Genomic DNA, 143209 nt, shown 5'->3' with positions numbered 1-143209 from the left:
GTGCCCTTACAGTCTGTTGATACAACTTAATAACCAAACTTGGCAGAATTTGTGCCTTGTGCCTTAAGAATGTGATTTGTTATTTATGGCATAAATTCAACAAGTTGCTGGAAACATTCCTCAGAGATTTTGGTCCATATTGACATGATAGCATCACACAGTTGTGCAGATTTGTCAGCTGTGCATCTATAACGTGAATCTATTGTTCTATCACAAGACATGGCGTATTATGCTGGAAGAAGTCATTAGTGTGTCACAGAGGGATGGACATGGTCAGCAAAAATACTCAGGTTTATCAAAGAATATAGCCACACCATTACACCATCAGCAGCAGCCTGAACAATGGATACAAGACAGGATGGGTTTATGCTGTCATGTTGTTTGTGCTAAATTCTGCTTGTCAGACGAGGCACTTATAAAAAAATCTTCTAGTAGATAATTTCAATTGTGGCCTCAGTTTCTTGTTCTTAGCTGGTGGTCTTCTGCTCTTGTAGCCCATCTGCTTCAAGGTTTCAGTCAGAGACGCTTTTCCTTGGTTGTAAAGAATGGTTACATGAGTTACTGTTCCTATCAGATTGACCCAGTCTGTCCATTTTCATTTGACCTCTGGCATCAACAAGGCATTTTCACCCAGAAAACTGCTGGTCATTTCATATTTTCTCCTTTTTGGACCAATCTATGTAAACCCTGGAGATGGTTGTGCAGGTAAATCCCACTAGATCAGCAGTTTCTGAAATACTCAGACCAGCCCATCTGACACCAACAGCTATGCCACATTCACACACATGGCACACCTCTCTTTCCCATTCTGATTTTAGGTTTGAGCTCCAGCAGGTCATCTTGACCTCGTCCACGTCTCTAAATGCATTGAGTTGCTTCCATGTGACTGGGAGATTATCGGGACATTTGCACTGATAAGCAATTGAAGAGGTGTACTTAATAAAGTGGCTATAAGCATGTCAACTATGATCAAATTATTCTCTTATTTACGGAAAAATCTTACTTGACGCACACCACAAAATCTTCATTTTTGCCAGTTAGCACTTAGCGCTAATTTGCATGTTAACCTAGTAAATAAGCTGTAAGCACGGTGTTGTTAGACTACAGCCTCTAAGCTTATTTTTCTTTCCTTCTTTTGCTGCAGTGCTATTAACAGTCAACAGAACTGCACACTCTATGTCTATTATACTCTTGCTTGAGCTCGTTTGTACCGTTTCATCATTCATTAAAACTACTTATACTGCGCACTCATGGTAAAGCATCTCTTGGAATGACAGGGAAACAGTAAGAGAAAGACAGAAATATAGAAATGGTGGGTGTCTCAAAGCAAGAAATCAGTTTTCTTTTTGTAAGCACTGGAGCGGGACTTGTGTCACCTGCAGACCAAACCCCATTTCCTCTGATTAAGTCCGGTGAAATATTCCATTTGTCAGTGTCACAGCCCCGGCGCATTGCTGCAGTGAGCAGCCAACCATGTCTGTTGACTGTGTCATTCTCGAATTTACATCAGACATTGACAACATCATCATATAGCTAATGTCCCCTTGGCTTGCTCTTGCTCAACCCTTTGCTCATGCTCTTTAGTTTGGTGTTTTTCCCCTCCTGTATCATTTGCCTGTCTGTGTCCTTTGCACCTGGTTGTTTTCTGGATCCACCTGTGATTTCCTGTGCAGAGTGAAACCCAAAGAGTTTGGCTGAATCTGTGTTCTGGCTACTATCACACAATGACCAAATCTAAAGGAAGTTTGACTTTTGATTTTATTTTATTTATTTATTTTTATCTGCGTCCTGAGCATCAAGAGCTAACATCACTCAGCCCTCAAACTCTCATGCGTGTGATCTAACCCCATTAGCAGCCAATGTCTTTTCAGGAGCAGAGCCGGCATGGTTCAGAGCGGATGGAAATTTCAATCTCCCCTCTATCATTTTCCCTATCATTACTCCATTCACCACCATTTCTCTCCATCCTGAGTCCCAAGAGGCTGAAAAGGAGGGCATCGTGCACTCTGTTCCCAACTTTAATATGAGTACAGCAAAAAAAAAAGAGAGAGAGAGAGAGAGAGCGAGAGAGGGGGTGTTTATATATTATTAGGGGTCTATTATAAGGCAGCTATCACATTCCGCCTCTTCTCTCCCTTTCCCTTTCATTCCCACACTCTCCTGACAGGTAGCGGGCGGGCTGCCTTGATGACTAGACTCAATCACCTGTGACAGTTTTGATTTGATGTCACTCTCTGGGTCGCTCTATTTGTTTGAGCAGTTAAGAGGTAATTGTGTGACATTGGCGGTGGAAGACGTGCTTTGGCGGCGCACCCGCTGAACCGAGGGGACGAGTCGAGGGAGTGTGGCAATAATAAATGAGGGCTATTTTCCTCAGAATGCCAAGACTCTGTGCATGTGTGTGTCCGTGTGTGTGTGTGTGTGTCTGTGTGTAGCTGATGGGGGGAACAAGACAGGGCGATGAGCCCCTCTACCCTGGGGGAATTCAACTGTGAGATGCACATTGAGGTCGCCTGCACCCACTCTGATCATCACTTTCACTGGTCTGAACAGAATTGTTTCTGTGCATGTTTTCTTTTTCTTTCAAAGATGAGTTTGGGTGTCACTCTGAGGAACTTCCGAGCTCTCAAAACAAGTAATGCAGTGTTGCTTGTGGGTCTTGTTGGTTGCTAAATTGATCTGCAAAACACATTGCGTTTTTAAGGGTCAAGAGTCAAATGAAAATGTGAGTTAAGCACATTTGCATTTTCTTTCTGCATCATCACTTTGTTAGCATTACCATGACGGTGCACGAGGAACAGAATCCACAGTGAGAATAATTCAGATATCAACCAAAACCTTCCTCAGAATGTTGCATTCACCATAATATTTAATGGCCACATTGTCATTCCAAGGTGTCCCTGCAGGGGGCAGTGCCAAATGTTTGATTTCGCAGTTTTAGGGGTTTTTGTTGGATACCCTTCCTGACGTAGCCCCAAAGGGATTTGTGTCCCCATCCAGAACTGGACCAGGAACTCAACTTGTTAGGTGAATGCAATGATAATGATAATAAATTATTAATGAAAAAATTAAATCACATCTTAGTTGAGACATATAAGACATAAACATTTACTGTTACATAAATGTTTTCTTTTTCTTCCACATTGAGGACAGGTTATCAAAGGCGGCTATTCCAGATTAAACTTTAAGAGTAACTCGTAGTTGTTTTGCTGTTTAGCGCTAATGCAAGAATCTGGAGACAAAATGTGAACTCAAAAAACTGTTTTATTGTTGGAATTCACAAGAACTAAAATATAAAATTCTGGACTAGAAAGGCATGAACCAGGAACTTGGAACGAGACACTACAGAGGAAAGATACAGCACAAAGCACGAGAGGATATATGAGGAAAATTGAAGAGTGGAAACACCTGGGGTACACAGCTGAACAGAATCTACTAACGAACCAAGGGAAGCAAAGCAGAACATCACACACAAGATGAGGGACTATCAAAATACAACTTTATGCAGGGAAAGGGTAAACAAACACTGAGACATGACTGGCTTGACGTAACTAAAGAGAGCGAAAGGGAATTAACTAAATATTACAAAAGCCAGATGATTGACCAATACCTAAACAGACCGTGGACAGAATATAATAAACACAAAAGAAAACCTATTAACGTGTTAATCAAAGAGAAATGATACTGAAAATGAAGAAAAATCACTTTAATTTGTTTTTAAGTTTACTATCACCTTTAAGCTTCTGTGGTCAACATAAAATGAGAGAAACAGATACAAACCATATTCACAGAGACCCACAGATCACTCTTATAACGACAAATGCAGCCACATTGGCAGCAAATGGCCTTCTGTATTCAAAAAGTCTTTGACTCTTCCTGGCTTTGACTGCCAGAGATAATCTAGAATCCGTCTTTTCTTATGTAGAAGAAGGAGACACAAATTGTGGCTGAAGATTGCAAATCTGGGAGCTTGAGATTTACTTCCCCATTCCCCCTCTTCCAAAGGCTATTCCCAAACAGCAAGAAGGCAGCACAGAAGATAACTTTATGGAGAACTTGATGTTGGCTCGGTTCAAAAATCAAAGAATCTAACAAAGTTGTGGTTTTTTTTCTTTTCTTTTTTTCTTTCTGACCACTGTGCAGCACCGGGATAGTCTCTGATGCTGAAAGGTGCCAGCAAAAAGGCTTTCTTACTCTGCACATTGAGCTCATCCATTTGTTTGTTATCTCAATCCAGGATTTAGAGAGATACAAAGCTGATTAAACAACAAAAGCATAGGGGAAGATAAAGAACACTTAGGTAATGGGTTTAGCCTGCCTGTTTAGCACGCCAAATTCATCTCCCTTTCTCTCGGCTCAAAATGCGTTTGTTATTCTTCCCTCAATCTTTATCCAGATGCGAGAAAGGGAACAAGAAGAAGGACAGAAACAAAAATAAAAATGTGAGGAGAAGAAGAGTCGTGGAAACCACTAGTAAAGTGCACTAACATGCTGTTGTTGTGCAAAATATCAGTTATAAATTAGTCGAAACTTGATACAAAACAGCATTTAGCTTTGGAAAATAGCAGTAACACTCAGCATTTTTGCATGAGGCATGTGCAGAAGAAGAAACAAAGGTAGAATTTAGGGGAGTTAGGATATAAATTTATTTTTTTATTTGGGTAAATTGTTTTATAAGTGGTGGAAATAATTGCCTGATACAATAAGTAGAACGCTTTCTGTGTTTTTTGGGTGGCATGTAAACCAATGCAGAGCCATTAAAGCCAGCCTTACTTTCCCCTGGTGAACCTGACTAAAAGCAATCTCAGGGCTTAGCAGTCACTCTGATAATAACACCTCTAGAGAGGTCAGTGAGCAATGAGGAGTGATAGGGAAAAGACATATTTATGCTCCTCCTGCTGCTTCCCCCTCGTGGAAGGAAGCCGTGAGAAAGGTGCTTACTTAGACGAGATAAAGAGGAAGATGAGAGGCAGCGGACTTGGATTAGCGAAGGGAGACGATCACGGCCAGAAAAGGCAGGGAAAAGTGGAGGGGGGACAGGGAGGCCGGGAGCCGGTGTCTGGGCTGGTTGGATATGGGGGGAATATTAATCTGGGTTTAGTGTGAGCAGGACCCCACAAACGGCTCAAGCAAACACAGCTTAGAAGAGGCCAAGCCTCGGAGAAAGTCCTAAATCTTCACATTAGCTCCCCGCGTTTCTTCTGCTGAACCCGTAAGCTCTTTTTCTAAAGGACAGCACAAACAAACCACTACTCCCCAATAGTACCTCTTGCCAGTCCTAAACTTCCTCTCTCACAAGGAGACGCACACACACACACTCTCAAAATCAAGACGGCTTTGAGTATCGAGATTGCAGTAAATTTATAAATCCAGGGCCTGAGTGGATAGGGAGAGATTAGATGGGTCCCCCTCTTAAAGCGACAGGATGCCTTCCAATTGTGTTGCTTATTCTCCGGTGTGCCCTACTTCTCTGTCAGTGAAGAAAGAGAGAGCAAGGAGAAACACTTTGAGGTTTTGGAGAATAGTTGTCATGATAACCTCTGCAACCCCAAGAAAACCTTAAATGAATTTGTGTGAGTGTTTGAAAAATATTTTATTGGTATAGTTTCTGAAGCAGGAAGTTTTCAGGATTCCAGTAATCCACATGTACATCTCTAGAATCAAGTTTTCTCTCTAGTTAATGTGGAGAAAAGTGTAAAAAAAAAAAGTAGAAAAAAGAAGTCTTGTTTGTTAAATGTCCTGAACTTTATATTTGATATTTTCCCATTAGCAAACAGAACCAAACAGATGATCTCATCAGTGGAGTATAAATTGAACGGGTTATTGAAAATCAGCAGGACATGATGAAGAAGGTAAGATGTACAGCTGAAGAGTCATACATCTCAACAGCTCTGGTGCCTAAAGAGGGTATTGGACCGCCCCGTTGGTGGAGAGGGGGGCTGCTGAGGGAGAGACGGGGTGAGCTACTGAACCTCATCCCGTCACCCACAGCTTCCTGGCAGGGAGGGAACCAGGAGAAAGTGCCTTCTCACTGAGTTTCATTAACCTGACCACATGTGCCAAAAGCCCTGGTATTAGAGTTAATCAAACTGACACTGACACACTTGCTGCAGTCTTCTGGGTCACCTGGGAAGCTCATCCCGTGCCCCGCTGCTTCTAATGCCGAAGTTATACACACAAAGTATGCACAGTTTAAAAAATAAATAAATAAAATTGACGTGTTCTTGCACACACTTACTAACAAACTGGCATGCTTGTTGCAATCCTGCTCTCCAACCCTGACTCCATGAGATATCATTTTTGGAGTTCAATTAACTGTAGAGGACTACTTTAACTGAAGGAAGTGTGTCTGGTACTGTGAGCCTCGTGACTAAATGTTAGCACCGCAGGAACGGATTTTTAACATCAAATGGGAACTATAGGCGTTATTTAAAGCTGTACATCAAATCATTAGGGTCAAGTGAAAATTGGACTGTGTTATAATAAAGAAAAGCAAAATATATTCTGAACAAAACCTCAATTTAAAATATTTTTTTATATGTGTCAAACATGTTTCCCTTATCATTAGGCCCAAAAGATGAAAATGTACCAACAGAAATAAACAATAACATCTATGAATCATTTGACCTGACTAGGACCTCCACTATAAAGATTAAAACCAAGAAAAACTGATCGTGTCAAAACTGGCTGCCCAGCTAAATATACATTTTTTGACAGGCATAGAGGAATGAGAATTACTGCATGATTAGCCTAATACGCTACATACAGGAAAAGTAGCAGTTTAAACTTGACAGTGAGTAAAATCCTTTTCTATGGACAAGAATTATTAATGGAAAGGAGTAAAATGGGGTTTTAGATATGTACAGTAGGAGGACTGGTTGTATTTAAGCTTCCTGCAAAGTCTCCCACTGGCAGCATTATCCGGCCTATGCACCTGTCAGACAACAGAACATGACGAAAAATGTACCTTCATGAAAAGGAGCTGAGCAAATATTAGATGATTTTCAAAACATTAGAGACAGGACAGATGAGTCCCTTCATCTGCTAGCATTTATCGAGAAAAATACTCTCTCATTTTGACTACATTACAGAATTTCAACTATATTTATGATTTCTTTGAATGTACAATTATGCACATAAGCATGCATAGCATGACAGGTTCCTCTGCAGGTTTCAGATGAGGCCCTTGGGGCGTTGCAGAGAGTAACCAGGTGTCCACTGAGACACCCACTCACCAGAACAACCTTCATCAAGACAACGCCCTCACCAGATCAATCTTCCCGTGACACTTCATTTAGACTGCATTAAAGTGGAATTAGGGCCCATTACGTCTGTTGGCAGGACCTGACAGTCCCACAGCACAGTGATTCTCCCTTCCCAGGAGAGACCACTGCTGAATGGAGCAGATAAGGCTTTTCAGCCCTGCTATGCTGCAAAGATGAAGAAACCATTAGATCTTTCCTTTTTTTCCACCCTGTCTGTGTTGTTGCTAATCAACTAAAGGAATGTTTAATGCAATTTTACATTCAAAGGAAGGAATCGCAGCCTTTTGAAGGGTAGATTTCATTTGAATGATTATATCTGAAGTACAGATGCTCGAGTGATTCTGGCACAATCCATGCATCCATCCATCAAAAGGAAAGGTTCTACTTTATCGTTTTGACATTTAGCTTATTCTTTGTGCACAACAAACATATTGTGTGTTTTAGCGTTCAGTCTCAGTTACAAATTGTATCTACTACACTTACAGACCAGTTTTAAAGGTCTAACAATGACAGAGGCCTTTACATAAAGAGATACTGTATCTCCTCGATAATGCTGGCACAAATCTGTATGTAATAAAAAGTATCACATTGTAACATCGATGATATGCGAATGCCATAACACAAGCCCAATCATGTCTGAGAGTGAGAGTGAGAGGTCACACCTCCCACAAAGGACGGTACTTTGCAAAATATTCAAGAAACCACAAAAAGTGGAAACAACAAACTTGCTTCAGTACTCGAAGCAAAAGGACACTGTCACATACACCGTGGGAGCACTCGCTAACCGCACTCCATATGACTCCATCGCTGATGTGTTTACATATTGTCTGGTGAAGTAGAAAATATTGAATTTAATTTATTTAATAACTGTTATGCAGATCATGAGTTACAAAATTAAGTTACTTTAGTCGCTGTTATTATTAAAGTGTTAAACAGTTATATTACACTTAAAAATTTTAGGTAAAACCCTAAATGCGCTACCTTTGTATTTAATTTGATTTATACTGTCTCACTGCTATTACACTATGCTGCTGCTTTGGATTATGGCAATACATTCACACTTTGAATTAGTTGGAAAAAGATGGAAAATGTCCTTTGTTTGCACTAGTAAAATCTGCTACCTCTTTCCCCAATAAAACATTTTTCAGTATTTTTCAGGATTAGTATCGGTATCATTACAGCAAATTTCCTTTAAAAATTTTGTGAAATAATTTTGGGGCTATATTGCCCAACCCTACTGGAGATGCTCAGCAAACTTTTGAGATTTATTCTGAAATGGCATGATTACCTAGTAAAAGCCAGACAAACAAAATCAAATCCTTTGAGGTGATACCATCATTTATCAGGGGGATTCTTTCAGCTATCAGGATTTGAGCCAGGATTTAGGGTCAGAGTGGTGGGAGTTATGGGGTGCGAGTCAGGCCAGCCTCTCTCGGTTTCTTTACCCCACCTCTTGCGTGTCATCCCGCCCTGCCACCCTCCACTGTCTCAGTGGAGTTCATGGCGAGGCCCCCCTCACGCATCCTTCACTGACCAGGCGGCTGAGAGGCACACAGATACCCCCTTAAGGAGCTTTGCTCTCTGGAGGAAACTTAATCTCCTTTTTTAACGCCATCCCTAGGCTTCTCGCAGGCCCTGAATAGAGCGGGGGAGGAGCCGGTTGCAGAGTATCTCAGAGCCCACATGGCAGCCCAGCCCAAATCTGAATATCTGAGCCATGGCGGAGCTGAGGAGCTCCAACGCCAGCACAGGAATTAGCCCTCCGACAGGCCATGCTAAATCCCCCTGCCTCCTCCCCTACGTCCCACTTGCTCCTTCTTCCTGTACTCTCTTGCAGCTCCTCCCCCAATTCATCCACCGCCACACGTGTTTGTCAGGCTCTGACAGTCAGACAGAAAAAAATATAGAGGAACTTATACAAGGGAGTTTTAAAAATGTCTATCCACAAAAAATAATACCAGTACATTGCCAGTGTCCAGTGTATTCACCTTCTAGCTCCCTAAAGATCGCTCTTTGGTATGCAAGTATAAAATCAAAGCGTGAGAATGACACTTTGTGGTTTTATGGTGTGTTATCGGCAGACACAAATTGTAGTTTTCATGCTTTACTTTTGCAGTAATTAACAAAATGAGATGTAACATGCTGTTGGGCGGGTGTTATTGTTGTTTGGGAGAGCCAGGTTAGCGTTTAGTCATGATGTTTAGCTAAAAAATTATCATTTGAATCCAGGTTTAAATTTTAAGTATAGAAATGTGAAATCTGTGAAGGCATATTAGATGCCAGTATTTCCTTTTATATAACATTTAGTCCATTTTAACAGCATAAACCGTAATTCTATCTGGTCATTAGAATAAAAAAATGCCTGATAAACTGTGTTGTTGTGAGGACTTCCTGTAAAAAGCTCCTACTCTCTCTCTCACTCTCTCCATCCCTCTGTCTCTCTCTCCCTCTTGACCAAAGGGCACGGGGTAAATATTAACCCTGACAGGCTTCTGTGAAAATCTCTGAGCCATTTTATTTGGAAGGAGGTGTGACAGATTACCGAAGAAGGGCGGATTCCTCAGTGGCAAGAGGTAGCGGCTCTCTTTACCCAAACACTTTGGGACCCGTGCTCTGACATGCTCCTTTAGCACCCTGTCAGGAGACTATTCCCAAAGCAAACATAGCCAGATCTTTCTCTCCACAAGGCAGGCCCTCATAAACTCCCTGAAAGGACTTAGAGTGCTGAGGAGCCATAAGAAAACAAGATGTGGGGAAACCAAACAGACCTTACAAAGCCCCTGGACATGGTGTCTTTAGTCAACTTAACAGAAGTATGGTGTTCACTTAGGGGAGAAATGAAAAGGCGAATTTGAACTCCGTTTTATCTTAGCAGGTCCAAACACAGACCAGTGCTCTGCATTTCATGCCGAAAAGTGCCCGAGTGATAGCAACAGAGAATGGAGGAAAATTCTGAGGAGCTTTAAAATCAATTTTCTGAGTGGTGTACAATATTTATTTCAACGTGTCTATTCTCTCTGCACTTTATGATACTTGAGGGGAGCACTTTTTTTTAGCATCCTGTGGGAGTTGAGGCAATCAAATACTAAAATATATTACTTATTGCCCATTGATGACATGATGGGAATGTTCATTCTGGCTAAACACGGACTCGGGCCTTGCAGTGTCATGTATGGTCACGGTGTGAGATTCTGTCACAGTCACGATAATATAGTCCACACACTGGCTTAGCAGGCAGGAAGTGTATGAGGAATTTTAAACCTGGACAGCTGCTAGAGAATATGCAGGTTTCTTTTTTTTAACACAAGAAGCTTTATTTTCCCCAGATATTTAAAATTCTGCCCGTTGTTTGCAAATCAAATTAAGATTATTATGTTTTTAAAAATTGATTTCCTTTTGATTGATTTAATTAACATTGTTTTTTCACATTTAAGTAGTTACATTTACAACATTAGATTAGTGAATAACACAAGGACTTTTGGTGGCTGCTACTGAATCTTTGTCTGATGATAAGGCAAACTCAGTTCTGTGACTACTGGGAATAGTTCTTGAATCTGTATCAACTTTACACAGCAACGCGTCGTGAACAAAATATTGAAAGCCGCCAATTCACTTTGAAGACAATGTGAAAATTATTTGTTATTACTCGTTATTCTCATGAATCACAATGGTACGATTCAGATCCAGTATTCAGGACTTCATTAGATTTCTTTAGGTTCTCCAAATACACAAAAATACAAATACACGAAAATGGCAGTGGAGGAGCTAGGACAAGAACACTAGGAATCATGACAAAGAACAATTAAACACAAGGTAATGACACTAGGGTTAACCAGGTGGGAAATACGGCGGGGACAAATCGAGACAAGGGTTTGATAGCAAGACTAGGGAAGTCAATCTCAATACACTATCAGAATACACAGGAAGCAGTTAACAAAGGACGTTACACAGACAGAAACTTAACGGGAAACACAGGAGAGGCGGGGATAAAACTCCAGGAATCAGTAACAAAAGCTTGCAAAAGCATAAGAACTAAACCTAAGCTTGAAGGCAAACTAAGGAAAGGAACCAAGAAGCGCTAAAACAAGGACTCAAACTATCAACACTCGGATAATAAACAAAACAGAATAATAATAATAATAAGCCAGAATTTAGAGTCCAAACACAACCTCTGGTTCATAGACCCAGGACCAGGACTCACCTCTTTCCCTCTCTTTGTGTTTATACAAAACTCTGTATTTAATCATGAGTTATTATTAATCTCTGGCTCTCTTCCACAGTGTGTCTTTTATCCTATCTTCCTCCCATCACCCTCAACCGGTCTCTGCAGATCTTTGCACCTCCCTGAGCCTGGTTGTGCTGCAGGTTTCTTCCTATTAAAAGGGAATTTTTTGTCCCCACTGTCACAAAGTGCTTGCTCATAAGGGGTCATTTGATTGTTGGGCTTTCTCTCTATTATTTTAGGGTCTTTATTTTACAATATAAAACGCCTTAAAGTGACTGTTGTTGTGATTTGGTGCTATATAAATAAAACAAAATTGAATTGAATTGACCATGACAGTCATGGCTGGAAAAAGTGCTTAAAGAACCAGCTGAAACAGCCTAAAGCCTTTTATAAAACTGTCAACAAATGTAGTCAGAAGATATATATATATATATATTTTCTTTTAAGAAGAACAGTGTTTTTTTACATACACTTGTAATCTGTAGTGTATTAAGTGATGTAAAGAACACGCACTGAAATATGAAGTTGACCTAAGGACTTCATATATTGATTGCAATATGTCAGCCAAGAGTTGACTTGCATGTGTGTCTATGAGTGTGTGTGTGTGTGTGTGTGTGTGTGTGTGTGTGTGTGTGTGTGTGTGTGTGTGTGTGTGTGTGTGTGTGCAGCTCTGTGACTGCAAGTAATTTCCACACTGTTAGTTATCCTTAAGCTTTGGTCAGAATACACAGAGGGACAAACCTCTATTACCTCTGAAGCCAAAACTGGGTCAGATGGTTGAACCAAGAATTAATTTACAGGTGCTGGTATTGAGTAATATAAAGGTTCACCAGGTTGTACAGACGGGTTGATGATAAAGGGCAAGGGTGCAAATAGAGGTAAATTCTTAATTTAGAATTGGAGCCTAATGACTGGATTCCTCGGGGGGTAAGAGGGATCAGTATTTCACAGTTTCTGCAATTGAAAGAGTGAGCCAAATGGATCATCCATTTATTCATTATCTGGGTCTTAATTGGAATTCAATTTAGGGGTGTGTGTATGTGTGTGTGTGTGTAGTAGTAGCTTGTGTGTGAGCGTGTACAATCACGGGGCACGTCGGACCCTCTTTTAAATTTGCTTTGCTTGATGGGCTCCAAAATACATTTCTCTTGAGCCCCGAGCAGACTTAGATACACTTGTCACATAATCAAATGTGAAATACAAAGTACTGTATGGTGAAAGGGCCAGGACTTTATTCCAATGGAAATAATTTACTTTTTTTCCTCTCCCCTCTCCAGCCGGTTGCTTTCATGTCATTTAGATGAGTGGTTAATAAGGCAAAGCGTTAAGAGGATTATGGTCTGGTTGGGCCGTGGTGCTGCTGGAGAAGGTAGGGGAGGGGGAGTCAGAGCATCTAAGGCAGCTTGATGTGGGGGGGCACATATTGGCTGGTACAATACTGGGCAGGAGGAGAGCATCCTCCTCACTGTCAAGATTCATTTAGTCAGAACTAAGCACTCCAATAGACCTGAGCTCTCCAATAGGCCATATCTTCGTCCTGTTCTTTCGGGCTGGGGAAGATTTTCTTTAAAGACTGTCTATCTCTTTCTCTGCCTTAATGAAGACCAGTGGTACTGGTAAGCCAATGAGGAGGTGGGAGCCCTACTCAGTTTGGAAAAGGGGCAGATGGAGGAATCAGGGGACTTCATATTTCAGCCTGGGCCTGTGAAGATTTTAGGGTCGTGTGTGCTGGGGAATCCAAAGATAGAGCTTAAGCAAAAGGCTTTTGAAAAACGGACACTTTTTTGGCCTTCCCAAGTGGTTTCACTTGAGAGAAAAGGAAGATATTTAGGTAAAATCTCTTACAGGTAAAGCGGACTTCACCTGAGAATCATCCTCTTGATGTGTTCTTAGAAGAACTCTAAGGATGGACAGGATTTGATGCCGTATCTCTGAGGAAGCAAATGTAACGAGAGGCAACTCAGACAGATTGCTGCCACGGCTGGTGGGCTGCCACTGGCTAGCGTCCCCTCGTGCCTTCTTCAAGCGCGGTGCTTTGCAAGAGCCAATTTTTAAGAAATCTCCATGGATCAGCCACCGAGAAGACACAAGCCCCCCCCCAAACCCCCCTCCGCCATCCTCTTCTCCATCACAACCTCACACCCCACCCTGCGACTCACAACGCCCGGCACCAGGCTTCTTAAATGCATCTTTAATTCAGCAACTTTGAAGTGGCACTACAGCAAATGCACTCAATCAATTATAAATGAAATAATCTCCTTATAATATTAGAGATTTTTAAAGTCTAAGAAATACTGGGAGATTAGGGAGCCCAAATCAGTTTTAGCGGTATCTAAAGTGACAGCAGGAGAATCATTGGAAGGAGCGGGTAGAAACTTAAAATGATTATGTAGATCTGTGTCACTGCTGAATGTTTCTGCAAATCCCTGCTGGATCTACCGCAAAGGAGGAAACAGATTATTCCTGGCCTTATTTAAAGGGTTGGAGTTCTTAAGTGGCTTTTTAAAAGGAAACATTTATATATATTTACACATATATTTACTGCTACTCTCTACCTCTCCGCAGCCGCTTGAGGCTCCCTCACTGCCATCCCTTACCCTCTGGGTCAGCCATGTACATGAGCATAATAAAGACATTATTGAAGCTTTTGGCAACATTCACATTCAACTAATTCACAGCAGATGACTAGATATGTGTCATTTCCTTACATTTTTTCCCTAAAGGTGTTATTGTATCATTTAAAAAAAATGTAAGTAAATTTTATGTTGTGTGCTACTTTAGATTATACAGAATCAGATACAGATAAATAAATAAACACATATATTTGGTGCACGTATAATTAAAAAGATTAACTATTTTACATGTTGTACAAGTATTTTTGTACCTTTGGGTATTATTATAAAGGGAACCACCATCTTCAGTTATCACTCTCCCCTTTCATTTTCTGAACAACCTGGCGCTGTTTGACCGGCTCATTCATTTGATTACTGTAAAGAGTACATTGCCATAAAGTGCTCAAAATTCATCAGGAGTTTAAATTATTACAGCTTGGTTGGCTGCGTTGGTGACAACACTTCAGGTCGGGCTGAATAAGCCTGGCTGAGGTGAAAGCCCCAGATGAAGAAGGCTATTCCAGAGAAGTAAATTTGCTTATCCATAAATATATATACACTCACTTCTTATGTTATGGCCAGTTCATGCTTTACTTTGTATACTAGATGCTCATCTCATTTTAAAAAAGTTTTTCAGAGGTGGTGGTAGAAAAAAGTCTGCCACACATGCACGCTCAGCAGGGCTTTACAAACCTTGGGTTTATTTCTACCTATTTTCCACAGCGGCCGTTGTGTTTATCCCTTCCTACCATTACTCACAGTGGTAGAAATTATGACCCAGTGCACATTTCTATCACGCTAGGGTTCATTCATCTTTGATTACACCTTTCAGATGATATAAATTAGGCCTATCCCACCTTGTTAGCTTGATGGATTACAGGGGCCAATATGAAACACACTGATCAATACCATGGATTAGTTTCTGTGTTTCAAGGCTATACAACTCTGTGAGAGCACGTTTCTCAAGTCTGCCTTTGCAAAAATTTTCAGTGCAAATAAAGTCCTCTGTTACAATTTAAGTAAAGCCGCACTTGTACGAAAACATCAACAAAAATCACAGCAGTACAGTAAAAAAAGAAAAAAACAGATTAATATTATAAGGTGTTATTTCTTTGTCACGTGGTCACATGAACGATTTCTAGTGTATACAGTTAAATATCCATTATCTTTCCTTTTTCATTTCTTCTTCAGCTCCTGTGCTTTGTCTTTTACTGTACACTGTCAAAACAGGGACTTTCTTTACTGTTGCTAACACATAATGATGTGTTGAAGGCAGCGAAATTCAGAAATCAATCGAGGGCCAAGCGCTCCAAAGGGCAGAGATCACGAGGGTGCTTGTTTCTCCGTGATCTTTAAATTGCTCCTAACACTCTGTTCAAGTTGTGCAAGTCTTTTGGTGAGGTACTGTGGGGAATGTCCTACTGTCCTATCAGAGATTGCATACATTATTTATTTGTTAATTTTTTTTGTATAACTTGAACCCTGAAATTTATATATATTATAATATATATAGTATATATAGTATAATTTAGTTCAATTGAGTTTTATTAATATAGCACCAACTCACAATAATCGCCTCAAGTGGTTTTGTATTGTAAGGAAAAGATGCTACAATCAAAGAGAGAAACCCCCAACAAGCAGACAATCTCTCATGAGCAAGCATTTGGCGACAGTGGGAAGGAAAAACTCCTTTTTAACAGGAAGAAACCTCCTGCAGAACCAGACTCAAAGCGGAGCAGCCACCTGCCACAACCAAGCTGGGTGTGAGCAGCGAGAGACAGGACAAAAGACACACTGCTGGAAAGAGCAACAGAGACAGGCTAGAAATAGACTAAATATGAATCATTTAAACACTTCTTTAATCAGAAAAAACATAACTATATGTACAAAATCTGGTGCCTATAACAAAATGATATCACTACTGGGACGATTTCCCCATTTTCACTTATAAAAACCTGCTTATTACCAAATAAAAAATTTGTTTTTACCAGCTTTATATCCAAACACATTAGACCATGAATTTTCTTTCATAGTTTTTAAACGATGATTCTTCTTTGATTTCTGTTTGCTTCTGTTTTTTGTAAGGGACTAAGACTGAGAGTGAAAACAAATTAGCCACTATGTGGAACATGTCGAAAGATGAGCAAACACACAAGTGGAGGCAGATCTGGGAGTGTAATGCATTTGGCATCTTTAAGCAGACCTTTGACAGGGGGTGTGTTTGACTGCTCCTTTTAGCAGAAATGGGTGATTGCACAGAAAACAGCTAACCGCAGAGATTTAAATTTGTTTTGCAAAGTGGAAAAAAAAATTCTGGGAAGCAAAGAGCACGTGGAAATGCATTGAGGCATTTATCAAGCTTATAGAAAATGCTCCATATGGACAAGGGGCAGGTCAAATGAATAAGCTTTTAAAAATCAATCTCACCAATTACTGTCTGTCTCACTTGTGAGTGAGTCACGCCTGACTCGGCGCACAAAGGGGCAGATGCAGAGAAAAGCTGAAGAGGGAGAAGACTGACAACTTCATGTTTGGGTAATTATCATCACTTCTGGCATGAACTGAGGGGCCTCTTAACTGCCTCTTTGTTGTTGTTAAACAGTTTGCTCTGCTGATTGATGATGAAAAGGGAACATGCACCCACACCTCTCCAGGGACTGTGACATAATGTGTGTGCATCCCCTGTGACCCTGCCAGCTGGGCAGGCTAAACACAACGCACACAGGCGGGATTGTATGAACTATCACAGGGGGCTGGCTATCGATACATTATTCATATCCATCTGATGGGACCCGCTCAGAGGTACGGCGCACACACCCACACACACATTTATTCAAATTCAGCCACTTTATCATATCAGTGGCCCGGCTGAGAAGTCATACATCCCCGTAGATGCTCTGGTCTTTTCCTGCACTGTCATCAGATTCTCCAGCTTTCCCCTGTGTGTTACCTCCTCATTCATATTCATGTGAGTCAGATCTCTGCCAAAGGGCTCTTCTGATACGTGTGTGTGTGTGTGTGTGTGTGTGTGTGTGTGTGTGTGTGTGTGTGTGTGTGTGTGTGTGTGTGTGTGTGTGAATAATATGCAAGACCCTGAGGCAAGAAAATGCACTCAAAACACACGTCATAATAAATACATACATAAACCATCACAGTCGGTCCCACTGTGAAGTGTTTATTTCTTGAGATAAAAAAAATTATTTTAAGGTATTTTGAAAAAAGGCATCCTCTTCATGCCAATATTTTAGTTTTCTCATGCTCACGTTCCAGTTTGGGGAGCAGCTAATTAGAAACAGATAAACATGTATAGATATCCACCGGCATGGGCTCTTTATATCAGGCTCTAACGGCCTCCCCCCGTGAGCGATGTGTGCTTGAGGGATTATCTAGCAAGAAGACCGCGACTCTCACTCCTGTGGTTTCTGCTCAGTCACCATCTGACAGCCAGGATGGCCCGACTCTTTACATGGCCAGTTGGGCCCAGCAAGAAACCTTATTATTCTTAAAGCCCCTCTCTCCCCGTTTGTACCTGATATTTCCCGATGCTTGAAAATTTGTTGATGTTTTGTGCCCTTTCATTTCATTCTTACTCTTTCTGTCTCACCTCAACCACTTTAGTGTTGCAATGAGTGTTCTTCATACGTCCCTGATTGGTGCGATCTGTGTGTGCAGGTAAGTTAAGTGGTCCACTGCAGCCTCCCTGCAGAGAGATTGATGGCCTCAGGCCATGTCACACTGTAATTTCTTAAGCACTTATTTCCACACTGGCTCGCCATCTCTGCGGCAGTCTCTGCACCAGACTGTAATTAGAAGGCAAATGTCTGGGAGCAGGCCTGCTGATCTGCAGGTAACCCAATAAAATATTATGCCATCTTTACTGCCCATTGTTGAAACACAGTAATTAAGGGTAGTTTAATGTGACAAAGTCTACACTTTAAATTTTACTTAGCTCTTTTATTGTTACCTCTATTCCTGTGGATATTAAAAAATTATTCACAGGAACTGTGAATATATATATTATACCTTCAGAGCAAACAGAGAAATATTAAAATATAACTAGCCACAAAGTTTAAACCATTGTCTCTTCTCTTCTTGCCAAAGTCTGTCTCGCTCCAGTGTAAGTGGTCATGTTCAGCTGGCATCCCCGTGGACACTCAGTGGGTTAATGCGGGATGTCGCTGCGTCCTGATGGCAATCCAAAGCCTTTCTAAGAAGGCTTTTTGCCGAACAAGGCATAAATCCCGATTATGAAATAACAATAAAACAATCCCTTATGCTCATTTCATAAAACACTATATAATAAAGCTTATGGGGAAAGAGCTTGACTTAACAAGTCCAGTGTGCTGCACTCTTTGCACTCTCTGCAAGCTGATAAGCGAGGAGCTGTGAGTAAGCAAAAATAAGTGCTGTTAATAAAAACTGTATATTCTGCACACATACAGATGCGCTATTACTGCTCAGTTATTAGTCGTTAGGTAGAGACTTTCAAGAGGTGTTTGAAACAGAGCCGTTATTCTCTTGAGAGGCTCTCACTAGTAAAGAGGAGAGGAAAGCAACTCAAGAGTGATATAAGCTCAACAGATGAGCCTCAATTCACTAAATGTTTGAATCCAGATGACCCGCAGATGCTTTAAAGCAGATTTAACAACAATAGACAGATGTTGGGCGGTAGCTTGTATAAGGGAAGTGGTTATCACACCGGCTGGGCTTCTCCCCATCCCTTTAATCGAGGAAAGACTTAGAGCTGTTTCTAAGTGCTTCCAAATCAGATAAAACAGACAGAGAAAACCAAGTTCTCCATGTAAGTGTGTGCTGCTTTGTCAGGCTGATATGGACCAGAGAGGATTACTGCTGGATGGGAGGCAGGCTTTGGAAGGACTATGAAGACAGGAATATAGACTTTCCTACTTTATACTATCATTGCAGTCAAGAAGTGGATGGAAGCCATTTGTGTGTGTGCCATACAAAGAATAGAATTTTATTTATTTACATAGCACTAAATGTATATATGCATTAAAAATCAACAGACTGAAATAAAGAAAAACGTTTTAGCAGTTTGGATTGAATTTCTGTGCCGGTTTTTGCAAACCTGATGGCATCTTTGATATATGACTCAGTAATCATGGCTACATTATAACATACAAACTCAGCACTCAAGGGTTCGACCACACCCTCCGATTATTGAGTTTTGGTCACAGCTACACAACTGTAGAGTGTTGTGCGTGTTTCTTGCTTGGCTGTGATGCTCATGATGTCTGTCCATGTATTTACAGAACTGTCTGCAGAACACAAAACTATTTTTACAGATGTTCATAAGCATTTCATTTTACTCAAGAGGGGAAAACACTACCCACGACGCTATCAAGGTTATGTTCTCATTTCCTCTTGTATATTGCTAGTACTGTATATAAATACTAATCTAAGGAGACAGCATTGTAGCTCAACAACATATTTCCATCACATATTATAAACAAAACACTCTTTGACTATAGAAAATTAGTATTGTTCAGATTCTTGTGTTGGTTAACCGATTCTCTGATGGTCTGTCATAGTTCACAGTTTAAAGGTTATCAGTCAAAGTCAGAGAAACACAGAGCAGAATGTAACAATGTTACTGGTGTTGTTTTCACCTTTGACATCCACACCATGGAAAAACGTTATCTGAGAGACACCTGCTGCAGCAGGAAATACCACAAATGTCCATCCACCTGTTTACCAGTGGGAAGATTTTTCAAAGCTTCAGTTATGAAAACTTACAGTTAAATCAAAATGGCGTGTCAGAACACATCCATTTTTGAATGCATCCTTAAGTGAACGGGTTTTACTAAATTAAAAGCATGAGATAAATGACTCCCTACTCACAAAGACGTTCCCCTTTAAGGAATATTAGTGTCATGGTTTCAGCTGTGTAATGTATTGCTTTCTCTCCAATATTAAGTATCTTTATCTAGTATCTGAACAAATAATATATTGAACGATGGGTACAATATGACCACTCACTGGCATCATGGGTAGCATGATCCCATTGTAGTTTTTACTCAGTTTTCTCAGGTGGAAAATACCCAGCTGCTACAGGCTATACAGATACCTAAGCAGCACATATTTGGGGAAATAATAAGTCTTGCAGCAAGTTAAAGGAAATGAGTACAATTCTGTGAATCACTAAAAAAGTAGTGAGACACTGTATTAATATGTGAGCTGTGGAGGTGCTGGCAGGTGAGTTTTCCCCTCCGTTTGATGGCTCCATGTAAGTTACTGATATCCCAAGTCCCAGCCCTTTCCCTCGGTGATAGTTAATTACACTGGGTAAATCCATCGGCAATTTGTCAGGCTGTTTCAGTATTCCCACCCAACTCACCCACCCAAGACCAGCCACTTCCCTCCTCTCTTATTCCTCATTCTAAGCTCATGTAATGAATCACTAATCACTCAGTCCCTGATGAACATCCCCAGCCTATTATCTCTTAATTACCCCATTCGAGAGGCAACAACACAGGCCAGCAGGGGGCAGGCAGTCAAATAAAAATAAGGAATATAATGCGCGTAAAATAGTTTGTGCTCAAAAGCCTGAACATCGTTGTGTGTGTGGATGAGGGCAGTGTATTTACTGTCAGGTGGTGAATTATGTATGTCACCGTGTTTCTGTTCATGTACCTGAGAGAGCGAGCGGGACATTGAAAGCCCCCCGGCTGTCGTGGTTTATGTACATAGAGCCAGAACTGGCTTGCTCTCAATCTTTGCTCGGCTCTGTGACCGCCGGGCTCCAAATGGTCCTCTTGTGGAGCATCTTGGCTGTGGCAGAAAATGGAGCCTCTAACTCACAGAGTCATTTGCAGATGCGACACTTGGGATTCGAAGCGAGTTGCCACAGAGCAAAGATAGAAATTGGAACTGGCAGCAGACATGAAATGGGGTCAGGGGATTTGCCCCCGACACTCTCTCTCTCTCACACACATACACACACACACACATATGTATGTATTGATATATATATATATATGTATATAGATGTAAGTTTCAGGAATTCATGAGTAGCCAGTTCAATGATGTTGCTAAAAAACAGGCTTTGAATAAAAATATTAATTTGTTGCTGTATTTTAGTTTCTGCTAAAAAAAACCAAACACATCAAATGAAATACATTCTCTCTGACTTCGGTTCTTAAAAGTAAATACTTCACGGTTTGAAACACCCAGTCGGTGTGATGGAGCTGGGGGTGTTTTAAGCAGTGTGTGAGGCGGGAATGAGAAATTCCCAAACTCCCTTTTCGCAGTCTGAGAAAAGCGCAAAAGAATAGGTTCAAGATCACACAGTTGTCGCTTGTTTACATCAACCGAGCAAACCAAGAACAAATTTTTATAGCGTCCCGAACTGACAGGTGTCCCCTGCCAAGTATTCTTAATAGTTAAGGTTTTTGCATTTAATCTCGCTAATTTCAACATATCCCTCTAAGGATCTTAAAGCTTAACTTTGGAAAAGAAAAAAGACCCTGTACAGCCCTTTTTGGAATCCTGGTGTCTGTTTTTTGTCAGTCTTTTAGTGAAAGCCTGTCAAAAATGGTTAGCTTCTCCAGTGAAACTACTTCTTTGCATCTTAGCTCCCGGTCTTGCCCTGTGTCTGCACAATTTCTTTCTATCCTCTTGTTTCTCTCCTTTTGTTTAGATAAAGCGAGGGATTAGGAAAGATTTGCCCCCATAAAGCAGTGGTTTGATGGGCTTTTATCCCACCATGTTGCTAAAGCTGTGTAGCCCCTGGATTAGGTCTTGACAATAGGAACCCTTGTGCTGGGCCGCAGCCTGAGGGGCACAACCAAAGACCAGTTCTGAGAAAGAGGGAGGAAACAAACCTGCCAACCTCGATATGTCAAGTCTGAAACAGAAACCGTTCAGAGGAGCGGCCCTGGCTGCTGCATGGTGCGCCGAATCTACAGGATCATACAAGGATACACAATAGAGTGAACAACTTGTGGTCAGCCTCACATGTGGAGAATAACTGTGTCTCTATCTCAGTGCTCTCTGTTCACCTCACTTTGGTTTCTACCAAAGTGCTTAATGTAGAAAGTTTCAGATGCATGCTCCACTCTGGGAAGATTTTTATAGATATTGTGGAGTATTTTAAAAATAGCTCTTAAGTGATGGCACTTAAGTCAGCATCAGGTGGGCCTGAAGGCTATTTTTAAAGTGAAATCTGAAGGTTGTGGAGTTAGAAGAAGTGAGGTTAACACAAACACATCGCTAACTGCTCGAATCTGCAGGCTCGAGGCTACATCATGAGCTACTGGGGTAACACACCCGAGTCCCTGACTGAGCTTTTGGTGTCTGAGTTGCATTAAATAACATAGACAAACGACAGTTGCACTGAATGTATGTCTATTTTTGTCTTTCTTTTACTATCTCATATTAATATTGTGTCAGTGTATACAGAGTGCAGAGTATTCTATAAAATATTTTTACATAAACAGGTGATTGGACAACTGTGTATATTATGAAAAGAGTTGGCGATAAAAAGGGCGAGTATGTCACCAGTGTTTACAGTAGATCTACTAAACTCACATTATGTAGGCTATGTGGTAAGCAACGGGCAGCTGTCAGACAAATTAGTGATGAGCACTGACAATTTAGCATTTGTAACGTTACAAGTTAATAAATGCAAAAAGGTGTAAGTTATGTGTTGACATGAAGAAATAAAAGGCAGTTGGTGCAGTTTTCAGATTTAGATTTAAAATTTTGTGATGCTTTGCTTTCCCTCTAAATGTTATCTGTTTTAGAGTCGACTGTTTCACTACAGTAAGCGGTCTGTTCTTTTTGTCACACAGAATGCTGTTTACTTTTAAAATAAGTGTTGTAATACATGAAGTCTGAAAACAAACTCTGTGGAGCTGGAGATTTGTCCATTTAAATCAGGTATTCAACACATATGAGGACGGTCTTAAAGGTGAACGCCCTGCTAATACACAGCTGGAGAATTGCTAATGGCAAGTTGCTTTGTTACTCCAGTCACACAAGTCCCATGGAAGCAGTCAATTCTAAACGATACATCAAAATGATTAATTTTACCCAAATGAGCACAAGCTAACCTTGACTAAGAGCATGTGCCGGCCAGAGCAGCTGGTTTGAAACCTAATATATTCATGAAGTTAAAGAAAACCTAATGACAAAAGTTAATGGGCTCTGAAGGCTGAAGGCATCAACTTTCTCCTGGAGTTGATGTAAAATGCCACTTGGAAATATAGGGAGCCATGTGAGGAGAAAAAATTACAAACGCTCATGCGTTATAAACCTGATTAAAAACTGAAGATGATTTATAAATCGCTGCTGCTTCCTCGGCTGAGCGTTGATTCGGGCTGCCAAAGTCCTGATGCAGGGATAAAGTTTTGAGGCATGAGGATGATTGAGAGCAAAGGCGATAACTCAGATCTGAGGAGAGGCTTTAACATGATAAAGCCTGAATGCAGCCAGAGTGCGGAGAACAATGAGTGTGCCGATAAAATCCACAGAAATCTGAGATGAATTTGGGGTTTAGAAAGTTAGCCTGGGGTGAACAGTGCTCAGATCCTGAAGGTGAGCAGGATGAGAAGTGTGCTTTGAAAATGGTAAATGACGAGGGGTGAACTACGGGTTTTATTCAGAATAATCTTTATGATTAGGCCTCAAAAACAGCAGTTAGGTTTGCAAGGGATTACAAATTTGGAACTGCTGATTTTTTCTCTAAACGTCAATGATTCGCAAATCGATTGACTGATAAATTGTAATATTTTGATAGTTTTTATATCTCACAGTTTTAGATTGTTGAGAACTGAATAAACTTGAGTGAACATTTAAACAAGCAATGGTGACACCGCTGGAACTGGTGATGTTTTGGTCAGAAAAGCAGACACTTCATTCACTAAAGGTAAATCAATATACATAATAATGATAATAATGCATTATCAATAATCCCATTAGTCATGTGTTTTATCCACATCCAAAATTTAGATTAGATGTTGGCTTTTTCATTAAACCGTTTGAATGAAACAAAAATTTTCTCATTATAAATGTAAAACATTCTATCCCCTTATCACAAGCTCTTAATGATAAACCAGTAAGAAAGGTAAACAAATTCATATACATTTAATTTCTTCTTAAATTGCTCTATTACACCACATACAATAGACACACTGTTAGGATTTAATCCAGACATGCCTGTGCAACTCGTCTTTTAGGCACCAGAAGTCGAATACTTTTAAAAACTGAGATTATGCCTATTATTTTGACTTAAATTTTTTTTTAAAAAACATCACCTGAAAATGTGACTTCCCAGAGTCCAGAGTCATGAAGAGCCTAAGCGAGTGTGAGCCCTGAGATCAATATCATGATTCTGTCTAACATTAAAGAAATAAACAGAAGACAGAGGAGTTCTGCAACATGCTAATAAGAACCCAGACTTACCTCTTCTAAGGGAAAGCGCTGATCTCACAGAATACTACTTTGAAACAGTTTTTTACTCCTTTTTGTTAACTGATAAATAAGCTTATCATTTATAATAGCTACATAACGACTATTAATAACAATATTTTGAAAGCATCTTCACTTTTAGGACCTGCATTTTAAAAGATTACATCTATAATTTGTCTACATGTTATTTTACAAGTTAAAAACAATTCTGTAGTTTATTGTCCATTCAATCCCAGTGTGGGAGGGGCTGCTGCTCCACTGGCCTAATATCACTCTAATAGCAGGCCCTCTTGACACTTGCATTAAAACCCTCAGCCATGCTGGACATTAGGCCGCATTATACGTTCCGTAAAAAAGCTGATTTGAGGAAGAGCAGCTGAGAGGAATTCCTTCTCGCTTTAATTGCTTTAGAAACGGTTCCCACAAAGAGACACTGGACAGATTTACCTCCAGTTTAAGTTCTTATTTTCATCGGTTCACAAGTTAATCCGATTTTTCTTCTCCTCTCTGCCCAAATGCTCTCCAGCAAAAAAAGGCACAGGACAAAACATAGGTTCGGAATACATATATATATATATATATATATATATATATAGATATATAGATATATAGATATAGATAGATAGATAGATAGATAGATAGATAGATAGATAGATAGATAGATAGATAGATAGATAGATAGATAGATAGATCTAAAATCGGAACAGTTTTAAAAATATACTTTTTAAGACCCATGTGCGCAGCGAAACCCACTTGTTGCTATAAATCGTTGATTTTTATTGTTGCTTTTTCATATTCTGCATTTTCTCGATTAAGCTCTATAAGACACCGACCTTAACTCAGCAACATGAAAAATCTAAAGAGGGAACACTTGAACTTTGCTCAAACGCGCTGAGGTGAGCTATAAGGCGCACACAGCCTGTTTTCAGACGTCTAAAGTTCTATGAGTGAATGTGAGCAAAGATCAAATTTAGGATTTTAACCCCCTCCCACCCCACCTTCGTCTTTCTCCCTCACTCTCGGAGAAAATTCAAAAAAATATGCAAGCTTTACATTAAAAGGCTACTTTCGCTGCCCTTAATTCCAGCCTAAACGGTTTTTCCTCGGAAGAAGAAATCTTTTCTAAAAACCTTGAAGAAGAAGAGAGGGGCATTATTGTTTTAATCCTCTTACCAGCAGTCATTTTAAGACATTTTTTGGAGGGTGAAATGGCGTCTTGTCTACCCAATCCTAACCTAAATCCCTCGGGGCCGGGGAGCTGCTGGAGGCAGTGCAGCCCAGCCCGCATCTCTCCATCTCAGCTGCATTCCCACCAAAAAATGCAGTCATTGCCAGGCAGCAGGAAAATAAAATTAATGCACGGAATTAACCTGAAAGTCGCTGTAGTCACTGCAAGAGGGTAGCAAAGGCCAGTAGCTTCTCCTCATTTGCATATCATTTAATTAAGACCCGTGTGATTAACTTTCCCCCTGCCTTTTAGCTGATTTTCACGAGTTTCATCTAAATCAGCTCATATTTCTTACAAACACTAAAGATCATCTGTAGCAAATGTTTACTTTCTAGATTATCTCGGATTTGTTTTCATTATTTTGTTTTTTAAAAGGTTGTTTGGGGCTAAAAATCAATCCAGAAAGCATCACTGACAGACAAACAAACGGAAGCTTTAATGGACTTTTTTCTTTTTGTAATTTCTCTGTAGTGGATTTAGTAATTTTCTAAAAATTAATAAAGCAGTATGAAAAATACTAAAATTAAAGGTAGTGAAAGGTAACTGGGAATTAGAAATTAAAACAAGTACAGGTTTCCCTTTGAAGTGGGTTTAAGCGCTTACTCAGCAACAAATTCTCAGAATAACTCTGTGATGTTGAAAATATGAAATCAAACTCAGACTGTCGCGTAATTTTTTATATTTGTGCAAAACAACTTTAAGTTATCAAGGTGAAACTTCGTCAGCCTGCAATCGCCCACAAACAGCAGCATGCATTTAATCATCACGGTCACCTGCGAGCGATGTGCTTAAAACAAGGAGAGCCTATAATAATAATGATAATAATAATAGTAATAACAATAATAATAATTGTCTAATGTGACAGAACGTGTTAAAACAAGCACAGCGGCACCTCGGTGCAGCACTCACCCGCAAAGTGAGGCGTATAGAAGCGAGGGGGGCGGGTGGATGAGGAAAGCGACGTGATTGGCACAGAGAGGAAAGCGTCGGGGCGTCCCGGTGACCCCACCCGGAGCGCTTTAAAGGCCGATAGATGGCAGCTCGGCATCCTCCCTCAAGCAGAGAAGCGAGCCGGTGCACGGAGCGGACAGACCGGAATATTCTCAGGATATCTGGCTGAATGAAAAACTGTAATGAACTGAATAAGATGATCAACCACCTGGGGATTTTAGAGGAGAAGATCTGAAAGGCGAATATTCGGCTGAGAAATTTCTATAAGGCAGAGAGGTAAGAAGTTTGCTGAACGCAAGTTGGGCATTACAGCTCATTTCCCTACAGGATTTAGATTTTAAACTAAACAAACATTTAATTAAAACTGTTTTTAGCCTTGTCTCTTTTGTTTTTGTCTTCGCTTACATCGGGTTCCGAACTTCCTGATAGAAGTGATTCCCATAGTGCAGCGATCTCGAGGTGTCCAAAATAAACAGTGGCAGCGGTTAATAACAGCACGTGCTTGCTCGGTTTCCCTTTATTTCTGACTGTAAAATAACATGCAGTGTTATAGGATTTGTCAGGAGATCCCTTGGTTCCTCTCGGTGTGTTACTCCGTGTTGTTCATTTGCCGTAGGTTAATTATTCCCGTTCGCTCTCTCTGTCTTTTCAGTTTGTAAATGGTGATGGATTGACGCCACGCATAGAGAACCACGGCCCCAAGGCACTCTTTAGTAAATGCGGTATAACTCATAAATCCACGGCAATTAGCATAATTAGACTTAAATCAGAGCCCGAGGCATCGTGACATTGTCCTGAAAGAAGAGCATTATGTTGAATTTTTAAGCTGTAGATGTGGGGGAAACTAGCAGATTACATGCTTCCAGCCAGAGGCTCATTTAGCAAAATAGTGCAATGAAACAGCCAAAAAAGAAGAAGAAAAAGAAAATTAAAATCGAAAGAAAATATTGTATTAGTTACACGGTTTCCTCTCAAACAGTCATTTATACACGCACACACGCCCACCGGGGCCCACCTTTCACGTGTCAGGCCTGATGATAAATTAATAGTCCTGTATAGTTGAAACCTATTTGCACCCACATTAAACAGGAGTCCAACCGGGGATCCTGTGCATATTTCACCGCAGACCTGTCACACGTCGCCGTCAGCCTCTAGGCGCTTGGAACCGACCTGGGACCCGCCACAGATTGAAACAAACGGCTCCCACTCGAGGCGAACTCACAGGGAGCAAAGTAAATATTTTCCCGCAATTCTGCCGGTGCAGACTGCAGAGGTTTGGCAGCGATTACCGTGAACTGCGAGCGCGCAAAAATAAACCTTTAAAATATTAATAACAATAATAATGATGATTAAAATATAGTCAGTGTAAAAGCTCATTTTAAACCCAGGCCGTGAATAAAAAATACTGAAGATAATTTTTTTTACTGGAATATTTTTGGATATAAATAAAAACACTTTAATTTATTATTATTATTATTATCATTATTATACAGACTTGTAAAATAATAATAATAATGATACATGTCTGTATTATAATTCAGTAATAATTATTTTACAGAAATGTATTACAATAATAATAATAATAATGATAATAATAATAATAAGGTAAAATAACAACAAAAAGCCACAGAATAATGCAACAATCCAAAAAAGCCGATATCGAAAATTCTACTTTATGCACTACTTTAAAAAAAATACATTTGATCTGAAATAACAACACTTTGTATTAGCAAAAAAAAGGGAAATTATTAGCAATGACATCAACGGAGAATCTATTTTACGACTTCTTGTACTTCTCAACACTAAACTAAACAAAAAGTGATCTTAATCAAATGTAATATAAAAGTTACCAATTTGCTACTTTCCATGTTTTTGACGATATTTTTGACTAAATTTAGTTTCCTTCAGTTTTTCGTTTTACTTTGCTACATTTGTGCGGATCTAACGACACACATGAAGGTTCTTTGAAAATTCCAACTGTATATTAACTCATAAATCATTACCAGTTATTCGCTTTGTTATCCGTTTATAAAATGAACCATCCCCTCTTTGCCGGGAAGGAGTCTAAAGCTTGTCTTTCACCTGTTGCCATTTAATTTTCTCCCCTCGGAACAAACACGCACACAAAAATAAAAAATAAGAAATGGCCTCCTGGAGTTTAAACTTTTATTTAGAACTTTCTTTGTTCCGAGGCCTGAAACTCACAGCAGCTTGTTCTCTCTTCAGTCAGCTCGCCGGTCATGCAGCACTACGGAGTGAACGGCTACTCTCTGCACGCCATGAATTCTCTGAGCGCCATGTACAACCTTCACCAGCAGGCGGCGCAGCAAGCACAGCACGCGCCTGACTACAGGCCCTCGGTGCACGCGCTCACTCTCGCGGAGAGACTGGCTGGTAAGACTCAGTTGCTCATTTTCTATCCCAAATCGTCACTTCCTCCCATTCTCAGTTAAGTTATTATATTTATGTGATCCTGGCACGTGAAGGTGCTCGCGTGAACGTTTAGCTTGTCCCTAAATTAAACTGGTCATGTTTCTTGTTTCTCAACGGCTGTACATTTCAAGACATTATCCTTGAGGCCCGCTATGGCTCCCAGCACCGAAAGCAGCGGCGCAGTCGAACAGCGTTCACCGCCCAGCAGCTGGAAGCTCTGGAGAAAACCTTCCAGAAGACGCACTACCCTGACGTGGTGATGCGTGAACGCCTGGCCATGTGCACCAACCTGCCCGAGGCACGTGTGCAGGTAAAAAAAAAAAAAAACCCCAAATGCATTTGTCTAGCAGTCTCGTTTCGCTATTAAAAATGTGAAATAAATAAAAGTAATGGATATACAGTATACAGGTGTTGAGGCAGTCACGTGATATGAATTGTCGTTTTTCGCTGTTTAAGAGCCGATACTGTGCTCTTTCAGACTCACTATCCTATAAGGATAGTCTTACGTTTGTTTTCTTACACAGTGCACTGCTTTTCACCTCTGTTTGAAACTCTGGCATACTCAGATTTAGCCTTTTGTATATTTTAAAGCCCACCTGCCAAGAGGCCCCCTGATTAGTCATGTGGACGAGCAAAAAGGTGTTCCTCTCGTAGTTTTTTCTCTTGGTAAAAAAGCCCTGTTTTAACCATAATTAGACCTAGACCAGAAGCTTCCGCAGAAGTATATGATTTAAGAAATGCACAGCGTTCAGTCAGTAGGACTCACTTTTAAGGCAAAACTATCACAGATCAAGACAAAAGCAGTTAATTAAATATCAGAACAAATATCAAGGTATTCTAATAAGATTCTTGTAAGACTATAGTTTTTTGTTGGCGTGACGTTCTAGACCCTGAAAAATCTAAAAATAAAAATGAAACTGGTTAAATGGCCTGCTGTTTTCATTATTTACACGACTGTTTGAAAGACTGACTGGATCCTTTTCATTAAAACTGTAGAACAGGACATTTGCCTTGGTAGACGATGAATTCTCTGAGGCCCACTTTAGTTTTTCACATGTGCACCACATCAGGGATTTTTGTCCAAAGAGCCAGAGTAGCCATAGTAAATTTTTACAACACACAAGAAGAAGAATATTAGAATATTAACTTTTAATGTATTTTTAGTCCTTTACTCAGGCACTTATCTATTTTTCTACCTGCCAGGTCTGGTTCAAGAACCGTCGGGCCAAGTTTCGTAAGAAGCAGCGCAGCTTGCAAAAGGAGCAGCTCCAGAAACAGAAAGAAACTCAAGGAGCTGCCGAAGGTGCTACAGAAGACTCCAAGAATGACCTCACTACTGCCACTACCCTGGCTCCTGAGACTCGCACTCCTCCTCCTCCCTCCTCCTCTTCATCCTGTCACTCAGAGACCGAGAGGCAGGCAGCAGCACGGCCCCAGCCTGGTGAGATGAGCGTGGAAGTAAACGTCACCTCCCCAGAACCATCAGACAGCGAGTCAGCAGCAGAAGATAATGCTGACAGGGAGGAGGACGAAATAAGAGGAGAGACGAGGGTGAAACTCAGGGAGGAGATTCAGGGGGAGGGGGGACTGCCGACAGGGAGCAGCTCCCCATCCTGTAAACGGCTGAGCCCAACCTCAGGTAAAAAAAAAATACCACATTCAGTTTGTCTTCCTTTTGTAGTCTCTAATCAATTACTTTATTTTAGAAATTAAATCTGTCCATGTGCGAGATAGTTTGAGAGAATTCATATAAATGGAGGGTATATACAGAAGTTATCCACTTAAAAGGTGCGTCACAACATACTGAAGTCCTCCTTCTCGCTTTCTGTCTTCCAGATTCTCCTTTGAGCTCCCCCGCCTTGCCCTCCTCCAGCAGTGTAACCAGTGGTCTAGTGCAGAGCAACTCCTACGCTTCGTCTCCTCTCAGTCTCTTCCGCCTACAGGAGCAGTTTCGCCAACACATGGCGGCCACCAACAACCTGGTGCACTACCCATCGTTTGACATGAGCACGCCGTCCAGCCTGCCCTACCTGGGCATGAACGTTAACATGCCTTCCCCATTGGGGTCGCTGCCCTGCCAGTCCTACTACCAGACCCTATCGCAGGCTCAGCAGGTATGGAACAACCCACTGTTGCAGGCAGCACCGGGCAACCTCCCAGGAAGCCTCAACAGCAAGACCACCAGCATCGAAAACCTCCGTCTGAGGGCCAAGCAGCATGCGGCCTCGCTGGGATTGGATACACTCCCCAACTGAAGCTTGGCTGCTAGTTGTACGTGCTTGGCCTGTAGGTCAGGGACTACGCTACAAAATGGAGGCCTGCCAACAGGAGGTGACCTAACAACACCTCCTGACCTCTCATGAACCAGCAAAAGAACTTTGTGTATCCACCCAGAATTCAGAATTACCTCCAAAACAGCAGTAGAACCATCTCCAGTTTAATGTCAAGATTATTTGCTATTCAGATGTTGTGACGATAATCACAGAAGCGCTTCGTTCAAAGTCTGCCCACATTTCAAATTTGTGCTCATATAAATTAATTCCACAGCTTTTTTTGTTTGCTCTTTTGTCGATTTTAAATAAACCCAGTTTCAAAATATTTGCAAGTACACACCAAAAGAGCATAAAGCATGTTTTCTCCTTTAACTGAGTGCCAGGGTTGTCAATTCATGTATTGGCCTTATCCTCAACAGCATCATTTGAGCATGCAGCTCACTGCTGGGAGCACACGGAAACACAAAGAACGTCTCTGCTGGATAGACCTAAGAGAAAATAAGATTATGACAAGAACTCAATGGACTTAATGAAAATCCCACCTGGACTGAAGCTGTGACTGAACAGCACTGCTTAGCACTTGCTTGCATTTGACACCACCTGGTCAATAGAATCAGGAAGCTCTAATGCCAGCTGTTCACTATGATTTAAGCTTCTTCTATAGAGTCACTGCAGGAAGGCTTGAACTCCAGAGCTGTCAGTCTCATTCCAGGACAGATATGAAAGATATATATATAAAATCTTATAATCCTACAAGAACTCGAACTATGCATGCTTGTACCCCACTGAAGCATGGCTTATAGCCACATGACATAGTTGACATGGCATTGGCAGCAGGGTAAAGTTCTGATATCAGAAGTAAAATTGGTTAATATAATTTCACAACCAAATTCATTTTTCTTGATAGATGATTTTGGAGTCAGAGCTTTCAGGTCAGCTTGCAAGAATCCATTGAGCATTGTAAATATCCTTCAGTATTTGTCCACCTGCCTGGGTAAGGAATACCTCCATGTCTCTTCTTTTTAAAGGATTTAAGAGGAAATGTATTTTCCAGTTTTGGCTATAAGCAAAGGACCTAACAGAGAAAATGAAGTAAAGAGGAGAATCTGCAGATGAGGCACAGTTAAAAATAATTTCGCACCGCCAACATTTATTTTTGTCAGATTGAACTCACCACTTTTCCTGAGCCGGTGGCTTCAGCAGAAACATGCACAGGCCAGTTCTCTATGTATTATATGACTGTACATTGAAAACATGTATTTCTCATTTGTTTTAAATGTGAGTAATTTATCTGTTCAATGCAAGGGAATAAATCAAAACATAAGAATGACTTATGTTCACAGCATGAAAATGTCTGTCTGCATTTTTTCATTAACACTTTCAAACCAGAGTATAGCAGTTATTTATTAGGTAATTAAGTATTTATTAAGAAAATGTGAGATTGAGAAAAAAATAACAATTTCTTCATAAAATTCATGACAAAACAAACATTATTGCAGGAAATTTCATTATGTTGCTCTTGTGGGATGAGTTGACAGAAGTTAGCCAAAAGGTGAGTCTGAAGAAGACCAGAAAAACCATTTACTTTCTAACCGGGATATCGAACCAGTTGCCATGCTCTCTCACAGACCTTACTCTCCAATGAGAGTAAGTTGGCAACAAAACAAGGGCAGGCTTGGCTTAGATTGTGCAGACCAGAGAAAGTCACAAAACTAGCTCATAATAAATTGTTTGAAATTTAAAAAAAATACCTTCACTGCTTTATAGTAAAAATTTAATTTTGGTTCCTATGTTTTATTGAGGACACCTTGATGATCCATAAATAATTTATACACAGGGGGTCCGCCAGCCTCAATGCTGAGGTTTACACACCAGATAGGGGAGAACCTGCCACTTGTTCACTCACTGCAGAAGATTTAATCCCAAATGAAATGACTGAAGCACAGTGTCAGGCTCTAAAGAGTCTCCCAATCCACCCACCCACCCACCCACTCTTCATACGCTCTCTTTCGCCGCTTCCCCTCTTCCCCCACCCTGTCAGCAGAGGTTTGGCTGCACCGAAACAGAATGCTTCGCCATAAGAAGATTACCTTTGGTTGGAATATCGATGGATTAAGTAAGAATAGAATGAGATAAAATAGGGCTAAAAGGGTTTCTAGAGTCAGCAAAGTTCAGACACCTGTTTTCCCCCTGCTCTGTCCTGCCCCGTAAATCCATGGCCATAAAGATTATATCACTTTCTGACTAGCAAAAGGTAGGCGGCTGTTTTAAAATAGGGCATGGTTACAGCATGTAAAAATAATTTTGGGGGCGCAAAGATCACTCATTCCAATATCCTTGGTTTATTACTTTAAATATGTGGTCAATTTGCCACGGACATCTGGGTTTTGTGTGTTCCTAAAGATCATGTGGATGTAAGTTATTGGGAATGGTGTGTTTGTGTGTGCTAGTGTGTCTATGGCAGCTAAGCCGCTGAAGGTTTCCAGGAGCTCTTTGATGTGTATCTGGGCAATGCGCTATTAGAGGGATTTTCCTAGTTGACAGCTCAGAGAATGTGTGGAGGAATTGCGATGCCAGCAGGCTAAAAGAATGCTGGAAACAGGATTAGGATCATATTCTGGCAGCTCCTGTCACTTCATCAATGGGCTAAGGTTTCCTCAGTGACAGCCCTCCTTCTCTGCCCAGTTAAAACCTTTAGTGGGACCATAAAAGGGGTGAGAGAGGGGAAAAAACAATGATTGAATGGTGTGCTATGATTTCTGTGCTGGGTTTGCTCTAAGGGCTTTGTGTTGGGAGGTCTGGGAGGACTGCATTGATTTGGAGGGAGGGGTAGGTCAGGGGGATGAGAAAAAGGTTTTTTGGGGGGAGAGGCTGGATAAGGGGGGGCTGCTTTTGGTCTTTCTTGGGAGTTTTACATCCAAATCCAAACAGAAGAGCATGTGGAGGGTTTTTACACTGATGCTAGCAGACAGGGACAGCAGTTTCGTGTCCCCCAGGGGACGACAGCAGCAGCAGGTGGGAAGGAAGAAAGCTGTCTCTTCACTTTGTATAAGCCCTGCCTGCCTTTGCAACGTGAAGGCTCTTTCACCTTGTGATGGCACAGCTTCTTAGAATCATGTCTCTTTTACACTTGTAGGCTTTCTGAGGTTAAGATAATGCCTCTGTGTAGATAAGCTTATTTTTGTTTTACAGTGTATAGCCTGTAATGGGCTCTGTAAGTTACACTGAAAACTTTAAAAAATGTTATCAAAACATGCAATTGCATTTAAAGTAAACTTTGCAGTACATAATACAATGGGAAACCATATGTTAAGCCCAAACCATTACAGTTTTGCACTCTTCATATGTGAGTCTGAATATTGTCATTGGAACTGGCTTCACTTCAGTTTTTGCATCTTTTCCCTGTGCATCAAATCTTTTATTTGTCATTTCTGAACAAGTAAGTGCCAGAAATGAAACAATAGCAAACTCAGAAGATGCTTTAACATTACCTCCAAAAGTTGAATCTGTTCATCTGGACGTAGCGTTTTGTGGGAGAAACGTTTCGTCACTCATCCAAGTGACTTCTTCAGTCTCAGCTGACTGCAGGTTTCCCCAATCTTATAAACAGTACATTTGCATAATGACTGAAACCAGCCCACTGAAGGAACAATGGGCTGGGAGGTCAGTTCCTTATTCATAATTATGCAAATTCTCATGACCATTGAGCAACAATCACTGACCAAAACCCACTGATCAATGGCCATGAGTCCCATTCACAGAGAGCTGGGGAATGGCTGCAATCACAGCATTGTAAGATGGCGAAAGATGTACCCTTAGGCCCCCTCCTCGATTCAGAGATGGTCTTTCCCTTTTCACGTGTTCCTTCAGTGGGCTGGTTTCAGTCATTATGCAAATATACTGTTTATAAGGTTTGGGGAAACCTGCAGTCAGCTGAGACTGAAGAAGTCACCTGGATGAGTGATGAAACGTTTCTCCCACAAAACGCTACGTCCAGATGAACAGATTCAACTTTTGGAGATTTACTTTCCTGGATGATTGAGAATGCATCAAGCCGCTTTAACATTACCTTAGACTATAATGCTTCTTTGTTAGCAGTAAAAATGCTGTAAACATGGAAATGATGATGTCAGTCCTATAGACTGTACATAAAAGGTGGACACAGAAATTAAAAACAGGATTTTGTGTGTCATATAATACAAACAGCCTTGGTCAGGTTACTTGAAAAAAGTAAATAGTAACTAATTACTTTTCCAAAAAAGTAATCCATTACTTTACTTATTACATATTTTCAAAAGTAATTAGTTACTTAGTTACTTTTTAAAAACATGAATACAGCGGTCATGTCAGTGGGGGGATTCGGGGGTTTGTCTGTGAATGTCACATTCCCGTGGCAGCGTGCTAAGTGTTTGCTCAGATTTGAAGTTTAATTTTTCGCTGTAGAAAGAAGCTTTCTTCCCACGCAGAGTGCACAGCAGACGCTAATGGTTTTGTCACTTTTTACGGACTAAAACTTACAGTAATGTAAGTACGTGCACACTTTAAACGCTGCATGGTCGTACTCTCTCCTGCACTCCATATTATCCATTGTTGATCTACACACGTCTGTTGCTGCCACGGGTGTTGCACGCGCTTACGTTATTGTCATGAGACACTCTCACAAACAAAATCACGACAGTTTAGTAACGCAGTAACGCAGCGCGCTTATGGGAAAGTAACAGTAATCTAATTACTTTTTTGCAATAGTAATCCCTTACATTACCTGTTACTTGAACAAAGTAATCGGATTACAGTAACACGTTACTGCCCATCTCTGAATATAAATACTGAATAAGCTTAGCAAAGTGTTAAAGACATTTAACCATGTGAAGGGTTCATTTTCATAGTGTTTCACCATCCCAATAAATATAAACTGTGTAAGTTCAAAGAAAGAACGCACACCGAGCGTCACGTTTTCTTTGTCAGTAGCCTATAAAGCCAACTTTTATTGTTACAGCACCCACAGCACAGTCTGAGAGCAACAAGAACTCATGCAATGTGATTTATTTACACATGTGGACATGGCACACTCACACAGGGGGAACAGCATCCCTGATCAGGCACGTGCAGAGGGGGGGCGGAAGGGGCTTGAGCACCCGCCCCTATAAACGTCTCTGCACGGCCCTGTCCCTGATCTCTGGTGAAAAATCTTTAAATTGCCCTTTGAACATATCACACGTTCAAGTAAGTCATTTATGCACTAAGCTGTATATTTTGAGGATTTTTAAGTGCATGTTCTCTAGTTGGGCCTCAGGCTGTGTTGAAGAATAGCTACTCCAACTGGGATTACAGGGTGGTCTCCGGGATGCATCTTGGACCAACTGCCACTGTACAGCACCACGAAAAAACACCTTCCCCCAAAGTGTAACTCCACACTTTGCTCACCCATGTGAAACAATACTTTCACAATACCACAGGAGTTTGATTGTTGGCGACAAGTTATATAATGCTAGGAATTACAGACTAGCATGCAAATGCTAAATCCTCCTCTCTTTCTCCTGAGAAGTGGATGAGACGGACTGTATCTGCAGGCTTCACTCTGGCTCCCAAGCTTTGTGCTACAGAGACGCTCTCCTTTCTCCCCCTGACTTGGGTGATAATCCTGACACGCACTGTCTGCATTTTTTACTGTACGCATTTAAGCGCATTTGCAGAGCATTTATCTCTCCAATGTAAACCAATTTGGCTATAAGGGCCTTGGGCCAAGCAAGGCACTGGAGGGAAGAAAGGAAAACCCAAACCTAGCAGATGTGCAGAGAAAGGAGGATGGGAGAGTTGGCAAAGATGCGGGGGTTGATGAACACGTGAATGCAGCAAAAAAGGAAAAGCGGAACCATGGGAGAAAAAGAGCGTTCGTTGTCCGAAGGGTAAGCTTTTGAAACTTGGGATAGGGGCCTTTAAAGCCGATAGAACGTGGATCACTGAATTGTTGAGTCACAGAATCTGAGAAAATCATATGAAGCTCCCAGTTAATCCTGTCATAGTGAAATCGGTGGGCATACTTTAGGGATCCCAGCCCCATCTGAAGAATTTTGGAGCCTGCAGTATTGACAGAGCTGCTGTTTGATACCGCCTATACACCTGTATCAGCTGTCTGTTAATCTGCCTTCCCCTCCTCCCACTAGTCCTCCACAGCATGCCGCCACTGCTGGTAGTAATGGCTGATGAAATGGACCAAGGACCTAAAAGCTGCCAATCTTGCTGCTTCTTGATGTCGCCTGTAAGTGGCTCTGGTTGCAGGATGAACTTGTCACTTTGATCATCTGAAAGGCAGGACTCCTGCTGTGTCAAACATTACTTCCTGCAATTCTGTGGAGCCATAAAGACTATGGGCTCCTTGGTCCCTGAAATGGGACATTAAGACAGAATCATCCTAGTTTAGTTGTGGTGATATCAAGGTGTTTTATTTGCTGGCACACAGGCAGGGTCTGAATGTGTTTAGATGGCTTTTAAAGTACCTGATCTTATAGCCTAAGGTTCCTGTAAATGAGGTGTTTGCTGCTCTTATCAATGAGACGTTACATGAGAATAACACCTGGCACTGTCTTGACTGTGAAGACTGCTGGATGCTTTCACTAGGTGATTACAACAGGTTCCTTCTCTTTCACTTATTTTCTTTTTCAAGTTTTGGTGCTATATTCAGTAGCTTTTATGAAAACATTATGGTATTAATTCTTAGCAAATGCACAGGGTTTTGTTAATTACTTTAAAAAGTGTAAAAAACTAGTTGCTGTGTTGGCGATGCCGATGTATATACGTTCTTTGGACAGCTGCAATCAAACACCTGTTCAGATTTAGAAAGGAGCTGTGCACAATTCATACAGATTATAGAACAGTAAGAACTAAATTACAGTAAATGACAAAATTTACCAGGATTAAAATGTAATTTTACGGCATATGTGTATTACAAGCCTATGTATGCTACAACAAGATGCAACAAGATATGAGCTTTATTGGAGTTTCCCCATCTGTGCACTATCTGGTACCAAAAACACTGATGTGATAGCTACACCTGCAGCCACAAACATGTGAAGTCAAACACCATGCTCCATCACTTTGCACAACACATTTAATCTTATTTGCTATTAATTTCTTTCTCCTGTTTTATCAGTGCTGGGGGCTGGGGAAGGGGTTCTTGCTAAAACCTGGCCTGGTTGTCAGCACAGTGAACACTTCAAACCACATTACACATCCAAAATAATAAAAGCATTGTATTGTATTGTATAATAAGCAGTTATTATACAATAACTGAAAAAGACTGAAAGTCATAAGTCTTTGCATTCTCCAAAGAAAATAAATGATTTTTATTTTCCCCAAAGGCATTGATATTCAACATTTATCCAGGAGAGCATATATTAATTGGGACAAATTAAAATATTAATTTCTGCTATGATTTCCAGAAAGCTGCCAATAAGAGCAAAATTTAAGTTACTGCTAATGACTCCATACATAACACATTACTGTTTACAAAAGAAAATTTTTATCGATTTTGCAAAATATTAGTGCTAAAATAAAAAAAATCAAAGGGAAAGATTTTGATAGTATTTGTAAAAAATAAAACAAAGAAGATATGGCATAACGACTACACATTTTTGGCAGACTAACAAATATTATTTTGAACTCTTCAATTGTATGGGTTTTTTCTTTTTTTCAAAATGCTGGACAAAAATAATATTTAAATATATTGTAATGTCTGCAAAATTGTATTTAATAGACCAATTTCAAATCAGGCACTTGTGTGTGTGTGTGTGTGTGTGTGTGTGTGTGTGTGTGTGTGTGTGTGTGTGTGTGTGTGTGTGTGTGTGTGTGTACCATTACTTCTGTCTCAGATCCTGAGGGATTTATGAACAATGTCAAGTTCCCTCAGAAGACCTGAGACTCTTCACTGCCTCTTAAAGCTTAATGCTCCCTGACTGAGTAGCACAGCAAGAGCCACACACTCTCTCTCTATGTGCCTCAGATAATGCTAAGAACAACCTCTCAATTCCAGCTCTCCTTCTCGCCTAATGTGCCTTCCTTCCTCTATTGCATGCGCATGGCCATTTCCATTCTGTGAAACAGCACTGAAAACGTGGGTGCCTGTAATGGAAAACGCTAACATTGTCCCTAATGGTTTCCCATCCCAGGAGAGTTTTAAAACATATGTAAATTTATGTAAGCCTAACAGAAACACATATTTACAATAGCACAGGGTAATCACAATATGACGACATGGTGCGCTGGCCTTGGAGATGGAGGCGCCATGTGTCATTAGTCTCCTTTATCTCTTTTCTTTTTCCTGTTATCATCAGTGTAACAATCACTCACAATATGAATGAAAATGATCTGCGCTCATCTGTGGGACAGTGATGGAAAGGCAGAGGTGGAGGGGGGAGAAGGTAAAGGAAGATGTTTTGTGCCTCCACGGCAGCCGGGTGTCTCGAGGATGCGTGTTTGTGTATGTGAAGGTAGTTTATTAAATAATGGCACAGTTCAACAGAACAGTTTACTGAACAGGGGTAATTCAAAGGACACATAAATCTACCACAAGCTAAACATAATATATGTTAACAGCTGATGTTAGATGTACAGGAAAGAGAGAGAAAGAAGAGCCGTAGTTTAACAGTTTTTTACTGTGGTAAATAATAACATTTTTTCCCATGCAAATCAGTTGAAAGAAAAGCTGTTGTTTTTTGTACCCTGATGTCAGAAGAACAAGGCATTACTTTCGCTACAGTGTTTAACGTTTTTGTCCCTCATGATTGCATGATCTAATTTTTCTCTGAAGCATCTGTAGCACCTTTTCATGCTATCATTCATAAAATATGAAGGGCAACTAGAATCTCACAGGATTGACTCAACTGAACATGTCGTCTTTATAAAACCGAGAATGCTCCACTATTTATGACACATTGAGCTCTTATTTACAGGATATACTCAAGTTAACATGTTGCCTCTGCAGCCACTCCTGCGAGACTGAGGAAGAAAACAGGCTTTACTTCTTGCTTTGTTTGACCAGCTGTTCCACTTTCTTGAGTTCATCCTGCCATAGCAGCGCAACACACTGAACCACCACAGACAGACTCACCTCCAGTCACTGCCTGAACAAAATAACACAGCATCTGGACTCACTACAGTCTTCTGCCTCCATCTACTGACAAACTGTGGAACTACTGTATCTATCTGTATGACCTCAAGGAGACTAACAAGTGACAAAAACTGTAACAGAATCAGCAGGAAAAAAAAGATATAAAACTTCTAAAATTATTGGAGTCACCATAGCCTCCTCTGGTTCAGTTCTTAGTTCTGTGCACGATGGACGGGCCTTTTACGTGCCTGTGTTCGAGGGCCTGTTATTTCATTATCATACCCACGCTGGAAATCTGCCTGTGCATGAGTGCATTCATTCTGATGTGAAGTCATGTTAAAAAAAGGCAGTTGATATGATTGTTGAAGAGTTATACATCATTTTTACTTATTTATTTATCAGAAAAACTGTTCATTCAAACTTCAAGAGCCAAGACTCTTTATTGTCATTACATAAGCAATACTGCCACATGTGGTCCAGCAAACGAGATTTAGATAGCATAGATATACTGACATATTATAAATACAAGTAGAATGCTTATACACAATTTACTGACATGTTTTAAAAAGTAAAAAGTCTGAGTATACACACACACACTGACATTAAGTCAAAGTGTGTGTGTGCGATTTATTTCTATAGCACATCTAAAATAACAGCTGTTGACCAAAGTCCTGTATATTGTATATCCTGTATATTATTAAAATAATCATAGTACAAGATGACAGAATTTAAGAAAGGAAACATAATATGAGAAAAACTAGGTAAGAAATAAGACAAGTAAATGTCACTGTGTGGCAGGCAGGATGTGGACCCAAATGCAGGACTCAAACTCAAAAAGTTTACTCAAAGAGGCAGCTTCATTGCTGTAGCAATAAAGAGCGCGAACTAAAACTCTGGAAACTAGAGACATGACACTAAACTGGGGAAAACTAGAACCAGGACTAGGACTCTTCAAGGAACACAGAGGAAACACACAGTATAATGAGGGTGATCGCGAACACAGCTGGGGCAAATTACACAGAACGAGACAGAAGACGCAAGGCTGAACATAACACATGAGACGAGGTACCTTCAAAGTAAGAGAAGAAAAAAAAACATGGTGCACACAGACAGGAGACTGCCAAAGTAAAACAGGAAGCAACGGGAACACGCGTACAGAGACGCAGACAGACACACAGAGACATGACTGGGGAAACATGGATAAACATGACAGTCAGCGAGGAAAAGAATGAAAGACAAAGAGGGAAGCAAGACACAAGAACTCACAAATATAAACACAGACACACAGAAAGAGACACAGAGGGCAAACACAAGAGGGAATCGAATAATCAAAAGCTAAACAGAACAACCTTGGCACTACAGAGTAAACTCAAGACTAACAAAGTGGACTTAAACATAAATCATAAAACAAAATGCAAAAACACAAGAAAACAGGAGATGGCAGAGCCTTCTCGTGAGGCTGGTCTCCAGTAATTCACTCCAAGGAAGATTTTCCACGAGAGCAGTCTTGTGCTGACACCCCAGGCTCAGCCTGTTCAGCCTTTGGCTCATCGGGTGGTTGCAGTCTAGGTAGATCATCTCATCTACTAATTGGAAGGTTGGTGGTTTGATCCTGGATGCTCCAGTCTCCAGTCTGCATGCCTAAGTATCCTTGGGCAAGAGACTGAATCCCAAGTTGCTGTCCAATGCATTCATCAGAGTATGAATATGTGTAAATGTCAGCTAGAATGCTTAGCCTTTGACCAAATGGTCACTTGGTACGCCCTGACGCAGCACTGACCTACATGCATTTTGTAGTTGCTGCTTGTTGGGGTCTAAAAGCCACCTGAAATTATTTCCAGGCGGCTCATTACAGCCATATTGTGGGTCATATGGGTTGTGTTAAAACTGTGAAGCGAATAGTTTTAGCCCAGTTTTATTGGTGGGATGTGCACCAATGGGCCACGTCCTAACAGGAAATCCTACCTACCTATCCCTCAGTCTGATGGGCTGGTGGAAGGGCTGAATAAAACTTTAAAGTATATGATCATTAACACATCTGGAGAAGCAAGGAAACTATGTGCGTATGCTCTTTGTGGATTATAGCTCTGCATTTAACACCATTCTCCCATACAAACTGGATGCTAAGCTAAAAGACTTGGGGCTGCCCCACAGCACCTGTAGGTGGATTAATAGCTTCCTCACCGACCGCAGACAGAGAGTGAGAGTGGGATGTCACACATCTCCAGCCCTAAATTTGAGCATTGGGTCGCCACAGGGCTGCGTGCTTAGTCCACTGCTCTACTCGCTTTACACACATGACTGCATCCCCGCCCACCAGAACAATACCATCGTAAAGTTCGCAGACGACACTACTGTGGTGGGGCTTATATCGGGGGGAGACGAGTCTGCCTATAGAGATGAGGTGGAGCGGCTGTCTTCATGGTGTAAGGATAACAACCTTCTTTTAAACACGAAAAAGACTAAAGAACTCATAATCGACTACAGAAGACATAAGACAGAAATTCAACCATTAATCATCAACGACGACTGTGTGGAGAGGGTGACAGACTTCCGCTTCTTGGGAGTCAGCATAGAGGGAAACTTATCCTGGAGTGTGAACACCTCTGAGCTACTGAAAAAGACACAACAGAGACTGTACTTTTTGAGAGTACTCAGAAAGAACAACATCACACAGAGACTGCTGGTGTCCTTTTATAGAGCCTCCATCGAAAGCATACTAACGTACTGTATAGGCATCTGGTACGCTAGCTGCACAGTGGCTCAGAAGAAAGCACTACAGGGAGTAATCAACGCTGCCCAAAGGACAATCGGCTGCCCTCTCCTCAAACTGGAAGACCTACACAGTTCTCGCTGCCTCAAAAGAGCCCATAACATTATAAAAGATATTTCACATCCTGGACATTCCATGTTTGAACTGTTGCCTTCAGGTAAACGGTACAGAACCATATACATAAGGACTAACAGACTCAAACACAGTTTCTACCCAATTGCAATATCCTGTCTCAATGCTACTAAAAGTAGATAACGTTCACTGCCCCTGCTGTCAGTTGAAGACATGTTTTGTTGGATACACTAACATAATTGACTGAGTGTTTGATTGTTATATCACCTAAGGACGTATGTCAAGTGACTGTATGTGGCATTAGGCCTGGATCGCTTTGGGTGCATTTATTGTATGAGTAGGTTGTATTTTATTTATTTTTCTACAGTATTTATAACATAGTTTTTTATAACATAGTTTTTTAAGTATTTATTTCTGTGAATGTGCATCGATCAGAGACATCTCTCAATTTCATTGTACTTGTAACAATGACAATAAAGAATATTCTATCCGTAAATTAATTCATGAAGATGAATGCAATTGGGATTGCTGGTTCGACCCTCTGTTGTTTGCAGTGCGGGATCTGCCCCAGGCCTCAATGGGCTTTTCTCCCTTTGAATAACTGTTCATCAGGAAGCCATGGGGGTTGTTGGACCTAATTAAAGAAAACTGGGAGGAAGGTAAAGATACAGTGCTTGTATTACTCCTTTATTCCAGGTCAAACTTACTCGCCAAGTGGCAAGGACCCTTCGTGGTCACATGGTGAGGGGGTGACGTAGACCATGAAATGGTATGGTCACACAGGTATAACACCTCAGCCTCCTTAAAGCATGGAGAGAGGCTGAAACCACTTCTCTGGTGACAACAATTTGTCACACTTCCATTCGGTTTGTTCGGAGCCCCGGCCACTTTCCAGCGCTCATGGACCAGGACATGTCCTTCAACGCACATATTAAACAAATATGTAAGACTGCTTTCTTCCATTTGCGCAACATCTCTAAAATTAGAAATATCCTGTCTCAGAGTGACGCTGAAAAACTAGTTCATGCATTTATTACTTCCAGGCTGGACTACTGTAATTCATTATTATCATGATGTCCTAAAACTCCCTGAAAAGCCTTCAGTTAATCCAAAATGCTGCAGCAAGAGTCCTGACAGGGACTAGAAAGAGAGAGCATAAAAAAGAGTTGAGGCGGTTCTTTGAAAAACCTGATCAGCCCCTTGACTGATCTCACCTGGAAGGGTGCCCCAGGTCTGGACTGGTCGAGGTAGCAGTGCCAGGCGGCATTCATGCAGGTGAAGAAGGCTCTCTGTGGGGAACACCTGCTTCACACTCCTAATTTCTCCCTCCCTTTTATTCTGCCTACTGACGCCTTGAACAGAGGGCTGGAGGCCATTTTGTCCCAGCAGGTAAAGCGAGTCACTGCCCTGTGGTCTACATCAGCAGGAAACTGTCGGAGCGCGAATCTTGGTATAGCATTGTTGAGTGCCTGGCCATTCGGTGGGCGGTTGTCTTTCTTTGGTATTACCTCCCGAGCTCCCGTTTCACCCTCTGGAACATTTTTTTTTTAGATTATTTGACTTTAAAATGGTTCAGTCTGATCTGCAATATAACAGGGGGGTTAAACTGCTGAAGATTGACAGGTTGTTCTTGTCTGAGTAAACAAGTTGAACAATTTCTTTTAGATTATTAACTTAAATATGGGTCAGTTTGTCCTGCAATATAACAGGAGGGTTGTACAGGTTGTTCTTGTGTGAATAAACAAGCGTGTGAAGTTGAAGTGTCAATCCTGACAATGGCTCATCGGGTGGTTATAGTGTAGGAGGTAGAGCAGCTCATCTACTAATTGGAAGGTTGGTGGTTTGATCCCTGGATGCTCCAGTCTCCAGTCTGCCTAAGTATCCTTGGGCAAAAGACTGAATCCCAAGTTGCTGTCCAATACATTCATCAGAGTATGAATATGTATAAATGTCAGCTAGAATGCCCTTAGGTGTAGAAAAAAAGTGCTTGTGTGACTGGGTTTGAATGGATGAATGAAGCATGTTATATAAAGCACTTTGGGCGCTTACAGTAGAAGAGTGCTATATAAGAACCAGTCCATTTACCATTTACCAGATGGCTCCATGTGCTAATTACACATCTATTTACAAAATGTTAATTTTAAAGCTTTAACCAAGCATGTTGGTCTATGTAAAAAGATTTTTATTAAATGCATTGCTGTTTGTGATTCATATTGCTTGCCAGAAGCTCATCCTTGGACGGCCTGCTGGACGGGAGAGCACGCCTGTGTAACATGTCTTGATAAAAAGAGGAACGGAATGTTCCAGTAAGATAGCCACATACTGTTGTATAGTCATTTTTCTGAGAAGAGCGAAAATACGCCGCCCTGTTGTGTGGGCACCAGTGACTATAAATGCACGAATAAAGAAGTACACTGTGTGACTCTCACTTGAGACGTTCACCCATGTACATGTGATTCATTACGCTGTCTCATTGTGTTTCTGTTTATATTTGCAGTTTGCCATTTGGGATTTTCCCTTAACAGTCTACTACTTCCATTCATGAAATTTGCAAGGAAAATTGAACTAGTCATGACTCAACTTAAAGATTTTACCACTCATTTGTTATGATTAAAAGAAAAACTCCAAAATAGAAATCATCTGGTGAATGGCATGTTAAACAAAATGTATGTCTATTGTAAATCACTGAGCATTAACTGCACACAGTAACTTTTCATAGGGAAGGAGTTGATAATCAGTAGAGCTCACCTAAGAATAGTAGTTTTTAGTTTCAAAGTAATTCAATGAGAGCTGCCAGGAAACGGTTACATGTCAGAAGGGAGCTGTCAGCAGACAATTAGTGGACTTAAACATCTAAAGAAAACAAAAGAGCATTATTTAGCGTGGCACCTTACTGTGCTGAAGCATATATTATAGGGTAAATATCAAATCGGGCAGCAGAATCTACTTTGACCTCTCGAGTATGGCGAGGACGAATGGTCACCTTAAGTTTTCTCATAAAAATAGTATCAATATGTTTATCCTGACTGACAGCAGATGCTGATTTTTAACTTACTTCATTGCATCCTCCAGCTTTCTGTGACCCAGATATTGTATCATGAATATCTCCATCATTGTCACTGAATAATAAGACGCACACACACACACACACACACACACACACACACGCACACACACACTCCTATACATATAAATTATGTCTGTTTTAATATCTTAGTGATTTAAATTTTTTAAAATGTACTTTTCCATTTATTAATGTGTGTATGTATTTATTTGTTCATTCCCTGTGAAGAACATTTACATGGGATTTTGGCATGAAGAAATAAAACTGCCTTGACTTTAACCTGAATTTTAACTGTTAAAATTTATTTAAACTTTACCAAATAGTCAAGTCACAAAAATTTGTAAAAAAGAGAATGCTCTGATACTTATGAAACATTTAGCTCTCATTTATAGGATCTACTCAAGTTAACACATTGCCTCTGAAGTCTGCAGCCTCTCCTGTGAGACTGAGAAAGAAAGCAGCTTTACTTCTTGCTTTCTTTGACCAGTTGTTCCACTTCCTTCATGAAGCGCAGACAGAGCTCATCCTGCCACGGCAGAGCAACACACTGCACCGCCACAGGTAGACCCTCACCACCGGACACTGCCTGAACACACAAACACACTGCTGTCACTTAATGCTCAGCAGCTGGACCGCAGTCTTCTGCCTCAAGCTGACTAACAAATTGTGGAACATTTAATAAAGTTCATGTATAACTGAGAGTCAATAAATTACAGAACCACAAGAAAAAAATGTCACAACCATCTGATCTGGTTTAGCTCTTGGTTCCATGTAGGATAGATGGGCCTACCCACCACCACACCTGAAATCTTCCTGTGTGTAGTCAGTGTAGTCGAAAGTGGCATTCATTTGTTTAGAAATTTTGAAACTGCATGAAAAACTGGTCTCATAGTAAATGTGTTCAATCTGTCTCTCCTCACTGGTATGTGTTACCTCTTTGAGGAACTTGTCAAGACTGTCCTGATAACAGCCCTTATAGTGCTTTAGTTCCTCCTCATCCTCTGCAGTCACTGTGGAAACAGTGACTACACCCGCAGGAAATTTTAAGAGATTGTAGAGCATCGTGCAACTGACAGCAGCTGAAATAACAGGAAATACAAGTAGATTAGTGATGATGAAAGATTTTAAGACCGATTCACTTTTCTTTAGCCCTTCAAAATTCTGTTGCTCTTTAATTAACATGTGATTCATTTAGTGTAACAGTGCCTTTATATTACTATTTGTCCAAATGTTCTAATCTACAGGTGACTTTCCTAATTGACTAATGTCTGAAGATAGTTGTTTTTCTTCGATCTCTGCCTTTTTTAATCATGTGTGTTAGCACTAGAGAAAGGCAGCAATCCTAATTTTTAATGAGATAATTTTTATGTGATCCAAAAACCCAGGAACTATGGTGCTACCTAGGAGCATTTCATACATCCACAAATTTATCCTGAGATTACAATAATGAAAAAAAAGAGATAGATGGACAATAATACTTTTTTAATACTCAGTATACCGTACTTGCAAGTTTGTCAGCGTGCAATAACCTGCTGGCTGGCCCTATCATGGGGGACAACAGCACATCAATATTGCAGCTCCTCCAATGTGCTATTGTCTCTTGAATGTAGTCCTAAAGAAAACACAGCAAATTTTACTTTATACAACTGCAATTCCAAAACATTTGGGAGACTGTGTAAAATGTAAACAAAAACAAAATGCAGTGATTTACAAATTTTAAAATATTTAAACTGAGAAATTTTAATATCTATCCATCCATTTTCTTCCACTTATTCAGGGCCGGGTCACAGGGGTAGCAGCCTAAGAAGCAAAGCCCAGACCTCTCTCTCCCCAGCTACCTCCTCCAGTTTATCCGAGGGAACAACGAGGCCTTTCAAGGCTAGCCAAGAGAAACAGCCTCTCCTGCATGTCCCAGTTCTACTCTGAGGTCTCCTCCTATGTTGATCTGTGGAACCAGCACTCCAAAACAGGAGCTCTAGATAAATAGTCTAGTCTCTGATCCTATGAGTATTACACAGGAGGCAGTGCAGAGCTTGGATGGAACCGATGGCTGAGGGGAACTACCCTGTTCTAACTGCCTCTCTCCTCTGGATGTCTACCCTGCTTGATGAAACCTGGTGGCCCTGAGTAGCTTTGCGGTATTTTACCAGCCACACCCATTGTGGAAGTTCCCCAGTACATCCGTGCTCTTGGAATATGACTGGGTTTGGTTTAGTGATCTATGAACTTTTAAAGGCTGAGGTAACCTGTAAGAGCTATTTAAACAGATATGAAAAAGGAAATGTTCACAATTTAGACTTTTTGAATGCAGGATATTTTATTAAAGCAATTTAGCAGCAAAAGCAAAAGTCACATCAAATAATATTAATAATAATGATCAAATATTAATTAAGTCCTTTTTGAGGACAGAGGTTGGAGGCAATGGGATTGGGATAATGAGATAACCTTTTATAATTCAGACATACAAAACAAACAAACAAATATATACGCATACACATATACATAGATAGCTGAATACATATATATGCACACACACACACACACACACACACACGACATGAAATCACTTGATCATCATGTCCGGAATGGAGTAGGAAGAAGTATGTACATACTTATTAATCCCTACCTCGTGCTCAGCAAGCTATTGATTTACCATAATCATCATTTCTTCCCCCCAGCACTTGTATACACTTGCTCTGTTGAAATTTAGTAATAGCTAGCTTTTTATCAAACCATGTTTTTAACTGAATCATTTCTTCTGCGACAATTTCCAAGATCTGCTCTGAATGCTCCCTAATGCAGTAAGTAGTTGTATCACCTACAAATAAAATAAACTGCAATATATCAGATGCTTTACATGTATCTTTGATGTACAGGATAAACAATTTTGATCCCAATACAGACCTCTGTGGGACTCCACAAACAATGTCTACACACTCTAAATGAAAATTCACCAATTTTTCCAAATAACTCTCAACCCACTCGAGCACAACTCCTTTAACGTCATAGTGCTCCATTTTATCAAATAATATTTCATGATGAATTTTATCAAAAGCTTTTTTAGGTCAATGAAAACTCTGAAGTGTGCATTGTCTAGTTATATTGTGTTCTGTATCTATGTTATTAGTGATATTTTCAATTAATTCCAGTAATGCCATAGTTGATTTGTTTGATCTGAAACCATACTGAGTCCGTTAATATTTTATGTTTATCAACGAATTGCCCATGGCCTCACAAAACCCTGCTTGTTAATGAAAACCTTTTCCAGTATTTTGGAGAATTGTGAAAGTAGAGACACAGGCCTGTACATGTAATTTGTGATTTGGTATCTATCTCCATTTTTTTTTACAATTGCATCACTTTTGTGATGGTAATGTACCAGTTTGTAGAGAGAATTCGAACATGTATGCTTAAAGCTTTAGAGATACCATCAATAGTTTATTTAACAATTTTTGTATCACAGCCATTAAAGTCTGTAGAAGTTTGATTTTGTGCTTCTATACTTTTTAATTTCTCTACATATGGTATTTTTCTTTTTACATGCATTTTGTAATCCTTCTGTGATCCATGGGCAAACTGCATATTTTTCTTTGTTGCTGTATTGCTTTATTAGTCAATGCCTGTCATATAATAATTTAAATTTTCCTAAGAATGTCTCATAAGCTTTATCAATATCCCTTTCCTTGTACACTACCTCCAAATGTACCCTTAAGTAGGTCACTTTTAAATGCATTCCTCTGTTCTCACCTGTTGTATTTGAATTTATTTTCCTGTTTGTCGTTACTATGATTTTTGTCATATACTGGAAAAAATGGATACCGATATGAATCCGATATAGTGTGTTTTTTAATCAATAAAACTGTTTTTTTAATATCTTGCTGCATTTTGTATAAGTTCATACTCAAGTTTAAATAAACAACAACACTAAAGCTATTCTGTTATACCTGTATGCAAAAAATACACTGCGCCCAAAATATTTCATAGTTCAGCAACACTGATCAATCTAATAAACTTAAACCTGCTCCATCCTCCCTATTCTGGTATTTTAAAGAGTACTTAGCAGAAATATTAAGCAACCTAACTAATAGGGTCTCCCAGCAAAAAAAAAAAAAAAAAAAAAAAAAAAAGGGAACCCCCCCCTCCTCCACCACCCTCCACCTCATGATGCTTAATCAATGTAATCAACTTTAATTTGATGCAGGGTGAAAAGAAATGCACAGAAATAAATTATTTTTCAAGAATAATTAAATAGATTCAACATCTTTCTTCAGCAGAATTGCAGAATTCACAGATGGTACCTTCCCAAAGGATAAAGTACTATAGCTTACTAGGGTATATTAGACTTAATAGTTACTATATACAGTAATGGACTTCTATACATTTTACATCAGATTAAAACTTTGTAAGATTCAGATAATTATTTATTAAAAGCGAGACATTTTAAATGAGAATAAGAAAGAAAAGTATGTCTTTGTGCCCCCTTTTCCCTGTTCATGCCCTATCGGCCCCCCTGGCTAAACTTTGCTAGATCCGCCCCTGCACAGTTACCAGCCGTCAGCTACGTAGAAAAGGATCCTGGTGTAGAAAGTAATATTAAATACATTCTAACAACAGCTTATCAAGCTTAAACATGCTGCTGTTGTTCAGCCACTGGTTTCCTCTTTCTGGTGCAAAGTGGGCCAAAAACAAAGGAGAGACGTACTGGCGACAGAAAAGCCGATCAGCTGATCATTGATCAGTTTCATGATTGAAGTAGCAAGAGGGAGAGAGAGAGGCAGTCGCTCCATATATCGGTTGTTAAGCTTAACATGGGAATGCTTTACAAACATTCAGAGATGAACTTACACACTTGCTTTACTTCTCTCTGGGATCACTTCCTCAGAGATGAAATGCCGGATTGCAAATACACACAGCCACCCTATCTGCTCCGACGTGCTACGGTTATGAGCCGAGTTACGCGGTGTCGCAAGTTTTTTGAGGTGCTTTTTGATATTTAATGGATCGATTACATTTTTTATTTCTCTCCGATATCCGATCCAGTAATTTACGACAGTATCAGACCGATACGATACTAATATCGGATCGTCCATCTCTACTTTTAACTAGAGCAGAGGTTACTTCATTAACATCACTTCATTGCATTCTCTACTTTTCTATGTTGCACTTTAACATAATTTATCAAAAATTCCATCACATATGAATATTAAATCACAATATGAATATACTTCCGTACACGTTTATTCAGTTTATGCCATTTTTCTTCACTAGGATTTATTAATAGCTCAGTGACATATGAATATTAATTTCAACACGATTTTCATCAACTTAGTCACCAGTGATGGGAATAACGGTGTTACAAGTAACGGCGTTACTAACGGGTTACTTTTTTCAGTAACGAGTAATCTAACTAATTACTATTCCTATCGTTACAACGCTGTTACAGTTACTAACAAGGAAACGCGGTCCGTTACTATTTTTCAACAAACAGACGGTTGAAGCTGTGTTCAGCTTACCGCATCTTATATCAGCTGCACAGAAGTAGCTGTAAGTAATCTGGACGCTACAGCTTTAAGCAGCTGCGCGCTCCCGCGGACGGTAATCACGATCGCTGTCTAGCACAACACCTGGAGCTCAGGGGGCAAAACAATCGAGTGCTGCTGTTTGACTGAGGAAGAATAAAGTAGTCGTGGTAAGTCAATCACGTGACCACTTAAAGACAAAGCAACAAGGTGATAGGCCACGTAAAACCAGAGTCATGATAAACAAGATATACGCGGCGTTTTTTCCTCAATAGTTTCGTCACGTTAGCGCTAGCAAGCACTCTCTGCTTATGAGCAAAAAACAAAACAAAACAGGGGAAGTTTTAGGAGTGACGTCGAGAGAGAGAGAGAGAGCAGAAAAAGAGAGAGAGCGAGTTTTGAGATGTGAGAGATTTGTGACGTTTAGCGTGTTTGGAGTGTGTAGTTAATGTGTTGTCTTGTGTAGTTAGTGTGTAGTGTTGTGGATGGTTTTGTGTTGTGTGTCAGAACAATGAGGCGACTGCTGTCTCCAGGTAGAAACAGCAGTGATACACCTGCTGCTGTCAGACCTGCAGGTATCAGGCTGTGATGTTCTCCTTTGTAGTGGACACAAAATATTTTTTTGGAGTGGCACAAATAATTTGTGTGACATCTTATTGAAGAACAGCTGATTGTTCTGTAAATAGTTTGAAATGGTTATTTAAAAAAAATCAAGGTAAATGGATGCAAATTAATTTGTTGTTTGCAAGACTTGTGCATAGGATTTTAAAATTGACAATTTATATTTGCATTTAAAGTTATGAAATATGATTCATTAAACATGTTTGTGGTTGTTACAGTAAAAATATAACTTTTTCTACTCTGATTTTAGATCAATTGTGTTAATACAGTATGACAAAATGAGAACATAACTGTAAATTCAGGCACGTGAGGTTGCGCTAAAAAGAATGATACCAAACAAGGCAAAGTAAATAGTTTTTAAAGGTAAAATGTGGAGGGAAAATCAAGAGTAGTAAAAAAATGGCCAATTATACCCTGGACGCCAGAGGGTTAAACGTTCTTTGTTTTGTTTTTTAAGTAACACAATAGTTACTTTTCCAAGTAATTAATTACTTTTAGAATATTGTAACTCAGTTACTTTTTTGAAGAAGTAACTAGTAACTATAATTGAATTACTTTTTCAAAGTAACTTGCCAACACTGTTAGTCACACATGAATGCTTTTCTTTCACAATATACACAATATAAGTGTTTTTTTTTTTAAATCACACATGTTAAAATCTGACATTCTCTTATTTACTTAGTCAATTTGACCAAGACAAGCTGTGGGCTGTGTGCCATGTTTGCATACCCCCTCGGTACAAATAATACCAGCAAAGACACACACACACACACACACACACACACACACACACACACGTTCCCAAATATTTACTTTTCTGTGATCCTCAGGCTGCAGAATAATCACTCTTACCTCTGGGTGGTGGGTCTGGTATTCTTGGCCATTGGCTCCTGCTTTTCTCCCAGCTTGGATTAGTTTTTGTCTTTTTATTTTTATTGATCTCATCATTTTCACTGGGCTCCATAAACTACAGAGTTTGTGACCTTCCGGTCTTGCCTAATTTGGCATGTAGGAATGCAGACCTGCTGCTGTCTGCCAACGGCTCTCTGTCTCGACTTACTGGCTACATGGCCCAGTGTGTCATAGACCTGCCCCAATTTCCACATGAACTCTTCTGCTCTTCTGCTTTTTTGTCCATCAAATGAGGGATTTTTCTCCACTGATGTGCAGATATCTTCTCCCACCTGCAGACATTACCCAGGGTGACCCATGCCTCCGGAGTCACTATCTCTTGGGCCCTCAGATGGAGGCAACATGCGGGCCACTGTGATGACGTTATTCTGCTCCAGCACCAGTTTCTGTTGGTCTATACACCAATTTCCTGGCTGGAGCCTCCCTTGATTTGGCTTCTGTGGACTGCTTCAGCCACCTTCTCCTTCAAAAAATGCCATTCTCGCCCTGGATTGGTTCCCTGAAGGCCCTCTTCTATGCTAATTTTCCCATTTGCATCCCCCACTCTCTTGTCCTCTCTTCCTCTGCGGACATTCACTCAGTGCTGTTGACCTTAAACCTTTCTCTCTCTGACTTTTCACCCACTTTTATCTCTGAGGTATCTATGAGGTAGAGGTTACTTCATTAAAATCACTTTATTACATTTTCTTCTTTTCTATGTTGTACTTGAAAATGTTTTATCATTAATTCCATCACATATGGATATTAAATCATATATGAAAATACTTCCCTTCATGTTTAACTCTGTTTATGCTATTTTACTTGACCAGGATTTAACATTAGCTCCGTCACATATGAATATTAATTTCAACATAACTTTTGTCAACTTCATCAAACAGGGATACTTTTCTCACTGTATCTTCCACATGTTACAATTTGACATTATCTGAATGTTTGCTTCGTCATTCTGACCAAACCAAGATCTGTGCTGTGTGCCATGTTTGCATTCCCCAAACAATCTCAGCACAGAAGCACATACACACACGCCAAACGGTCGGGAGGTGGGGTATTAGAACCACTTCATTACTCAACTACATTTCTCATTCAGTATATTAATTTCCACTCGCACCTGACTGCTACAATGCCTCCTGCACTTTTTTAAAAACATTTTTCATGAAAAACATTACCTTATTTGGTTTTTGATGACAGCATCAGACATAAAAAAGGTGTAAGGGGGTCTACAAAAGGCCAAAAAAGTAAGTGAAAAAACAAAAATAAAGAGCTGGATGAAACTGATGCAGCTAATTAGGTCAGTATCATGACTCTGGATGGAAAAATAAAGTATTTCAAAGAGGCACACTTTCTCAGAAGTAAAGAAAACTGCATCTACATATTACAGAACAATTGTATGTAACAAATGTAAAACTGAGAAACAAAAAGACCTTTAACTATCTCATTATCTACGGTACATTATCATCAAATGATTCAATCTGGTGACATCTCTGTGTGCAAGGGACAAGGCCAAAAATTTGTGTTTGATGTTTGTGGACTTTGGGCCCTCAGGCAGCAGTGCATTCAAAACAGGGATGATTTTGTCATGGAAATCATTGCTTTGGCTCAGCAACATTTCCAGATATCACTGTCTGTGAACACAGTTCGCCATGCTATCCACAAATGAAGCTTATGTGTTGTCTCAATAAGATCACTCATCTGCCTGCTGTCCTGGATGTTTGGCTGCTAATCTTTGTTATATCACTTTTTCTTTCCACACTGCCAAACTCAGTGTTGACATCGTTGTTCTAGTTCACTCATCTTCTAGCCTGTCCACTCAGAGCTCCATGCAAGCCTCCAGCTTCATCTTCACCACTACTATACTCCTACTTCTAATTCCTATCACCTCTGAGATTCCGCTACGATTAGTCAATCGCCAAACCAGTAGCTGAACTCTGTATCTCAGTAAATCATGTTCAATTCTTCCAAATGAGCTGTCGTTATTGAAATACAGCTTAAAGCTCTATCATGCAAACGGGAATTCATATATGAACATAATCCATAAACACCACCACCACCTTCTTTGGGCCAAACCTCTTTAGAATGGACTGACACAAAGTAAAAGACTATTTTGTGGCCAGACAAATCAAAATTTGAAATTAGTTTTGGAAAACATGGATGCGGCATCCTTTGGACTAAAGAGAAAAGGAACCATCTGGCTTGTTATAAGTGCTCAGTTCAAAAGCCTGCATGTTTCAGCGCCATGGCATTGGCAGCTTGCATATCTGGAAAGAAACTTTTTAATGCTGAAAGTTGTGTACAGGTTGAGTTTTAGAGGAACATAAAACTTCCATTAGAATGATATTTTCTTGCTGAAGATATTTGAGCAAGACAATGCTAAACTGTATATTGCAGCCATTACAACAGCATGGCCTTGTAGTAGAAGAATCTTTTTTTTTCTGAACATGGTATACATTATTTTTTTCAGTTTGAATATTAGATTTGTTTTCTATGTACTATTGTGAATAAATATAAGTCAGTAAGATTTGCCAATCATTGCATTCTGTTTTAATTTACATTACACACAGCGTCCCAGCTCGTTTGAAATTGTACTTTGATACTCAACCATGCATCATTAGTTGAAAGTTAAAGTTACCTCAACAGCAGCATGTTGCTTCCACAGATCGGAAACAGAACTAAAAAATAAAGCAGTATGTTGTGACTTTGCCCATCACATGTATTATATATGAAAAAAGAATCAAGTACAGATGATGAATTTCAACAATATTTTCTCACCGAACTCCACAAATAGCACTCACGATGGAAGAAAGACGAGGTGACTGCAAAAAAACAATAAAAATAAGCATTATTCTGGCACATCACAACATAGGCTTTATCAGATAAAAGTTCCAAGATTATGTTCAGTCCTATGCTTGAATTTACGGGTGTTTTTTTCAGTGCTAAGTTACAGGTGCTAGCTGTCACCAAATGAGAAAACTCACCACAGGTTTTAGTAGGAAGGAAAGGATTTTCTTAAACCACTTAGGGAGCGAGTGCGTAAAAACCTGCTGCTTCAGAGAAGGGTCCAGAAGTCCCCCTTTCCTAAAATGAAATGAATTATTTACACACACAAAATTTATTTATTTATTTATTTAACCTTTATTTAACCAGGAATGTCCCATTGAGATTAAAAACCTCTTTTTCAAGGGAGTCCTGGCCAAGAGGCAGCACATTTCCAAACAAATACATACAAACAAACAAAGTTAAAAATTACACAAAACACTTACACATTATTGAGGCAGTCTGTAGGCCTTTGAGTTTAGTTTTAAAAATAACTGTGTTGACACTTAATGACATTTAATGATTTTAGTATTCTATTTTAGTTTATCATGCTAGCACCTGTAACTTAGCAGTGAAAAAAATCATCCATTTATTAGACGTTTTAAATTAATGAGAAGTGATTAGATGAATTATTAAAAGGTACAACTCACAGTTTTTGCAGAAGGGTGGCAGTGCCGTCTGCATATACACCCTTTATTAATAGCTCAGGAACAATTTGGCTGATTTTCAGTGGAGAGTAAGGAACCAACTAAAGGCATAAAAGAGAACATTAAAGATGTATGGTTCATATCAAATACTGGGCAGTGATTATTAGTATGTGTGTGTACATGTTTAGACATCTTTGTGAGGACAGAAAATTGGCATGCGACTATACTTGTGGGGACCAACAGTCACTTATGGGGACAAAATCCCCGTCCCGATGAGTTTGTGGGTGTTTTTGAGGCTCAAAATGCGTTTTTTATGTCAATTAGATGTCCTTGCTAAGATATGAAAACGAGTGTGTGTGTGTGTGTGTGTGTGGAGTTACTGACAGGTCAAACTGACCCCAACAGTATCTATGTAACATAAACATGCAGAGAGATTGCAAATATGTTACATGAACCATTTTCATTTTATGTGTTCATTACACCCTTTAAGCCAAGCAGAAGAAGCTTTATATAAAAAAGTACTTTTAACATTTTTTTAGATGGCTTAACTTTTACAAGGGTCAGTTTGTCCTGTAACATAACAGGGGGTTAATAACAAATCAGGACAATAACGATTACATGTGTGTGTGTGTGTCTCTTACTGTGTGCCCTGCTTGCTCTAACAGAGCTTTGACCTCTCTGACGCCTCGGGCCATGCTTGGAGACGGTTGCAAGTAGCCATCATTTTCCAAATAACCAATCCTTAGAGGTCTGGAGCTTCTGTATATCTGTAGATGAGGACCGAATTATTAGCCCACCAAAGAAAATTTCAGCTTTTTAAAAGTATTTCCCAAGTGCTGTTAAATAGAGCAAGGGATTTTTAACACGTTTTTTTTCCAAGCATCTTAATTTTATTTTTGATGATTACATTATTTTACTTTGGTCTTTGTTTAAACTCACAGATTTTCAATGGGATTAAAGCCATGGCTTTGTGCAGGCCAGTCAATAACGTTCGCTTTGGTCTTCTGGAGGTAGGTCTTCACCAGGAGCATTGAATGTTTTGGGTCATTGTAGTGTTGGAAGACAAAGTGAAGACCCAGACCCAGTTTTGCTGGATGACTGTTCGAGGTTTTCTTTCAAAATCTTCACACATCCTTCTTTCTTCATAATTCCTTCCACTTTGAGGAGATTTCCAGTTCCAGGCACACTGAAGCATCCCGAAAGCATGATACTCCCACCCTGGTGTTCTTTGAGTTGTTCTCTTCTTTCTCCAAACATAGATAGCCTCACTGTGTCCAAAAAGCTCTAGTCTGATCTTATCTGACCAAAGGACATGCGTCCAGTGAGCATAATCTTTTTCCCAGTTGTCTTTAGTATACTTCAGTCTGGCTTGAAGGTGTCTCTCTGCAGAAGTGGAGTTTTTTGTTGGTCTGTAACCGTGCAGTCCATGCACCAATGCAGGGTTATAGTGAATGTTTTCTTTGAGATTACAATTCCAGGCTTGGTTGAGACATTCACTAGTGTCTTGACTAAGGTCGTTAGACACATCTCTCGCTAGTTTTCTTCCCAGAGTCAATGAAATCTTTCAGTTCTCACCTCTGCCAGACTTGTTCTGTGGCTCTCTTTTAATTTCTTGATACTTCTGACTCCACATTGTGACACTTGGAAATGCTGTGATAACTTTGTATAACCATCTCATCCTTTGCAAGGATTAACAATTCTTTGTTTTTTCTCAAGTCTAAAACTTTATTTTATTTTTTTTTGCTTTTTGACATGATGCTTTCTCAACAGCTCAAACCTTTCCTGGGGTTTTTGTACTGTGTGTAAATTGGAAAATAGCCCTCAGTTTTACCTTGACTTTAAGAGCTTTGAACATTACAAATTCAATGACTTTTTAAAAGTTCAGCTTTTCAGGGGGATATTATAATATTGGCCCTGGTTAATTTTGTTGTAATTCTGCTACAGTTCAAAGATTGTGTGTAAACGGAAATGGTGTATGTGTTCAAAAGAAAACCGGTATATTTAGAAATGGTGAAAATGTTGAAAATCCTTTGCTCTCATAAAAAAAGCACTTGGAAATTTTATAGGAAGACTATTAACTTTGTCCTTAAGAACTTCGTCTGTTAGCATAGAGAGATGTGTTAAGAAAATTAAATTGATTCATTTCTAGTTTCTAACATCTATGAATGATCAGAAAATATATAGAAAAGATGATCATCAACAGAGGACATGAATCCCACAGTACAGGACACACCTCCATGTTAAAAGGTAATGGTGGAACAGTGGGGTCCAAAGAAAACATGTGGTCACAAAGAAGTGCCTGCATGCACAGAGCCAGGCTGTCCACATCTCTTGCCATGGGTCCAGCAGATGATGCCACTAGTTTAGTAACAAGCATAAGGCAAATGTTTTGAACGAAATGTTCCAGAAAATTTGTGTAATATTGTTAGACACTGGTTATGTAACTCTGCATGTACTTTATGTGCTAGTTCCTTACCTGACTTTTGTCCTCGATAAATTGAACGAAAACCCTGTAAACTGTTCATTATCCAAAGGTGTTAACAAATAAAGAATAAACCTTAACTCATCAATTTACAATAATTTTCCATAACTAAAAAGGATCTACCTCAGTCGCTGAGCAGTTGGCTTGAAACCACAGATTCCACAGAATGAAGACGGAAGACGGATACTGCCACCGAGATCAGTGCCTATACCGAGGAGGGAGCCCCCTCCCCCAACGAGAGCCGCCTCCCCACCAGATGAACCTCCAGAGGTCTTCTGGGGGTTATGAGGGTTCACAGTCTGCCCGTAGATAGGATTACTGCAGTCATAGCTAAAGGTGGACACAGACAAACACAGACAGTTTATGAGTCTTTACATAAAATATACACATGGAAGATGCAAATGGTACATGTATTGGTTCTTATATAGTGTGTTTCTACTATATCAGAGGACTTAAAGCACTCTCCTCATTCACCCATGAGGACACAGAGTTTTTAACTGTGTTATAATTTGTTTTAAAATTGAATTACTGATTAAAAAATGTACCTTATAAGGGCTTGGGCCAAGTTGGTTTTCACAAAGGGAATAGCTCCTTGTTTCTTCAGGACTTCAACAAGCACACTGTCCTTTTCAGCAGGCTGGTCCAGGTTAATGACCACACCACAAGAACAGTCATGATCCTTGTGGTGTAAATTAAAGAACATAAGAGTGCATCAAAGACTACACAAATGCCATACCTTAACATTTTGAAAACCTGTAAGTGAAATTCAGAGACCATAAATAACATTATTATTAAGACGTTAATTTACGTAGTATTCTCACTGAGATTGAGATCTCTTTCTGAAGAGAGACCTGCTTACAAAAACGCCAAGAAATTGAGAAAGATAAAACAACACAGTGTACGTGATCACAAATTAAGAAAGACATGTACCTAAAACCTTTTAAAATTATCAAATGAAATCAAAGATATAACATCATAGTTTTTGTGTAGTTCATTTAATTCATAGGCAGCAAACCATTTAAAACCAGATTTTCCGAGTTCAGTGGAAATAAGAAGTAGAGTCAGTGTTTATGTGTTGCTCATCATTTATAAAATTAACAGTTTTACTTCTAATACTTAGCCAGTGAGCAAGCAGTTTCACATTTAGACCCACTCCTCCATGTCAGATTTAGCTTTTTGCAACTAACTTGACATTGGTGGAAATGTTCATCTTGAGGTTGGATTTTCAGAAACCAATGGTTGGTGTCCTAGCTGCATTCATCCATTATTATACTGCCTATAGTGTAACTGCCATTTGTTTGCACTACAAATACATTAATTTATTACATTATTCTTAATACCTTAAATGCAATATTTTCTTTGATGCTAACTGGAACTCCGTACAAGAGACCATCCTTGTTGGAGCCAACAGTTTTCAGCTGGTCCAAACTCTCCAGCAAAATTTCAGTGCAGCAGTTCAGCTTTTTGTTTACAGCCAGAGTCTGTTGGAAAGGAAACAAGCACAGAGAGATTCAGATGAACTTATTCACTTTAAAGGGATATTGATTTTTGTAAGTGCTCTGTAAAATATTAAACACTCACTGGAAAATGAAATAGATTACTTAGTGTTTATGCTAGCTAAAATAACCTGGTGTATACTTGGCTTTCGGTCAACCTTATTTTGAAAGATCTGTGTTATGTTAGGCAGTGAACTCTTTATTCATGCTGGATATTGAACCTTTTCCATGTAAGAGTAAAGCACATCCTCTGGGCTCAGTGAGCCTTCCTTCAGCTGCTGTGTCAGCTCAGACAGGGAGAGCGTCAGGATGAAAGCAGAGTCAGTTGTCGGATGCTAGAAGACACAGACCCACAGAATCATTATGTTGTAAAAAATATATAAAGCTGTAAGAAAGAAAGAAAACCATATCAGTGTATAGATTCAGGACTCTTGCTTCCTGTACTTCTGCACAATCACTAGATTTCAATCCAACAGAGCAACTTTAGGGTGAGGTGGAACCGGAGATGTGCAGCTGACAAACCGCGTGTGTGAAGTTATGTGTCAACTTGGGCCAACAAAACAAATCTAGAAGAGCAGCATAATCTTAATGTGTTTTTAAGTTTTTGTAAGCATGTTGACAACAAAAAGTGTCAGTAATTTGGAAATTAATAACTAAACCTCCGCTAGGCTTAAACTAAAAGCACATAATTAGTTTTGATTTCTCTCTAAAGAAAAAGTTAAACCTTTCAGAGTTTAAAGCTCTGAACTCTCACCGACTCTTTGTACCGGAGCACCGCCTGCTCTGCCCGCTGCAAGCTCTCATCTCTCCTGTTTCTGGCTCTCTTGATTTTTTCCTCCGCCTGTCGGAGGCTGCTGATCTTTTTCACCCGCACTACCAGGTATCCCACAATGCAGGCAACACCAGTGAGCAGAGCCGCTGTCCAGTTGTCCATCTTCACTCTCTTAGTAAACAGTTCGTGTTCCGCGTGGTTTTCGTCTTTGTCCTGTGGCTGCAAAATGCAAAAATCCAAGTGGACAGTTGTTTTAACACGGCGACAGGCTTGTCTTGTTTGAGCTGTGGGCGTGTTGTGCATGTACCGTAGCTTCCCTTAATTTAGGGGTGGACAGGTAATTAACCAGCTGGCCCGACGCACTTCGTGGCCAATTGAAGCACCGCTGCGCACTGTACCATACACGCACCGGCAGCCCATTCTAGCCCATTCGTTCATTTTCATTGCCGACACTGTAATACCCAATCAAATCTCTTAATGACACCGGGGCCTCTCCTACCTTCGCTGTGACTTGTAGAACAGAGTATAGTGTTGAAGAAGTGTTGAAAACTTTCAGCTGAATGGCTAAGACAGAAAAAGAAAATGAAAGTAAAAATGAATTCAGCACAATGTGTGACATTAAAAGACATATTAGCTGTAGCACCAGCTAATGCCTCACAGGCATATATATACGTGTGTGTTTGTTTACATGTGTACATAACATGATACCTATCAATAGAGAACTGCCACAGGCAAATAGTACACTTTAAAGGTAAAAAAAGGGTAATTTATTGCTTTTATAACATATTTTTATTCATAATACTTTGTTAAAACATATGCTGTGGGGTAAATATCATAGTATGTTAATTTTTTTTTTTTAAAATTGATCGATTGATTGATTGATTGATCATACTTATCATACTACTGACATCTGTGATAAATTTCAATCTGGTTTTAAACCACGCCACAGCACTGATACAGCTTTGCTGAGAGTCCTTAATGATCTTCTCTTAATTACTGATTCAGGGCATTCTGCTATATTGGTCTTATTGGATTTGTCCTCGGCCTTTAACATGGTTGACCATAATATTTTATTAACGAGGTTAGAATGCACTGTGGGCATTCGGGGTTAAGCCCTTAACTGGTTCAAATCATACCTTTTGAACAGGTCCTTCTCCGTTACCTTGGGTACTTATTCTTCCTCAACTGCATCTTTATGCTGTGGTGTGCCCCAAGGCTCTGTGCTTGGCCCAATGTTATTCTCATTATATATGCTCCCCCTAGGCTTAATCTTTGAAAAATATAACATTTCTTATCACCTCTATGCCAATGATATACAAATATATTTTCAATTAGATGATGACGACATTGCTCCTTCGTTGCACTGTTTCCTCGAGTGCATGAGAGAAGTCAGAGAATGACATTCAGGCAATTCCCTTATCCTGAATGAAAAGAAAATGGAGATTGTGGTGTTTGGCAACCATATCCCCAGGGGCCTATTAGCTGATACCTTTGGTTCCTTTGCCACTTCTTTCTCTGACTCAGTTAGTGACCTAGGTGTCCTGCTGGATAGATCTTTCAAATTTAACAAACAAGTGTCTTCAGTAATCAAATCTAATTCAAACCAACTGTGCCTTATTGCTAAGGCTAAGCACTATGGTAAATGGTAAATGGCCTGTATTTATATAGCGCTTTAATAGTCCCTAAGGACCCCAAAGCGCTTTACATATCCAGTCATCCACCCATCCACACACTCACTGGTGATGGCAAGCTACATTGTAGCCACAGCTGCCCTGGGGCGCACTGACAGAGGCGAGGCTGCCGGACACTGGCGCCACCGGGCCCTCTGACCACCACCAGTAGGCAACGGGTGAAGTGTCTTGCCCAAGGACACAACGACCGAGACTGTCCAAGCCGGGGCTCGAACCGGCAACCTTCCGATTACAAGGCGAACTCCCAACTCTTGAGCTACGATTGCCACTATGTCCCTCATAAAGATCTTGTAAAGCTCATTCATGCTTTTGTGACTTCTAGATTGGATTACTGTAATTCTCTCTACTTTGGTCTTCACTCCGCTCTCCTTCACAGACTTCAGCTTGTCCAGAATGCTGCGGCTCGCTTCCTGACTGGCACTAGAAAGCATGCCTCTATCACCCCCGTTCTTATTGATTTGCATTGGTTACCCATAAAATATCGCATTGAATTTAAAATATTGTTGCTCACCTTTAAAACTATAAATAATTTAGCCCCTCGTTATCTTGTCGATCTTCTTAGTCTATATGTCCCTGGGCGAGCCCTCAGGTCTTCAGCCCAATTACTCCTGGCTCAGCCTAGATCTAGACTTAAATCTAGGGGTGACCGTGCTTTTGCCCTGGTTGCACCGAATCTGTGGAACAACCTTCCTATCGCTATCCGTGCGTCAGACTCCGTTTTATCTTTTAAATCCCGTTTAAAAACTCATTTATTCAACATAGCTTTTCCATCTAGTTAGTGTCCCTATTTTATATTTGGTTCAATTTCTTATTTATGTACTTTATCTTTTAGCAATATCTGTTCTCAGTAACTTTGTTCTTATATTCCCTTCTATTGCTGTATAATTAGTGCCCTTAACCTGATGACATATGTGGTACTTTGTTAATAGTCTTTTATTTAATGTCTTAATTTTCCTGTTTTTATTGTAAAGCACTTTGGTGTACCGCTGGTCTTTTAAACGTGCTATACAAATAAAGTTGTATTGTATTGTATTGTATTGTACTTTATTCATCCCGAGGGAAATTGGGTTAAGACTGCCAGCCGTGCCAGCGCCGTCTTACCCTTCCGACCATACATACATTACACAAACATCACATGGGGAAGACAGGTCAGAGGGGTACAACATGGAAAAAGCACCACATGAGGAAAGATAAGGAGAAAAAAATAACTCCCCCCAGACTGAGCTCCAACAGGGAGATCAGTTTGAGAACAGAAAAAAACACCTCTGCACATAGCACATGAAAAAACTCTTAATACACCAAAGAAACACATGACAAGCAACAGGGATGGTGTTAAGGTTCAGATATTGAGGAGGAATCCAAAAATAATAACCACAGATCCGGCCTGGTGCAATTAGACAAAGATTTTAATGCACACATGTGGAGTCCAACACTGTGCAGTGTTGAACTATCTTACAATAGTCAGAACAAAGACTTTATAGGGTTGGAGTGAAAATAGTACAGCCCCCTCTTCTGTTGCCAGGCAGATCCAGTACAGCATACGTCAATCCAAAACCACAAACGTTCAGTTAACTTTGAACACAGTTTAAAAAAGAACATTGTCTTCGGCTCGAACCCAGGTGCTTCCTGTCACCATCCTGCCCAGGCTTATCTTCTGGAACATCAGGCCCACGTTCTGCACAAACTGTCACTCATGCACGCACAACTTTGCAGTTGCAAGCAAAACATAATTAAACTCTTACCTATATAAATGAGTCTATCTAATATGTGTGTGTATGTGGGTGTCTGTACATGTGTGATCCTCACGCTGCACCTTAATTGACCTCAACTTAGGCACCCAGGCTAAGGCTATCCTGTGTGTACTGATCTTGACTTATATGTAAAATGTATAAAACAAATGTTTCAATCTAATACAACTACTTAAAGCTTAATCAAAAATATAAATGCATAATAAAATGACAAACCAACTCAGACTGCTTTCAGTTTCACTTCAGCAAGCCTTGCAGGAGTGTTTCCTGTCTCATTTTGGCACAGAGTATATTTCCTGTCCCTGCAGTCTGCACAGAAACATTTAAGATTATAGGAGCATTGAAAAGCATTTGGAATTATAGATTCAACTCAACAGTTTAAAGTGGTTCTTCTTGGACCTGTAATAAAAGCTTAATTGGGTGCCAATATGTTTAAACATTTAAATGCACTATCCCTACTTGAAGATTATGTGATTAATGCCATGGTAATATGAACCATAGCAGGGAAATAATTTCTCTAATCCCCACAATGGGTAAAGGGTGAGAGACAGCCAATGTAGACAGTACATCCGGGCCTGCAGCCTATGCGCTGGTCTCCTTGATCCACCATCAGCATCGGAGGGGAATAAGCGTCGAAGGCTTTTGGAGGGGGAAGGGGGATGAGTGTATGTCTGCATGTGTATATATGTCTGTGTGCATGTGTGTGTGTGTGTGTGTGTGTGTGTCTCCAGAGTTCAGCTGAGACAGTGTCCTTCGCCCTGCCAGGCTAAGTAAACAGTCTTCCAGCCAACCCAGCTGGCCTTGCATAGAAAGGGAAGAACAGTCTCAACACAGTCGTTATCAGGGTGTTGTTGTTCAGCTCCAGCCTTGAGACTGCAGCTGGCGCCGAAGGGGTATCCGCATGAGTGATGGTGGTTTTTACTTTAATGCGAACAACTCATATGAATTTCAAAGCTGTTCTAACAGTCCAACACTGGTCTCTCAATCTCCCGTTGGAGAGCCGTGAGCTTCTCCATGATGTTATCAAACTTACGTTCCGTGATGTTGTCATTCTTGTGCTCAAAGAGCCGATTCTGAGAACTCACGACCGCAGTGAGCTTCTCCAAGATGTGATCCAGTTTGCACTCAGAGGTCTTGTTCTGAGTATTCACGGCAGCCGTGCGGTTCTCCAAGATCTTATCCGTGCTGCACTCAATGAGCCCATTTTGAGAAACTCACGCCTCGTCCCATCGTTTCAATCCCAGCGGGCAGCCTTGTGGGGGTTTGAACAGCCGGTTCCGCTTTCTTAATTCTTTGATAAGCCAGGGCCAAGCCAGCTCCGATCAGCAAGAACCCTGTTATCATGGTTCCAAATAGGTAGATATCTTTAGCACTCAGGCTCACCCGAGCCCAGACTTCTCGTTGAGAAAAGGGTGTCAGTTGCATTCAGAGACCAGTTGATCAAATCCATAATTCCTCTTTTAGGTTTTAGAGAACAGACTGTGAGAGAGTGTTCCAGGGAAAAGTAATACAAAAAACACGAGACTAGACAAGGACACAAGAGGCTAAGCAGGAAAGCTAAGGGAGAGGAGGAGGAGGAGAAAAGTGCGACCACCTTCGGTGGCTTCCTTGTGTTCTGCTTTTCCTGTTTTATTGTGAAGGTCTGTGCCACTGTGTTCAGTTTGCATTTCCTGTCTTGTCTCGTCAATCAGCTGTGCCTCCCTCCTGTGTGTAGTTTCCTCGTTCCCATCTGTGTATTTGTAGTGTGTGTTTTCTCGTGTTCGTCGCTTGTCCGTCTGTGTTTCTTCCCTCTGTTTTCTCCCAGAGTCGCCAGTTTAGGTTGGTTTTGTTAGTCATTCCCAGTTTAGGTTATCTTTAGGTTCTGTTTTTGCTCGCCGTGTGTCTATTTGTGCCACCAACGTTTAAATAAAGCTCGCTCACGTCCAAGCCAGTGCCAGCGTTGGGGTCCTCTCTCACACACACCACACGTCTGCCACCGCAGCCATGACAGATTCCAGTTCTTGTTCAACCTTTAAGTGCCTTTTCATGTTTTATTACAGACAATACAAAAGACCTGCCTTCATAAAAATAAGAACAAAACAAAACATAAATGTATAATTTTACCAACATTTATTTAACCTTTAGCAAACAGCCAAAATACAAAAAGTGCCTAGATTACGCTTGTAGTGCAGAGAATATTTCACCATTTATGACTTGATTGATCTCATTATTACAGGATATATTCAAATTAACTTGTTTCCACTGAAGTCTGCAGCCTCTCCTGTGAGAAAGAAAGCAGCTTTACTTCTTGCTTTCTTTGACCAGTTGTTCCACTTCCTTCATGAAGCCCAGGCAGAGCTCATCCTGCCACGGCAGAGCAACACACTGGACCGCCACAGGTAGACCCTCGCCACCGGCCACTGCCTGAACACAAAAATAATACAACTGCAGTGAAGGTTCAGAGTAATGATCATATTTTAATAACATTCCAGAGAAAAAGAAAATGGCATTTTATTTAAAAAATTTTTTTTAATAATAATATCCATCCATCCATCTTCATCCGCTTTATCCGAGGCCGGGTCGCGGGGGCAGCAGCCTAAGCAGAGAAGCCCAGACCTCCCTCTCCCCAGCCACCTCCTCCAGCTTATCCGGGGGAACACCAAGGCGTTCCCAGGCCAGCCGAGAGATATAATCTCTCCAGCGTGTCCTGGGTCTGCCCCGGGGCCTCCTCCCGGTGGGACATTCCCGGAACACCTCACCCAGGAGGCGCCCAGGAGGCATCCTTGTCAGATGCCCGAACCACCTCAACTGGCTCCTTTCGATGTGGAGGAGCAGCGGCTCTACTCTGAGCCCCTCCCGGATGGCCGAACTTCTCACCCTATCTCTAAGGGAGAGGCCAGCCACCCTTCGGAGGAAGCTCATTTCTGCTGCTTGTATCCGCGATCTCGTTCTTTCGGTCACTACCCACAGCTCGTGGCCATAGGTGAGGGTAGGGACGTAGATCGACCGGTAAATTGAGAGCTTCGCTTTTACACTCAGCTCCCTCTTCACCACGACGGACCGGTGCAGCGTCCGCATCACTGCAGCCGCAGCACCAATCCGTCTGTCGATCTCCGGCTCCCTTCTCCCATCACTCGCGAACAAGACCCCGAGATACTTGAACTCCTCCATAAGGTGAAATTGTTTTTGATATGTCCTTATGGTTCCTTAATGCAGCTACACCAATATATATCTGATACTAAGGGAAAATTAGAAACAAGCAGTTGAAAGACACAGGGAATGTGGGGAATGACATGAAGTAAACATTCCGCTGGCTGAAGGACAAACTGGGCACGTCAGAGAAGTTGCAGCCTTTATTGGACATTCTTTATATTTTTGAAAATTATTGCAGATGAAGAGCTATACTGTATGTCTGTGAAGGTTCTCAGTCATCCAGGTCATCGTAGTCAAAGGAATTTGCAAAGAAAAGCGTCTGGACTTCTTTAAGTTGCTTGGAGACGTTTCACCTCTCATCCGAGAAGCTTCTTCAGTTCTAAGGTCAAATGGCCGAGAGTCCCAGATTTAAACCCAGTGGGAGTATCCCCCCAAAGAGGGACAAAGGACCCCCTGGTGATCCTCTAATCACATGAGCCTAGGTGTGAAAGCGGGTGTGGGACCTAATCAGCCAGGGTTTCGGGTGAGCTCATTGTGAAACCTGGCCCCACCTTGTCATGTGAATTCCTGAGGTCAGATGGCCCAGGATGTGAGTGGGCTATACTGTAGGTACAGCTATACTGTAGGTTCCCTGGTATCACATGACTATCATGGTCATCACAAATTTCTTGAGAAAATCCAGAAATGACTCTACTTTTTAAGGAAACATAAGAAGGCTAACGTCCAACAATATGCACAGAGGAGTAATAGGAAACATCCAATGATGAGCTCTACATAGCCCGGGACAGATGTGCTACCAGTGGCGGTCCTAGCCTGTTTGGCGCCCTGGGCGAACACTCCCTCTGGTGACCCTGATGCACCTGATGGCTTTGAACTTTTCTTGTCCATCTTCCATTGGTTTTAATTTTGCACTCCAGTATGAACACCCATCCCTCAACCCGAGGATCACCACAACATAACCTAACAGACCTACACCTTAGTTCACAGATTCACTTTGTCTAGGGTTTATTTCTGGGATTTCGCACAACCCAGGTATTCAAATCATGAATACATAATGGGCTTGGATTTACAACATTATGAATGAAATGTGCTCTATTTGGAAGCAGCAGGTCTCCCTCCCCTTTCGACAGATTGTGTGTGAGACTTTAAATCATCAAAGTGTAAATTATAAATTTTAAATTGTTATTGATCCCTTTACCCCGAGTCCTAACGTGTATATTTATTTTCTTACTCTTCTTATATTTATTGTTTACTTGCACTGCTGTAACTGGAGCCTCGTCGTCTCGTCTCTCTATATACTGGACTGTATGTAGCGGAGATGACAATAAAGTTTACTTTGACTTCAGCAGCGAGCAGGCGCACCGAGGGCTCTCGTGCTCACTTTTCGCAAACAGAATTTCGAAAAAACATCGGTGCAAATTATAAGTCTGTATCATAATGTCTGGTGTTTTCGTGTTTGTTGGTTTGTTTTTGTTTTGTTTTATTTTGCGAGTTGGTTATTAGATGCTGCTCCAGCCAGCCAGAGAATCCCCCGCCGCCCCGCCCTCTCCTCCCTGTGCCGCTAGCAGAAGGCGCACCTCGCAAACGGAGGGCGCCCTTACTCCCAGCAAATGGGCGATAGAAAACCGATCGGTGCCTATGCCATTCCCAATATGCGCTGGCATGACATCAGGGCAGCATGAGTATGAGCATTTTTTTTTTTTGCCGATGCCCGTGATGCCGCCCCGGGCAACCGCCCGTGTCGCCCGTATCAAAAACCGCTACTGTGTGCTACTGCAGCTGATTGAACCACATTAAAGTACACTGACGCACATTTACAAGTAAATCAAAAAATAAATGTATCTATACTTTAGACTTTACATCGGGGTCTCCTGAAATGCTGTGGCTGCATGAAAAGCTAGCCTGACAGTGAGTCCAAAATACCAGGATTACTAAACAGGGCAAAAAGGCGCAGTCCCCAAATAGTGCAGATAGGTGTTTCATGGGGAAGTCATGTATGTTTGTGCATGTGTATATCTGCGATCTCACGCATTGTTTGAGTGCATGCAAAGTGCAAAGTTTATCGGCGTAAATACATTTTTTAGACCAATGTCTGATTCTTTTGAGGATAGGGTCCAAAGTCAGTGTTTCTCTGCCTGTCTCTCAATTTTTTGGCCATTTCTCTTTGAACCCCATTGCACAGGCTGCAAAATTGAAGAGTTGGAAAAGGTTTTGTTGCTGCTGGCATTGTGTGACTCCTTTAAATCAGAGGCTGCAGGTCATCTCTGAGTTCATTGAGCAAGTTCAGCATTAAGTGTCTTTGTAATTCAGTTCCTTGGAAATGTTAAAGCTGAGTAAATGCTGACCTCAGCCCAGCTGCCAGGCTCTTAACATCAGCAGGTATCAAACTGATGAGCAGTGAGACTTCAGCCTCTGTTTCTACTGGTTCATGTTTCTAAAGTAGAATCACAGTGGCGATCAGTTAGAAGTCTATTTCTGCAGGTTTTGAACCTTTGCTATGCGCTGTCAGCTTTGTGTGTTCATAACAAAATTTACCTAAGTAGAATTTTCAGGTATTTGTACTCTACTTGAGTACCTACTTTTTTTTTCTGACAACTTTTTACTTTTACTGACTACATCTTAACACAAATATCTGTACTTTCTACTTCTTACTTTTGCACTGTCCACTTCCTGCTGTGACAAAACAAATTTCCCACATGTGGGACTAATAAAGGTTATCTTATCTTATCTTATCTTACAGTTTCAGAGCGGACTGGTCACTCTTGATTCAGCGGTATCATCCTGGCGTTTATGCTCGGGAGTTAAAGTTGGCCGGAAGGAGGTGTCCGTATGCTGTGTTTAAGATACTTTGGAAATCTTGAGAGCTACAGAAGAGGAGGAATCATGAGGGTAGTGCCGGGATAAACAGGTTAGCAAGAACTAATGTGGTAAATTCACAGTAAATAAGCAACGATAGCTGGTGAAACTGCTGAAGTCTTATTGAATTCAGCTGTGTAAATCCGCAAAGAGGAGCAGACCCACTGATCACAGCATGTACACTAAGAAAAACTTATTGGAGCTCACATTAGAAATGATTATAAGATTATTTTCTCTATGCTGAGCCACTACACAGATCTTATTGTTCCTCAAGCTGCTGAAGCTCACGTTAACCCTTGACTGTACTCTTTTTACTGTTTAGGTGTGGAGGCAAAGTCACCGTCTACAATGTAGGCACCAGAAAATAGTTATCTGTCATGGTCCTGGGTCGCTGACCCAGCGCTTTGTGTTTCTATTATTAGTTTCTAGTTTATTCTGTTTTGTATTTGTTCTTTGTGTTTCCATCATCCCTACCTGTGTCTTCCCTCTGTGCTCTGTTTGGGTCCCCGAGTTTTGTGTTGTAAAACAGTCTGTGTGTTTCCTGTTTTACTTTGTAGATTTGTGTCTCGTTATGTTCATTAGTTCCAGCTGTGTCCCCTCCTGTTTACCATTTCCTAATTACCTGGTGTGTGTATTTATACTGTGTGTCTGCCTGTGCTCCTCGTCGCATCGTCTGTGTTTCTCTGTGAACCTTCCGTGTATTCAACATCATTCCGTGTTTCTCTGTGTCTCTCTGCTCCTCGCTCCATGTCCTCCTTTTGGAATTAGTTTTCCCAGTTTAGGTTTTTGTTCGGTCCTGCCCACACCTTGGGTTTTGTGCACTGTAAATAAACCCACTTGCATCTCCGCCACTGTCTGCTTTTGGATCCTCCTTTCTCACCTCCACACGACTACAGCCGAGTCGTGACAGTACGACGCGACCACAAAATGGATCCAGCGGACTCCCCTTCTACCTCAGAGGGAAAGTACCTCGCACAGCTGTGGGATTATTGCCGGCGCATAATTCACGCCGTGGATAACTACAAGAGGCTTCCAGAGGTAGTGTTTTTTGACAACTTCTTGTCATCCCCTACCTTCACCATAACCTTTCTGGACATTAAAGGATTAAAACAAGTAGTAACAGCTCTGAGAACCAGTTTGTGTTTTGAACTGTTTGGCATGGGCGGCCCAGGGCAGGAAGATTCAGCTGCCCTTCTGGAGGCACTCGCCGCTTGGTGTTCTCGGCGTCAGCAGCATTTTTCACCGAGGTTTGTGTCTAAATCACTCGAGCCACCTTTAAAGAAGAAAAGCTACCCTCACCGTCATCACCCAGCCACACCACCTCTCACTCCTGTGGTATTGACGGGAGCGGTTGACGTTCCCACCCCGCAGCAGGAGCAGCCACAACGGAGTTCTACCTCCTTCCCTTCAGGCAACCCCGCTTCCTCTTCCACAAGGAAGCAACAATCGCGCCGTTGGCGCATCATCCCACCACCAGAGTTTGGGACTACAGTGTGTCCGGCTGTGGTGTGTGTGCAGGACACTGATTGAGTTGCTTCTGACTTTGGGACTTTGTACTCAGGGGCTGAGTGTTTTGTGATGGGGGACAGTTCTCCTAGTGATTTCCCTACTTCACCTGCTCCACTTCTGTCAGTGCAACCTGTTCAGCCACACATTCAGTCAGCTACTCAGCTATCCTCACCACTAGAGTCACTACAACCCATATTTCAGTCCATGGCTCAGTCAGTAGCTCAGTTAATGGCTCAGTCACAGTCTTCACTCGCCCCTCTTCAAGAGGCTGTGCCTACACCGCCCATTTTGGACTGTTTTCCGAGCGCTCACTCTAAGCAGAGAGACAAACTTGTTCCTCAAAAGCTGGCAGCATTAGAGACTATTGCTCACTCCAGGGCTTCCCCAGAGGCTGAGTCGCAACCCTCGGCGAACTCTGGACCCCTGGAGGCCAAGACGCCAGCTACGGACTGCATGCGGCTGTCACTGCCTGAGCGGGGTCAGTGCTCTGTGCAGCTGCAGTGCTCATCATGTGTGCCAGAGGCACCCGTGCCTACTGGTTTTGAACCTGCTTTCGCTGGGGGAACCGTGGACCCCATCCAGCCTTCATCATCATCAGCAGCTTCCGCTGAGGGGGCTCAGGAACCGCTTCAGCCTGCTGCTTTCGCTGGGGGGACCGAGGAGCCCGTCCAGTCTTCACCGTCATCAGCAGCTCCCGCTGAAGGGTCTCAGGAACTGCTTCAGCCTGCTGCTTTCGCTGGGGGGACTGAGGAGCCCATCCAGCTATCACCATCGCCTGCAGCGCCACCACCTGCGGCTCCCACGCCGCCGCCTGCAGCGCCGCCGCCTGCAGCGCCACCACCTGCGGCGCCACCACCTGCGGCTTCCATGCCGCCGCCTGCAGCATCTTCGTCTCCGGCTTCCACGCCACCGCCTGCAGCGACATTCTCATCTGGTCCAGCTTCAGAGCCTTCAGCCTCGCCTGGTCCAGCTTCAGCCGCGTCTTCGCCCTCGCCGGCAGCATCAGCTTCATCATCCTCATCCTCGCCTGCCACAGCAGCTTCATCATCCTCATTGTCGCCTGCTGCATCAGCTTCAGCTTCGCCTGGCCCGGCCTCTGCTTCAGCTTCATCATCCTTATCGTCGCCTGCTGCATCAGATTCAGATTCAGCTTCGCCTGGCCCGGCCTCTGCATCAGCTTCAGCTTCGCCTTTGCCTGGTCCAGCCTCCGTGTCTTCTTCCTCGCCTGGTCCAGCCTCATCATCATTAGCCTCATCCACGCCTGCAGCGTCAGCATCAGCTTCACTGGCTTCCGCAGCTGCCACGCTGCCGCCTGGTCCTGCCTCGCCTGGTCTGGCCTCAGCTACGCCTGGTCCAGCCTCAGCTTCAGCGTCGCCTGGTCCGGCCTCATCATCCGCTTCGGCTCCGTCTGGTCCGGCCTCTGCTTCAGCTTCGTCAGGTCCAGCCTCTGTTTCAGCTTCGTCTGGTCCAGCCTCCGCCTTGCCTGGTGCTGCGGGGGCCACGCAGCCTTCAGGTCCCCAACTTCCGCCTCAGCATCGTCGGTCATTGGCCAGGCCGCTTGTTGGGGATCGTCGCCACTGTGGACAACCTCCTGAACGTCGCCACTGCCTTCCGCGTGGCCGGCCTCCGGACTTGCTTGGCCGCCGCCGCTGCCGTGCACACGGTTGGCCCCCAGAACTGTTTCTATGCTGTTGCCATCCACACGGTCGGCCCCCAGAACTGTTTCCATGCCACCGCCTTCCGCGTGGCCGGCCTCCAGACTTCTATCACCGCCACTGCCTTCTTCACGGCCGTCCACCTGAACTTTGTTTTGGACTCTGCTCCCCTATGTTTGTTAGGGACATTTTTGCTTGGGACTCTGAGGCCTCTGTTTTGGTCCTGGTCCGGACCCTCCATCCTGGGCCTCCCACCACCCGTCCGGGCTTGGTGGTTCATTTGTGTTCTGGGGTTGTCGGGGGCCAGCCCTTGGGGGAGGGGTACTGTCATGGTCCTGGGTCGCTGACCCAGCGCTTTGTGTTTCTATTATTAGTTTCTAGTTTATTCTGTTTTGTATTTGTTCTTTGTGTTTCCATCATCCCTACCTGTGTCTTCCCTCTGTGCTCTGTTCGGGTCCCCGAGTTTTGTGTTGTAAAACAGTCTGTGTGTTTCCTGTTTTACTTTGTAGATTTGTGTCTCGTTATGTTCATTAGTTCCAGCTGTGTCCCCTCCTGTTTACCATTTCCTAATTACCTGGTGTGTGTATTTATACTGTGTGTCTGCCTGTGCTCCTCGTCGCGTCGTCTGTGTTTCTCTGTGAACCTTCCGTGTATTCAACATCATTCCGTGTTTCTCTGTGTCTCTCTGCTCCTCGCTCCATGTCCTCCTTTTTGTATTAGTTTTCCCAGTTTAGGTTTTTGTTCGGTCCTGCCCACACCTTGGGTTTTGTGCACTGTAAATAAACCCACTTGCATCTCCGCCACTGTCTGCTTTTGGATCCTCCTTTCTCACCTCCACACGACTACAGCCGAGTCGTGACATTATTTTTATTTTATTTATTTACTTTTTAAAATTGTGTTTCACTGCATGTGTCCTTGGTAGGATGGTCCGTAGCAGCTGGGTTCAAATAGGAGGCTTGAGGCAGGGATGAGGTGCAGACCAACCGCGTGTTTATCCACCAACGGTAAAATACCAAATCATAACACAAAATAAAACAATGTAGCCCAGTGGTGGGACATGGTTGCAGCAACAGCCTCTGATGTTAACTGGCAGCCCTTTATAAACTGCTGCCAACTGGCCCTGAAGCCATGCCATTATCTGGGGTTACATAATAAACGAAACTACACACACATCTTATCTAATAACCTTTATGAACATTAAATGAATACAGTAGACATAATTACCATAATTACAATTATTACATAAAATATTTCCTGCTTGGCCTATCGACTACAATCTATAATAAACTAATTTATTAATAATTTATTAACTCATTTATTAAGGCCACTCCAGATGCCTGTGGGCTCCTTTGGCTGGCACACCATCAAGAGAAAACACAGGTGAGACAATCTTGTCATCACGATATTAACTTAGCCTCTCCTACCCATTAGGTTAGACGTCAGGTAAGTGTTAAAGTGATGTTTTCCACCAGCTTAACCAAACTTTTCATACTAATCAGTGCCAGAGAAAAGGACACTAAAGAAACTGCTGGACATTATGGACAATGCTGGGCATCCTCTGCAGACGGCCATAAAAAACCAGAGGAGTCTGTTCAGTGACAGGTTGCTTCTCCCAAAGTGAAGAACCAACAGACTTAAAAACTCCTTTGTCCCACACGCCATCAAACTGTTTAACTCCTCTCTGGAGGGGAGAGGGAGGGGAAACAGGAGGACAAAGGAGGGGGAAACAACTAAGCTGTAGTGCCTTTTCACTGTGTGATACTTTTTGTTAATATCCAACGGTGCAATAGACTCACACTACTTGAAATGTGCAATTCACTTGTATTCTTATTCCTATTTATTCTATTTGTCCCTTTTGTATACTCTGTATTTATATATGTCTCTGTATTTATATATGTGTATATATGCAGGGGCGGATCTAGAAGCGTGGCATGGGGTGGCAAGTGCCACCCTAAAATGATCCCTTGCCACCCCAAGTGCCACCCCAGTTTTGCATATGACAGTGTTGTTTATTAAAATAGGATAGCATTAACACTTTGAGCGTAGTTACAGTCAACAGTGGATATAAATGCTAAAACTGAATATATTGCAGAGTGTTCCCCCCCTCCACCTTTAACAAATGATTCAGCCCATAGCAGGACCGTAGGACCGGCTTTTTTCTTGTTTTCAGTAGCAAGCGATGCTTATGATTGTGCCAGAGCACATTTTGAACAACACCATGGGAATTTCAGATTTTACACAGGTGGTTGGATGTTACACTCTGGAAATGGAAGGAAGGTGAGTGTATTAGTGAGTGTTACTCTGTGGTCCACTAACACGCTGCATCTCCAAATCACATGACTGATTTAAGCTGACACAGCAACAAGCTGCAGCCGCGCTGAGTCTCTATTTCAGCCCATATTGAAAGTTTGGACTTCAAAGTTTTTAAATTTTAATTACAGCCCAGTAAATCCAGAGTTATGATAATATAGATAAGCCACGCTTTTTTCTAAATACTGTCGTCATGTTTTTTTCTGTGTATGTTTTTTTTTTAAAGCTTTTTCTAAAGACACCGCGAAAACAGTAAAGAAAGGAAAGAAGCCACCTCTTTCCTATCGGTGGAAAAATGTACCATGTCGACCAATTAAAAAACAACAGTCAACACGTGGGATTTGGTTGTTTAGGAAGAGGGGAGAGTTTTGGGAGTGACGGTAACGGCAGCGAGACAGAGCGAGCGAGTGAGAGAGAGAGAGAGTTTTTAGATGTGGGAGATTTGTGACATTTAATGTGGAGTGTATAGTGTGTTGTGTTGTCTTGTGTAGTTGTTCTGTTGTGTAGTTGTTGTTTTGTTTTGTGTGTCAGTGAGGGCACTAATGAATGTCACAAAGGCACATTTGCAGTGTAAACACTGTCACCAAGTAGAGAACCAGCGGAGTGATACACCTGCTGTTGTCAGGCCTGCAGGTTTATCCCTGTGCTGTTCTCCTGTCTTTTGGTGGAAAAACATTTTTTACTGGCACACATCATTTGTGACACCTGATTGTTCTCTCATTTTAGTTTTATTAATATTTTTAAATGGTTGTACAAAATGAAAAAAAAAAACGGCAGGTGTATTGGCTGCATTTTTAGATAAATAGTTGTATATGTTTATAAAAGTTACAATTTATATTTGCATTTCAAGTTATAAAAATTTACTCAACATGTCTTTGGTTTTTTTTACAGTAAAAAAATACTACCAGGATTTTAAGTTCTTTGTGTGATTTCAGATCAGTAATACTAATGCAGTATGTCAGTGAAAAAACAACTAAATTCAGACAAGTGAGGTTGAGCTGAAAAGAATGATACCAAACAAGGCAAAGGGAAAAAATAAAATGAAACAATTTGAGGATGATATACAAACGTAAACTCAAAAGGAGTCAAAAATGGCCGGTTGTATTTCAGACCTCAGTGGGTTAATCCAACAAATCAAGAAAAATTAGGTTTAAATTTTTGTTAATGACAGTGCAGATTTCTGACATTTTGTGTAATTTAAGCATCTAACAACGTGATTGTTTTCTAACAAAAAAACAGTGTGAAACTTAAGTTAGACTTGTGTTTGCAAATGAACCGCCTCATGTTGGGTAGCTTTCTGGATTTTATACTTATTGGGCTACATATTTATTTATTATACAGGCTATACAGTACATAACATCAAAACTCACATTTTAATTATGTGTGTGGAAAAAAAGGCTTTGATTTTGCCACCCTATTTGATTGCTTTGCCACCCTCATGCCACCCTAAGAAAATTTCTCTAGATCCGCCCCTGTATATATTGTGGCGAGCTCAGTCACGGAGGAGACAAAGGTTTCTTTGGGAGCACCCGTTTATTTTATAACCGGCCCCGAACACTGCCGCTACCTCCCTCCTCAGCGCGGCAACCACATAAAAAAAACACAAAATGGCGCTCTCTCACCCGGAAACACACAGTCGCAGAGGGAGCATCACCCGTAACCATGGCAACATAAACAAACATAACTGTAAGACAGAACATAAATGTCAACAACAAATCCCTGAACAGCCCTGGCCCGCTACATAGCCCCCACCTAAGGGGTCAGTCGTCCCCGACAACCCCATTACCCAACACAAAGTCCTGCAAATGTCCATGTGTCTTCCTTCGGCGCGCAGGCAGATCTGGACCAGCAGGGGAAGAGTCACTTGGATGAGAACCTGGGGTGCCACCAGCATCCCCTGCCCTGGCGGCTGCAGGAGCGGGCGGGCAGTACGGTGAGAGCCTGTCCTGGTGCAACACCGCCACGCGTCCTGGACCCGGCATGCGGATCCGGTACACCACTTCTGTTAGCCGCCCCACGACCTCCGCCAGCCCTTGCCAGTGACCGCACAGCCTGGGGGACACCCCTCTCTTGCGAACCGGGCAGTACACCCAAACCTTGTCGCCAGGCACGAAAGCTCCCCCTCGGCATTTGGTGTTCCAGGCTCTTTTCTGTCGTACTCCGGCACTGACCTGGGCCTGGCGCCGCTCCCTCAGCCTCCTGTAGCAGTCCCTGGCCACCAACACGCGCCGGTTCTCTGCCTCAGGGACGGGGAAAGGCCCTAGGACGTCTCCTCCCACTCTCTCCATCGGGGCCCCCACCCGATGCTGCTGTAGGGGGGCAGTGAAGCGTTGAGTGGGGCCCTTCCGTGCTGTACAGGTGTCACAGCAGTGCACACGAAGTTCCACTTCCCGTCGACAACCAGGCCAGTAGAACTGTCCCCTGAGATGGCGGAGAGTTTTGGCATTCCCATAGTGGCCGGCCCCCACCGAGCCGTGGACGAGCTCGAGCACCTGCGACCGCAGCGTCCGAGGCACCAACAGCTGCAGGAGATCTCTGCCCTGCCCGGGGCCCGCCGTCTCCGGTACAGGTGGCCGTCGTGGGTCTCCAGGTTGTTGTACTGGGAGTAATAGGCCTTCACTTCGGGCCCCTGTCCTGACACCCCTGTCCAGCCTGGGCGTCGTGCTGCCTCCAGCCAGACCCCCACCTGAACCAACGTCGCATCAGCCTCCTGCTCCTGCTTCAGCTGCTGCATGGTCAACGAGAGCCATCCCCTCCGCCGGCTGTGGCCCGAGCAGTACCCACGCCCCGTGCCTCCTGGGCCCGCTCTCCCTGCCGTTTCGCGAGGGGCAGCTGGCGTGGGCGCAGACAGATGGGTTGAGCAGAGCCGGTGTTGATGGTGTGCTGAACCAGCCGCGTCTGCCTGCAGTCTCTGGCCCTCCAGTGCGGTCAAAAGCAGCGAACCGGAGTCTCTGTACCAAGAGTGATAGCCAGCTTCGCAGTGTCAACGCAGGCCCCCCAGCGGGTCAGCAGATCAAGGCCAATGATGCACTGTTCTTGGATGTCAGCAAGCCAGAAGTCGTGCACCAGCTCCAGATCCTTCACTCGGATCCGCAACGGTTTCTTCCCCCGCATGTCAGTTCTCTCCCCCGTCACTGTCATCAGCTGGGTGTCGGTGGGTGACCAACCCATCACAAGCGGCCCGGATGTTCCAGGAAACACACCAGGTCGTATTAGGGAAATGGTGGACCCGGTGTCCACCAGGGCCTGGCAGGGCTGGTCCTCAACACAGCAGCTCAGGTAGAGTCCCTTGAGATGCCCGACTAGGCCCGCCACCGTGCATCGTTCTTGGAGGGGGGCAGGAAGCTGGAGCGGTGGTCCCCTCGCTGTACCGCTCCCCCTCTCATCCCCCTGAGGCCACATAGTTCTGGCCTTTGGGGCGGGCGCCAGGCAGTCGCGCGCCACATGGCCAGGCTCATCGCACCGGTAGCAGCGGTCGGTCGGTCGACGGGGACGCCTCCAGGGCACCGAGGGCTGCAGCTGGCATACCTCCGGGACCTCTCCCTCCCTGTCGTAGTCTGCGGCTCTGATTTGAGGGTAGTTTGGGGGGGGGCACCTGCTGGTTAGGTGGTGAGGTGAGCACCAGCTCGGCCCTTTCAGCCTCAAGGAGCGCCTCACGGAGAATTTGAGGCATGGCCAGGCGGACGTGTTGGCGTAGTCGCTCTGGAAAAAGTCCTCGCAGGAAAGCATGCAGGCTAAGCTCCTCACGGGCTGCTGCTGGGAACTCTGGGTAGCCACGACGAGCATACAGCAACACATCCGCTGCAAAGGTGCCCAGGCTCTCCCCCGGCCTACGGCTCCGGTTGGTCAGCTGCTCCCTGCTCTGATCAGTGGAGTGCCGCTGCCCAAATCGCCTCTCGAGTGCTATGGTGAGGGCCTGGAGCTCATGCTGCTCTGACGGGGCTAGGTCATGGAGTACCTGCAGTGCATCTCCTTCCAATGCTAGCGCTAGGTGTGTAGCAGCCTCTTCATCGCTCCAGCCATTATGCCTCGCAGCTAGCCGTACTTGTGAGAGGTAGGGCTCTAGCGGGGTTAGCCCGTTGTATTTCGGTACCTTAGCTGGCGTTGCAGGCATCACTGCTCGCTGTCGGGGGCCCGGCGTGTCGGTCGACAAAAGCAGCCCATGAAGCATTGTCCTAGCGTCGGTCGCCACGGACCGCTGCCGCGGTGCGCTCGCGCCGTCGGGACCCGTCGGGGGACTTACATGGCCGCTCGCTTGCTCCAGCCTCTGAGTGTCTCTCTCCATTCCGGCGAGGGTGAGCTATCCCACTTCTGACACCAATGTGGCGAGCTCAGTCACGGAGGAGACAAAGGTTTCTTTGGGAGCACCCGTTTATTTTATAACCGGCCCCGAACACTGCCGCTACCTCCCTCCTCAGCGCGGCAACCACATAAAAAAAAAAACACAAAATGGCGCTCTCTCACCCGGAAACACACAGTCGCAGAGGGAGCGTCACCCATAACCATGGTAACATAAACAAACATAACTGTAAGACAGAACATAAATGTCAACAACAAATCCCCGAACAGCCGTGGCCCGCTACAATATGGTATATTTCTGCTCACATTCTGTAACTTCTGTCGGTGCTGTGCTATTGGAAACCGAATTTACCGGAGGAACCCGCCCGAGGGATTAAAGTTAAAGTTTCATCTAATTGAAATTTCTTTTCCTAGGCAAACATTAAACTGTATCAGCAAAACCCTTCTTTGTGCCTTTCTTTTAAATAAAAGTACAGTGGAACCCCGACTTACGAAATTAATTCGTTCCCGAGGGTCTTTCCTAAGTCGAAAATTTTCGTAAGTCGAAGCACCCATCGCGCCTTTTGGGTGAACGATGGGCTTTAGGCTAATTGCTAACTGCAACAACAATACACCGTTCAAGTGGAACAGTGAAGCGCAAGTACGAACGCCAAGGGGGTTGTCACATAATTCGGAAGGCATTATGGGCATTGTAGGCATTCTGGGCTCAGCCAATCAGAGCCAGCAGATTTCGTTACGCGGGCATTTTGCGGTAACATGGGCAGAAATATTGCCGTTAAGTGCCTTTGTAACTTGAATTTTTCGTTAAATGGGGTATTCGTACGTCGGGGTTCCACTGTATTAAAATCACTTGTCTATGTTTACATGGTTAAGGAATGAAGAAGACCTTCATCACAGTCCTACATAACAGATTCAAGCTAAGTACATTCATTGGAATTAGAATTTAAATTTGAATGATTTTTGTATTATGTGCTAATATTTTATTATTATATTAATATGGCACAAGGTTCAGTTAACTTAGTACAAAAATTGTTAGTAGAATTGTCTTTAAGGAGCTACTTCTTACATTCTTTGAGAAAATTTCAGAGACTGTACTTTTTCACTTTTACTTGAGTAATTAATTGCTTCAGTACTTCAACTTTACTCTAGTATTTTTGTTTCTAACCCAGGTGTCTGTACTTCTAGTTAAGCCAGTAAAGTCTGTACTGCTCATAACTAAATACAAAGACAAAGATTTCATGTGTCCTCATTAGTGTTGGTGTGTGGGACTGTAGCACCAGGTTCATATTGTTAAATGGTGCTCGTGAGACAATGTGTTTCAGGTCATTTCACGGAAAAATGCAAAAGTAATGTAACGAATTGTGTAATGAATTGGTTTCACCTGGGAGTAATTAAGTAATTTACTGCATTACATTTAAGAAGTGTTCTGTGTAATATGTTTAATTAATACTTTTTTTGAGTAATGACCCCAAAATGTACAAACATTTGACCAAACAGTACACAATTAATTTGCATAACTGTAATATCTTTCGTATGCTATTCCCATCCCTTCTTGGTAATATGTATGTTTTTAATCACATCTTCGTTTGGTATTACAAATAAACTGACCAGTGGACAAAAGTTTCACTTCCAGACATGCACAGTTGCAAAAGGCTCGGAGTTTCTACCTCTTAACCACAGTCTTCTTACTGCACTCTCTTTACAAAAATCTATTTTATTCTTTTTTCATGCTAAAAACCCAGTTTTGGCCTGACACAGCGTGTTACTAAATCTGCCCCTATGTATTCAATCACTCTTGCCTCACTGGTACATGTTGCCTACCTCTTTGAAGAGTTTGTCCCACATGTCCTGATAACAGCCCTTATAGTGCTTGAGTTCCTCCTCATCCTTTGCGGTCACTGTGGAAACAGTGACTACACCCGCAGGAAAGGTCAGGAGATTGTAGAGCATCGTGTAACTGCCAGCAGCTGAAAGTGTAGAAAAGAAAAATAGATTATAGATAAAGAAAAATATAAACACTGTTTTTAACCTTTAAAAATGCAGTTGATGTTTAATTTAAATATAATTTAGTTAATGCAATAATGCCTTTGCATTGCTCGTTGTCCAGATGTTCTAATCCAGGTTATGTCTTTTGCTTTTTATATTTTACAGCTCTCTATAAGAAACTATTAAAGTAAAAATATCTGTGATTTAATTTGTGACTGATGTTTCCCACTTTAAACATCTTTAAAGTCCTGAGATTACAGTGTTTTAAAAACAAAGTGATTTATACAGAAACTAAGTTGTCTGTCATACACAGTTTGCCATACTTGCAATTTTGCCACAGTATAAGAAGTTGTAGGCTGGTCCAATCACAGGGCACAGCAGCACATCAATTTTGCAGCTCCTCCAATGTGCTATTGTCTCATGAATGTAGTCCTAAAGAAAACACAGGAAATCTCAATTTCATCTTCAGACTTTCATACATGACCATGCATCATCAGCTGGCAGTACCTCAACAGCAGCATGTTGCTTCCACAGCTCTGGAACAGATCTAAAAATGAAGCAGAATGTTAGGATATAATTCCTAGCACATGGAAATGTAACAAAGAAACTGAGATTCAAGCACAAATGAACAATTGTAAGAATATCTTGTATGTTCAATCATCCAGGTAAGTAAATCTCCAAAAGTTGAATCTGTTCATCTGGACGTGGCGTTTTCAGTAGGAGAAACGTTTCGTCACTCATCCAGGTGACTTCTTCAGTCTCAGCTGACTGCAGGTTTCCCCAATCTTATAAACAGTACATTTGCATAATGACTGAAACCAGCCCACTGAAGGAACAATGGGCTGGGAGGTCAGTTCCTTAATCTTAATTATGGAAATTCTCATGACCATTGATCAACAACCATTGATCAATGTCCATGAGTCCCATTCACAGAGAGTTGGGGAATGGCTGCAATCACAGCATTGTAAGATGGTGACAGATGTACCCTTAGGCCCCCTCCTCGATTCAGAGATGGTCTTTCCCTTTTCACGTAAATGGCCTCCTTGACTCCGCCCTCAAACCAGCGTTCTTCCCTGTCCAGGATGTGTACATCCTCATCATTGAAAGAGTGTCCACTGGCCTGTAGGTGTAAATAAACTGCAGAGTCCTGGCCTGATGAGGTTGCTCTTCTGTGTTGTGCCATCCGCTTCGCCACAGGTTGTGTGGTTTCCCCGATGTATAAATCCTGGCAATCCTCCTGGCACTTAACAGCGTACACTATGTTACTCTGTTTGTGTCGGGGGACCCGATCCTTGGGGTGGACCAATTATTGGCGCAGCGTGTTTTGGGGTTTAAAAGTCACAGAGACCCAGTGTTTAGAAAAAATGCATCTCAACTGCTCCGATACTCCTGACACATATGGGATCACTACAGGTTTTCACTTGGACAGCGGTTGTCCTTCTCTCCTGGATCGACTGGAGCTTTCTTTTGGCGCCCTCCCAGCTTTGACAAATGTCCAGCTGGGATAACCACATTTACTCAGGGCCTTCTTAATGTGCTGTTCTTCTGCCTCCCTGTGTCAGTGAGGATGGTGTTCACTCTGTGTTGTAGCGTCCTGATGACACCCAGTTTATGCTCCAGTGGATGATGAGAGTCAAACCTTAAATACTGATCCGTATGCGTAGGTTTACGGTACACGTCAGTTTTTAGATGTCCCCCATTACTGATGGAAATCTCACAGTCTGAGAAGGCTAACCTGCCACTTTTCCTATCCTCCCTGGTGAATTTGATGTGTTGGTCCACCGAGTTAATGTGATCCATGAAATGTAGTACGTCCTGAGATTTGATTTTCACCCAGGTGTCATCCACATATCTGAACCAATGGCTTGGTGGTGTTCCAGGGTAGGATAGCAACGCCCTCTTTTCCACTTTTTCCTCCCAGCCCATTGTTCCTTCAGTGGGCTGGTTTCAGTCATTATGCAAATGTACTGTTTATAAGATTGGGGAAACCTGCAGTCAGCTGAGACTGAAGAAGTCACTTGGATGAGTGACAAAATGTTTCTCCCAGAAAATGTCATGTCCACATGAACAGAATCAACTTTTGGAGAATTGCAAGAATACTTTCTCACCCAACTCCACAAAGAGCACCAAAGTTGGCAGAAACACGAGGAAACTGCAAAAAAAAAAAAAAATCAGCATCATCATAAATGTTTTATCAGACTAAACTGTCAAGTTAACTGTTAAACCAAGGACTCACCACAGGTTTGAGCAAGAATGAAATGGTTTTCTTCAACCACTTGGGAAAGCCGTAAGGAAAAACCTGAGGCTCCAGACAAGGGTCCACAGGTCCCCCTTTCCTAAAATGAAAGAGATCATTGGCACACAAGAAAACAGTCTGTTCAGAGACACTGAACTGAAAATTACTGTAATGCTTTCAAAAGGAACCACAACCCCATGTTTGTCATGAAGACAATGGCAACATGGTGATGTTTAGTGGTTAGCACTAAAAAGGAACAAAATCTCTAAATGTTAGATGATTTAAGTTTAGAAGACAAATGGTACTAACTGACTTATTTAATGGAACAACTCACAGTTTCTGTAGCAGGGTGGTAGCTCCATCTGCTAATACACCCTTTATCAATAGTTCAGGGAAAACTTGATCCATCTTCAGTGGACAGTAAGGGACGAGCTAAAGGCACAAATGACAGGATTAATGACCTATGACTCATATCACATACTTGGCTTGACAGTGATCATAGTGTGTGTGTGTGTGTGTGTGTGTGTGTGTGTGTGTGTGTGTGTCTCTTACTGTGTGTCCTGCTTGCTCTAACAGAGCTTTGACCTCTCTGACGCCTCGGGCCATGCTTGGAGATGGTTGCGTGTAGCCATCGTTTTCCAAATAACCAATCCTTAGAGGTCTGGAGCTTCTGTATATCTAAGGGTCAATCATTTTTATTTCCTGAGTCAATTAAATACAATCAGTTTGCAAAGGTTAAGATTACAGCCTGTAAAGTTAATTCTGTATCTCAGGACATTAATACAGGTGAGGTAAGAGTAATATAAAGTGAAGCATTAGGACAACTATGTACTGGCTTAATTTGTAGTTTTTAACCAAAAAATAATCATTAGCAGATTTCATGAATCCCACAGTACAGGACACACCTCCATGTTAAAAGGTAATGGTGGAACAGTGGGGTCCAAAGAAAACATGTGGTCACAAAGAAGTGCCTGCATGCACAGAGCCAGGCTGTCCACATCTCTTGCCATGGGTCCAGCAGATGACGACACTAGTTTCATACAAAATATAAAGCAGTGACTCAAATATTTGAGACAGTTTGTGTTGGTGAAATATTGCTACACAGTGGTTATGTAACTACATTTACTTTATATGTAAAGTAGGTATGTTTCTTACCTGACTTTTGCCCTCGATAAACTGGACGAAGCCCCTGTAAACTAATCATTTCCCAAAGGTGTTAACAGAGATAAAAGTTTTACTCAGTAATGTGTAAAAACTTTCTAGGAAACTGACTGAATGAGACCCACCTGAGTCGACCTGCAGTTGGTTTGAAACCACAGATTCCACAGAAGGACGCAGGAATACGGATACTGCCACCTATATCAGTGCCTATACCAAGCAGGGAGCCCCCTCCCCCGATGAGAGCCCCCTCCCCACCAGATGAACCTCCAGAGGTCTTCTGGGGGTTATGAGGGTTCACAGTCTGCCCGTAGATAGGATTACTGCAGTCATAGCTGTGAACAGACAGTTAATGAGTCTTTTCATATTATGCACACTTGGAATGGACAAAGGCAACTTAATACATGAACACAGTTTTAAATGTGCTGTAGATTTTTATGTGATTAACTGGTAAAAGATGTACTTTAAAAGGGCTTGAGGCAAGTTGGTTCTCACAAAGGGAATAGCTCCTTGTTTCTTTAGGACTTGAACAAGCACACTGTCCTTCTCAGCAGGCTGGTCCAGGTTTATGATCACACCACAAGAACAGTCATGATTCTTGTGTTGGAAAAAGCAGAAGATGATAATGTTACATCAAATACCTGAGCTATAATGCTCAAGAATACCATACTTATACATAACATACTTACTAATACTGATGGGAAATCCTTTAACTGTAACTAAAATTTGCATTGCATAACCTTTGTAATACCTTAAATGCAAGATTTTCCTTGATGCTAACTGGAACTCCGTACAAGAGACCATCCTTGTTGGAGCCAACAGTTTTCAGCTGGTCCAAACTCTCCAGCAAAACTTCAGTGCAGCAGTTCAGCTTTTTGTTTACAGCCAGAGTCTGTTGGAAAGGAAACATCATCATCATCATTACATCATCTTTGTAAAATATTAAACTCTTGTTGGAAACACAAGTATTGTGTGACACATGAGTCTGTGTTGCTTATATGAATATTATGACCCAGTGTGTCTAAACTTTAACTGTAATAAGACACAATTCTGTGTAATAAGAACTAAAAAGCAGTGATTTATAAGTAGGACTAATGTCAAAAATAAATAACACTGAAATAAGGCTGAGTAATTTTAATCATTACTTGTAAAAATTAGCTTTTGGTGTATTTCATCTATTATGAACAATTTGTTTTATTATGTTACATTAGGTGAACCTTTGTGTCATGCTGGATATTGAACCTTTTCCATGTAAGAGTAAAGCACATCCTCGGGGCTCAGTAAACCTTTGTTCAGCTGCTGTGTCAGCTCAGACAGGGAGAGCGTCAGGATCAGAGCAGAGTCAGTTGTCGGATGCTAGAAGACACAGACCCACAGAATCATTATGTTATTATTATTTCTTTTAAAGGCTGCAACAAAGAGACGGAAACACATCCATGTACAGATTCAGGATTCTTTCTTTGCCCAATTTTCCACATCTTCACACACTTTCTCAAACACAACAGTGAGTTCACTGCACTTAAACGGTCTGCACACTCATACCTTTAATTTTCATGCTAAGCATGGAGACCTCAAAAAGTGCCAGTAAATTGATATATTAATGAACTAAAAGCACATAATTAGTTACGATTTCTTTCTAAAGAGAAAGTTAACCAGCTCAAAGCTCTGAACTCTCACCGACTCTTTGTACCAGAGCACCGCCTGCTCGGCCCGCTGCAAGCTCTCATCTCTCCTGTTTCTGGCTCTCTTGATCTTTTCTTCTGCCTTTCGGTGGCTGTTGATCTTTTTCACCAGCACAATCAGGTATCCCCCAAAACAGGCAACACCAGTGAGCAGAGCCGCTGTCCAGTTGATCATTTTCACTCTATTAATAAACGGTTCAGTGTTTTGTGTGGTTTTCGTCTTTGTCCTGGGGCTGCTAATTGGTTTAAATGCCACGTGGACCAAACACACAGCTGTTTAAAAGTGACAAACTTGCCTTGTTTTAGCTGTGAACTAAACAAGCGGGCGTGCCAAGCATGTAGGTTACGTTATCTTCAGGGCTGGACTGGTAAAAAGTTAACTCATGTTAACGTCTATGTTCACAGTTTGAGCTGCTCTAGCATGCCTTTGTTATTTACTTATCAACCAGCAGCCAACAGCAACTAAAATGAGCATAAAAAGGAGTGATTAACCCATTATCAAAAATCAATATGCTATGTGATGAATAGATTAACACAGGACTAACTTAGCCTATATGAACAACAACATGGTTATTCATTTCAATAATAAACCTATGTAGCTGTTGCTGTTCTGTGAGTCTATCGTGCAAGTGGTGTGATATGCCCAGGTAGGAAGGACGGCACTGCAACACTGGACTTGCCCTTACTCTGGGCTCCCTCTTTATTCTGGCAACTGGTACAGAGAAAACAGCACACAGTCGTCATTAACAGTGTGCAAAGCAACTGCAACATTCAGTTCACCAGCTTGGGAGTATTTTCCTTTTCAAACATAACACTTAACAAATGACTAAGATATATTTATACAACACAACATCAACAAAGTCTTTCTTTTAAAAGTTCTAGCTGAAACCAAACCTGTGATCGTATAGTAGCAGTATTATTTATTTATTTTTCTCCTTTTTCCTAACCAACAACAACAATAACATATAAAACAGCTTTTCTATTATAAAACAATCATCATTGTTCATCATTTTTTTCCTTATACAACAGCATCGATTAAAACTTATACTTAACAGCGCCTACCTGGTACAGAGAAAACAGCACACAGTCGTCATTAACAGTGTGCAAAGCAACTGCAACATTCAGTTCTGTTAAAAAGAATTAGAACAATTACAATCACACAGAGAAATATTAGAGCTGAGTGCAAGTCAAAAAGCACCCGACTAGCTAACGACTATTAGCTTAGCTTAGCATGCTAACTAAAAATGCTCCTCGTGAATAAAGTTACTACCCATGCATCAAAATGCCTGTAACTTTCAGGATACATGCTAGTACTACTTACAATCAAAATACACGTTGACAATTACCACTATAAGAATGTTTTCATTAATACATATACACAATTGACAACAGTGTCGCTCACAAGCACCTACCACCAGCTTGGGAGTATTTTCCTTTGCTGAGGCATGCGCTGTGCAGCAATTTGGAACCTTAACAGTTGCAGTTGCGGTATTTGTCCACCAGGTGGCTCCAACTATTCACAAAGCACATCAATTTTGAGGAAATTCATTAAGCTATTTTCTAACTCTGTTACACCTACACTGTAAATTTAATTCGTTCTCATTCGTTCCCAAATTAAAGAAATTATGCAAACTCGTTGCCTTCAAAAAAGTACAGCTCAGGATTGCTGAGTTAGAGCAACTTCATTGTGAGTACACAGAACTAAAAGTAAGTTGATTTTTCTGAGCGAGCAATAGTAAATGATTATCCACTGACATAAACGCTTCAAGTTTAGCTAAATTAAAAAAAACAGTTTGTGGTAACTTAACATTTTTAATTTTGTTACATACAAATTAAATGCCGCTAAATCCCATTTAATTGTTATAATTGTTGGACTTTAGAGATTTCTAGTACAACAAAACTTAATCAATAAACAAAATAATAATTAAAAACTTGTTGTAATGCAGTTAAATCAGTCCAAAGTTTGCTTGTTTTTCAAATGCAACAAATTGTATCAGCAAACACACTGGACATTGTTCTGCTAAACAATATAGAAATATATTGCCACTACCGTAGCTGCTGTAATTTAATAATGTGTTAAATGTTATCAAATTAAAATTAGATATTCATTTGCTACACAATTTAAAATATTAATAACTTTAAAATAAAACAAAGCCTCAGATTAAGTTTAAGCGTCACATAACTTTGTATTGTAAATTACATTACTGAGAAGATCAATATAAAATGTATTTATTTATTTGCATTACTGTGTTTGGTTATTGTTTCTATCATGGACCGACCTCTGAGTAGAAACGCAACCAAATCCAACAGTGGCATTAACATGCTCTCTGATCATGGGAAATTTGAAGTAGGACAGCATCCAAAGATATTGGCAAAGCTGATTTTTCAAAGGTAAAATTTTCACTTCACCATACCCATTGCACATTGAATAGCTCCTTGTGTCTGAACTTATCGATGTAATCTTCATTCTGTGCTGTTAAGACTGACATATGTCGTCAAATATTGTCTTTCAAGGTTATTAGACAATCAAGAGAAATGTGCAGGGTGGACAGTGGGTCCAGTTGAGAGCAATTATCGAAATATATTTTTGTGATTTTTGAATTTAAACCAGATTAGCTGATTGTGAACTGACACATCCGAGTATGTTACTATTTTACTTGGTAGGGAAAAAGAAGTGATGGAGCAGAGGAAGCAGAGGTCCATTGCTCTCACAGATGACACCTTCGCTCCTAATTTTTTAAAATAATGAGATTTGCAAGGTATATATAATAGAATGCCTTTATTGTCACTATACAGTTGTACAATGAGATACAGAGCATCACCTACTCAGTGCAACATGCTGGGGGGGGGGTACAGTTTTGCAGCACTATAGACATATGGACAGTATTAACAGAGGGAAAAAGATACATATATATATATACATATATATATATATATATATATATATATTATATATATATATATATATATATATATATATATATATAAAATGTACAAATATACAAGCCGGTTTTTTAAAAAAGTAATATGTAATAAATAGTGTTGTGTATATACAGTTGGGTTATTACACATAGGATTGTTATTGCACAGTGGTGGTCCATAGAGGAAATTATAGAAAAAATTGGGGGGGGGGGGCTGTGTTATCGGTGCATGTGTGAGTTCAGGGTGGTTATGGCTTTGGGGAAGAAACTGTGTTTGAGTCTGTGGGTCTTTGTGCTGATGCACCTGTAGCGCTTCCCTGAGGGAAGCAGGCTGAACATTGTGGAATTAAAGAAATTGTTTTACTGCTACAATATATCTCATAGCATTAGCATCGCATTAATAATATCACATATAGCTTTAAGACGGCAGGGAGACATTTAACACACTGACACCATATTAACCTTTATTACAGGTGCAGTTATAACCATTTTTATATTGTCATATCTCTATACACACATTGCAGTTCTGTGCTCATAAAAGAGTTGAAGCTCCCCCAGGTAATTAAAGGTCAAAAGCTTCGTTCGGCGTTAGGTCCGGACGATCCATTGGATAAGAGGCTGGGAGCTGAAGAAAGATCGCACACATGCTTACAAAACACATATATACCACATATAACCTAGAAACAGATCTGAGTAGAGGCCTGAATGCATTCAGCAAACATGTTGCACTAGAGTCTACTTGACAACAGGTGACAAGAAGGAGAGGACCAGCCCATGGGGACCCAGAGGCCTGAGACCATCGCCTTATTTGGAAGAAGATGCCAGAAAGAGGAACTCTTGTGTCTGCATTTATCTCTTAAAATTGATCATTGTCTGTAAAAGAGGCAAATAATGTTCTTAAGATGCAAATTATGTGCTTGTAAACGCATGAGGGGGCGTCATAATACCCTGATATTATAAAAGCAATCTGAAGTGTATTTTGGGTGGAGATCCATGCTGATGATATCCAGTAATTATCTCCCCACGCGTGTGTTCCAATAAAATCATTGTTTTGACCCAACCCTTCTGGACTATTCTGGTTTTGTACTCTCCCTCAATATTTGATACCCGTAACAACATGTTGAAACCAGGGTGGGAGCTGTCCTTGATGATGTTTGCTGCTCTGCTGAGGCAGCGGGAGGAATAAATCTTCTATCGCTGCACCATCGAGAACATCCTGACCAACTGTATAACAGTCTGGTACGGGAACTGCTCTGCCTCGGACCGGAAGGCGTTGCAGAGGGTCGTGACAACTGCATAGCGCATCGCCGGAGCACCACTTCCTGCCATAAAGGACATCTACAGGAAGCGGTGTCTGAAAAGGGCTGGGAAAATCATCAAAGACCCCAGTCACCCATCACATGGACTCTTCACCCTCCTGCCCTCTGGGAGGCGCTACAGGAGCCTCCGGACTAAGACCACCAGGTACCGGAACAGCTTCTTCCCCACAGCTGTCAGACTCCTGAACTCTGCCTCCTGACATCTGACCCACATTAAACTCATGGACTGAACATACACACACCCACAACCACCTACACACACACACACACACACACAATGGACAACTGTACCCTCATACACACAATAATAACATGGACTGAACCACCACTCACAACCACCAGCACTTTATATAGCCTCTGTAGAAATGATCCACATATCTCACTTATCTTAACTGCACTACTGTATAGTTCTGTGTAAATAATCATTCTGTACATACAATCATTTTTAATCCTACAACTGTTTATAACTTGCATAGTTCACATTTCTGTATAACTGTAAATCTCATATTTCTGTATAGTTTTTTCATATTTATATCCTGCTCATAGCCTGTACATACTTATAGTTATAGCATATTCATAACATACTTCATACCGTGTACATTATAACATACCATAATAGACCCATTTCTGTAATATACTTACATATCTATATTATTGCTAATATATATTGTAATATATCTATATCACGGCTAAAGCACTTCTGGATGGATGCAAACTGCATTTCGTTGCCCTGTACCTGTGCATGTGCAATGACAATAAAGTTGAATTCTATTCTAAATGTCCATCAGGGAGGGGAGAGGGCAGCCGATGATCTTTTGTGCTGTCTTGACCACACTCTGAAGCCTCACTCTATCCGCCTTGGTGCAGCTGCTGTACCATACCGTGATGCAGTAGGTTAGCAGGCTCTCAATGGACGAGCGGTAGAAGGTCAGCAGCAGGTTGGAGTTCAGCTTGTACTTCCTGAGGACTCTCAGGAAGTGCAGCCGCTGTTGGGCCTTCTTGATGACCGCTGAGATGTTGTCTGGTGCCGGTCCTGAACCAACTCAATAACTTGATCACTTCTGATAACAAAAGTGGTACAAACAAAAGCAAATGTACGATGTACTAACTTCTGACTTATGTGACACCTACAAGCATATGGTCACTGTGGTATTGCACTTTTCAGTTAGTTATGAAGGTGTAATTGCGTGGCATCACCACAAGGAGGAAATAGCTGTGAGTACGATAGGCAACGCTCCCATACCTCAGACAAGGAAGAGCCTGCAGCCCGAACGCAACTCATGTCTCCTGTCTCTGTCTCTTCTGTATAAAACAGAACCCAAAGAGTAACTGCTCATGAGGAAGAAATTGAACATCATCATCTGTTAAAATAAGTTGTTGGTTTTTCTCTATGATTATTAAAACATTTTTAGTTTCAAAGTAATTCAGTGAGTGCTGTTAGGGAACGTTACCTCTCAGAAGGGAGCTGCCAACAGGCAATCAGTGCACTTTAAAGTCCAGAAAGAGTCATTTGTTTTTCTTTAACGTAATTTCATATAAAATACTTTGTTGAAACATATACTGTGGGGTAAATATCATAGTGTGTTAATTATATTAAAACAAAAAACACCCCCCCCCCAAAAAAAAACTGGGTAGCACCAGCTATCTTGACCTCAAAACCTATTTTCAGAAGAATAATATCAGTATCTTGCTGCTCATTCAGGACACAGAAATTGCAACACAGACAGCTCATTGCCACTGATTAACTAAAATACACACACACATACAAACACACATAGAGTTTATCTCTGTTTTGATATGCTGGTGACCTTATTCTTTTAAAAAATTGCCCGTGAAGCCTTTTAAATGTTTATATGTGACTTTTGCTTGTAACAATAAAACTGACTTGACTTTAGAAAAATACATAAAGTTAATTTTATGTAGACAGCTTAGAGCAAAGAAATATGGGTGTATTGTGTGCAGATTACTTTTCAGACCTATCATTTAAAGATAATTTTCAACATGTTTACACATGTGCTAGCACTGTCTCTTTGCCTAATGTTGACATGATTCCAGTTCTCGTTCAAGCTTTTATTGCCTTTTTATGCTTTATTGCATGAAATGGAAGCTGATAGCAAGACAACAGAAAAGACAATAAGAACAACACACAAGTTGGTACAATGTATAATTGTACCAACTTTCAATTAACCTTTAGCAAACAGCCAAAAAAAGTGTCTAGATTAAGAATTCTCCACCATTTATGACTTGATTAGCTCATTATTACAGAATGTGCTCAAGTTAACATGTCTCCTCTGAAGTCTGCAGCCTCTCCTGTGAGACTGAGAAAGAAAGCAGCTTTACTTCTTGCTTTCTTTGACCAGTTGTTCCACTTCCTTCATGAAGCGCAGGCAGAGCTCATCCTGCCACGGCAGAGCAACACACTGGACCGCAACAGGTAGACCCTCGCCACCGGCCACTGCCTGAACACAAAAATAATACAGCTGAAGAGAAGGTTCGGCGTAATGATCATATTTGTAATAACATTCAAAATGACAAAACAAAATGGCATTTTATTTTTAAAAAAAATGCAATAATAATATCTATGAGCTGAGATTCTTTTTGATATCACATTATGGTTTCTTAGTGCAACTAAAGAAACCACAATATATATCTGATACTAAAGAAATTTGGATACAAGCAGTTGAAAGACACAGGGAATGTGGGGAATGACATGAAGTAAACATTCAGCTGGCTGAAGAACAAACTGAGCACATCAGAGAAGTTGCAGCCATTATTGGACATTCTTCATATTTTGGAAAATTATTGAAACTGCAGTGCAGCAGACAGACGAACAGCTATACTGTAGGTGCTAGTAATTAGCCACTAGTTAACTGAGTAAGGCTGTCATGGGTCTGTAGGTCCGTCTACTGTTTTAGGGAACATATTTCGTTTTAAAGTAAGTAACATGGTTTTTCCCTTCCTTTCTGGAGGGCTTATATTTCACTGAAAACTATCTAATATGCATATCCACATAATTATGGATTAAGATATGTAAAAGAAACACACTGTGTTTTAGAGAAAATACATTAAGAAACAGATTATATTAGATTTATAGTTCAAATATGACAAAAATGCTGATTTTACAGCAGTAAAATGATTGTATCTCTACAGTTTAAACATTTAATAAGCTTTCTGCCTGCACAGAGTGGATAGTCAAACCATTTGAATCATCATAAATACATTATTTCACATTTATTACTTTATTTTTTAATTCTCATTACTTTATTATTATAGCACAAGGAATTAATAATAATGGAAGGATTCTGGATCAACACCATGATGCAAACTTGTGGCCATAGTATATACAGTATTCTGGAAAGGGTATAAAATGCCACTGTATGTGTGTGTGCATGTTTTATGTGTATAGATTTTTTTTTTTTAGATCATTACTCATAATTATAACATTGTCCAGACATGCCTTGTAAGGAGAGAAGGACGAAACAGTGACAAGATGAGCTGTGTGAGGCTGCTAAAGGCAGTGGATCCCTCACCAGCTGGATTAAAAGGAGCACAGGTAACATGAACACATGTACCAGTTGTTGCATTGCAGAGGTATTCCAGTATAAAGACAATAATAAACACACCTGCAATGTTTTAGTTCTATAACATTTTCTGCCATTACTTTATTATGGATTAGGTGCAAGAGCTGTTGAGTGTGGATATTTACATAATGGATTAATGCAATAGTAAATTGTGCCTTGTTCTCAGGTGGACAGCAAGTGGAGAGTGATAGATGAGATGAGGAGATGGAAGGAGGAAGAGAGGCAAAGAGTGAGCCACAGGCAGAGCCTAGTTTATTTCCCTCAGTTTTTTTAATGTGTTGCCTTATGGTTACAAGCACTGTCACAAATCTTTGCATTTGATTATTATCTCATAACACTTGTTTAATCTCTCCTATGGACATTTTAATGTCTACAGTCTCAGATCAACACGGCCCTGCCCTCCAGCACTATCAGCAAGAGGAGCAGCAGCAACCCCTCAACAGCAACACTGTACCCCATCGGGTCAAACATAGGCTACGTTTGCTTTGCATTGTTTTATTTTGCATAACACAAAATAAAACAATGTAGCCCAGTGGTGGGACATGGTTGCAGCAACAGCCTCTGATGTTAACTGGCAGCCCTTTATAAACTGCTGCCAACTGGCCCTGAAGCCATGCCATTATCTGGGGTTACATAATAAACGAAACTACACACACATCTTATCTAATAACCTTTATGAACATTAAATGAATACAGTAGACATAATTACCATAATTACAATTATTACATAAAATATTTCCTGCTTGGCCTATTGACTACAATCTATAATAAACTAATTTATTAATAATTTATTAACTCATTTATTGAGGCCACTCCAGATGCCTGTGGGCTCCTTTGGCTGGCACACCATCAAGAGAAAACACAGGTGGGACAATCTTTTCATCACGATATTAACTTAGCCTCTCCTACCCATTAGGTTAGACGTCAGGTAAGTGTTAAAGTGATGTTTTCCACCAGCTTAACCAAACTTTTCATACTAATTGAAATTTCTTTTACTAGGCAGACATTAAACTGTATCAGCAAAACCCTTCTTTGTGCCCTTCTTTTAATATAAGTATTAAAATCACTTGTCTATGTTTACATGGTTAAGGAATGAAGAAGACCTTCATCACAGTCCTACATAACAGATTGAAGCTAAGTACATTCATTGGAATTACAATTTAAATTTGAATGATTTTTGTATTATGTGCTAATATTTTATTATTATATTAATATGGCACAAGGTTCAGTTAACTTAGTACAAAAATTGTTAGTAGAATTGTCTTTAAGGAGCTACTTACATTCTTTGAGAAAATTTCAGAGACTGTACTTTTTCACTTTTACTTGAGTAATTAATTGCTTCAGTACTTCAACTTTACTCTAGTATTTTTGTTTCTAACCCAGGTGTCTGTACTTCTAGTTAAGCCAGTAAAGTCTGTACTGCTCATAACTAAATACAAAGACAAAGATTTCATGTGTCCTCATTAGTGTTGGTGTGTGGGACTGTAGCACCAGGTTCATATTGTTAAATGGTGCTCGTGAGACAATGTGTTTCAGGTCATTTCACGGAAAAATGCAAAAGTAATGTAACGAATTGTGTAATGAATTGGTTTCACCTGGGAGTAATTAAGTAATTTACTGCATTACATTTAAGAAGTGTTCTGTGTAATATGTTTAATTAATACTTTTTTTGAGTAATGACCCCAAAATGTACAAACATTTGACCAAACAGTACACAATTAATTTGCATAACTGTAATATCTTTCGTATGCTATTCCCATCCCTTCTTGGTAATATGTATGTTTTTAATCACATCTTGGTTTGGTATTACAAATAAACTGACCAGTGGACAAAAGTTTCACTTCCAGACATGCACAGTTGCAAAAGGCTCGGCGTTTCTACCTCTTAACCACAGTCTTCTTACTGCACTCTCTTTACAAAAATCTATTTTATTCTTTTTTCATGCTAAAAACCCAGTTTGGCCTGACACAGCGTGTTACTAAATCTGCCCCTATGTATTCAATCACTCTTGCCTCACTGGTCTCCATTGAGACTGTGTCAGCTCCCAAACAGACAAAAAACAAACTAAACACCAGCAATAAACAACTTAAACATAAAAAATCACAAAGAAAGAACAATACAGTATCCACATCTGAACCAAAGAGTAAAACAGTGAAATGTGGATTATTAAATATTAGGTCTCTCTCCTCCAAGTCTCTGTTAGTACATGACTTAATAATTGATCAACAAATCGATTTACTCTGCCTTACAGAAACCTGGTTGCAGCAGGATGATTATGTTAGTCTAAATGAATCAACACCCCCGAGTCATTCTAACTACCAGAAACCTCGAAGCACAGGCCGAGGGGCGGTGTGGCAGCAATTTTTCACACCAGCCTATTAATTAACGAAAGACCAAGACAGACTTTTAATTCATTTGAAAGCCTGATGCTTAGACTTGTCCACCCCAGCTGTAAAACTCAGAAACCAGTCTTACTTGTTATCATCTATCGTCCACCTGGGCCTTACACAGAGTTTCTCTCTGATTTCTCAGACTTTTTATCTGATTTAGTGCTCAGCTCAGATAAAATAATTATTGTGGGTGATTTTAACATTCATGTAGATGCTAAAAATGACAGCCTCAACATGGCATTTAATCTGTTATTAGACTCAATTGGCTTCTCTCAAAGTGTAAAAGAACCCACCCACCACTTTAATCACACTCTAGATCTTGTTTTAACATATGGCATAGAAACTGAACATTTCACAGTGTTTCCTGAAAACCCTCTGCTGTCTGATCATTTCCTGATAACATTTACATTTACAATAATTGATTACACAGCAGTGGAGAGTAGACTTCATCACAGTAGATGTCTTTCTGAAAGTGCTGTAACTAAGTTTAAGAATATAATCCACCCACTGTTATCATCTTCAATGCCCTGTACCAACATAGAGCAGAGCAGCTATCTGAACGCTACTCCAACAGAGGTCGATTATCTTGTTAATAATTTTACCTCCTCACTACGTACGACTCTGGATACTGTAGCTCCTGTGAAAACTAAGGCCTCAAATCCGAAGTACCTGACTCCGTGGTATAATTCTCAAACACGTAGCCTAAAGCAGATAACTCGTAAGCTGGAGAGGAAATGGCGTGTCACAAATTTAGAGGATCATCATTTAGCCTGGAGAAATAGTTTGCTGCTTTATAAGAAAGCCCTCCGCAAAGCCAGAACATCTTACTATTCGTCACTGATTGAAGAAAATAAGAACAACCCCAGGTTTCTCTTCAGCACTGTAGCCAGGCTGACAAACAGTCAGAGCTCTACTGAGCCAACAATCCCTTTAACATTAACTAGTAATGACTTCATGAACTTCTTCACAAATAAAATTTTTATCATTAGAGAAAAAATTACCAATAATCATCCCACAGATGTAATATTATCTACAGCTACTTTTAGTACCATCAATGTTAAGTTAGACTCTTTTTCTCCAATTGATCTTTCTGAGTTAACTTCAATAATTAATTCCTCCAAACCATCAACGTGTCTTTTAGACCCCATTCCTACAAAACTGCTCAAAGAAGTCCTGCCATTAATTAATTCTTCGATCTTAAATATGATCAACCTATCTCTAATAATCGGCTATGTACCACAGGCCTTCAAGGTGGCTGTAGTTAAACCTTTACTTAAAAAGCATCTCTAGACCCAGCAGTCTTAGCTAATTATAGGCCAATCTCCAACCTTCCTTTCATATCAAACATCCTTGAAAGAGTAGTTGTCAAACAGCTAACAGATCATCTGCAGAGGAATGGCTTATTTGAAGAGTTTCAGTCAGGTTTCAGAGCTCATCACAGCACAGAAACAGCTTTAGTGAAGGTTACAAATGATCTTCTTATGGCCTCTGACAGTGGACTCATCTCTGTGCTTGTCCTGCTAGACCTCAGTGCTGCATTCGATACTGTTGATCATAATATCCTATTAGAGCGATTAGAACATGCTGTAGGTATTACAGGTACTGCACTGCAGTGGTTTGTATCATATCTATCTAATAGACTCCAATTTGTTCAAGTAAATGGAGAGTCCTCTTCACACACTAAGGTCAATTATGGTGTTCCACAGGGTTCAGTGCTAGGACCAATTCTGTTTACATTATACATGCTTCCCATAGGCAGCATCATTAGAAGACATAGAAGACAACTTTCTGCTTCTTAATTCAGATCAAACTGAGGTTATTGTACTCGGCCCTGAAAATCTTAGAAATATGGTATCTAACCAGATTCTTACTCTGGATGGCATTACCTTGGCCTCCAGTAATGCTGTGAGGAACCTTGGAGTCATTTTTGACCAGGACATGTCCTTCAATGCACATATTAAACAAATATGTAAGACTGCTTTCTTCCATTTGCGCAACATCTCTAAAATTAGAAATATCCTGTCTCAGAGTGACGCTGAAAAACTAGTTCATGCATTTATTACTTCCAGGCTGGACTACTGTAATTCACTATTATCAGGAAGTCCTAAAAACTCGCTGAAAAGCCTTCAGCTAATCCAAAATGCTGCAGCAAGAGTCCTGACAGGGACTAGAAAGAGAGAGCATATTTCTCCTGTTTTGGCTTCCCTTCATTGGCTTCCTGTTAAATCCAGAATTGAATTCAAAATCCTGCTCCTCACATACAAAGTCTTAAATAATCAGGCCCCATCATATCTTAATGACCTTGTAGTACCATATCACCCTATTAGAGCACTTCGCTCTCACCCTGCAGGCCTACTTGTTGTTCCTAAAGTATTTAAAAGTAGAATGGGAGGCAGAGCCTTCAGTTTTCAGGCCCCTCTTCTGTAGAATCAGCTTCCAGTTTGGATTCAGGAGACAGACACTATCTCTACTTTCAAGATTAGGCTTAAAACTTTCCTTTTTGCTAAAGCATATAGTTAGGGCTGGACCAGGTGACCCTGAATCCTCCCTTAGTTATGCTGCAATAGACGTAGGCTGCCGGGGATTCCCATGATGCATTGAGTTTTTCCTTTCCAGTCACCTTTCTCACTCACTATGTGTTAACAGACCTCTCTGCATCGAATCATTTTTCTCTGTATTTATTATTGTGCGATCTACTGTACAATATAAAGCGCCTTGAGGCGAGTTTTGTTGTGATTTGGCGCTATATAAATAAAATTGAATTGAATTGAATTGAATTGAATTGAATTGAATTGAACTGGTACATGTTGCCTACCTCTTTGAAGAGTTTGTCCCACATGTCCTGATAACAGCCCTTATAGTGCTTGAGTTCCTCCTCATCCTTTGCGGTCACTGTGGAAACAGTGACTACACCCGCAGGAAAGGTAAGGAGATTGTAGAGTATCGTGTAACTGACAGCAGCTGAAAGTGTAGAAAACAAAAATGAATTATAGATAAAGAAACATAAACACCATTCTTAGCCTTTAAAAATGTGTTCACACTTTAAACATATTTAAAGTTCTGAGATTAAATATTTAGAAAAAAAATGATAAATACAGAAACTAAGTTGTCTGTCATACACAGTTTGCCATACTTGTAGTTTTGCCACAGTATAAGAAGTTGTAGGCTGGTCCAATCACAGGGCACAGCAGCACATCAATTTTGCAGCTCCTCCAATGTGCTATTGTCTCATGAATGTAGTCCTAAAGAAAACACAGCAAATCTCAATTTCATCTTCAGGCTTTCATACGTGACCATGCATCATCAGCTGGCAGTACCTCAACAGCAGCATGTTGCTTCCACAGCTCTGGAACAGATCTAAAAATGAAGCAGAATGTTTGGATATAATTCCTAGCACATGGAAATGTAACAAAGAAACTGAGATTCAAGCACAAATGAACAATTGCAAGAATACTTTCTCACCCAACTCCACAAAGAGCACCAAAGTTAGCAGAAACACGAGGAAACTGCCAAAAGAATAAGACAAACTAAGGTGTAAAATTAATTTTCAAACCAATGTCTAAATTTATATGTTTCTGTCACAGAATTAGAGGACTCACCACGGGTTTGAGCAAGAATGAAATGGTTTTCTTCAACCACTTGGGAAAGCCGTAAGGAAAAACCTGAGGCTCCAGACAAGGGTCCACAGGTCCCCCTTTCCTAAAATGAAAGAGATCATTGGCACACAAGAAAACAGTCTGTTCAGAGACACTGAACTGAAAATTACTGTAATGGTTTCAAAAGGAACCACAACCCCATGTTTGTCATGAAGACAATGGCAGCATGGTGATGTTTAGTGGTTAGCACTAAAAAGGAACAAAATCTCTAAATGTTAGATGATTTAAGTTTAGAAGACAAATGGTACTAACTGAGTTATTTAATGGAACAACTCACAGTTTTTGTAGCAGGGTGGTAGCTCCATCTGCAAATAAACCCTTTATCAATAGTTCAGGGATAATTTGATCCATCTTCAGTGGACAGTAAGGGACGAGCTAAAGGCACAAATGACAGGATTAATGACCTATGACTCATATCACATACTTGGCTTGACAGTGATCATAGTGTGTGTATGTGTGTGTGTGTGTGTGTGTGTGTGTGTGTCTTACTGTGTGTCCTGCTTGCTCTAACAGAGCTTTGACCTCTCTGACGCCTCGGGCCATGCTTGGAGATGGTTGCGTGTAGCCATCGTTTTCCAAATAACCAATCCTTAGAGGTCTGGAGCTTCTGTATATCTAAGGGTCAATCATTTTTATTTCCTGAGTCAATTAAATACAATCAGTTTGCAAAGGTTAAGATTACAGCCTGTAAAGTTAATTCTGTATCTCAGGACATTAATACAGGTGAGGTAAGAGTAATATAAAGTGAAGCATTAGGACAACTATGTACTGGCTTAATTTGTAGTTTTTAACCAAAAAATAATCATTAGCAGATTTCATGAATCCCACAGTACAGGACACACCTCCATGTTAAAAGGTAATGGTGGAACAGTGGGGTCCAAAGAAAACATGTGGTCACAAAGAAGTGCCTGCATGCACAGAGCCAGGCTGTCCACATCTCTTGCCATGGGTCCAGGAGATGACGGCACTAGTTTCATACAAAATATAAAGCAGTGACTCAAATATTTGAGACAGTTTGTGTTGGTGAAATATTGCTACACAGTGGTTATGTAACTGCATTTACTTTATATGTAAAGTAGGTATGTTTCTTACCTGACTTTTGCCCTCGATAAACTGGACGAAGCCCCTGTAAACTAATCATTTCCCAAAGGTGTTAACAGAGATAACAGTTTAAATCAGATAAAAGTTTTACTCAATGTGCAATAATTTTCCAGGAAACTGACTCTAAACTAACATAAAACCCACCTGAGTCGACCTGCAGTTGGTTTGAAACCACAGATTCCACAGAAGGATGCAGGAATACGGATACTGCCACCTATATCAGTGCCTATACCAAGCAGGGAGCCCCCTCCCCCGATGAGAGCCCCCTCCCCACCAGATGAACCTCCAGAGGTCTTCTGGGGGTTATGAGGGTTCACAGTCTGCCCGTAGATAGGATTACTGCAGTCATAGCTGTGAACAGACAGTTAATGAGTCTTTTCATATTATTCACACTTGGAATGGACAAAGGCAACTTAATACATGAACACAGTTTTAAATGTGCTGTAGATTTTTATGTGATTAACTGGTAAAAGATGTACTTTAAAAGGGCTTGAGGCAAGTTGGTTCTCACAAAGGGAATAGCTCCTTGTTTCTTCAGGACTTGAACAAGCACACTGTCCTTCTCAGCAGGCTGGTCCAGGTTTATGATCACACCACAAGAACAGTCATGATTCTTGTGTTGGAAAAAGCAGAAGATGATAATGTTACATCAAATACCTGAGCTATAATGCTCTGATGGGAAATCCTTTAACTGTAACTAAAATTTGCATTGCATAACCTTTGTAATACCTTAAATGCAAGATTTTCCTTGATGCTAACTGGAACTCCGTACAAGAGACCATCCTTGTTGGAGCCAACAGTTTTCAGCTGGTCCAAACTCTCCAGCAAAACTTCAGTGCAGCAGTTCAGCTTTTTGTTTACAGCCAGAGTCTGTTGGAAAGGAAACATCATCATCATCATTACATCATCTTTGTAAAATATTAAACTCTTGTTGGAAACACAAGTATTGTGTGACACATGAGTCTGTGTTGCTTATATGAATATTATGACCCAGTGTGTCTAAACTTTAACTGTAATAAGACACAATTCTGTGTAATAAGAACTAAAAAGCAGTGATTTATAAGTAGGACTAATGTCAAAAATAAATAACATTGAAATAAGGCTGAGTAATTTTAATCATTACTTGTAAAAATTAGCTTTTGGTGTATTTCATCTATTATGAACAATTTGGTGAACCTTTGTGTCATGCTGGATATTGAACCTTTTCCATGTAAGAGTAAAGCACATCCTCGGGGCTCAGTAAACCTTTGTTCAGCTGCTGTGTCAGCTCAGACAGGGAGAGCGTCAGGATCAGAGCAGAGTCAGTTGTCGGATGCTAGAAGACACAGACCCACAGAATCATTATGTTATTATTATTTCTTTTAAAGGCTGCAACAAAGAGACGGAAACACATCCATGTACAGATTCAGGATTCTTTCTTTGCCCAATTTTCCACATTTTCACACACTTTCTCAAACACAACAGTGAGTTCACTGCACTTAAACGGTCTGCACACTCATACCTTTAATTTTCATGCTAAGCATGGAGACCTCAAAAAGTGCCAGTATGTTAGTATTTAGTGACTAATCCTCTGCCAGGTTAAACTAAAAGCACATCATTAGCTGAGATTTCTTTCTAAATAGAAAGTAGAAAAAAACCTAAAGCTCTGAACTCTCACCGACTCTTTGTACCGGAGCACCGCCTGCTCTGCCCGCTGCAGGCTCTCATCTCTCCTGTTTCTGGCTCTCTTGATCTTTTCTTCTGCCTTTCGGTGGCTGTTGATCTTTTTCACCAGCACAATCAGGTATCCCCCAAAACAGGCAACACCAGTGAGCAGAGCCGCTGTCCAGTTGATCATTTTCACTCTATTAATAAACGGTTCAGTGTTCTGTGTGGTTTTCGTCTTTGTCCTGGGGCTGCAAATTGGTTTAAATGCCACGTGGACAAAACACACAGCTGTTTAAAAGTGACAAACTTGCCTTGTTTTAGCTGTGAACTAAACAAGTGGGCGTGCCAAGCTTGTAGGTTACGTTATCTTCAGGGCTGGACTGGTAAAAAGTTAACTTAAGTATTGTACGTGAACAAGGGCATGTGATTCTGGTAACCATGTTGTTCTGGCCTTGCTTGACCTAACTGCTGCCTTTGACACAGTAGACCACAATATTCTAATATCTCGATTAAATGAAATAGTGGGTATTGGTGGCACTGCACTTAATTGGTTTAGGTCTTATTTGGCAAATAGAACTTTTTCTGTCAGCCTTCTCAGTTCTGAATCATTTTCTGCTCTGAATGCAATATTTTGATCATTTATTTATGATAAAATTAAAAAATATTTTTGCAAAAATTTACATAATGAATGACATACTAAACAAAAGCAAATGTACTATGTACTAATTCATATTATCATCAATGAAAATAAGTTGGGGGGTTTCTTATTATTATTTTAAAATAATTTTAGTTCAAAGTAATTCAATGAGTGCTGTTAGGGAACATGTTAACTATCAGAAGGGAGCTGTCAACAGGCAATTAGCCCACTTTAAAGTCCAGAAAGAGTAATTTATCATTTTTATAATATAATTCCATCCAAAATACTTTGAAACATATGCTGTTGGGTAAATATTATAGTATGCTAATTATATATTTTTTTTAAATAAATTGGGTTGCACCAGCTACCTTGACCTCAAAACCTTTTTTTAAACACAAATTGCTGCACATTCAGACGCAGATATTGCAACACAGATTGCTCATTGCCATTGATTAACTAAAATACACACACACACGTACAAACACAGACATATAGTTTCTGTTTTATATGTTAGTGACCTTATTTTTTAAACATTACCTGTGAAGCCATTTAAACACTTACACATGGCTTTAGCCTGTACAAATACAACTGACTTGACTTTAGCAAAATACATAAAATTAATGTTACAGACAGCTTAGAGCAAAGAAATATAGGTGTGTTCTGTGCAGATTATTTTCTATACCTATTGTTTAATGTTAATTTTCAACAGTTTTAAACATGTTCTAGCACTGTCTCTTTGCCTTTTATTGACATGATTCCAGTTTTCAAGCTTTTAGTGGCTTTTCATGCTTTATTACATGAAATGGATGGTGTTAGGGAAAATTTTTCATGTATGGTTAAGATGTCCTTTTATACCTCTATATTTTTGTATTGCAGGGATAAAGGAAAGTGGAATCAGCCACTGACACATTAGACTTTTTGCATTCCACAACTTGTTGCTGCCAAAAGATATATAAAGTTCAGGGCCTGATATGTATGTGTATATGAACAACACAGTTTAATACAGGAGAAACCTTCTTGGCTCTGGGTGTGATAAGATAGTGTTCTCTGCAATAAGAAAGAGACTTTATTGTGTCGGTTAAAGCTGATATCAGCATGACAATAAAACATCCTGGTAACAACTGAGGTAAGGTGTTTTCTCACACAGGGCACTCTGTCAAGTGAGATCTCTCACTGTAAGCCAATGACTGTTGCCACGTGGAAAAACTATCACGAGAACAAATCAGGGAGTGTCAAGTCTAAACCACGGCTCTTCCACTGTGTCATTTTTTCAACCAATCAGACAGCTGCACATTCTCATGTAAATCTTTCTGTAACTGCTAAGATAGGTTACTATCTTTTGGGAAGTTGGCTGCAGCTGACTGCTTGCAGACTGCTGATTTTTGATCATCCAATGTTTTAATAAATACACCAAAAGATGAAACGTTTTGACTGGTGGTTCCTAAAAGTGGATAAATGATCATGCTAACAATGGTGATAGAAAGACAATATAAAAGACCTGCCTTCAAAATATAAGAACAAAGAACAAAAAAAACAAAACATAAATGCATAATTTTGCCAGTTAACTTTTATTTAACCTTTAGCAAACAGCCAAAAAACAAAAAGTGTCTAGATTAAGCCTGTAGTGCAGAGAATATTCCACCATTTATGACACAATGAGCTCATTATTACAGGATATCCTCAAGTTAACATGTCTCCTCTGAAGTCTGCAGCCTCTCCTGTGAGACTGAGAAAGAAAGCAGCTTTACTTCTTGCTTTCTTTGACCAGTTGTTCCACTTCCTTCATGAAGCGCAGGCAGAGCTCATCCTGCCACAGCAGAGCAACACACTGCACCGCCACAGGTAGACCCTCGCCACCGGCCACTGCCTGAACACACAAACACACTCCTGTCACTTAATGCTCAGCAGCTGAACGCACCGCAGTCTCCTTCATCCATCTACTGTAACAAAAAAAACCTCTACAAATATTGGAGCAGCAATAGACTGATCTGGTTCAGTTCTTGTTTCTGTGTAAAGTCATGTTAAGTAAATAAAATTGAAGTGAATGTTCAGAGTAATACATCACAATTTTAAATAACATTCCAGAGAAAAACAAAATGGCATTAATTTAAAAAAAAGTTAAAAGTAATATCCATGAGCTGAGATTCTTTTTGATTTGCCCTAGTGGTTTCTTAATTTAGCTATTACAAGATATAACTGATACTAGGGAAAAATTAGATTCAAGCAAGTAATGTTTATTATTACTTCAATATGCACAGAGGAGTAATAGGACACATCCAACAATGAGCTCTACATAGCCTGGGACAGATGTGCTACAGCAGCTGATTGAAACCACGTTAAAGTACACTGACGCACATTTACAAGTATTCAAAAAAAGAAATGTATCTATACTTTAGACTTTACATCGGGGTCTCCTGACTTGTTGTGGCTGCATGAAAAGCTGGTCTGACAGTGAGTCTGAAACACCAGATTTGAAAGTTATGCATGTGTATACATCTGTGATCTCAGGTATTGTCAAAGTCTATGCAGCTGAATTTGTGTAAATCCATCAATAATAAGTAATGGTGTTGGAGCACAGCTGATGTGCTGAAAACCTTGTGTGCTGTTTATGATCCTGGAATTATAACTGTTTAAGTGGAGTGTAATAAAACTTTATTAAGGAAAAGTGTATTTTTAAAGTTTATCAACATAAATACATTGTTTTGATGTCCATCAAAGGTCTGATTCTTTTGAGGATAGGGCCTAAAATCAGTGTTGTCCTCCTGCCTGTCTCTCCATTTTTGGGGCGTTTCTCTTTGAACCCCATCGCACAGGCTGTGAAACTGAAGAACTGGAAGCAGTTCTGTTGCTGCTGGCGCTGTGTGACTCCTTTAGTTTGGAGGTTACAAGTCACCTCTGACTTCACTGAGTAAATTTAGCATTAAGTGGTTTGGTAGTCAGTTCCTTGGAATGGTTAGTCTGATTGCCTATTGATCTTGCTTATCGGTTGCACTTGCACATGAGATACAATCAGCTGATTTCAATTCATTTCTGCCGTAGGGTGAAAATAGTGACACAGTCTACAATGTGTATATAAACATTACTTTTATTTTAATTTGCAGAAAAGAACGAGTGTGAAGGTACAGTGGAAAACATCCAGAACAGAAACAGCTGCAACAGTTTTTAATCTACTGCACAATATTTTTAAGGCTAATTCACATTTTTCTGTATTTTATCCTCAGTTACTTTGACACAAAGGCATCTGCTGTGATGCTTACACCTCTAATAAAGTCTCACAAGTGTCAGCTTTGTTTTTATACATATGGCCTGTATTTGTATAGCGCTTTCCCAGTCCCAAAGGACCCCAAAGCGCTTTACACCTCCAGTCATCCACCCATTCACACACACATTCACACACTGGTGACACATAGATATCAAAATAGGGATATGTACTGATAAATGATTAGAATTATAATATTTCTGGATGTCTGCGTTAAAACTGAATCGACTCGAGTCAAAATCGATACCCAGCACTAATTTTATGGAGAAATACGAATGTAATGTAATGAGTTGTGTAATGAATTGGCTTTGGGAATAATTAAGTATCGTACTGGATTACTTTTAAGAAAAGTGTTCTGTATAATATGTTTAATTATTACTTGTTGGAATAATGATGCCAACACTGTTTTTCCACCTTTTAACCGAAGTCTTCTTACTCACTCTCTTTGTAAAGAAATTTTTTAACGCCAACACCCAGTTTGACCTGACACAATGTGTTAGTAAATCGGGCTCTATGTTTTCAATCACTCTTGCCTCACTGGTACATGTTGCCTACCTCTTTGAAGAGTTTGTCCCACATGTCCTGATAACAGCCCTTATAGTGCTTGAGTTCCTCCTCATCCTTTGCGGTCACTGTGGAAACAGTGACTACACCCGCAGGAAAGTTTAGGAGATTGTAGAGCATCGTGTAACTGACAGCATCTTAAAGCACAGAAAAGAAAAATAGATTATTGATAAAGAAACATAAACAATATTCTTAACCTTTACAAATGCAGTTGATGTTTAATTTAAATATAAGTTAGTTAATGCAATAATGCCTTTGCATGACTCCTTATCCAGATGTTGTAATCCAGGTTCCCTTTTAATGAAGTAATGTCTGGAGACAGTTTCATAACTCGTACTGTGCTGCACTGTCCTGTAATGCCCAGTTTTCTCAGCAGTAGACAAAAGCAGTCATCCTCATCTTTGATGAAATGTCTCTTTTTCTTCACTTTTTTTAAGTCCTGTGACTCTCTTGTATTGTAACATGTAACAGTTTTGTACACTGCCATTCTGTTTTGTTTCTCATGTGTATCCAGTTCCCCAGTGAGGAATCTCTCTGAATCCACTACAACATGAATTACACGTTTAGCTAAACTTCATTTACAAATAGAAGCACTAAACACAATTACAAATTAAACTGGAAAAATAAAGCGGTTATTTTCTTAGTCCCTGCAATCTTTTGCCTTTTATAATTTACAGCTATCATAATCAGTTTGCCATACTTAAAATTTTGCCACAGTATAAGAAGTTGTAGGCTGGTCCAGTCACAGGGCACAGCAGCACATCAATTTTGCAGCTCCTCCAATGTGCTATTGTCTCATGGATGTAGTCCTAAAGAAAACACAGGAAATCTAAATTTCATCTTCAGGCTTTCATACGTGACCATGCATCATCAGCTGGCAGTACCTCAACAGCAGCATGTTGCTTCCACAGCTCTGGAACAGATCTAAAAATGAAGTAGAATGTTTGGATATAATTCCTAGCACATGGAAATGTAACAAAGAAACTGAGATTCAAGCACAAATGAACAATTGCAAGAATACTTTCTCACCCAACTCCACAAAGAGCACCAAAGTTAGCAGAAACACGAGGAAACTGCCAAAAGAATAAGACAAACTAAGGTGTAAAATTAATTTTCAAACCAATGTCTAAATTTATATGTTTCTGTCACAGAATTAGAGGACTCACCACGGGTTTGAGCAAGAATGAAATGGTTTTCTTCAACCACTTGGGAAAGCCGTAAGGAAAAACCTGAGGCTCCAGACAAGGGTCCACAGGTCCCCCTTTCCTAAAATGAAAGAGATCATTGGCACACAAGAAAACAGTCTGTTCAGAGACACTGAACTGAAAATTACTGTAATAGTTTCAAAAGGAACCACAACCCCATGTTTGTCATGAAGACAATGGCAGCATGGTGATGTTTAGTGGTTAGCACTAAAAAGGAACAAAATCTCTAAATGTTAGATGATTTAAGTTTAGAAGACAAATGGTACTAACTGACTTATTTAATGGAACAACTCACAGTTTTTGTAGCAGGGTGGTAGCTCCATCTGCAAATAAACCCTTTAAAAATAGTTCAGGGATAATTTGATCCATCTTCAGTGGACAGTAAGGGACGAGCTAAAGGCACAAATGACAGGATTAATGACCTATGACTCATAGGGCTGTGCGATATGTCGAAATATATCAGATGACGATATGAAAACATCTATTGTTTCAAATTATATGCTATTGTTTGTTTCATGGTGTCGCAAGATAAACTGTTTACAGCAATATTTTTTCATCGGGGCACAGAGAATACCAGCTTAGCCAGTGAAAATGAGGCAGCACCAGGTAGCTCCAAATAGAAGGACCAGTCAAAACAAGTCAAGGACCTTATTCCTAAACGAGGGGCTACCTTTGTAGCATGGACATGGTTTGGTTATGAAAAGTCTGACATGGACCAGAAAACTGTGCTATGCAAATTACGCTGCAAACCGGTCCCCACCACAGACTCAAACAGGAAAAACCTCCTCTACCACCTACACAAGAATCACGTGAAAGAGTATGGAGCAAGTTTATGGATGAGAAGCAAAAAAGAGCCGTCAGGTGCTCAAAATAAGCTTTAGACTTAACCATTAGAACAGGCTTTTCACCACAACACGCCATGTAATAAATACTAAAAGAAATTGGACGCCCCGTTACAACTTATGTCTAAAAATATATAACTTAATGCATCGGTCAAAGTACTCGACTCCAGGTACACGACGCCCAGCTGAAAACACTTGACGCAAGTCGAGTTGCCCGAGATTCACAGAATTTACTGAAAATGAATTTTTTTTAAAATTTATATCGTTATTGGGATGAAAAACGTCTTATATTGGGATATGAGATTTTGGTCATATCGCACAGCCCTAAATCACATACTTGGCTTGACAGTGATCGTAGTGTGTGTGTGTGTGTGTGTGTGTGTGTGTGTGTGTGTGTGTCTCTTACTGTGTGTCCTGCTTGCTCTAACAGAGCTTTGACCTCTCTGACGCCTCGGGCCATGCTTGGAGATGGTTGCGTGTAGCCATCGTTTTCCAAATAACCAATCCTTAGAGGTCTGGAGCTTCTGTATATCTAAGGGTCAATCATTTTTATTTCCTGAGTAAATTAAATATAATCAGTTTACAAAGGTTAAGATTACAGCCTGTAAAGAGTAATATAAGAGTAATATAAAGTGCAGCGTTAGGAAAAAAAATAATCATTAACAGATTTCATGAATCCCACAGTACAGGACACACCTCCATGTTAAAAGGTAATGGTGGAACAGTGGGGTCCAAAGAAAACATGTGGTCACAAAGAAGTGCCTGCATGCACAGAGCCAGGCTGTCCACATCTCTTGCCATGGGTCCAGCAGATGACGGCACTGGTTTCATACAAAATATAAAGCAGTGACTCAAATATTTGAGACAGTTTGTGTTGGTGAAATATTGCTACACAGTGGTTATGTAACTACATTTACTTTATATGTAAAGTAGGTATGTTTCTTACCTGACTTTTGCCCTCGATAAACTGGACGAAGCCCCTGTAAACTAATCATTTCCCAAAGGTGTTAACAGAGATAAAAGTTTTACTCAGTAATGTGTAAAAACTTTCTAGGAAACTGACTGAATGAGACCCAAAGGTGTTAACAGAGATAACAGTTTAAATCAGATAAAAGTTTTACTCAATGTGCAATAATTTTCCAGGAAACTGACTCTAAACTAACATAAAACCCACCTGAGCCGACCTGCAGTTGGTTTGAAACCACAGATTCCACAGAAGGACGCAGGAATACGGATACTGCCACCTATATCAGTGCCTATACCAAGCAGGGAGCCCCTCCCCCGATGAGAGCCCCCTCCCCACCAGATGAACCTCCAGAGGTCTTCTGGGGGTTATGAGGGTTCACAGTCTGCCCGTAGATAGGATTACTGCAGTCATAGCTGTGAACAGACAGTTAATGAGTCTTTTCATATTATTCACACTTGGAATGGACAAAGGCAACTTAATACATGAACACAGTTTTAAATGTGCTGTAGATTTTTATGTGATTAACTGGTAAAAGATGTACTTTAAAAGGGCTTGAGGCAAGTTGGTTCTCACAAAGGGAATAGCTCCTTGTTTCTTTAGGACTTGAACAAGCACACTGTCCTTCTCAGCAGGCTGGTCCAGGTTTATGATCACACCACAAGAACAGTCATGATTCTTGTGTTGGAAAAAGCAGAAGATGATAATGTTACATCAAATACCTGAGCTATAATGCTCTGATGGGAAATCCTTTAACTGTAACTAAAATTTGCATTGCATAACCTTTGTAATACCTTAAATGCAAGATTTTCCTTGATGCTAACTGGAACTCCGTACAAGAGACCATCCTTGTTGGAGCCAACAGTTTTCAGCTGGTCCAAACTCTCCAGCAAAACTTCAGTGCAGCAGTTCAGCTTTTTGTTTACAGCCAGAGTCTGTTGGAAAGGAAACATCATCATCATCATTACATCATCTTTGTAAAATATTAAACTCTTGTTGGAAACACAAGTATTGTGTGACACATGAGTCTGTGTTGCTTATATGAATATTATGACCCAGTGTGTCTAAACTTTAACTGTAATAAGACACAATTCTGTGTAATAAGAACTAAAAAGCAGTGATTTATAAGTAGGACTAATGTCAAAAATAAATAACACTGAAATAAGGCTGAGTAATTTTAATCATTACTTGTAAAAATTAGCTTTTGGTGTATTTCATCTATTATGAACAATTTGTTTTATTATGTTACATTAGGTGAACCTTTGTGTCATGCTGGATATTGAACCTTTTCCATGTAAGAGTAAAGCACATCCTCGGGGCTCAGTAAACCTTTGTTCAGCTGCTGCGTCAGCTCAGACAGGGAGAGCGTCAGGATCAGAGCAGAGTCAGTTGTCGGATGCTAGAAGACACAGACCCACAGAATCATTATGTTATTATTATTTCTTTTAAAGGCTGCAACAAAGAGACGGAAACACATCCATGTACAGATTCAGGATTCTTTCTTTGCCCAATTTTCCACATCTTCACACACTTTCTCAAACACAACAGTGAGTTCACTGCACTTAAACGGTCTGCACACTCATACCTTTAATTTTCATGCTAAGCATGGAGACCTCAAAAAGTGCCAGTATGTTAGTATTTAGTGACTAATCCTCTGCCAGGTTAAACTAAAAGTACATCATTAGCTGAGATTTCTTTCTAAATAGAAAGTAGAAAAAAACCCAAAGCTCTGAACTCTCACCGACTCTTTGTACCGGAGCACCGCCTGCTCGGCCCGCTGCAAGCTCTCATCTCTCCTGTTTCTGGCTCTCTTGATCTTTTCTTCTGCCTTTCGGTGGCTGTTGATCTTTTTCACCAGCACAATCAGGTATCCCCCAAAACAGGCAACACCAGTGAGCAGAGCCGCTGTCCAGTTGATCATTTTCACTCTATTAATAAACGTTTCAGTGTTCTGTGTGGTTTTCGTCTTTGTCCTGGGGCTGCAAATTGGTTTAAATGCCACGTGGACAAAACACACAGCTGTTTAAAAGTGACAAACTTGCCTTGTTTTAGCTGTGAACTAAACAAGTGGGCGTGCCAAGCATGTAGGTTGCATTATCTTCAGGAGTGGACTGGTAAAAAGTTAACTTAAGTTTTCTGTGTTCAAATGGTCACAGTTTGAGCTGCTCTAAAATGCCTTTTTTATTTACTCATTAACCAGCAGCCACCAACAACTAATATGAGCGCAAGAAAGAGTGATTAACCCACTAACAAAAATCAATATGCTATGTAATTAATAGCATAACACAGTACTAATTTAGCCTATATGCACAAGAACATAAAATTAATTAGCTCCAAGAACGTAAAGAAATTATGGAAACTTGTTGCTGAGTTAGAGCAGCTTCATTGTGAGTACACAGTACTAAAAATAATTCAAATTTTCTGAGTGAGCAATACTAAATGATTATCCACTGACATAAACATTTCCAGCGTAACTAAATTAAAAAACAGGTTGTGGTAACTTCATAATTTTCATTTTGTTAAGTTAGACCTGTGTTTGTAAATGAACCGCCCCATGTTGTGTAGCTTTCTGGATTTTATACTTATTGGGCTATATATTTATTTATTATACAGGCTATACAGTACATAACATCAAAACTTACATGTTTTATGTAACTAAAGTATGTAATTATGTGGGCTACAAACAATAATTAAGTTATAGACTATATTTATATGAAAAACGTGTATACTTACTGCATTTGAATCATTTTAACCATATGTAACCACCTGCATATGTGTTTGGAAAAAAAAAAGGCTTTGATTTTGCCACCCCATTTGGTTTCTTTGCCACCCTCATGCCGCCACCCTAAGAAAATTCCTCTAGATCCGCCCCTGCAGTAGCTGTCAAGACCAGGTGGCCTGTGCGTGGTATGGACCCAAATGCACACTAACGAAGGCAAGAAACTGGGTCTTAACAAAAAGCGAGCTGATTTATTGGCTGACAAAAGGTAACAAAACAAAAAGTAGAAGGACTCTTAAGCCCCTTTTCCATTAGTACCTACTCAGATCGACTCGGCACGTTTCACCACGGTTTTCAGGGCTTTCTATTAGGTCATAGTACCTGGTACCAGGTAGTCACACTGCATGCCACCAATTGGCTGGTTAGTAGCATCGCTCGATGAGCCACGAGAGCCTCTCGTTCACAAAGATCAAAACCGCCATTTTTGAAACCCGGCAACGAGGGAAATGTACGGTGGCCCTGAGAGGCCAAACGGACTGCAACTTAAGAAAACACCAGCAATAAGAAAAACGCTGCAAAAGCACACAAAACACAACGGAAATAGGAAAAAACAGATTTCCAAAAGCACAAGGGAAGTGTTTCAGGGGAGTCAATAACCTTTGCAGGAACCAAAATATGCTAAGAATTGCGCTGGGAGACACTTAAAAGAAGTGGAGGATCTATCAGTTTCGTGAGGAAAGAAAAGATGAGAGGTAAGTCTGTTAGCCTAAGTATTAGCCTAAAACTCCGTCATCAGTATTATTTAAATCATGAAAAAACACACCTACCATGTTTTGGGTTCCTGCAACTGGTCCGTCGGGTTATTGTCTCCCCAGAAACACTTCCCTTGTGCTTTTGGAAAAATGTTTTTTCCTATTTCTGTTTTCTTTTTTCCTATTTCCATTGTGTTTTAATCCATCCACCTCAGATGGATTAGTTTCGTATTTGGATTCTGCTTGTAAATCTGTCCTTGACGTTGTCGCTCCTTTTATATTCAGACAATGCAAGCCTAAGGCTAGTCCTTGGCTAACTGATTTTACCAGAGCCACTAGAAAAGAATGTAGAAGATGTGAAAGACGGTGGAAAAAAGATAGGCTGTGTGTCTCTATGGAAGCTCTTAAGACTAGCTGGAAAGTCTATCAGAGAGCAGTAAAGGCTGCCAAGCACTCCTATTTTTCTCAACTTATTGCTGCCAGCTCGCATAACCCTCGTGTTCTATATAACACTATAAATTCTGTAATTAATCCGAAAGGCAATATTCTTTTGCACTCTTCTGCGGTTATGTGCAATAAGTTTCTTAATTATTTTGTGGACAAGGTTGCTAGTTTGAGACCCCCGACTCAACCTACTGCTGACCCAGCCATGCATGGTTCTTGCTCAAGTCTGTTCTCTGCTTTTCTACCAATTGTTTTATCTGACATAGATAAACTTGTGTTGAAAGCTAAACCGTGTGGCTCTCCTAATGACGTTGTTCCTCCCCGTTTTCTTAAAAAGGTATTTCCTATCATTGGACCACACATTCTGAACATTATTAATACTAGTCTTTTGTCTGGTCAAGTACCTAGGGAATTTAAGCATGCAGTCATACATCCTTTACTTAAGAAACCGGGCTTAGACAGTTCAGTCATATCCAATTTTAGACCCATCTCTAAGCTTCCCTTTCTTAGTAAGATTCTGGAAAGGATTGTTTATACTCAGTTGATGGACTACTTGAATGACTCTAATTTGTCAGAAATCTTTCAGTCCGGCTTTAAGCCATTCCACAGTACGGAGACAGCCCTCGTAAAAGTTATGAATGACATCCTGATAGCCACAGACCATGGTAAATATGCAGTGCTGGTCTTGTTGGCCGCTGCATTTGACACAGTGGATCATGATTTGTTGATCTCCCGCTTACAGCACTGTGTGGGAATTTCTGGTTTGGCACTTTTGTGGTTAAAGTCCTATCTCTTAAATAGGACCTTTTTGTGTTAAGTTGGGGTCGGCTTCATCCTCTGTGGCCCCTCTGCTTTGGGGTGTGCCACATGGATCTATTCTTGGGCCGTTATTGTTTTCATTGTACCTTTTGCCTCTTGGCGTGATTTTCCGGAAACATGGAGTGCCATTCCATCTATACGCAGATGACTGCCAGCTCTACTTACCCTTTAGTCTTTCTGATAGTCTCCCAACTCGACCTCTGCTTGACTGCCTTACTGATGTCAAAGCATGGATGGCAAAAAACTTTAAATTTTAATGATCGGAAGACAGAAGCAATTTTATTTGGCCCAAATCGTTCTTCTCATACTCCGGATGTTGATCTTGCAGCTTTAACTTCCCAACTAAAGAGTTCGATCACAAATCTCGGAGTTAAAATTGATTCTGCACTTACCTTTAATGACCATGTAAACGGGGTGGTAAAATCAGCATTCTATCACCTCAGACGTTTATCAAAGGTTAAGCCCTTTCTTTCCAAGCGTGACTTGGAAAGTGTTATTCATGCCTTTATTACCTCACGTTTAGATTATTGTAATTCTCTTTTAATAGGGGTTGGGCAGGGCACTTTGTCACGCTTGCAATTAGTGCAAAATGCTGCGGCACGATTTTTAACTGGCAGAAGAAAATTTGATCACATCACTCCGATATTGGCCTCTCTACACTGGCTTCCAATTGAATTTAGGATCCGTTTTAAAGTCCTTTTATTGGTTTTTAAATCTCTAAATGGTCTGGCACCTGTTTATTTGGCTGACTTGTTGAAGCCCCACGTCCCCACTCGTTCCCTTTGGTCAGCTGAGCAGTTGCTGCTTTCTGTCCCAAAGTCACGGCGGAAACTTAGAGGAGACAGAGCGTTCTCTGTTGCAGCGCCGATGCTTTGGAATAACCTTCCTCTCCATATTAGACAGGCTACATCAGTGCCAGTTTTTAAGTCTTTATTAAAAACCTATTTTTATTCCTTGGCTTTTAACTCTGTGGGTAACTGATTTTTTATTTTTTATTCTTTTATTTTTTATTTTTTTTATTACAATGTGCATATTAGTATTGTACAGCACTTTGGTCTACCAGGTGTGTTTTTAAAGTGCTATATAAATAAATGATGATGATGATGATGATGATGATGCTGCTGCTCTTGCAGCGTTTTTCTTATTGCTGGCATTTTCTTAAGTTGCAGTCCGTTTGGCCTCTCAGGGCCACCGTAGAGAAATGCCTACAAAAAAACACTGTGGTCTGATGAAAATCCACAGACGGAGCAGCAGGTATATTCTTGCTTCGATACCTTTGTTGTAGCATTTGTGTCGCATATTAATTACATTGCAGGACATGCAGAATGGAAAAAGGGCTTAAGGCAACACTAACCTGAACTGAACCGGTAGAACTATAAAGACTAAACACACTAAACACTAGAGACGAAGACCATAAACCTGAAACATGGGAACAACACAGACTAGGGAGACAAAAGGAGGAGATACAAAGGAAAACACGGAAGCAGTTAAGGGAGACAGGACACGGAGAGAGAAAGAGACATAACGGGCTGGGGAGCACATACATCAGAGATGGCCAACTCCAAGCCTCGAGGGCCGGTGTCCTGCAGGTTTTAGATGTGTCCTTGATCCAACACAGCTAAATTACATGGCTAAATTACCTCTTCAACATGTCTTGAAGTTCTCCAGAAGCCTGGTAATGAACTAATTATTTTATTCAGGTGTGTTGACCCAGGGTGATAACCTGCAGGACACCAGCCCTTGAGGCCTGGAGTTCCCCACCCCTAACATACAGTCCCGATCAAAATATTAACACCACTTTAAACCGCTTTTATTTTGCACAGTTGGATCTTAACAAGGTTTGAAGTAGAGCTTCAACATGCAACAAGAACAAATGGTAGTGAGACAAAACCTTTTTTTGAACATGCAATTTATTGAAAACAATGCTTAAACTGAAAGGGGGTGTTTTACAGCTGATCAAAAGTTTAGGACCACACCTCCAAAAAAAAAAAAAAAAAAACCCCATAAACTCCCCAAAACAGAAATCAAAGTTCCAAACATGAAAGTAATGAGCAGCTCCACCGTTATTGTTGGCCATTTCAAAAATTTGTTGCAGCATGCTTGATGCAAGCGTTTCCATGAGGTGAGTGGGAACATTTCTCCAAGTGGTGAAGACAGTCGCATGAAGGGCATCTACTGTCTGGAACTGTTTGTCCATTTTTGTTAACTTCCCTCGCCAACTATCCCCAAAGGTTCTCAACTGGATTTAGATCAGGAGAACATACAGGATGGTCCAACAGAGTGGTGTTATTCTCCTTGAAGAAGTCCTTTCTCCTGCGGGCATTGTGTGCTGTAGCGTTGTCCTGTTGAAAAACCCAGTCGTTACCCCATAGACGAGGGCCCTCTATCATGAGGGATGCTCTCTGCAACATCTGGACTTAGCCAGCGGGCATTTGATGCCCTTGCACCTCCTGAAGCTCCGTTGTACCACTGAAGGAAAAAGCACCCCAGACCATTATAGCGCCCCCTCCACTGTGGCGTGTAGAAAACCTCTGAGGTGGGATCTACTCGTCATGCCAGTAACATTGGAAACCATCAGGACCATCAAGGTAAAAAAATTTTCTCATCAGAGAATAAAACTTTCTTCCACCTTCCAGTGTCCCATGTTTGGTGCTCTCTTGCAAAGTCCAAACGGTCAGTTCTGTGGCGTTCAAGGAGACGAGGCCTTTAAAGACGTGTTTTGTTTTTTAAGCCCTTCGGCCTCAGATGCCGTCTGATGGTTATGGGGCTGCAGTCTGCACCAGTAACGGCGTTAATTTGGGTCGAGGATCATCCAGTGTCTTGACGGACAGCCAATTGTATTGTCTGCTCAGTGCTGGTGAAATCTTTTTGGGTCTTCCACTTCACTTTTTTGTTCCATAACCCTCAGGATCATTTAAGAAATTCCAAATGGCTGTCTTACTGCGCCCACCTCAGCAGCAATGGTGCGCTGCGAGAGACCCTGATTATGCAGTTCAACAACCCAACCACATTCAAAAAGGGAAAGTTTTTTTTGCCTTTGCCATTAGCATATCATGACAGTGTGACTATTGACAGAAAATGACAATGAATCCACATTTTTCCACAGATTTGGGCTTTTAAAGGCATGTGGTCTTAAACTTTTGATCAGCTGTAAAACTGTTAGGTTAAGGCTGTGTGCAGGCAGGAGTGGTGGTAAGGAGGACCCAAAGTGCAGACGCTCGGAGGCAAAAGTGTATTTAAAAAAAAATTCAGCTTTAATGCTGGATGGCAAAAAGTAACAAAAACCCCGAAAATACAAAATAAACTTACATGAAACAGGCAGACGGAACACACAGCATAATGAACGGTAGATCGCGACAATGACAAACTGAAACACAGGGCTTAAATACATAGAGGGAGCAATCAGGGAATGGGCAACAGGAGGGAAACACAGCTGGGGCAAATCAGGACTAACGAGACAAGGAAAGCAAAACCAGATACACTAACATGAAACATGGACTTTCAAAGTAAAACAGGAAACATAACAGAGACGCGAACTTAACAAGGGGCTACAGCCGACAGGGGAGACAACAACTATAGAACACAGACATAAACCATAAGACGGAACTCTAAGAAAGAAACCAAAGACTAGAAATGATAAATAATATAATAAACTCAAAAGCCCTGGGTCAACGACCCAGGCATCCTAACAGTACCCCCCCTAAAGGGCTGGCTCCCAGACAGCCCAAACCAAAACAAAAAACAACCCAACCAGGGCGGGCGGCGGGGGAACCGGACGGAAACACAAGGAGCCAGAAACCAAAACCCAGGGAACAAAGTCCAAAACAGAACAAAACAACAGCACTGAGGCCCAGGAAACGTCCAAAAGAAAACAAACAAGAGGGCCCACGAAAGGCGCAGAGGCCCAGGCAACAGCCTCGAAAAGGTTCAGGGGGCCAGCCCGGAGGTCGACGGCCCAAGAGTCCAGAAAAAAGGTCAGGAGGCCGGCCGGGCGGGAGGCACCGGCGGCGACGGAGCAGGTCAGGAGGCCGGCCACGACGGCGAGGACGTCCAGTCATCGGCCCGGAAAGCGGCCGGACAGGACGAGCAGGCCGGACAGGACGAGCAGGACGAGCAGGCCGGACAGGGCGAGCAGGCCGGACAGGGCGAGCAGGACGTGCAGGCCGGACAGGGCGAGCAGGACGTGCAGGCCGGACAGGGCGAGCAGGACGTGCAGGCCGGACAGGGCGAGCAGGACGTGCAATCAGAGGCCTGGAAGGAGGCCGGCGCTGTAGAGGCGCAGGATGTGGTCCGGACGTCGGCGTGGCCGAGGCAGGACCAAGCGAAGCTGTAGCCGAAGCCAGACCGGGCGAAGGCGAAGACTCAGAGGCCGGACCGGGTGAAGGCGAAGACTCGGAGGCCGGACCGGGCGAAAGTGGCGCCGCAGGCGACGGCGTGGGAGCCGGAGATGGTGGCGCTGCAGGCGACGCCGAAGCTGACGAGGAGGCTGCTGCAGGTGGCGCTGAAGCCGGAACAGGCGACGGCGCAGCTGAAGCTGGACCAGGCGACGGCGCAGCCGAAGCTGCCGCTGCCACAAGTGGCGGGGATGAAGCTGCCGCAGGCGGGGATGCTGCAAGCGACGATGTGGGCGCTGCAGGCGGCGATGTAGGTGGTGGCTGAACGGTCTCCCCGGAACCGTCAGTAGAGATGAGGATGCATTGGCTGGGTCCTCCAAGACCCCCAGCTGACGAGGCAGGAGGCTGGACGGGCTCCTCGGGCCCTCCAGCTGACGAGGCAGGAGGCTGGACGGGCTCCTCGGACCCTCCAGCGGGAACAGACGGCTGGAACGGTTCCTCGGACCCTCCAGCGGGAACAAAAGGCCGGACGGGCCCCTCGGACCCTCCAGCGGAGACAGAAGGCCGGACAGGCCCCTCGGACCCTCCAGCGGAGGCAGGTTGCTGTGGCTGGACGGGCCCCTCGGACCCTCCAGCGGAGGCAGGTGGTAACTGAGCAGGCGACTGAGCTGAGAGGTGAGCTAATGTTTGAGCTATGGATAGAAGTTTAAGTTCTATTGACTGTTGTAACGATGGTAGTAATGGTGGGTGAGGTGGTGGAGGAGCAGATGGCCGAGCTAGGTTTTCTGAGCCTACGGAGCCCGAAGAAAACTGCCGGATGGACTCACCAGAGCCTCCCGCGAGGACAGAAACAGGTGCGGGGGCCTGCTGAGCAGTAGCCGCTCCCACCCGCGGAGTAGGTACGGGCGCAGAGACTAGCGGAGCCTCAGCAGGCCTGGAAACTGGAGCAGGGACAAACTGGGCCCTAGCCCCCCTCACCCGCGGAATTGATACAGGTGCAGGAGATGGCTGGACTACAGCCGCCCTGGGCGGAGGAGAACAGGAAGGCAAAGGAGCAGGCTCCATGAAAATCGGCTCATCAAAAACAGGTGACGACCCTTTCCCACCACGTTTACCAGTCTGTACAGTCTTCGGTTTAACAGTTTTCACAGTCTCAGACTTTACGTGGCCAGGTTTAGAAAAAACAGACTTGGCAAAAGTGGGTTTTAGCTTATTTCCACCACGATCAACCATCTTAGGACTAAAAATCTCAGAGGAATGTATATTGTCATTAATTAACTCGTGAGGAGCTAAACCAAAACTGGCCTCCCAATCCAAATCATCATCGAGAAAAGAGATCCCGAAGGTGTCTGAGGTGAGATTATAGTCCTTTCTGTTTATTGGCTCAGTGTGGGAAATGTAGTTATTTCGACTCGCCGCAAATTGCTCAGAAGTGTCCTTATGACGGCGGCGTGGGCGCCGCTTACCTCGGGAGGAGTAATGCTGAGTCTCCAGCACGGAATGCGTGTCCGAAGTTAAACGCAGACCTCCCACTTGTAGTGTAGGTAGCACAAGTGCAGGCGCCCATAGTCGGGGGTGAGCCATGGCCTCCACTGGAGCTCCTCCTCTAGCTGGCAGAGTGCTACCTGCTGGCGCTCGTGCAGTTCAACGTCTGCTGGGTCCATGTTCTGGTCGCGATCTTCTGTTAGGTTAAGGCTGTGTGCAGGCAGGAGTGGTGGTAAGGAGGACCCAAAGTGTAGACGCTCGGAGGCAAAAGTGTATTTAAAAAAAAACTCAGCTTTAATGCTGGATGGCAAAAAGTAGTGATGGGTCCAGCAACACTGACGCACCGGCGCATGTATCAAGCTCACCTAGCGATGCCTGTATCGGTGCGTGCGTCGCTTTAAGAAAAAGTCACGTGATCGATACAGCTGCTGTATCGCTCATTACCAACGCGCCAAGCTGTTTTTAAAAGTTACCGCATCCACATCTGTCAACAGAACGAGTCGCCACCAAAAACCCCCCCACAAATTGACTTTCGCAAAGATAAATAAAAATACACATCTTTCCATAACAAAATGGAAATGTTTCTGCTGTGTGGGATCATTTTGATCTTTTAACTGCAAATAGTTTGTCTGTCTTTGCTTCAGTGTAATCTATCAGAATAGGAAAAACAGCAATGTGACTTGCAGTGTAAATTATTTATTTCATTTTATGCAGGATAAATGTCGCATCTGTTCTGCGGAGCTTTCTTACAAACAAAAGCACCTCCTCAGTGTTACAGAGGCATTACAGAGCCAAATATGAAAATGAGGAGACACATTGAGAATGAACACAGGTCGGCCTATATTGACACTGAACAGCTTTATCAACACTTTTTTTTTTTTATTAATATGTGTTTTATTATTTTGAAATCAAGCATCTAGGAAGACTGTTCTGGACCAGGCAGTCCTGAAGTTTATTATAAAGGACTGCCAACCCCTTAGTACTGTGGAGAGTGTCGGAGAGAAACATTCCAAGATCAGAGGATCCTTTAACGTACTGGGGGAATAGGAAGACATCTTATCAGAACCTTTTCCACCTGACTTTACAGTTTTTGTGTACCCCAGCTTCATCTGTGCCTGTGAGTTTTCCAAAGCTGGGGAAATGGTGTGAAAACCCCCGCAATAGACTGAATGCAAAAACATTGGATAAACTTATTTTTCTGAATAGAAATTTATAATAAACTCTGAATCAATTACATTTAAATGGGTAATATTATATTCACAATACTTTCATTTTAATTTTTACTTTATGTCATTCACAATATATTTTAAAGATGTCTACAATATTTGCAATGTAAAACATATAAAATGATTCCATGGAAAGTACAATACCTTACAGTGTATACACGTATGACTATGTCATTGAATCAGTGTCTGTTGTGAGTCTCAAGTAAGTTCCCTGCAATGATATTTAAGGTCCAGCAGGTGTCAGTATGGAGCCAAACAGCAACACTGTGTCAACACAGTATTGATACAGTTTGGGGAATGTGCTGAAACGCTTCACGAGGCCTCATCTACCCATCACTAGCAAAAAGTAACAAAAACCCCGAAAATACAAAATAAACTTACATGAAACAGGCAGACGGAACACACAGCATAATGAACGGTAGATCGCGACAATGACAAACTGAAACACAGGGCTTAAATACATAGAGGGAGCAATCAGGGAATGGGCAACAGGAGGGAAACACAGCTGGGGCAAATCAGGACTAACGAGACAAGGAAAGCAAAACCAGATACACTAACATGAAACATGGACTTTCAAAGTAAAACAGGAAACATAACACAGAGACGCGAACTTAACAAGGGGCTACAGCCGACAGGGGAGACAGCAACTATAGAACACAGACATAAACCATAAGACGGAACTCTAAGAAAGAAACCAAAGACTAGAAATGATAAATAATATAAACTCAAAAGCCCTGGGTCAACGACCCAGGCATCCTAACATAAAACAGCCTGTTTCAGTTTAAGCGTTGTTTTCAATAAATTACATGCTCAAAAAATGTTTTGTCTCACTCCCATTTATTCTTGTTGCATGTTGAAGCTCTACTTGGAACTTTGTAAAGATCCAACCATGCAAAATATGATTGTTTTGTCATTTCCCAAGGGATTTTACTCTTTTGATTGGGACTGTATATGAATGCACATGACAGATGGGGGAGACATGGAATGAAACACGAGAAGGGATACATTTAAAGACGAAACAGAACAACCCGACTAAGACACGCAGAGGGTGAGGGAGTGATATGCTCAGAAACGTTAACACAGACGGCAAAACAGGCTCTCAAAGGAGACATGAAGAAAAGGGCACAAAAGGGACGTAACGAACAACAGAACATAGACCAGAAATTTCCAATAAACTCAGTGTAGGACTAAGCTCAATGCTAAATTATAGAAAACTCAATCATAACTACTAAGGAATCACAAAAGCACAATAAACTCAAAGAGTTGGGTCAAATGACCCAGAACCATCACAGTAATACTTAAGACTAGTTTTGGGTATCGTCTAAATATTTACTGTAACATGAGAACTCAGGCGTTTGTGTGTGTGGAGTATAGTTGGAACAGAGGGACAGTCAAAACACCTAAAATAACTTGTGTACAACAAGTCGGAGTTCTTGTTTCTCTTCTGAACATTGGTATTAACATGCTCTCTGAACATGGGAAATCTGAAGCAGGACAGCAGCTCCGACTGGAAGATATTAGAATGTTGATTTTTTCAAAAGGGTAAAATTTTCACTTCACTATACCAAATGCACATTGAATAATTCCGTGTGCCTGAACTTAAATCATTTTAATCTTCATTCTGTGCTGTTAAGACTGACATAAAATATTGTCTTTCAAGGTCATCAGATAATCCACAGAAATGTGCGGGCTTTCTCAGTAGGATCCAGTTGAGAGTAATTATTGAAATATACTTTTGAGATGATTGAATTTTAACCAGATTAGCTGATTGTGAATTCACATATCTATATCAGTCAGCTTTGCACTTGGTAGGAAAAAAAATGGTGATGGAGCAGAGGGAGCAGAAGTCCATTGCTCTGGCAGATTACATCTTTGCTCCTAATTTTGTAAAACAATGAGATTTCCAAGGATGATAGTAACTCAATAATGTGATAATGTCATACTAAACAAAAGCAAATGTACTATGTACTAATTTGTATATGTATAGAATGTAAATCATAGAGTTATGTGCACAAACAGTAATATTACTTTACATACTTATTATTTAATGCTAATTTTCAACATTTTTACACATGTACTAGAACTGTCTCTTTTCCTACTGTTGACATGATTCCAGTTTTTGTTCTTTTAGTGCCTTTTCATGCTTTACTACATGAAATGGATGGTGATAGCAAGACAAAAGTCGTAAAACAATAAGAACAAAAAACAAAACAAATGTGTAATTTTACTAATTATCTTTTATTTAACCTTCAACAAACAGCCAAAAAACAAAAAGTGCCTAGATTAAGCTTGTAGTGTAGAGAACACTCCACCATTTATGACACAATGAGCTCATTATTACAGTGAACATGTCTCCTCTGAAGTCTGCAGCCTCTCCTGTGAGACTGAGAAAGAAAGCAGCTTTACTTCTTGCTCTGTTTGACCAGTTGTTCCACTTCCTTCATGAAGTGCAGGCAGAGCTCATCCTGCCACGGCAGAGCAACACACTGCACTGCCACAGGTAGACCCTCGCCACCGGCCACTGCCTGAACACACAAACACACTCTTGTCACTGAACCCTCAGCAGCTGAACGCACCACCTAAATGTGGGAATGTGTAATTTACTAAACAGGGCAAAAGAGCACAATCCCCAAATAGTGCTGAAAGGTGTTTACCTAGAAAAGAAATGGATTTGCTGATTTCATGGGGAAGTCATGTATGTGTGTACATGTGTTTGTGATCTTGCGTATTGTCAAAATCTATGCAACTGAATTTGTGTAGATCCACCAATAATAAGTAATGGTGTTGGAGATGTGCTGAAAACAGTGTGCTGTTTATGATCCTGGAATTATAACTGTTTAAGTGGAGTGTAATAAAACTTTATTAAGGAAACCTCCAAAAGTTGAATCGGTTCATCTGGACGTAGCGTTTTGTGGGAGAAACGTTTCGTCACTCATCCAAGTGACTTCTTCAGTCTCAGCTGACTGCAGGTTTCCCCAAACCTTATAAACAGTACATTTGTTCTTTGATCAGTGGGTTTTGGTCAGTGATTGTTGATCAATGGTCATGGGAATTTGCATAATTATGATTAAGGAACTGACCTCACAGCCCATTGTTCCTTCAGTGGGCTGGTTTCAGTCATTATGCAAGTGTACTGTTTATAAGGTTTGGGGAAACCTGCAGTCAGCTGAGACTGAAGAAGTCACTTGGATGAGTGACGAAACGTTTCTCCCACAAAACGCTACGTCCAGATGAACAGATTCAACTTTTGGAGATTTACTTTCCTGGATGATTGAGAATGCATCAAGACGTTTATTAAGGAAAAGTGTGTTTTTAAAGTTTATCAACATAAATACATTGTTTTGATGTCCATCAAAGGTCTGATTCTTTTGAGGATAGGGCCTAAAATCAGTGTTGTCCTCCTGCCTGTCTCTCCATTTTTTGGCCATTTCTCTTTGAACCCCATCGCACAGGCTGTGAAACTGAAGAACTGGCAACAGAACCTTTAGTTTGGAGGCTCCAGGTCATCTCTGAAGCTATTGAGCAAATTTGGCATTAAGTGGCTTGGTAGCTCTGTGCCTTGGAATTGTTAGTGTGCTTGCCTATCGATCCCGCTCAACGGTTCCACTTGCACATGTGCTGCAATCAGCTGATTTCAGTTCATATGCCAGAAGAGGAAAATAGTGACACAGTCTACAGTGTGGATATAAACATTAAACACATGCAAATGGATCATTTACAAAAGTCTCTGAGCTCCCACTTCTTAACCGAAGTCTTCTTACTGCACTCGCTTTGTAAAAATCTATTTATTTTTTTTATGCCAACACCCAGTTTGACCTGACACAATGTGTTAGTAAATCGGGCTCTATGTTTTCAATCACTCTTGCCTCACTGGTACATGTTGCCTACCTCTTTGAAGAGTTTGTCCCACATGTCCTGATAACAGCCCTTATAGTGCTTGAGTTCCTCCTCATCCTTTGCAGTCACTGTGGAAACAGTGACTACACCCGCAGGAAAGTTTAGGAGATTGTAGAGGATCGTGTAGCTGACAGCAGCTTAAAATGCAGAAAAGAAAAATCGATTACTTATAAAGAAACAAACACTATTCTTAACCTTTACAAATGCAATTATTGTTTAATTTAAATATAATTTAGTTAATGCAATAATGCCTTTGCATTGCTCTTTATCCAGATCCAGGTTACTTTTTAAATCAAGTAATGTCTGGAGACAGTTTCATAACTCTTACTGTGCTGCACTGTCCTGTAATGCCCAGTTTTCTTAGCAGTAGACAAAAGCAGTTGTCCTCATCTTTGATGAAATGTCTCTTTTTTTTTTTTCCACTTTTCAAAGTTCAGTTGTATTATAACGTGTAACTGTTTTGTAAACTAAGGAGCTTGGAAATAAAAGCGTCTGGACTTCCTTAGGTTTCTTGAAGGCGTTTCACCTCTGATCCGAGAAGCATCTTTAGTTCTAAGAGCAACTGGTGGAGAGTCCCAGATTTTAAGCCCCATGGGAGTGTCCCCAAGAGGGTCATGGACCTCCTATTGATCCTATACCTAATCACACCATCCAAGGTGTGAAAACGGGTGTAAGTCACAATCAGCAACGACGTTTTTCTTTCCAAGCTCCTTATACTACAATGACCTGGATGACTGAGAATGTTCACAGACATGTTTTGTACACTGTCATTCGTTTTTTTGTCATGTGTATCCGGTTCCCCAATGATAAAACCCTCTGAATCCACTAGAACATGAATTACACCTTTAGCTAAACTTCATTTACAAATAAAAGTACTAGACACAATTACAAATTAAACTGGAAAAATAAAGTGTTTTTTTATTAGTTACTGTTATCTTTTGCCTTTTATATTTTACAGATCTTTGTAATTTTCAGAAACTATTAAAGTAACAATATCTGGTCTAATTTGTGACTTTTGCTTCACACTTTAAGCATCTTTAAAGTCCTGCAATTACAGTGTTTTAAAAACAAAGTGATAAATACAGAAACTAAGTTGTCTGTCATACACAGTTTGCCATACTTGCAATTTTGCCACAGTATAAGAAGTTGTAGGCTGGTCCAATCACAGGGCACAGCAGCACATCAATTTTGCAGCTCCTCCAATGTGCTATTGTCTCATGAATGTAGTCCTAAAGAAAACACAGGAAATCTCAATTTCATCTTCAGGCTTTCATACGTGACCATGCATCATCAGCTGGCAGTACCTCAACAGCAGCATGTTGCTTCCACAGCTCTGGAACAGATCTAAAAATGAAGTAGAATGTTTGGATATAATTCCTAGCACATGGAAATGTAACAAAGAAACTGAGATTCAAGCACAAATGAACAATTGCAAGAATACTTTCTCACCCAACTCCAGAAAGAGCACCAATGTTGGCAGAAACACGAGGAAACTGCCAAAAAAAAAAAAAAAAAAAAAATCTTACATGTCAATTTAGATCTAAATGTCTACATCTGTGTCACAGAATTAGAGGACTCACCACAGGTTTGAGCAAGAATGAAATGGTTTTCTTCAACCACTTGGGAAAGCCGTAAGGAAAAACCTGAGGCTCCAGACAAGGGTCCACAGGTCCCCCTTTCCTAAAATGAAAGATCATTGGCACACAAGAAAACAGTCTGTTCAGAGACACTGAACTGAAAATTACTGTAATGCTTTCAAAAGGAACCACAACCCCATGTTTGTCATGAAGACAATGGCAGCATGGTGATGTTTAGTGGTTAGCACTAAAAAGGAACAAAATCTCTAAATGTTAGATGATTTAAGTTTAGAAGACAAATGGTACTAACTGACTTATTTAATGGAACAACTCACAGTTTTTGTAGCAGGGTGGTAGCTCCATCTGCTAATACACCCTTTATCAATAGTTCAGGGATGATTTGATCCATCTTCAGTGGACAGTAAGGGACGAGCTAAAGGCACAAATGACAGGATTAATGACCTATGACTCATATCACATACTTGGCTTGACAGTGATCATAGTGTGTGTGTGTGTGTGTGTGTGTGTGTGTGTGTGTGTGTGTGTGTGTGTGTCTCTTACTGTGTGTCCTGCTTGCTCTAACAGAGCTTTGACCTCTCTGACGCCTCGGGCCATGCTTGGAGATGGTTGCGTGTAGCCATCGTTTTCCAAATAACCAATCCTTAGAGGTCTGGAGCTTCTGTATATCTAAGGGTCAATCATTTTTATTTCCTGAGTCAATTAAATACAATCAGTTTGCAAAGGTTAAGATTACAGCCTGTAAAGTTAATTCTGTATCTCAGGACATTAATACAGGTGAGGTAAGAGTAATATAAAGTGAAGCATTAGGACAACTATGTACTGGCTTAATTTGTAGTTTTTAACCAAAAAATAATCATTAGCAGATTTCATGAATCCCACAGTACAGGACACACCTCCATGTTAAAAGGTAATGGTGGAACAGTGGGGTCCAAAGAAAACATGTGGTCACAAAGAAGTGCCTGCATGCACAGAGCCAGGCTGTCCACATCTCTTGCCATGGGTCCAGCAGATGACGACACTAGTTTCATACAAAATGTAAAGCAGTGACTCAAATATTTGAGACAGTTTGTGTTGGTGAAATATTGCTACACAGTGGTTATGTAACTACATTTACTTTATATGTAAAGTAGGTATGTCACTTACCTGACTTTTGCCCCCGACAGACTGAATGAAGCCCCTGTAAACTAATCATTTCCCAAAGGTGTTAACAGAGATAACAGCTTAAATCAGAATGTGTAATAATTTTATAGGAAACTGATTGAATGAGACTCACCTGAGTCGACCTGCAGTTGGTTTGAAACCACAGATTCCACAGAAGGACGCAGGAATACGGATACTGCCACCTATATCAGTGCCTATACCAAGCAGGGAGCCCCCTCCCCCGATGAGAGCCCCCTCCCCACCAGATGAACCTCCAGAGGTCTTCTGGGGGTTATGAGGGTTCACAGTCTGCCCGTAGATAGGATTACTGCAGTCATAGCTGTGAACAGACAGTTAATGAGTCTTTGCATATTATGCACATAATAAAAATTATTTGCACGTTGGAATGGACAAAGGCAACTTAATACATGAACACAGTTTTAAATGTGCTAAAAATGTTTCTGTGATTAACTGATAAAAGATGTACTTTAAAAGGGCTTGAGGCAAGTTGGTTCTCACAAAGGGAATAGCTCCTTGTTTCTTTAGGACTTGAACAAGCACACTGTCCTTCTCAGCAGGCTGGTCCAGGTTTATGATCACACCACAAGAACAGTCATGATTCTTGTGTTGGAAAAAGCAGAAGATGATAATGTTACATCAAATACCTGAGCTATAATGCTCAAGAATACCATACTTATACATAACATACTTACTAATACTGATGGGAAATCCTTTAACTGTAACTAAAATTTGCATTGCATAACCTTTGTAATACCTTAAATGCAATATTATCTTTGATGCTAACTGGAACTCCGTACAAGAGACCATCCTTGTTGGAGCCAACAGTTTTCAGCTGGTCCAAACTCTCCAGCAAAACTTCAGTGCAGCAGTTCAGCTTTTTGTTTACAGCCAGAGTCTGTTGGAAAGGAAACAAGCACAGACAGAGTTAGAGAAACGTATTCCCCTGAAAGGAATTTTTATGCTTCAAGGGGATGAACATTCCTGTCTCAAAAAAAAAACAAACAAAAAAAAAAAAACAAAAAAAAAAAACCACACAACACTGAGACAAGTCCGGAAAATTAAAATGATTGCTTGATTACTAATGATTACTTACTTGTAAAAATTAGCTTTTGGTGTATTTGAGCTATTATGAAAGATTTGTTTTGTTATATTAGTGAACCTTTGTGTCATGCTGGATACTGAACCTTTTCCATGTAAGAGTAAAGCACATCCTCTGGGCTCAGTGAGCCTTCCTTCAGCTGCTGTGTCAGCTCAGACAGGGAGAGCGTCAGGATGAAAGCAGAGTCAGTTGTCGGATGCTAGAAGACACAGACCCACAGAATCATTATGTCATAACACCATTTAAAGCAAGAATTTAAGACTTGGTAACACCTCCAATTTTGCATCCTGGAATAACCTTCAGAACACATTAAAGCTCTCCCTGACAGAGTTCAGAACTCTCATAAAGACTTATGTAACCGAAAACTGTAATTGCCATCTATAAGCTGGATCATGTATTTTTGTATTATTTTGTCTCTAACTACTAATTAAGTGTTTTGATGTTAGAATAGAATAGAATAATCCTTTAATTGTCCCACAAGGGGAAATTTGGTTGTGTTGTTGTGAATGTTGTGGTTGTGGTTGTGAATGTTATATTTGAATTGTAACTTGTAACAATGTAAGGGTTTGCCTTCTTGACCAATTTATCCTTGAAAAACTGATGTTAATCTCAAGGATTTTTTCTGGTTCAAGAATAAATAAAATTAAACAAAAAAAAAAAAAGCATTGATCCAGGATTTTTCCTTTGTCTGTGTTCCACCTCTGTATTAATCCATTACAATCAGATTGGAAAAACTGATCAAAAAAAAAAAATTGTAGACAACCATGTGTCAGCAGAAAAGCCCCAACAGACCTCAGCACTGATTCTCTCAATCTGTGTCAACTATTAAAAGGAGGAATCATGTTTTTACCCAAATATAGTCACTCATTTGGTACTTCTATGACTATGATTCAGACAGCTTCCTGACATGTTGGCCTATGTCTCCACGTCTTTGAACAACTAAAGGATTAATTTTCAAAAAATATATTTCCTTACAGTTGCTTAGGCTGTATGTCGATTGGTTTCACAAGTTTCACGTGCTTCAAAGTAGATATGGTATTGGCCAGGTGATGCCTGATTTCCACGAGGCACTTGGTATTCAGGTCAAACACTTTTATTTTTGTTTCTTTAGACCAGAAAATCTCATGTCTCATGGTCTCAGAGTCGTTCGGGTGCCTTTTTGGCAAACCTCAGCCGGGCTGTCATCTGGCGAGTGGTTTCCATCTGGCCATTCTATCTTACATTGGTTGAGTACTGCAGAAATGGTTGTTCTTCTAGAACAGGGGTGGGCGACTCCAGGCCTTGAGGGCCGGTGTCCTGCAGGTTTTAGATGTATCCTTGATCCAACACAGCTGATTCAAATGGCTAAATGACCTATTCAACATGTCCTGAAGTTCTCCAGAGGCCTGGGAATGAACTGTGAACATGTGATTCAGGTGTGTTGACCCAGCGTGATATCTAAAACCTGCAGGACACTGGCCCTCAAGGCCTGGAGTTGCCTACCCCTGGTCTAAGTGGTTCCAGACTTCTTCTAGTTATGGATGATGGAGGCTACTGTGCTCACTGAGACCTTCAGTTCTTCAAAAATGTTTCTGTATCACAATACAATCATATCTCAGAGGTCTACAGACAATTCCTTGGATTTCATCAGTTGGTTTGTGCTCTGACATGCAATGTCAACTACTGCACTTGATATAGACTAGTATGTGGTTTTCCAAATCATGCCCAATCAACTCAGTTTACCACAGGTATACTGCAATCAAGTGGTAAAAATATGTGACATTGAATCAGTGGAAACAGAAAGCACCTGAGCTCAATTTTGAGAGCCATGGCAAAGGCTGTGAATACTTATGTACATGTAATATTTTTTTTATTTGTAATAAATTTGCAAATAATACCAAATGTTTTTCACTTTGTGATTATGGGGTGTTGTGTGTAGGAACAAGCAAAGTGCTGTGGCATCGTTAATTTAATGCTCAGCTCTTTTCACCACAATGGAACAGTAACTGCCGTATGTCACTCTCCTGCTCTACTCTGCTCTCACTTGTAAGGAAGAATGAGGTTTATTTAAATATTGTGCCCAGTGCTGGTACCTCAGGCATTCCATCATTTTCCAAATGGCATCAGTTGCCTCAGAACTGAAGATGCCATTTGTCATCCTAGGGGCTTTACACTTGGCTGCAAACCACCCCAGTGCAAGGTTGAGGTCATGGCTTGATGAAGCTAACGGAAATACATCATAATGGATTGCATTTATATAGCGCTTTTCTAGGCACCCAAAGCGCTTTACAATTCCTCATCATCTGCATAAAGCAGAGATGAGATTCTGAGACCATCAAACCCACCACCTACAAATTCCAGATTTCTATTCTAAAAAAATATATCATCTTCTTAAATGGTGCCTTTAACAAATACCCCTATTGCAATAATAAAAATAAAGCAATTCACATCATGATTTTTATGTCAATATGGAGCAAAGTCTCTGAGGAATGTTTCCAGCACCTTATTGATATAATATCTGAAAATTAAGGCACTTTGGAAGGCAAAAGGCAGTGTTTCTAATAAAGTGTCCACTGACTCTAGAAGAGCACCATGTCTAACTTTTATTTTTAATGCACAAGTAAGCATGTTTCCAAAATGAAGTGTCAGCAATTTGGTAAGTAATACATAAAACTCCACCAGGTTTGAACTACGGACAAACCTTCTCTTCAAAGATTAACTTAAACAATTCAAAGTCCAAGGCTCTGAACTCTCACCGACTCTTTGTACCGGAGCACCGCCTGCTCTGCCCGCTGCAAGCTCTCCTCTCTCCTGTTTCTGGCTCTCTTGATCTTGTCCTCCGTCTCTCGGTGGCTGTTGATCTTTTTCACCAGCACAACCACGGATCCGACAACGCAGGTAGCACCAGTGAGCAGAGCCGCTGTCCAGTTGTCCATTTTCACTCCCTTAATAAACTGTTCAATATTCTGCAAGGCTTGCATGTTTGTCCTGTTGCTGCAAACTCGAGTAAATGACAAGTGCGCCTTACACACGGTTGTTTAAATGGGATAGGCTGACCTTTGAGCAAAATAAATTGGCGCGTTAAGCAATTAGTAGCTCCTACTTTAATTAAACAATGACGCTCACTCACTGCGCGTGCGTACTTCCGAATAACAGGACAACAAATATGTGTTGAAGTGCGTGTGCATCCAAATAAATTACAGAAAGTCCATTTAAGACTTCTCTTTAGTTTCAAAATATTTCAGTGAGAGTCATATCAGAGAGCAGCTGTTAGTGGATGATAACAGCAGGTGTGTTTCAAGGGTCCAAACAAACAATCCCAGGCTGCAGTTCATGAGATGGATGGACTAATCACATCACACAGCGATGACGAACAATCACCTAAACCTATTCTCGTAAGTTTTGGATCTTTATAGTGATTTTTGCAATTTTTATGTCAGGATAAAGGGGAGCCGACCGCTTACTCGCTAACTTGCAAAAGCCTCTTTTTCCCCTTTCTGCACCGTATCAGCTGTTAGCTTTCCGTGACCCGGAAATTGTTCTTCCTCCGGAACAACGGATATTAATGTTTCGAGTTTAGTTACTTTTGATATTATTAAATATATAACTATATTAACAAGAGTTTCAACTTGTATTATTGTTACGATTATCATGTCATAATTCCGTTTAATATGTGAAACATTTTACAAAAAGAAAAAAACGACAACCCCCCCCCCCCCCCCACACACACACACACACACAAAAACCCCATTCCATCACAGATCTTCGGGACAGGTTTGACAGATCAAACCAAATGTAATTCGGCTTCTAAAACTGGAACTATTGATTTTTTTCGTTTATAAATGTCAATGTCAAACCACTACATTAGAAAAATATATGGTTTGTTTTCATGTCATTGTCACAAAATTAGCACATGAACAATACACATATAGTGAATGTTATGGTCATTTGGGGCTTTTAATAATTTCTTTGAAATGTTCTTTTTTTCTATGGTGCGACTATTGCAAGTTGTACCTCAGAAAGTTTTGGTAGCCCTCAACAAGCTTCTGGCATATTTGACCACTTTTCTTGTCTCATTCTTCTCCTGTCTGCATATATTGTATGTGTACATATTTAAGTATTTCACACGGTTTGCTTGTTTGTTTATTTACTTGTACCTGTTTGAATAAAACTGTTACTTTTTTTTCTAATATTGTTTAGTACGCTTTTTGGTCTTTTTATTGTCTGTGAAGTTGTTTTGGTCTATAAAAATAAAGCAGACTTGCCTAATGATTTCACATGATTTTTATTTTCTCTACAAGATCTAGCATGTTTGCTGTTATGGATATAAAGAAATATAAAGCATAGATGGTGATAGCAAGACAAAAAAAACCCCACATAGTTTATAAAATGAATGAAAGAAAGAAAGATGAAAAAACGAATGACTCAGAGTTTCTAAAGCCTTTAGGAAACAACCAAAGACCAAAATAAACACAAAATGAATAGACTGTACTTTAACTACAGAGATTCATCCACCATTTATGACTCGATTAGCTCATTATTACAGGAAATACTCAAGTTAACATGTCTCCTCTGCAGCCTCTCCTGTGAGACTGAGAAAGAAAGCAGCTTTACTTCTTGCTCTGTTTGACCAGTTGTTCCACTTCCTTCATGAAGTGCAGGCAGAGCTCATCCTGCCACGGCAGAGCAACACACTGCACCGCCACAGGTAGACCCTCGCCACCGGCCACTGCCTGAACACACAAACACATTCCTGTCACTTAATGCTCGGCAGTTGGACACACCACGGTCTCCTTCATCCATCTACTGACAAACTCTGAAACTACTAATACATCGTCTGTATATATGCATGGCAACAAGGACTGTGACAATATTTCTAGTTACAATAGTCTGATATGTTTCATTTCTTGGTTTTGTGTATGGATGGGCCTTTTACATGTTGGTCTTAAAGAGTCTGTTTTATCATTATACCCACAACTACACTGGACATCTCTAAGTACATAAATGCTTCCAGGACCATGATGTCAAGTCATGTAAAGGCAGTTGATTTGCCTCTCTCTTATACAGCATTTCTTTTATAAAATGCCAGAAAAAAATGCTGGTTTCAATGTTCCCAGTCTAAGGGTTTTTTAACTTTAAACATATTGTCAAAGTTTTGGTCATCTGTTTGTCAGTTTGATGGTTATTTAGTGGAGATGCTTTTGGGTGCCCATTATGGTTTCTCAATGCAACTATTGGCATAAACAACCGACACTGTGAAAACACTTTAAAAAAAATTCTCTTACCCAATCGGTAACATTCAGAATAAAATTACGTGCCTCACAAATGTTTCACATGATGTTACTTATCAGGGCTGTAATATAGAGCTGTTGCATTAATTTAATTGCCATTTTGAAATACACAGAGGATTTAGGGAATGACATTAAGTAAAGGTCCAGTGATCTCTTACTGACACTAGTGACTGGTCACCCATATTGGACATTTAACATTAGTGAAACAGGTTAACAGCTGTAAGTTCTATGGCATCATAACATTATCGTGATCATCACAGTTTTATCCTGTTAAACAAGCTCAGAAATGACCTCACTTTTAGAAAACCTAAGAGCGCTAACTTCCACTAACAAGCCAGGCTGGTCCAGGACGGAAAGATGCAGGTGACTGAAACCCCCCCAGAAATTTATTCTATAATAAATTCATCTATAGTTTAGGCTTCACATCCGTGTCGCCTGAGAGATTATGCCTCCATGAAGAACTAGTCTTACAGCAGATCCGACTCCATATATTTCGTCAGTCTTCCCTCACTGGTATGTTTCACTTACCTCTTTAAACACCTTGTTAAATTTGTTGGGATAGTGCTCGAATTCCTCCTCATCCTCTGCAGTCACTGTAGAAACAGTGACTACACCGGCGGGAAAGTTTAGGAGATTGTAGAGAAATGTGTAATTGGTATTGACTGAAAAAAAAGAAAAATTAAATGATGAAGAATATTGAAAGAGACTTCTTTCTTTAACCCTTACAAATTTTATTGCCATTTCATCAACTTATGATTTAGAAATTTTAATAAAAATGCATTCACATTGCCATTTGTCTTAATGTTCTAATCTACATGTAACTCTCTTAACTGAGTAATCTCTATAGCAATGGTGGGCAATTAATTTTCCCAAGGGGCCACATGAGAAACTACGACTGCCTTGGAGGGCCACACTAATAAGCGGAACTCTCTGAATCTTTAAATAAAGCAGTTCTGGATGAATGCCGCTTTCCATCTGGCTTGAAAGAAATTGCATCTTTCCCACAAAAGCCTTCATCATGCTGTACATATGCCTTATATTCAGCATTGCAGGGCTTTGGAATGTCTTTGCCTTTCTCGTCACAACACCTCTCAGTGTATATTTCAATGCCAATGTAACAAAGTCAGCTCTGGTTCAAAATTCCAAAAATTTGTCCCTGTCAGGTTTGAACCACAGCAGTTTGCTCTCCACAAACTTAGTATACGGCTTTCCTCGGGACTTCACTGAATACTAAGAGGCAATGTCTTGTAAAAACAAAAAGATCCAAAAATCAACACTACTTTCTGCATCATTTGTTTTTTTGTATGTCAGGTGACATCCTTCAGGGGTAACAGACTCACATCTCTCAGAAATGGCTCTTCCAAAATAAATGATAGGAAAGCTGTAATCTCTGGAACATGTACATTTTAGAAAATTAGCAGTCACCTAAAAATATTTCTGATCTTATTTGTGACTTATGTTTAAAACTAAACATCTTACAGTTTACCCTGAGATTACAATTTGTTGAAAACAAAGTGACGCACAGACTATGTAGTTTTATTGTACTCAGTGTACCATACCTGAGGTTTTGCCACAGTATAAGAAGTTGAAGGCTGGTCCAATCACAGGACACAGCAGCACATCAATTTTGCAGCTCCTCCAATGTGCTATTGTCTCATGGATGTAGTCCTAAAGAAAACACAGGAAATCTAAATTTCATCTTCAGGCTTTCATACGTGACCATGCATCATCAGCTGGCAGTACCTCAACAGCAGCATGTTGCTTCCACAGCTCTGGAACAGATCTAAAAATGAAGCGGTATGTTCGGTATGGATAGAATTCCAGCACATGGAAATGTAATAGAGAATTGAGCAAAAATAAACAGTTTCAAGAATACTTTCTCACCCAACTCCACAAAGAGCACTGATTCTGGCAGAAGTGCGAGGAGACTGGGGGAAAAAAAACAAAACGTTTCATCAGATTAAACTGTCAAGATCAAACTGATGTATGAATTCATGTACATCTGTCAGAAAATGAAACAACGCACCACAGGTTTGAGGAGGAATGAAATTATTTTCTTCAACCACTTAGGAAGCCTGTATTCAAAAACTTGAGGCTTCAGACAAGGGTCCACAGGTCCCCCCTTCCTAAAATTAAAAAAGGAATCCTTGGCACATGGGAAAGTATTCTGTTCAGAGACACTGAAGTAAAAATTACTGTAATGGTTCCAAAAAGAAGCACAAGCCCATGTGCCCTACAGACAATGGCAGCATGGCGACGTTCAGTGGTTAGCACTGAAACAAAAATTACATTTCTAGCTATTAGATGATGTAAGTTAACAAGAACATATTACGTAATTATAAAAAAAAGGTCCAACTCACAGTTTTTGTAGCAGGCTGGTAGTTCCATCTGCCAATAAACCCCTCAACCACAGTTCAGGGACAATTTCATTCATCTTCAGTGGACAGTAAGGGACAAACTAAAGACATAAATAATATTAAAGACATATGGCTCACATAACACACTTGACCGCAATCAGTGTGTGTGGTGACATCTTACTGTGTGTCCTGCTTGCTCTAACAGAGCTTTGACCTCTCTGACGCCTCGGGCCATGCTTGGAGATGGTTGCGTGTAGCCATCGTTTTCCAAATAACCAATCCTTAGAGGTCTGGAGCTTCTGTATATCTAAAGGTCAATCATTTTTATTTTTTGAGTCAATTAAACATAATTAGATGGCCTTCAGTTAACTTTTTTTAAAATATAAATGCTAATGCATTGTTTGTTCTAAGACATTAATACATTTAATAAGTGTGTTAGGACAATAAGCCATTTCATTAATTTACATTTAAGTTTGAACATTTAGTGGCTATCTGGTCAAAGTCCAGTACAATAATCCTGAACAGTCTTCATTTCACCTTCACCTTAAATAAGAAAATCCAACAAACAACCTACAAAAATATCCAAAGCAAACAAAAGCATGTTTATTTATGTAAACATTAAACAATATCTTGTTGTTTAAGAAGAAAAAAAGATCATACGCTAGCTCATCAGGCAATTACAAAAATTGTCATCAACAGACACACCTCCATGTTAAAAGGTAATGGTGGAACAGTGGGGTCCAAAGAAAACATGTGGTCACAAAGAAGTGCCTGCATGCACAGAGCCAGGCTGTCCACATCTCTTGCCATGGGTCCAGCAGATGACGACACTAGTTTAACATACAACAAGAAGCAGTAAACCATATTTGCAGACTGTGCAATATTGCAAGACAGTGGTTATGTAATGTCACATTGTTACTTTGTTTAGTAAGTACATATGTCACTTACCTGTCTTTTGCCCTCTATAAATTGGACGAACTCCCTGTAAACTAATCATTACACAAAAGGTGAGATAAAAGTTTTCCTCAGCAATGTGCAATAATTTTCCAGGAAACTGACTGAATGAGACCCACCTGAGCCGACCTGCTGTTGGTTTGAAACCACAGATTCCACAGAAGGACGCAGGAATACGGATACTGCCACCTATATCAGTGCCTATACCAAGCAGGGAGCCCCCTCCCCCGATGAGAGCCCCCTCCCCACCAGATGAACCTCCAGAGGTCTTCTGGGGGTTATGAGGGTTCACAGTCTGCCCGTAGATAGGATTACTGCAGTCATAGCTGAATGTGGCCAAAGACAGATGGGTAATGAGTCCTTGCATATTATACACACTTGGTACACTCACTGATAAAAGATTTACCTCAAAAGGGCTTGAGGCAAGTTGGTTTTCACAAAGGGAATAGCTCCTTGTTTCTTCAGGACTTGAACAAGCACACTGTCCTTTTCAACGGGCTGGTCCAGGTTAATGATCACACCACAAGAACAGTCATGATCCTTGTGTTGGAATAAAACAAAGATAATAATTGTACATCAAATACCTGAGCTATAATGCTCAAGAATACTATACTCAGCACTGTTTGCACTGAGTAGGAGATGCTCTGTATCTCATTGTACATCTGAATAGTGACAATAAAAGCAGTCTGTTCTATTCTATAACATACTTACTAACACTGATGGGTACGTCTTTTTTTTTTTTCTTCTTCTTCTTTTCCAGAATTCTGTGAAAAAAGTCAGAATTCTGACTTTTGTCACAGAATTCTGGAAAAGCCCACTTTTTTTTTTTTTCCCAGTGGCCCTAATCCTCTTCCGTAGATGGGAAATACCTTAAATGCAACATTTTCTTTGATGCTAACTGGAACTCCGTACAAGAGACCATCCTTGTTGGAGCCAACAGTTTTCAGCTGGTCCAAACTCTCCAGCAAAACTTCAGTGCAGCAGTTCAGCTTTTTGTTTAAAGCCAGAGTCTGTTGGAAAGGAAACAAGCACAGACAGATTCAGGCAAAATATTTCCCTTAAAGGGATATCAAACTTTGTAAGCACTCTGTAAAATATTAAACTCTTTTTGGAAACTCAAATATTTCTTTGGCACATTAATCTGCTTTGCTTTCATAAATATGACCAAATGTCTGTAGACTTTAACCGTAGCAAAGACACAAGTGTAAGTAATAAGAAATAGCTAGTTAGTTGAGAGTATACCAAAAGTAGACCACTGACACAAGACTGGAAAATGAAATTGATTATTTAGTGTAGACATTGGCTTTTGCTCTATTTTATCCATTATGCAAGCTCTGTGTTATGTTTGGTCAGGGGTGGGCAACTCCAGGCCTCGAGGGCTGGTGTCCAGCAGGTTTTAGATCTCACCCTGGGTCAACACACATGATTAGTTCAATACCAGGCCTCTGGAGAATGTTGAGGAAGTCATTTAGCCATTTGAATCAGCTGTGTTGGATCAAGCACACATCTAAAACCTGCAGGACACCAGCCCTCAAGCCCTGGAGTCGCCCACCCCTGTGTTAGGCAGTGAACCTTTGCATCATGCTGGACACTGAACCTTTTCCATGTAAGAGTAAAACACATCCTCAGGGGTAAGTGAGCCTTCCTTCAGTTGCTTTGTCAGCTCAGATAACGACAGGGCCAGGATGAAAAAAGAGTCAGTGGTTGGATGCTAGAAGACACACAAAGAACCATGTCAGAAAAAAGCTGCAAGAAAGAACTAAAACTGTATGGATCCACAGAATCAAGATTCTTTGACTGTGTTGCATCTCCCTACCTAATTTAATAAAATACAGCTTGCTAATAATGAAATAAACAGCAATGAAGATATATAGAAGGAAAAACCCATCATAAAGTGTGTAGACAACAATGTGAATAGAACCAGAACAGGCTCCATAAAACTCAGCACTGACTTTTGTGTGGACCTATCAGAGGGTTGAATTGCTCAAAAATATTTACTCATTTGAAAAAATAATGATTGAGATGATGGAGAAAACTGACATGTCTCCAGGTCTGTGGAAATCTGAAGGATTAAACACCATTCCTTCACCAGGTCCTTCATCACTTATTATGTATGTCAGCCGGCTTCACAAATTTAAGGTCCATTTGTTTATGAAGCCTGCATACACTGTATGAACACCGAGCCGCTGGCCATAGTGTATCCAATCAGCCAGTCACATGGCAGTAACTCAGTGCATTTAGGCATTGAAACATGTTCAAGATGACTTGCTCAGATTCAAAGTGGTCATCAAAATGGTGAAGAAAGGTGATGTAGGTGACTAAACGTGGCATAACTGTCAGTGCCAGATGTTCCGATTTCAGTATGCAAGTTTATTTTTTAATGCTCAAGGTAAGCCTGCTGCCAACAAAAGCTGTCAGTGATATGATAAATAAGGTCGAAAACGCCATCAGGTTCGAACTAAAAGCAGAAAATTCAATGTTTAAGTTTCTCCCAAAACGCCCCAAATTAAGGCTGAACTCTCACCGACTCTTTGTACCGGAGCACCGCCTGCTCTGCCCGCTGCAAGCTCTCCTCTCTCCTGCTTTTGGCTCTCATGATCTTTTCCTCTGCCTTTCGGTGGCTGCTGATCTTTTTCACCAACACAACCACGGATCCCACTGCACAGGCAACACCAGTGAGCAGAGCCGCCGTCTGATTGTCCATCTTCACTCCCTTAAGAAAATGCTGAATGTTCTGCAAGGCTTGCATCTTCGTCCTGTCACCCCAACTCCAGTTATACACGCAACAAGCCTTATTCAAGCTTAAGTATGCTAAGAGGGCGCTGTTGGCACGATGGTAAATTACACTGTGGCGACGATGATATGGAGGGCCTCAAATGCCAAAATGAATTAATTACATACATTATTAAATGATTAATTAAATGGTTCATCAGTTAATTCAAATAGGAAAGAATTAATTAAATGTGTCAGTAATTAATTGGATTTCACTTCTTTTTATTTAAAACATATGTTGTTGCGGCTCCTCCAATCAACGGCCGCGGCAGGCTAAACAT

The 143209-nt window shown here is 41.0% G+C and overlaps 7 protein-coding genes, 1 long non-coding RNA gene and 1 pseudogene across 14 annotated transcripts; 2 read left to right on the top strand and 7 right to left on the bottom strand.

Moving 5' to 3' along the window:
* The first annotated feature begins 26800 nt into the window (after positions 1–26800).
* LOC100706092 (diencephalon/mesencephalon homeobox protein 1-A) lies at positions 26801–32763 on the top strand. 2 transcript variants are annotated; one of them, XM_013266577.2, is made up of 5 exons: positions 26801–26988; positions 28939–29105; positions 29261–29455; positions 30349–30784; positions 30982–32763. In XM_013266577.2, the coding sequence occupies exons 2-5, from the start codon at positions 28953–28955 to the stop codon at positions 31398–31400; spliced, it is 1203 nt and encodes a 400-aa protein (XP_013122031.1). In that variant the 5' UTR covers positions 26801–26988; positions 28939–28952; the 3' UTR covers positions 31401–32763. The 2 variants fall into 2 exon arrangements, with proteins under 2 accessions (XP_013122031.1, XP_019206695.1); XM_019351150.1 differs by lacking the exon at positions 26801–26988 and having other exon boundaries at positions 28953–29106; positions 29277–29455; positions 30982–31400.
* Positions 32764–46714: 13951 nt separating this feature from the next.
* On the bottom strand, positions 46715–62087 carry LOC109194183 (vitamin D3 hydroxylase-associated protein). Its single transcript, XM_005479101.4, has 15 exons — positions 61676–62087; positions 61143–61256; positions 60766–60906; positions 59971–60104; positions 59549–59755; positions 59420–59460; positions 59177–59301; positions 57585–57710; positions 56947–57044; positions 56458–56557; positions 56252–56295; positions 56112–56151; positions 47937–48045; positions 47367–47512; positions 46715–47019 (listed from the first exon to the last, which is right to left on the bottom strand). Exons 1-15 carry the CDS (start codon positions 61994–61996, stop codon positions 46897–46899), a joined length of 1869 nt encoding a protein of 622 aa, XP_005479158.1. The 5' UTR covers positions 61997–62087; the 3' UTR covers positions 46715–46896.
* A 5137-nt stretch (positions 62088–67224) lies between these two features.
* Positions 67225–88757, bottom strand: LOC106097072 (vitamin D3 hydroxylase-associated protein). Of its 2 annotated transcripts, none has more exons than XM_025903236.1 (15): positions 87951–88092; positions 87491–87629; positions 87025–87165; positions 86737–86870; positions 86402–86608; positions 86271–86311; positions 86021–86145; positions 85668–85793; positions 85450–85547; positions 85116–85215; positions 84988–85031; positions 83387–83426; positions 83203–83311; positions 82715–82860; positions 67225–67535 (listed from the first exon to the last, which is right to left on the bottom strand). In XM_025903236.1, exons 2-15 carry the CDS (start codon positions 87539–87541, stop codon positions 67413–67415), a joined length of 1485 nt encoding a protein of 494 aa, XP_025759021.1. In that variant the 5' UTR covers positions 87542–87629; positions 87951–88092; the 3' UTR covers positions 67225–67412. The 2 variants fall into 2 exon arrangements, with proteins under 2 accessions (XP_025759021.1, XP_019207040.1); XM_019351495.2 differs by having other exon boundaries at positions 67227–67535; positions 87516–87629; positions 87951–88757.
* On the top strand, positions 70952–75817 carry LOC112843907 (uncharacterized). Its single transcript, XR_003216459.1, has 3 exons — positions 70952–71172; positions 75207–75288; positions 75608–75817. It is a non-coding gene; the product is annotated as an uncharacterized LOC112843907 (long non-coding RNA).
* A 5493-nt stretch (positions 88758–94250) lies between the features above and the next one.
* On the bottom strand, positions 94251–104896 carry LOC109196923 (fatty-acid amide hydrolase 1). Of its 2 annotated transcripts, none has more exons than XM_019351492.2 (15): positions 104581–104896; positions 104125–104238; positions 103653–103793; positions 103403–103536; positions 103068–103274; positions 102915–102955; positions 102665–102789; positions 102312–102437; positions 102100–102197; positions 101766–101865; positions 101629–101672; positions 101484–101523; positions 101300–101408; positions 100982–101127; positions 94251–94654 (listed from the first exon to the last, which is right to left on the bottom strand). In XM_019351492.2, the coding sequence occupies exons 1-15, from the start codon at positions 104758–104760 to the stop codon at positions 94532–94534; spliced, it is 1728 nt and encodes a 575-aa protein (XP_019207037.1). In that variant the 5' UTR covers positions 104761–104896; the 3' UTR covers positions 94251–94531. The 2 variants fall into 2 exon arrangements, with proteins under 2 accessions (XP_019207037.1, XP_019207038.1); XM_019351493.2 differs by having other exon boundaries at positions 104100–104238; positions 104581–104719.
* Positions 104897–106756: 1860 nt separating this feature from the next.
* On the bottom strand, positions 106757–114092 carry LOC109196922 (vitamin D3 hydroxylase-associated protein-like; annotated as a pseudogene).
* LOC109194555 (vitamin D3 hydroxylase-associated protein) lies at positions 106760–135085 on the bottom strand. 4 transcript variants are annotated; one of them, XR_002058271.2, is made up of 17 exons: positions 134685–135085; positions 134311–134555; positions 131661–131774; positions 131231–131371; positions 130943–131076; positions 130589–130795; positions 130459–130499; positions 130209–130333; positions 129856–129981; positions 129630–129727; positions 129298–129397; positions 129167–129210; positions 129022–129061; positions 128838–128946; positions 127709–127854; positions 126171–126345; positions 106760–106899 (listed from the first exon to the last, which is right to left on the bottom strand). XR_002058271.2 is itself a non-coding variant. In XM_019351488.2 (16 exons), the coding sequence occupies exons 1-16, from the start codon at positions 134740–134742 to the stop codon at positions 126223–126225; spliced, it is 1851 nt and encodes a 616-aa protein (XP_019207033.1). In that variant the 5' UTR covers positions 134743–135084; the 3' UTR covers positions 126040–126222. The 4 variants fall into 4 exon arrangements, 3 of the variants coding, with proteins under 3 accessions (XP_019207033.1, XP_025759017.1, XP_025759018.1); XM_019351488.2 differs by lacking the exon at positions 106760–106899 and having other exon boundaries at positions 126040–126345; positions 134685–135084; XM_025903233.1 differs by lacking the exons at positions 106760–106899; positions 126171–126345 and adding an exon at positions 127254–127517 and having other exon boundaries at positions 127658–127854; positions 134685–135084.
* Positions 120005–122773, bottom strand: LOC112843930 (basic proline-rich protein-like). The gene is made up of 3 exons (XM_025903288.1): positions 122643–122773; positions 121937–122133; positions 120005–121654 (listed from the first exon to the last, which is right to left on the bottom strand). Exons 1-3 carry the CDS (start codon positions 122771–122773, stop codon positions 120444–120446), a joined length of 1539 nt encoding a protein of 512 aa, XP_025759073.1. The 3' UTR covers positions 120005–120443.
* Positions 135086–135820: 735 nt separating the features above from the next.
* LOC100712443 (vitamin D3 hydroxylase-associated protein) lies at positions 135821–142971 on the bottom strand. Its single transcript, XM_025903234.1, has 15 exons — positions 142681–142971; positions 141754–141867; positions 141026–141166; positions 140563–140696; positions 140276–140482; positions 140151–140191; positions 139908–140032; positions 139384–139509; positions 139206–139303; positions 138872–138971; positions 138730–138773; positions 138589–138628; positions 138405–138513; positions 137374–137507; positions 135821–136287 (listed from the first exon to the last, which is right to left on the bottom strand). The coding sequence occupies exons 1-15, from the start codon at positions 142903–142905 to the stop codon at positions 136165–136167; spliced, it is 1761 nt and encodes a 586-aa protein (XP_025759019.1). The 5' UTR covers positions 142906–142971; the 3' UTR covers positions 135821–136164.
* Between the last annotated feature and the right edge of the window lie 238 nt (positions 142972–143209).

Source organism: Oreochromis niloticus, linkage group LG23 (genome assembly GCF_001858045.2).
Source record: "Oreochromis niloticus isolate F11D_XX linkage group LG23, O_niloticus_UMD_NMBU, whole genome shotgun sequence".
Taxonomy (NCBI): Eukaryota; Metazoa; Chordata; class Actinopteri; order Cichliformes; family Cichlidae; genus Oreochromis; species Oreochromis niloticus.
The sequence above is the reverse complement of the archived record's forward strand: the minus strand, read 5'-3'. Positions and strand labels throughout refer to the sequence as shown.

Excerpts from the sequence above, each read along its gene's own strand:
- LOC100706092 (XM_013266577.2), top strand. The coding sequence starts at position 28,953 with ATGCAGCACTACGGAGTGAACGGCTACTCTCTGCACGCCATGAATTCT. Across the intron at positions 29,456-30,348 it reads TGCCCGAGGCACGTGTGCAG|GTCTGGTTCAAGAACCGTCG; the intron begins GTAAAAAAAAAA and ends TCTACCTGCCAG. Across the intron at positions 30,785-30,981 it reads ACGGCTGAGCCCAACCTCAG|ATTCTCCTTTGAGCTCCCCC; the intron begins GTAAAAAAAAAA and ends TCTGTCTTCCAG.
- LOC109194183 (XM_005479101.4), bottom strand. The coding sequence starts at position 61,996 with ATGCACAACACGCCCACAGCTCAAACAAGACAAGCCTGTCGCCGTGTT. Across the intron at positions 57,711-59,176 it reads CATTACCTTTTAACATGGAG|ATATACAGAAGCTCCAGACC; the intron begins GTGTGTCCTGTA and ends CCTCATCTACAG. Across the intron at positions 56,296-56,457 it reads CCTTCCTACTAAAACCTGTG|TCACCTCGTCTTTCTTCCAT; the intron begins GTGAGTTTTCTC and ends GTTTTTTTGCAG.
- LOC106097072 (XM_019351495.2), bottom strand. The coding sequence starts at position 88,130 with ATGATCAACTGGACAGCGGCTCTGCTCACTGGTGTTGCCTGTTTTGGG. Across the intron at positions 87,630-87,950 it reads TGCTCTGGTACAAAGAGTCG|CATCCGACAACTGACTCTGC; the intron begins GTGAGAGTTCAG and ends TGTGTCTTCTAG. Across the intron at positions 82,861-83,202 it reads ATACTGTGGCAAAATTGCAA|CTGCTGGCAGTTACACGATG; the intron begins GTATGGCAAACT and ends CTACACTTTCAG.
- LOC109196923 (XM_019351492.2), bottom strand. The coding sequence starts at position 104,760 with ATGATCAACTGGACAGCGGCTCTGCTCACTGGTGTTGCCTGTTTTGGG. Across the intron at positions 103,794-104,124 it reads TTTACTCTTACATGGAAAAG|ACTCTGGCTGTAAACAAAAA; the intron begins GTTCAATATCCA and ends CCTTTCCAACAG. Across the intron at positions 102,438-102,664 it reads CATTACCTTTTAACATGGAG|ATATACAGAAGCTCCAGACC; the intron begins GTGTGTCCTGTA and ends ATTGACCCTTAG.
- LOC112843930 (XM_025903288.1), bottom strand. The coding sequence starts at position 122,773 with ATGGACCCAGCAGACGTTGAACTGCACGAGCGCCAGCAGGTAGCACTC. Across the intron at positions 122,134-122,642 it reads TTGTGCTACCTACACTACAA|GGCGGCTGTAGTCCAGCCAT; the intron begins GTGGGAGGTCTG and ends TCCTCCGCCCAG. Across the intron at positions 121,655-121,936 it reads TGTCCTCGCGGGAGGCTCTG|GGTCCGAGGGGCCCGTCCGG; the intron begins GTGAGTCCATCC and ends TCTCCGCTGGAG.
- LOC109194555 (XM_019351488.2), bottom strand. The coding sequence starts at position 134,742 with ATGCACACGCACTTCAACACATATTTGTTGTCCTGTTATTCGGAAGTA. Across the intron at positions 131,775-134,310 it reads TGCTCCGGTACAAAGAGTCG|CATCCGACAACTGACTCTGC; the intron begins GTGAGAGTTCAG and ends TGTGTCTTCTAG. Across the intron at positions 128,947-129,021 it reads AGCAACATGCTGCTGTTGAG|GACTACATTCATGAGACAAT; the intron begins GTACTGCCAGCT and ends TGTTTTCTTTAG.
- LOC100712443 (XM_025903234.1), bottom strand. The coding sequence starts at position 142,905 with ATGCAAGCCTTGCAGAACATTCAGCATTTTCTTAAGGGAGTGAAGATG. Across the intron at positions 139,304-139,383 it reads TAGAGCAAGCAGGACACACA|TTTGTCCCTTACTGTCCACT; the intron begins GTAAGATGTCAC and ends TTATGTCTTTAG. Across the intron at positions 138,972-139,205 it reads ACCAGCCTGCTACAAAAACT|GAAGGGGGGACCTGTGGACC; the intron begins GTGAGTTGGACC and ends TTTTAATTTTAG.